Raw genomic sequence first — 144179 nt, 5'->3', positions numbered from 1 at the left:
GGTTTTTTTTATTATCATAAACCAAGGTTAAAATACATTTTTATTTACAAAACTGTGAAAAAATAGTTTTTAGCGGTGGTTTTTGTTTATTATTTAGCACAAAACTACACAAAGAGCTATCTAACCACTGGTATTGAAACCTGATTTCTAGCGACTTAAATCCATAGACATCCCATTGTGCCAATGGAGGATTTTCCCCAAACCACGTATCATAATGGTTCAGTATTATATATCTATGAAAAGGCTTGCTTGTTGATTTCAGCGAAATACAGCAAAGTGTGCTATTTGCGTTGTGTTCACCATAGGAATGGAACCCGAATTTTAGCTATATAATCTTTGTCTTTTCATTGAAGAACTACAGAATAGCCTGTCTGCATTCTTTCCACTGCAAGGAATCTAACCCCTGATCTGTAGTGTTGTAAGTTCGTAAATCTACCTCTGGTCGACCGAGGTGAGCTTGACTTCATGATTCTTAACACTGGGAGAAGTTCTAAGTTATCTTAGCAATTTAAAAAATAATATTGTTGAAACTGGATTTTTAGTTCCACGAGTTAACCGCGAGCCCCACATGGACCAACACTTCTTTCGGAATGCTTTATTTCAGATACTTTGGTTCATTCGTGGTAAATAAATTGATGAAACTTAGTAACCCTTTAAAGCTGTATTTGCCACAGTGTTTGTATTTTACAGTAAGCCGATGGCAACGTAATGTTGTGAAATCATATTTTGTATCGTTTCTTAAAAACAACTAACCTTGATCTAACTCCTAGAAAAGTATAGTGTTGCATCACGTATTACTGTATTTGTGTTACAATTCTGTTTAGTGTTTCGTAAAAACGTTTAGTTAATAAGAGAACTAAAATATTGCTATACACTGCATTTTTAATGTTGTAATTTAGATGTTAGCTAGAGAGCGCTTCACATTAAAATCGTGTTAACTACAGAATATTTGGAAACGTGAACGAGAAGCTTTGCGAAATATCTGGAATAAAGATTAGATTATAAACACGGTTTGCTTTGTTTTGAATTTCGCGCAAAGCTACTCCAGGGCTATCTGCGTTAGCCGTCCATAATTTAGCAGTGTAAGACTAGAGGGAAGTCAGATAGTCATCACCACCTACCGACAACTCTTGGACTACTTTTTTCCCATCGAATAGTGGGATTAACCGTCACATTATAACGCCCCCACTGCTGAAAGGGCAAGCATGTTTAGTGTGACGAGGGTTCGAACCCGCGACCCTTAGGTAATAAGTTAAGCGCCTTAACCATCTGGCCATGCTGGACCAGAGAAAGTAATAGAACAAAAAATAAGAACTTTAAAAAAATCAAACTACTTTAAACAAGGTTGTTTGTTTTTGAATTTCGAGCAACGCTATACCAGGGCTATCTGCGTTAACCATCCCTAATTTAGCAGTGTAAGACTAGAGAGAAAGCAGCTAGTCATCACCACCCACCGCCAGCTCTTGGGCTACTCTTTTACCAACGCACATTGTAATGCCCCCACGGCTGAAAGGCCAGGCATGTTATGATTGACTGGGATTCGAACCCGCGACCCTCGAATTACGAGTCGACTGCCTTAAGCACCTGGTTATGTCGGACATATAAACATGAATGAACTAATCAATTAGCTATGTAAGTTTGCAGTAAAACAGTGAGGTATCAGAAAGATAGAAAGTTTTTCTTTCTGGTTCGTTGAGTGTATTTACGTGTTTAGATTTATATTATCTATCGTATATATTGAATTACTTTGTACAAGAAAGGTTTATTACAGATACCCTACAAAAAGTTACAAAGACCCTAAAGAAACGTTAAGAAGTAAATTGAACAAGTTTGTAATTGTTATATGGACTGAACGTTGAATTAGCTTCACCAGATAAGTCAAAAGAACAACATCAGTACAGTATTGAAAACTGTCCGCTTAGTTTTGTTTTACTGTCATTATTAGTTAACTGGTTATCTTCTAGTGCACTTATCATATTGAGTAACGCTCTTAATTTGAACACTTATTTGTAATAACTATTTTTTATGATCTTACTATAAAGGTGATCCATTTGATGTGTATGAAAGATGGTTAATTAATGAAAATTTCTGTATGATAAATGGAAAATTTATTATGATCTGCATCAGAATTGTTCCCCGAGAAGAGGGATAAAACAGAACACATTTTACTATAATAAACTTTCATCTTTCACGACACCTTCAGTTTGCCTGTTCGTTTACGGCAATATGTTTTTTAATGTTAACTGGAAACTGTCTTACTGTGTGCACGGAATATTTTGTTTTAAGATTTTTACCCACGAAAGACCATGAAATAGAGCTTATTTTTTATTTATTATAGCCTTTAGGCATCTATCAACTAAATTTGGATGACGCAATTACTGTAAGGTTTTACGTGGTAACTGGAATATTTCTAATTGTGTAAATAGCCTACTGTGTAGTAAGATTTTTAATTGAAGTATGACATGTTTCCACCTTTTATATACTTTGAGCTTCAAATTTAAAGACACAGAATTAAATCAGTCTATTATAATCTTCCAGAAATTAGGGTATTCAATTAGAATCTAATTAGGTCGCTAGTGGTTTAATAGTAAAAGAATGGGGTAACATTATTTAATGTCATTTACACAATTTCGTTGGTATAAGTAAAAATCTGTCTAACTAATGCAGGATATACAGTCTGAAATATAAGATTAATGATGTGAAATTAGTTTTAAAGAGTTATTGCTTTATTTAAATTCTAACGTTTCGGAAAACAGTGTTAATTAATATTTTAGTGTTAATTTAAATTCACATTAATTTTTGTATTTCAAAACGGCTGGTATGGGTATTAAAATGATTAGAAAAATAAAGTATAGAACAACGTTTCGACCTTACCTCAGCCACCTTGAGATACATTTTTGCTTCAAGTGGGTTTCTCATCAACACGAATTACTTCACAATTTTTTTCTTTTTTGTGTGTTTTTGCTCGAAGTTAAACAGAAGGCTACAAAATTAGTTATCTGTGCTCTACCCACCATGGGTATGGATATCTGGATTCTAAAGTTATAAGTCCGCAGATTACCGCTGTGCCACTGGAGGGGAACATTTTGTAAAATTTAATAAAAATTACTTGGCACGTAGTGTCATCTAGTGGTTGTTATTGAAAGCATTGAAACAGTCTCTCCAAATATAAGTAATTACCACAGAATATCATTTAAGTTGTTGTTGTTTTTCTGTTAGAATTACTGTATTATTTTGTAATTCGTTTTATTCAATTGTATAATTGTAAGTTAAATTATTTGTTTGTGTTTTATCAGTGCGGGTATAGTAAGTAACACGCTATGATTTTAAAATGATTCTTTTCTTGCTTCCTTATTACATTCAAATTTTATTTCCTCACGTATAATTACGCTAATTTTTACTCGTTAGAGCTCTCGCTATTCAATGTCGGTATTTTCGAAGAATCAACAGTAAATTTAAGCTTATCTAGCCTTAGTACTTCAAGAGTAACAGAAACTCCCACTATTAGCTTTCAGTCTAAACTTTCAAGGTCATGTGATCAAAGTATCAATGTATTGATAAAAAAAGTATTAATTCATAAGGTAGTGATACTACTGCGTGTGCGATTTCCTTATTACTGTTTAAATAATATTACGCAGTTCAATCTGTTACCATTAATAAACGGTGATTAAATATTGGTAATAACCCCTACTTCCTCAAATGTTTAGTTTAAACTGTTTTACTAGCTTACCATATTGAGTATTTTCAAACTTACGTCAGGGAAATGTACTGGTTAACGCGTTGAACTTATTCGTATACTTGTTGATACAATCTTATTCAAACACATTGTTTACTCAGCCCATCGTAATCTTTAATCTATTGCTCACTTTCAAACTGTCTTTGGTACTAAAGCGACGAGAAATGACTGTTTCAAAGCAGAACAAATTAAATAATATGCTAAATGATACTCCGTTCCTGCTAAACTTGCCAACCCTGATAATCAATAATATGCTAAATGATACTCCGTTCCTGCTAAACTTGCCAACCCTGATAATCAATAATATGCTAAATGATACTCCGTTCCTGCTAAACTTGCCAACCCTGATAATCAATAATATGCTAAATGATACTCCGTTCCTGCTAAACTTGCCAACCCTGATAATCAATAATATGCTAAATGATACTCTGTTCCTGCTAAACTTGCCAACCCTGATAATCAATAATATGCTAAATGATACTCCGTTCCTGCTAAACTTGCCAACCCTGATAATCAATAATATGCTAAATGATACTCTGTTCCTGCTAAACTTGCCAACCCTGATAATCAATAATATGCTAAGTGATACTCCGTTCCTGCTAAACTTGCCAACCCTGATAATCAATAATATGCTAAATGATACATCGTTCCTGCTAAACTTGCCAACCCTGATAATCAATAATATGCTAAGTGATACTCCGTTCCTGCTAAACCCTGATAATCAAGTTACAAAACTTCAATCTTAGTTACTCTTTTATTGTGTTTTACACAAACGATAAACTGAAAATTACGTTAGAACAAAGTCATTTTATAACAATATACACCTCCTAAACTTCGATGATACTGCTCAACATAGAGTATTGTAGATAACCTTCGAAACACACAACAACGTTCTTTTACCGAGACAACCCAAAGACATTTATGGAGCTAGCCTTACTATAACAAATAGAAAGCAGACAAAAGAACAATACAATGTTTTTTTAATTATAATAAAATTGTAATAAGAATTATTTTTAAACTGATAGACTCGTAGCTGAAAGAAATTAACACACTTATATTTCATCATATATTTGAAATAGCAAAGTATTATTATGTATCAGTATTATGTCTTCCATTTGGGGAGAAGTGATTATGAAAGCAACAGCACCTTATAAGGGCGTTTCCATGCAACGTCATCTTTTTGTGTGTGTTATATAATTTTAATATTATTGATTGAGAGATATTATTGATACATACGGCTACTTTTCATTTCAAAATGTATCACTCTAAAATATTTTAAAACAGTTAAAATTAAATCGTAAATACACTTTATAACAGATTCGTTTACTGAATTCTACGTAGAGTGAAAAATGGCGATCTAAAAAAAAAGTTGAACATATCGTTTAGTGCTGCCATCTGTTAGCATATAAAGAAATCTCTGCTTCTGTAAAGTGCTGCTATCTATTGCTTAAAATTATTATATTTGAGTACAATGACCTTGAAAACTGATGTTCAGTAAAATAAATACATTTTGCGAATGTTATTTCAGTTGTGTATGTGTTGTTTTTTTGCTCTTGAAGTGAACTGTTTTGAAAATAAAAAATCACGTTTATTAATTTCTGATCAAAGTAAGCTACACACACATATACATACATATATAAGGAAATCGGAGTTAAATATCAACCTAGTAATCAATATAACGTACATGACATGTTTAGCATCTCGATGGTTCAGTGACAAGTCTGAGGACTTAGGCGTAAAACCACGGGTTTCAATACCTGTACCAACGCGGATTGTGCCAACAATAAGACAAATATCTTTTGCTTACATCATCATTTTATAAAGTTTATAATGCATTGTTTTATAAGTTAAATATGATCGTTGTCAGCGATATTTTGTTGTTTAAAATTATGACGTATGACAACAAATGTTTACAAGACTGCTAGTGTAATGAGGATGAAATTTACATAAGACCAATATGTTCAACACTAAATACTTCCAAGTATGTGAATTATACCAATATGTTCAACACTAAATACTTCCAAGTATGTGAATTATACCAATATGTTCAACACTAAATACTTCCAAGTATGTGAATTATACCAATATGTTCAACACTAAATACTTCCAAGTATGTGAATTATACCAATATGTTCAACACTAAATACTTCCAAGTGTGTGAATTATACCAATATGTTCAACACTAAATACTTCCAAGTGTGTGAATTATACCAATATGTTCAACACTAAATACTTCCAAGTGTGTGAATTGTTTATTATAATGGCTCTTTTATTGTTTATTAGTGTCTTTATTTTATTTCAAGTTGTTTTTTTTCTAATCCGCATATTCTAGTTTTAATAATTAATATTTTATTTAGTATAGCATAAACATTTTATAACAATCGAATCGTTATAAATGCTTGAGTTACTGAATTTAAACATATAATGTGTAGGAATTCCGTTGTCTTAATAGATAAATTTTATAAAACCAATTATAGTTCAACTGTCAATGTAGAATTATGGAGGATACAGATAACACTTATCCTCTCAACTAATTACTTAGAAGAAGAATACAAAAGCTTCCAGTTAATCTCTTTCACCAACGAATAACGGAATTGAACGTCACTTTATAACACTCCAACGGTGGAAAGAGCGAACATGTTTGGTGTTACTGGGACTCGAACCCTCGGATTACGCGTCGAGTACCATAACCACCTGGCCGTGCTGGGCCTTCCAGATAATGTGCAAGAATCGCCACTGCAGAAGTGGAACTGTGGAGAGGTGGGCTTCAATTTTCTTTTACAATATAGGTTGATAAACAGCAACTTAGCCTTTTCCCTCATAAAATTTCATAGGTTTAAAGTTTTTTATCAGCTTCAGTTGAGTTTTAAGACTCAAATACTAGCTCACTGTAAATAAATAAAGGTTCTAGAATGGGTTTGGTTGCTGAAATTAAAAATATTTAAAATACACGAATATTACGAAGGGTCGTGTATGTTGGACAACGTTTATTTTACAATAATTTCGTTTACGTTTTTTCTTTATTTCATAATTTCTAGACTTTTTTATATTCAAATACGTCTAACTTACAGTTCTAATTGTTTGTCTTGAATTTCGCGCAAAGCTACTTGAGGGCTATCTGCGCTATCCATCCCTAATTTAACAATGTAAGACTAGAGGGAAGGCAGCAAGTCATCACCACCCATCGCCAACTCTTGAGCTACTCTTTTACCAACGAATAGTGGGATTGACCGTCATATTATAACGTCCCATTGGCTGAAAGGGCGAGCATGTTTGGTGTGACGGGAATTCGAACCCTGGACCCTCAGATTACGAGGCGATTGCCTTAACCATTTGGCTATGCTGGGCCTGTTCTAATTGTAAGTATTATCAGGAGAATAATTCCTTTTTTCCTTCGGTTTCCTCCTGATAAATTCCTAAGTATCCCTCCAATTATGTATCTGAGTGACTGAATTTAGGTTCAATTTTTCTTACTTCTTTTCTTTACCTGATGATGCCAAATTAGCTTCGAGAAAAAAACATCAATTCAATTCTAATGCTCCCGGAGAGTATTCTTTAAGTATTCTTTAAATAATATTTCATACATTGTACAGACGTGCTTCTAATTTATCACAGCTGCTCCATCCCAAAAAAGTCACGTAAAATCAATTATCTCCAACTGTTGAGACCCGCCTTTCTTCACCAGTATTCATTCACTCTCAGGGTCATGCCTCAACGTTGTGGCTTTCTGCTTCGTCAACAATTGGTGGCCATGGCATTGGACACAGTGTGTGTTAACAAACCTGCACGCCATCTCCCGTAGAGCCAAAGAATTCGTGGCCCACCCCTAATGCAGCAAGCGTTACTTGGAAGTAACGCAGGAGCTTAGAAATCTATTGTTGGAGTATTGTTGTCCCCCGTACCAACACTGCTAAGCACCGGTTCTCATCAACACGACTTCATATACCCTGGTACGGGTGAGGAAGGTAGATATTATTAGACAATAGTTATAGTTTTAAGCAATATGACAGGAGTAATAGATGATATAGTGACCTCACGAGATTCTTTTATATATAGAGATGTATTATGTGTGTGTGTGTGTTAATAGAACATGGTTTTACAATATAATATGAACCAATAATGGCTTTCATCTAGTAAAATTTATATTTTATAAGCTAAAAAATATATAAAACTTACATGTTGTAAGAAAGTTAAACTAAGAATTGCATCAAACCCTAAGCCCCACGATACCCCATTGTGTAGCTTTGCGCTCAACATCAATCCAAATTATGTCATAGTCAATCTAATGGCAACTGATTACAAGCGAAACGAAAATGACCTGAAGAAGAAACGTTAGATGCCTGCACAAGGTTACTTCAAAGTCTGAAAAACACAAAGAAACCGAAAAGAATGAAACAACATAAATTCTTAAGCGCAAATCGGATACCGATGTTGAGAAACACAGCAAAAACAAAAAATCTTCTAACTGGGAAAATGTTTGATTAACCTTAGTACATTTGACCGACATTGTCTATTGGTTCGTTTGTACTGCAGACGTGTGGGTGTGTCTGTTTATAGAAAAAATAATAATAAAACAAGAAAGGAAGTCGAAACTTCTACCTAGACCCAAAAAACTCGCAAGACAGAGAAGAGTGGGAAACTTCTCATGTTCTGTCACCAAATAATAATTTTTTATATGTATTTGAGTGTCAGCAGACGCGACAAAAGAAACGATTGTGAGAGAATAGAAAGATCGTGAGAGTAACAGAAAAAGCTGTTTGTATTTAAAATAACTGTTCTGAGGTTTGTCGGTTTAAAGTTTAAAACAACAAAACATTGTTACTTTTTAATCTATATTCTTTTGCAAACACAAAAAAGTTAGAATTTCATATAATTTTAAACTGTGATGAAAATGTTCTAGACAAAAACCTTGTGATTCACGTTATCTGTGTCATCAAAACAATGTACCGCTCAACTTGCAAGATAGCATGCGCAGAAACCTGAGAAAGCTTGTGTGTGTGTGTATGAATACGATGGCCCTTAGCGTTTAGTGTGCACAGGCCTTCGTGCTATATTGCGAGAAACTTATCCTATTCGACCCGTAAAGACAAACAGTGATATGGAGAGGTTTCCTCGCTTGATATGTGAATGTGATTTGTAAGGTTAAGAGGAACCGAAACGACTTTATGTGTTGTCGAGAGCTGCCTAGATAACCTCTTGACGTGAACAAACTTGTTGTCTAAAACCTTTTTGTGTACACTGCGAAACAGGCAATGGTATGACAAAGACGCCGAAGTATTTGTTTTTTGATAAGGCAATGGCTTTCCATTGCTCCCTGTGGCACGCCTTGCGATAACATAATCAAACGTTATTGTGCCTTTCGTTTGAAATGTCAGCTTTTTCGAATAGAGCACTCATGTATTCAAACAGGTACTTTTTCGCCGACAGGGCGTGATAATTGTGTGTGTCTACACAAACAATGAGAATGTCCGCCTTTAGAGTTGGCCTAGAGTGGGCATATGACTGTATGGCTAAAACCTGCTAGAACGTCTTTACCTAATACTTACATAGAACCTTGAAACTTGAGACTAGGTGTATATATCTACAGCAATACATCTTGACACTTTACAGGAAACGTAAGATAGTAATAATTCCAAACAATTAAGCATACACACACGTATACAAAATTATATATGAAGGCTTCTACTTAATAGTTAATTTAAAGGCAGTGACATTGTCCATTTATAAAAGTTTTGACGAATAAGTTACAGAGAAAAAGGATGGGCTTTGTCTGCCAAAATACAGCTTTTAACTATTTAATTTAAAGTGTGTGTTTTTTTATAACAAAGCTACATCAGGCTATCTATTAAGTCCACCGAGGGGAATCGAACTCCTAATTTTAGTGTTGTAAATCCGTAGACTTACCGCTGTACCTACGGGGAACAATTATTCTAGAAGCGAAAGGCAAACAGATAAAATAATATAAGGTACATCGTGAGGAAACAAAACATGTAGACTTTATACTCGGAAAATAAATCAGTTACTTACTTGAAAAAACCAGAGTATCTTGTGAAATTAATTGTAAAGAAAACAAACAACTTGTTTTTTAATACAAGTTTTGTTTCTTCATTTTCGGTTTAAAAGATCCATCAATTTATTCAAATATATGTCAGATACCCTGCTTTTCTTGTAGCTGCGTTTCGAGATTCAATTACATAAGATTGAACTCAAGTACAGAAAAACTTTAACGACAACAATGACAAAATGTGGCGCAGGCATCGAAACCGGCGGGGTTTGATGGTAGCAGCAGGTGCTCCAGTCATAAAATTGGGGTACAAATATTATTCCTCTCCCTCGAAAAAATATTATGTTGAAAACAATTTTTATTTAGTCTTTTTGTATGTAATTAGTGTGTTCAAAGCCTATTTCGCAAAACATACCATGCAAAATGTACATGACGTAGCAAACGCGAAAACGCGATTTCGTAGTTTGTTTTTGAATTTCGCACAAAGCTAATCGAGGGCTATCTGCGCTAGCCGTCCCTAATTTAGCAGTGTAAGACTAGAGGGAAGGCAGGTAGTCATCACCACCCACCGCCAACTCTTGGGCTACTCTATTACCAACGAATAGTGCGATTGACTGTAACTTTATAACGCCCCCACTGCTGAAAAGGCGATCATGTTTAGTGCGACGGGGATTCGAACCCGCGACCCTCAAATTACGAGTCGCACGCCTTAACCCACCAGGCCATGCCGGGCCGATTTCGGAGTACACAATAAACATATTCTCTTTTTAGTTTATATGTAGAACACAGCAATTTAATTTGTATTTTATATGTACAATTTAGTAAACAGAAAACAATTTAGTTTGTATTTTATATGTACGATATATTACACAGCAAACAATTTAGTCTGTATTTTATATATACTATGTAGTACTTGCTATTGTTTTAAGTAACTGAATAATATTTTAAAGCATTTTTTATTGACTGTCAGGCAATTTTTATCTATTTACAACTAGCTTCGTCAATGTTTTGTACGTTTCAACCTGTTATTATTAAGATCGTATTTAACTGCCACTATGACTCGTAACTGATTAAGTAAAAATAACGTTTTAACATATTTTATTTTTATACAGTTTTTTTTTCTCAAAAATGTTTATATATTGGCCACACACACACTGCGATTTCCATATTCTGAGCATATTGTGTAGACCATATCACACAAGTTTTTGTTCTAATGAACGTCTTTTTTTCCCCCTTTATTTTAATCTAATATAACGATGGCTCAGATAACCTATTTGCTTCGCGCCAATAAACATCAAACATTTGTTTGTTTGGGAATTTCGCACAAAGCTACTCGAGGGCTATCTGTGCTAGCCGTCCCTAATTTAGCAGTGTAAGACTAGAGGGAAGGCAGCTAGTCATCACCACCCACCGCCAACTCTTGGGCTACTCTTTACCAACGAATAGTGGGATTGACCGTCACATTATACACCCCCACGGCTGGGAGGGCGAGCATGTTCAGCGCGACGCGGGCGCGAACCCGCGACCCTCGGATTACGAGTCGCACGCCTTACGCGCTAGGCCATGCCGGGCCAAACACCAAACAACCAACCTCACATAACGAGAATTACAAACACAGAAATAACTCTAGCGAATTTCTTTTTATAAATACATAGTTGTTGTTTTTTAATTTGCCATTCGGTACAGTTTTATTTTATTCAACAGATAATACACCTGTTTTATTTAACAAAAATTGCTAACTATCTGGGCTTTGTAGTGTACAAAAGCTGGTAGATTTTGTTCTGGTATGTATTACAATGATCTTAAGATTTCTGTTTGTTACTTTCACCCATTGTATGGAAGCTAGAATTATTCAACTGTGTTTAATATCCTTACACAAGTTTTTCATAAACACTATCTGATTAGTTGTTGTAGTTTTTATCAGATATATTAAGCTAGAAACTGCTTAGTTAGAAAGATCCATTAAACGGGTCAAGTTCATCTGTGAGCTTCAGGACACAATGGTCAATAGAGTGCATCATTGAAAACTAATATTTTTTTTCTTTCTTGCACAAGACTTAGTCACTAATGGGTTTAGTTTGGAATTTATAATTATTCCCCTATGAATGAAGTTCCCATGATATATAAAGTTGTTTAACAAAATATGAAATCTAACCAGTAAAAAAAGATGACTATTCTTTTTGGTATTCTATTTCCTCTCGAGAGAGGCGCCAGGCGTGGCCTGAGTGTACATACAACAGGTCTGGAGTTTGAGACGTGATGCCGCTGAAGGCACTCCACACGTTCAAACCCCTTAGAATGGTGGATATTGCTGGCTAGCTTCCTTTCCTTCGTGTTAATAATTCAGAATAAGGGACAGCTATATCTGAATATAGATAAGATTATTTAGCCCACGTGCACATAAAGCTAAGAATTCCTATATCTCAGAATGGTTGGTATGGGTATTAACGCTTTTACTGGTAAAACAGAAAACAACGTTTCAACCTTCTTAGAGTTTGCAATCTCTCTCTCAGTTAACACCCATACCAGCCGTTATGAGTTACATTTTTACTTCAAGTGGATTCTCGTCATCAATAATTGAGAATTCCCAGTGGCGGCGCCAAGGGGAGCTTGGGGGGCTTGAGCCCCAAAAAATGAGCCAATCCCCCCTCAGCCCTCAATATTGTTACCAAAGTATTTTCATAAAATATGGAAAACACAATCGTTATTGTTGCTTAACAATTAATATCAAAGAGACATAAATCTGTAGAACTCAACGTCTTCATTAAGACGGAAGTATGTGTCATGCGTCCCATAGCAACGTACTGAATGCACTGAAACTCATGCGCTGTATTGCCGCTCCCTGTGTAATGCCATTCTATCTTGAGCTTTGACGAAGATTAGACAACCACGTTGATTTCAAGTTACAACAGATCATCAGGGATTTTACTTGATAAACCAAAGGTTTCACAGCTATTTATTAATTTCATTTATCTTGTATTGAAAAGTGAAACATAGCATGCATTTATAAGTGTATTGTGTATAGGTCAAAACTATGAAGCATTTAGCTGGTGTTGTGTCCTCTGTGAGATCATTTTGCATTGTGTATCAGCCATCCAAAATTGTACTGATAATTGTGGCATACACTTAAAATTGTGACTTACAATCCAATTAATGTTATACATTTGATTAGATAATAGCCTTACATGTTAACTGACCAAATAATATTTCTAAACAATTCTAGAATGAATTTTGAAATTGTCATTGGACTATTTAGAAGTGCCTAATTTAATGTAATGTAGTAGTTACATTATTGTAACAGGTGCTTGTCACACTTATGATAATAAGAACAATATCACAATCACAGTTTGATCTGTATGAATAATGTGATCTTATGATGAAACAAGCCTTTCTGTGAAGGTCAACTCCAATTAGACATTTTGTTTTGGTGCTACTATGACCATTCAATATCCAGGTCGTGGGTTTGCTTTGTTCGAGCGCGCGATCCCCACCTCGAACGCCTTAAACGTATGATAACCGAGCTGCTGACCATGGTGTACGCTCTGCGTACGGCTAACGATCGGCTCAGATCCAGTGATCCACGCCCCCCCCGCTCACTCCCATTAGTTGCCCACAGATTTACAACATGCCCTGTCAAAGCTGTGTTTGTGTTCCCTAATTAGCCCTGTAATTTTACATTGTCACTACCCTCTAATTAAGTACTTGTGCTATATGGTTAAAGATAAACACTTTCTCTAACAGTATTTCACAGATATGTTCTGGATGCCAGGAGACACACCTTCTATGTCATCATAGACAGGATGCTTAATGAGCTGAATAGAAGATTCTCCTCTGATGCCTACAGTGTTCTAATGGGTGCAACTGCACTGAACCCCAAACTCTCTACATTTCTGGACAAGCAAGCACTCTTAGGAATGGCAGCAAACTATGATGTGGCCGAACATGACCTCGCAGTGGAGGTTCATCAGTTGAACTAGCTAATTGCCAGGAAGAAAGACGAGGCGCAGGAAGTATCCACACCATTGGAGCTTACAACCATGCTGGAGCCATACAAGGATGCCTTCATGGATCTCCACAAACTTGTATGCATCGCTGTGACCCTGCTTGTCACCTCAGCTCCCTGTGAGAAAAGTTTCTCATTTCTGAAGCTTCTCAAGACATACTTGCACAACAGCAGCGGTAACAACCACACCAGCAACCTTGCTGTCATATCAGTAAACTCCAGGAGGGCAAAACAACTCGATATTGATACTGTTATAGACACATTTGCTGCCAATCACCAGAAAAGGCGCATTGTTTTGAAGTAATATTGACTATGAACTCAACATGATGAAAGATAGTTAGCCTGATAATAACCTTACTTTTCCTCAGAGTGTATTAACTTCACATGGGGTAATTCGTTTCTGCTATGTAAACTATGCCTTTATGTTATATTTATTTTGATTTGTAGCTTTACTCTTAATGGTATATTAAGTGTTCAATCTAAGCTAATCTTGCTTTTCTTTATTATTATATATTACCTTGGGTGGAATTTAGGTGAGCTTCCTCTTTTACATATATGCATATTTTCATAAACAGATTATTTATAATTTGTAATAATGAATTATTAATAAGAGTATGAGTTTCCAATGAAAACTGCATTGAAAACGCAGTTCAAAACAGCACAACTTTCTGAAATGTACCTTGGTATTTACATTATTATAATTTACCATCTATACTTCATATTGATGGCATTTTGGGAAGCCCCTCCACAGTTTACTTCAGCCCCCCCAATGAAATATCCTGGCGGCGCCACTAATAATTCCTATTCCTGTGTTGAAAGTATTCAAATATAAGCTGACAAATACTAAGTAAAAATATTTTAAACACCAAACTATGGGTTGTAAGTGCTGTATTTAATGCTACATAAAACCAGTGATCCATGCAGAATTATATATATACATAATCAACCAGCTTGCCTGAACAACATTATAATTTTGAGTTTAAAAGATTAATTTCATCTTCAGGTAAAAAGGATTGAAAACGCTTCTGTTAGTAGTCTAAGATGTTAGTTTCTTATACACTGTGAGACAAAATATGACATTTATATCAAATCTAAGTCCTATAAAACGTATATATTTTTCGGTCAAAACACTTAAATTATCTGATGTGTTTCATTAATTACGAAACAAATTTGCGAAATTGTGGAGTTAAAATCGGTTGATCTTCATGTTTTAAGAAATCTTGTAGTTAAAGTATCTCTATAACTAATTCTTATATACAATAATTCTCTTACTAGTAAGATGTAATACACATATAAACAAAAACGACCCAACAACAAAATTTAATGTATTACCATTTCTCAAAGACTCAGAATTGTTACGTTTTTATACGCTCTATATCAGACAAAACGCCAGAGCTATTGAGTCATTGCTAAATCATTTACAAAACGAGAAAGAAAAGTTATTGTACGTTATTATAGTACTGAAGTAACAAAATATAAAACGTTTTTATTATCTCTAGACTTGTTAGAGATGGGTAAACTGGTTTATTTAAAATTATTTTGTCACATAGTATCGGTTTCAATATTTACTGGATTTGGAAAATCCCATATTGCTAAAATCTGCAATTTTACTTGAATATAACTCCAGGTGGTTAAGAGACTCGACTCGTAATCCATAGGTCACGGGTTAGAATCTTCGTCACACTAAAACATGCACGCCCTTTCAGCTGTGGGGGCGTTATAATATGAAGGTAAATCCCACTATTCGTTGGTAAAAGAGTAACCCAAGAGTTGGCGGTAGGTGGTGATGGCTAGCTGCCTTCCCTCTAGTCTTACACTGCTAAATTAGGGACGGCTAGCGCAGATAGTTCTCATGTAGCTTTGTGCGAAATTCAAAACACAAAATATGAATATAACTATCACAGACGAGCTGCATAACAGAAATTGCATTGAAATATTTTTAAATAGCTTTAAACCAGAAAATGCGAATACATGTCTGGATTAGGATACTTATTTGTCACCGCTGTTAAGATCACCATTTCGATATTTAAAAAAAAAATGTTATGTTCGACATATGCATATATTAATATAAGTGTCTGTGGCTTACAAAATAATGTTATAATGAATGCAGAGATGCCAACCATTACGATTTTGATGCATACATTACGACTATATGCTCATACAGACAAATATTACGACTTATTGCAACTCCCAAATTGTTATATATTATATAGGCCTATACAATAAAGCGATAAATTGTTCCCCCAGGGCTTGAAAGGGGTTAAAAGAAAATTTCTAGTGAGATACAAATAAATTTTGATAATAAATAAAAGACATAGTCCAAAAGGCTACTTGCAATAATCATGTTTGTGCTTGAAATAATAAAAAAATATTTGTATCTCCGACGTCTACCAATAGTTTGAGTGCGGTGCTTATCCATACTGAGTACGTGGGGGAATTCATAGTTACGTCATCAGTGCTTGTCAGCGCTCGCGTAGATGGGTATTTCTCGTTTTCTGAGCGGCATAGAAACACCAATGCGATCGTTCACAAGGTGGTTAAAAAGAGGCCTCGTTCACCAGATTATCTTGTTTCTGGCAAATCTAAAAGGACTAAACTATGAATCAAAAATTTAGGAAAGAGTATAGTGCAAAATATCAGGCCATTGCATCAAAAGTCAGTGACAGTCATACGTTTTGTAGTTTGTCACATCGATTTTTCTGTGGTGCATGGCAGGATAAATGATTGTTCCACATATACAAAATTGACATCTTACCAACAAAAGGTTGAGGTGAAGACAAAAACAATGCAGATAACGACATTTGTGAGTAAGAATTCAGAATATGAAACCATAAATGCAGAGTGATGTTCACGCAATTCTTCTTTGCTCATAGTTTACCCCTAGCTGTAGCCGATCGTGCAGGACATCTATTCAGAAAAATGTTCCCAGACTCTGATATAGGGAAAAAATATGGCTGTGCTAGAACCAAAACTACAGCCATTGTACAAATGTTGGGATGTGAAGATGACAAAATGATTTCAAGCATATTTACTAACAGTGTTTACAGTTTAGCCACAGATGGATCCACAGACATGGATAACTCAACACTGTATCCAGTGGTTGTACGATATCTGTACGGGCTCTGTCTACAAGCATTACGCTCAGTCATTTGAAATAGTTGGCATCTCTGTGAATGGTGTTCTTATTCACGGCTCATAATACATATTGTTGTAATATTTTATCTAACCGGGCGAGTACTTTTGGATCATGAAAAACTGCTCGCCTTTTCTCCTTTCTTTTCTCTTAAACTTTAAATTAAATAACCCTTTCTGATTTGACACTAATAATCTCTTTGATGAGCAGCTACTAATGCCTGGTAGTTGTTCCATCTCCTTCTGGTAGGAGATTACTTTCTGTTACTAAAAATAATCCTTTTAAATGTGCACCGAGATTAATATTGCAAACAGTTCCTGACATGTTTCTCGTGATCCTTCCATCATAGTCCAGGGGTTTCTTGAGTGGACGATGTTGTTGAAGTGTCCTGCTAAAATCCTTAATTTGATGAAGTAATCCAGGAAGGTCTTGCAGCGATAGAAGATGTACACGAGATGGACTTTCCTATTCCGTATTGTAGAACTCATGATGTATGAGTCTGAAATTATTGAGGGTGGGTGCAGTGAGATGTGACTGTGTTGATCCTCGCATCTGTCAGTCCACTTTACAAATGTCTTTAACCTGGAATTAATGCGTTATTTATTTTCTTGATATCCTTCTATATATTTCCCACGACGTCTTCAACCTTCTTATTGTTATCTTTCTGTAGTTCTTTGATCCTGTTATAGTTATCTTTCTGCAGTTCTTTGGTCTTCCTGTTATTGTTATCTTTCTGTAGTTCTTTGATCCTGTTATAGTTATTTTTCTGTAGTTCTTTGATCCTGTTATAGTTATCTTTCTGTAGTTCTTTAATTTTCCTGTTATTGTTATCTTTCTGTAGTTCTTTGGTCTTCCTGTGATTGTTATCTTTTTGTAGTTCTTTGGTCTTCCTGTTATAGTTATCTTTATGTAGTTCTTTGATCTTCCTGTTATTATTATCTTTCTGTAGTTCTTTGGTCTTCCTATTATTGTTATCTTTCTATAGTTCTTTGGTCATCCTGTTATTGTTATCTTTATGTAGTTCTTTGATATCATTGTTATAATCCTCCTGTGCTTCTTCTGTCTTGCTGTTATAGTCTTCCTGCCTACTTCCCACAGCTTTTTTAACTTCGATTGGTTTGTTTTCTATGTCTTTTTTCAACTTCAATGCCTTAAGGTATTTATCTCGGCTTGTTGTTGTTTTTGAATTAAGCACAAAGCTACACAATAGACTATCTGTGCTCTGCCCACCACGGGTATCGAAACCCTGTTTTTAGCGTTGTAAGTCCGCAGACATACCGCTGAGCCACTGGGGGGCTTATCTCGGCTTAACGTACACAATTTTCTTTAAACGTTATACCTTGCTATTGTAATTTTATCTTCTAATTTTCTTCCTGATTGTTTTATTTTCCTCTTTATTCATTTTCCATCTCATTCTTTTTGATAATGTTTCCACTCTTTCATCATTTCCATTAAACTGTTATTCTCACTCCGAGCACACTTCGTTATTCTCATGTTGAATTTGAACTCCATTTTATTTTTGCCGATATAATTCCACTCTTGACATCAGTGCGGTAATAATTTCTGTTATTGGTCGGTTTCTTTTGTATTATTTGGTTAAAGGCGGAATGTAAGATTCGGTGCACTTAATAATAACGAAAACGTTTTATTTCTTCCACTACAACTTCTACAGCTTAGCTTAACTAGTGTTTACTGATAGGCCTAAGTTCACAGTTCATATCAAAAGCTAATACAACAGTTTCATGTATTAACTTTTCTGGTACTTGAGTCAGCTGACTAATTGACTGACAGCAACATACGAACTGATTAACAAATTTGCTAATTCAATAATTAATCAATCACTGTAACAGGTTCACAAATAATTATCCACTCTTGCCTAAATTACGTTTTTATGCTATTCAAATCGTTTCCCATTAAGTCACGTTCATCACGTGCCACCAAAATTAGCACTAGCCAATAAAACACAGAGGGCCTACAACAATCTATTTACTATCACCAGTTGTAACAACTGTTGTAATTTCACAGTTAAAATGATTACAACAGCGTATGACACGCTATTCGGGTGCGTCTAGTTTTTATGGCGTGTGGTAAACATGTTCTATCTTATTTCAGAAGAAGGTACCAGGTCAGATACTATTACTTGTAGTCGCTCGCCGAACGGCACTCTGACTCAAGAGCCTTCTTTGTTCCCCACTTCCCCTTGGCCATTTGACAGGCTTCATTTGTCAGACTGGCGAGTTTACAGAAGGATGATCTACAACCAAGCTCTTAAGGTCGTGACAACCGCTGATAAGAACAAGCCAAATAAATACAGCCGGTGGCAAACATCCGCTATAGAAAACAGTGGTCTTTTTGCTTTGATCGTTAGGTAGGGTGTAATTCTATCTGACAGGCTATAGACAAGAAATCTCTAGAGAGGTTCGATTCGAAAACGCTGTTTGAAATACGTTAAATTTTGCTAAACCTGAAGAATACCTCCACCTTATACCATTTAAAATGAACTTAAGTTTTTAGATATTTTAAAGAAAATATTACTTGATTCTTTGGTCACAATATTTTTAGCATTAGCTGCTTTAGATCAGTTTTATGTATAAGAAAAGGAGACTTTAGTCATTGGTTAAACATACGGTGAACAAGTTTAAAAATAAAGCAGTAAACGTTGGGGGAGGTGGATAAGCACAAAGGATATCTGTGCTTTGCCCACTACGGGTATCGAAACCTGGCATATAGGGACGTCAGTCTGCAAACATACCGCTAAGCCACTGGGGGTATCCGTATAGTAGAAATTAAATTTAATGAATAATTTTGAGAGATTAAGACTATTCACACAGATTGAAAACTGTAGGTCGTCTATTTAAAATACAAACAGAAGACAGAGTAATTTGAAACATTTATTCTCAACAAACTCCATAAAGACAGTCTAGAAGCTCTAGTTTTGCTGAAATGTATTATTAGAAATTAAATAGCTAACATACGATAAAGAGACCATAAAGTTTTTAGTGTGTGGGAGGGGTTAATGTGACCGTGGGTATTCTACGGCTTAATGACGGTTTTTGTCTTTATTATAGATTTTGAATCATCCAATAAGACATAACGCCAACAATCAACACTTTGTGTTTGCTTCGTGAACGGACTTAAATGATTCTAGATCCCTGCGTTGTATTCATGTTTTTAATTATTTAAAATAGTGCTAATTGGTAATCGTTATAGGGGAAGCATAACACTATATCCGTGTTCCAGATCACCTGAAATAATTGCAGCTCATTTCAATGAAAACGTGAACAAAGTCTTATGTTTCAACGAGCAAACAATAATGTTATCTTCGTGTTTTCTGTTCAAAACACATTGAAATAGTACTATATACAAAACAGGAGAAAAAAGTCACGTCTTAATCTCTGAGATATACCACGTGTCCTGCTTTTCTTTATTTAGGCTTCTCTAGGCCAGTTATGCATGCAAATTACAGCTGGTTTTTCCTACTAATTGGTCCCTTGCGTGTTATCTGCTTGTCTGTAAGGTTGCCTGTCGAGAAAAAATATATATGCATCATGATAACAGCGCATCCATTTTCACACCGTGTACTGATTCAGTCTCTTCCTTGTTCGCTGTATAGCGCGCAAGATTGACCTCGTACAGACCACCGTGAGGAAATTACCAGACGCTCATTCGGTATCTCAGTGCACGTGCTGCGACTAGGGTTTCTTTTGGAAAAGTCAGTAAGAAATTCTGCATGAAACCTCGCTAAACAAGAGACTAATGAGGACGACCATGTAACACACGCAGGGTATTGTATGGTTGGTATACCTTTGTTGAACACCGCAGGCAATAAGCTTCGAGAGAAAAACACTTCTCTGTGTCTACGGAATATTTATGGTCGAGGATAACGATCGAAAAGTTCAACCTTTCTGGTGAACCGCGCTATTGTTCGATCTTTCAACATACTGATGTCATATTTCACCCTGTTGGCGCCAGCCTGTTTGGGGCGACCTCTATATGGATTCTGATAACTAATTCAACAAACTGAGCGGCAGGAACTGAGTATAGACCTAGTACTAACAACGTGAATCAAACAAACTATATTAATGCAAAACTATAATAATCAATATATTCCAAGTTAGAGTGTAGTTTAGGCGTTGGGACTACCTAGTAAAAAATAAATAAAACAGTGAGAAAGCAATTTGTTAAGTATCAATTCATACTTAAAAGTTTTCAAACGGATTTACTGAAGTTGGCAAAGGTTTTTTTATTATTATAAACTTAATTTCGTTTGTCGGAATTTTATCTAAAAACTATACCTTTTTGTGCATTCAAACACAATACGTAATTCTGTTAGATGACAATGACATTCTAAGCTAGACCTGAATGAGAGGTTAATTTTTTCTCAGATAGATACAGAACTCTGTAACAATCTACGTCCATTGCATTATCTTCGTTGTGCTCTTCTGTCATAACCTCAGTATTAGTTGTTCAATAATGTAGCACTACAGGCTTCTACAACAAAGTTTAACATAAATCAGTCTTGACTGACATTTTTGACAGTCGGTTGATGAATGATGTTGTAAAGCGTGACAATTGGCAGCTTGCCAAGCTATTGGGATTTTCTATTTCTTATGGTTATTCAAGGCTGGACATAACGCCCACCTAGACTGTCAACGTCGTTCATTGTCTCAAACCAATCACCACTTACCATATAAGAAGCTCCCGTCACGGATTGGACACCATAAGTTGAATCGTTTAGTTCCTGTACTAAATGCCAACTCACGCTGTTCTTGGAACAAGTATTGCGGTGCTTTTCGAAAGATTGAGAAGTTGGATGACGTTGAATTCGTTAGTTTACAACTATTGCCGCGGGTGGCGTGCCAGCAGTTTCCGCGCCGTGGTTAGAAGGAGAAGTTAAAGTACACCGCGGTTTTCAGCACACAACAGTTCTAGGAGCTGAGTGAGTGTTATATGTGTGCAGTTGTTCTACGCTAAGCTGCGATAAAAGAAATATATTAGGATTTATGTTTTACGCGGTGTTTCACACAAAAACAGTAGGATTATTCTCCTAATTACATTCTTACAACAGCATGTTGACCTCCGGAAGTCATCATTACATTCGACCCGAATATCTCTCGCCACTGCCCACAACAGTAAGTTTATCTTTTGTCTTTAACATTAAAAAAGAGGAGAGTTTCATATATTACAGTACCAACTTTTCGTGGTCATTTTTCTTTTCCTTTACGTTGATTATTTGTTAGAATTTTCATATGAATGTTTCAAAAATACAGTTTGCATAAATCCAGCATAGCTAGTAAAGAAATCAAGGAGTTTACAAAAAACCAGAAAGTGGAATGATAATAATTATTATATGTATGTATATAGACGTAGCTAGCTTACAGTTACAGTGACAGTTTCTCTGTAAGTTTCGATAACTCATTCCTTAGTGGTTGATTTTATCTGGAACTTTCGCCTACATGAACTTACCAACCGTGCACATAAAATCGTTTGTGTGTGAATGGTATTGGTTGTATTAACAAATATCTCTGAATACTATATTAGATATTGAGCTATAAAACGGCTTACACGAATTAAAATAAGTACTTTAACCTCTCAAACATATCTTTACTGAAAAACAGGATGAAATCATACTAAATGTACCATACTAAACTTAGCTATATGTTTTAAATTTAAACAAAGTAACTTTCACGTCAGAAAGTTGTAAATATGTGAGAAAAATCTGTCACTTGCATAATAACTGGCAGAAGAGATACTATGTTGAAGTGGACTTTCCACAACACGAACCACCTTCCTGACGTTTGAAAAGTTATGTTAGCTATTGTTTCGTAATAAAGCGACTGCGGTCGTATATCAGATTTCTTGGGCAGTTATAGCTTATAATTAATTACTCATGGTAAAATACAGTTTAAAATATAAAAATACGAACAAAAGTGACGGCCCTAGCTGTCCTTAGTTCAAGCACTCCTAATTTAACACACTGAGAAGTTGAGTTCAAGATGTGGCAACTTTATACATGCTCGTTTCTAAATGTAAGTCTCCCGCTGCAGTAAGTTTTCGGATTTACAACGCTAAAATTAGGGATTCTGTTACCCTCTGTGGACACAGCAGATAGCCCGATGTGGCTTTGCTGAAAAGAAAACACACACGCATACATTCAAATGTAAATAGATCATTTTTTATTGTTTCATTGAGTTTTGTTTGTTTTTCGATTTCTTGATTAGAATGTCTATATCGTCAAGTACCCGGTCTCGTAAGACCCGAAAACGATAAATTTATTTTAATTCCAGCTGAATTGGTTGGTGTTAATTGTGTTCACGAAAAAACATTGGTTGCACTTAAAATTCAGTTGAAATAAGCCGTTGTTACGTGGATACGTTCAGGTTAGGAGCACTGTCCGCATCTGAAACTCATTATAAATGTGTTGTGCAAACCCAGTGAAATATGCGATGGTTTGTTTTTGAATTTCGCGCAAAGCTACATAAGGACTATCTGCGCTACCCGTCCCTAATTTAGCAGGGTAAGACTAGAGATAAGGGAGCTAGTCATCACCACTCACCGCCAATTCTTGGGGTACTCTTTTTAACAACGAATAGTGAGATTGACTGTAACATTATAACGTCCTCACAACTCAAAGGGTGAGCATGTTTGGTGTGACGAATATGCGATGGTCTTTGAAGTTGTGGTTTTATGAAAGTATTCATGCTGTCGCGTTAATTTTTTTTAAAATAATACTCTATAATGTTGAGTTTTAAGACATTATGACAACAGCTGAAGTTAGGACAAGGAAGCACATCCACATTCTAAGGCATAAAAACGGTCTGCACGCTCTATGCTTCTACGTAGCAAAATTATTGTATTTCATTTTCATTTCTTATTGTTATGTTCACTGTTTGTAGAAAGAAAAAAAGCATTTTATCTGCACGGTTAATAAATTAGGTACTGTCAAAATGAAAACGAAACATTCCATAAATTAGATCTCAGCAGTGACTTAGGCCTGGCATGGGCAGGTGGTTAAGGCGATCGACTCCTAATCTGAGGGTCGCGGGTTCGAATCCCTGTCACATCAAACATGCTCGTCCTTTCAGACGTGGGGGTGCTATAATGCTACGATCATTCCCATTATTCGTTAATAAAAGAGTAGCCCAAAAGTTGGCGATGGGGGAGATGACTAGCTCCCATTCCTCTAGTCTTACACTGCTCGTGTAGCTTTTCGCAAAATTAAAAAAACAAACCACTGACTTGCTGTGTATTTTGTATTATACCGCGAACTGTTTTATAAAAATATTCAATTTCAAGCTAGATTTGAGGTACAATTCTCTAGAATGATTTTGATTATATATATATACATATATATATGTGTGTGTATATATTTATTTAAATTTTTAATACTTTTCTTTTTTAGCTTGATGCTAAGAATAGCCCTCTGGCGTTGTTGGCCCAAACGTGTAGTCAAATCGGTGCTGATAATCCAAACAATAAGCCTCTTATTTCGGGCCTTGAGAAGACGAAAGAAACCGATAAGGCCAAAGAGAAAAGTTCTTTCGTCAACGACAAAACTTCTTTCAAGCCATACGAGACATCTGCCAAGAAAGAAAAGAATGAAAGTACTGAGAAACGTTCGTCTCCTGGCAAATCGAGCACACCTATCGCATCTGAAACCACAAGATCAAATCCAACAAAAAGCTCTTGTGGCAAGATCAGCCCCTGTGTAACCGAAGACATTAATAATTCTAGTCCAAAGTATGAACAAGAAGGAACGTCTTCTTCGTCTATTGCAACACCAACATCAAGCCACTCCTCTTCAGGCTCAGCCTCGGCTATCAGCCAGAACACCCTTAGTGGCCTAGGGTATGGCACTGGTGGAACATTACATGCAATGGACATGGGATGCTCTGACTCTACCCCTAAAGACTTGCTTGGCTCGTTTCCAGGAATCAATCCCTTTGGCGCTTACAAGCCTGGGATAAACCCGCTGGCGAGCTGTGTGGGGTGTACGCCCATGTTTGCCCACATCCCTGTCGATGTTGCCTCCTCTGCTCACACTTATCCTGCCAGTGCTGTCACGCAAAGTGGAGCTACCCCTATGAAACCTAGTATGTTCACCTTGAATGGTGGGATGCCGCCATACGTGGGGTACACGCGTGTCAAGACTCCAGGGAGTGTAACATCGTTCATGCCTCTGTGTCGTGACCCATCATGTATCAACTGTCAGTTTAGCTTACAAAGTGCTCAGCTCAGCCAGTGTCCCAGCGGATGTAGTCAATGCAACCATGACCGTCTTCCTGGTATGGGCCTCGCGGGACTAGTGCCAGGACTCTCTGGATCTGCTTCACCTTCTACTGCTACTAACCTTTATCCACACTCAGTGATGCCCCGGCCCAACATCTGCAGTTGGATGATTGGAGACAACTTCTGTGGTAAGCGTTTCAACTCTTCCGAGGAACTCCTTCAACATCTGCGAACGCACACCTCTCTGTCAGGCGGAGACACCACTTCGTCACTTTCTTTGTTTTCCGCAAACCTTAACGGACCCTGCCATCATCACTACAGCTCCCCCACTACCCCTACTGGTGTTCGACGTTCGTATCCCACCAGTCTTAGTCCGGTGAGCAATAGATTTCACCCTTACAAACCGCCTCTACCCACGGTTCCAGGAGCTCCCTTACCGCAAGTCCCTTATCCAGGACTCGGACTTTATTATCCACCGTATAGCTTTTATGGTCAGAGACTAGGACCACCTGTTCATCCGTAAATGACACGTACCTATGTGAAGTTAGTGAGACAGACATAAAACCAAAGCCTTATTACTTTGTTTAAACCTGTACACCAGCAATCAATACGACGTGGAACAAAGATAGATATATTTGTTACTTACGGCCCAAATAAATATAGACTTTGTGTATTGGGATTAAAAACAAACAGTTAAATAAAACTGCGTTGTTAGGGTTATGTATATAATATAGATTTGTACGATACCACTTTAAGTGATGTACAGAGAGATACTAAATATTTCCTAAGACTACAAATAAAGTGATTCATAAGACTTCTGGATTAGTACTGGCTCAACGACAGGCTCAACGTAAACGTGTTTAACATAATTGTCGTATTCACCAGTGGAATTAGTTTGCAACCGTTATATAGTGACCGCATCTCCACAAGGTGTGTTGATAACAAACATTTTGATTCTGGCTTTATGAAGAATCTTAACATAGTTTATTCCTACTGAGAGCAATTTTCACTGATACTTAGAAATGTAAGATCTTAAATTATTTTTTTAAGATGGGGTAATTTGCTGACATGTGACTAAAGGTTTTGTATAAAAGTTTCACAAATTTTGTCAGATTGTTATTATGATTTGGATTTTGTAATAACAGTAATTGGCGATACCAATTTGGTAAAGCAGGAAGCATTTCGTGGGGGCATACTTTTGTTTTTATCTCTGATGTTTTTTGTTGCCAGATGTAAATAACTGAAACTTCTGTTGTATATTAAACGGGCCCTTAGGCGTTACATTGGAAAAGATGGCAGTGTATTTCGTTTTTTATTGTTCTGGAAACTTTGAAATTATAATACGCTTTGAGTTCACGTCACATTGAAGACGTGTTAGTTTCAAAAATACAATATTTTGCAGTGTAACGTTTCAAAGTAGTTCTCGCTGGAACTTAAGTAAAACGTACAGAAGATGAGTAAACATTTTCAAATAAGCACGATCTTGATGTTTCTTGGAAAGCTATCGTATGGTTTGGTCTTTCGTAAAGTCTTTAAAGAGAACAGGTATGCTAATACTCTGAATTTCAATGGATGTATAGTTATAGAAGTCGAACTTACTGATGTTTCTTTACTTTTGAATAACACGTGAATAATTATGGGTTTGTCACAGAATCACTCCGATAACAATAACAAAAACATAGAGCGTCATTTTTTATTTATACTTTTCATAAATATTTGGTCTCCCTAGTTTGGTTTCTTCACTGGGATTTCTTATCCTCACTAGAATTTAGAATTATATTACACTCAAGAGTGAGAGAGGATCTTAGTACAGGAAGCCCAGACTATTTACTTTTTCATTTCTGCAGTTGTTTGCTGTTAACTGTCTCATTCTGTATTATCCATTTTCTGACCTTTTTTTTAAATTTCTCAATTACATTAGCAAATTAGACAGACAATATATTTGCGATTGAAATGTCACAGTGATAATCTGTTTTCCAACGTTGTTGGATACTTTACTCTTGTAACTTGTTTATGGAGTAATGAGATAATATTAAAGGAATAATGTGGTAGTTTAAGACCAATTAACAAATTTTTTTATGTTTAACATACAAACGTGGACTTGCAAAATGATACATGCATTTATCAAAACAGTTGTTACTCGTTTTGTATTTGAACGGGTACAGAAATATAACATAAAACAAATGCTGTGTTCGGCTAATAGCTGCTGCAGTTTGCAATGGTTAAAAATCTTAATCTTTAAGCCTAAGATGAGTGTAACATATCCTGAAAGTTTGCTTTATTGAATAAGATATATATATATATCAAAAAATAAACTACAATACCCAAGGCACACAATATACAATGCGAGTGATCACTTTTTACATTGGTAATATCTGTAAGATCTCATTATAGGCTTTATTGCATACATATGCCGTTTAATTATTATTTATTTATTTATAAATTGAGCAGAAATATATTCTTTTACATAAAACCCATTTCTTTTAATGGTAAAGAAATTGAAAATTCGATGTTTGTATTTTCCATGTTATTTAGAACTCCAAAAAATACTCTTGAATGCTTGAACAATTCATTGATATTTATTTTTGACGTAGAGAGTATATATTTTCTCAAACAATTGGGAATTATTAGAAATGTGCTGTTATTTATCCCTACAAAAATTACTGTGGAAAAGTATATAGAACTATTACTATCTAAATTATGTATTTGTTGTTTATTATTGCTTGTTCTAAAAAATAGTTACTGGAAATGGTATTTTAAACATATTACCCTCTGGCAAAATGAGAGCAGTAAAACGTAGGTTAATCCTTTCAGCATGCACTCTTTCATCAGCCAATGGGAAAATAAAAACTTTATAGTGTTAAAAAAAAGACATGTTACGAACAACGGGTTTTTAATAATTGCACATAGTTTTAGTTTGAAAGATAGAACCGAAAAATACCATTAATTGTATACAACGTTCTGTAGTTATTTAAATTGTTCGTAGAAGCCCGGGAACTTTATTTTCAAAGCAGGGCGATGACTGTCCAAGACTTTAGCATGACGATGGCACAACGCCAATCAAGTTGAACGAAATTTACTTGTAGTTAATATTATGCGGTTTGTCTACCTTCAACATTTTATAGTTTTCAACGAACGTACCATGCGACTAAGTTGTCATTTGAATATGGATTATCAAATATATGTATCCTTACAATCAACTCATGATTTAATTTGTTTTTTCTGATTTTACTTAAAAACTCGCCAAGTAGAGGTCTCTATTTTACGTTTTTAGTTATATATTAGGCCTACATCTGCTTTTTCTCCTATTTCTTTTTTAAAATTCAAAGCAGAAAGTAACAGCAAACACGACAAGTTTGTAAACCAATTCAGTGGCAGTTTTGTTCTGAAGCCCAGTACGTAAAATCCGGTATGTGTATAGAGGAAATTGGTTATTAATATAAACTTATATGAGTGTGTGTTATTATAGTTTATGTGAACTGGTTATAGTGAATGTTTAAACTTGTTACTTTAAATAAATAGATAATTAGACTTGGTAAAAGAAAAAAAACTGTATTGTTATCATAGTTACACACAATGATACTGCGATTAAGCCAGCGCATTACCACGCTCATATTATAAACGTTATATTTTGTATTCTTTATTTAATAAAGACCTTTCACGCTTTTTGTTCTGCTTTGAAACAACGGGAAAATGTTTTAAGTTTTAAGTTTTGAACACTTTTTTATACCATGCTTTTGTCTCTTCCAAACATGACATATTTAAGACTTTGACCCTACCTGCAAATGATTGTGTTGTAACAATGAGGCCAAAAGTATTCTTTCGATTATCATTTGTAGAAGTAAACAAATATTGGATATATGATTGTTTCCTTCCTCAAGATTCGATTTATGAAACATTGTTTTAAAAGGCTTAGCATTTACAAGACAATGCATTTTCTCCTGTACTTGGAGATTGTTTAGATGTTAAATGCCTCGAACTTCAAGTCGAAAGTGTTTTGTGAATGGAAATATTTATTATTTTGTAAGTCCAGAAGAAGAAAATGAAAGATTCGTAAGGCTTACGATAATTTCGTTCGATAAGGAATATTGATTATTTTATTTTTTTATAAATAAACTCCACTTTAGTACAGGTTTAAGTTGAAAAAGACTGCTAGTTTTATCATAGAAATATAATACAGAAACGTCTTGACAATAATTTTATTCTCCATCAGAAACAAATCAAAACCAATCTTAAGTAGTATGGGAGATGTTTATTTCATTCAATATGAGATAAATAATTATTTGGTTATTTTCTTCTTTTTTTTGAACAAACTTGAGTTTGAGTGAAATATTAAACGTACAAGTTATATTCCACAAAAACGTTTTAATAGTACAATGAAATAGTTTATTTTTGTTTATTTAATAGTAAAGCCATATCGGACTATTTGATTCGTTTTTCCTAAAGGGTAGAAGAGTAAACGTGCTCTTCCTTTTTATTAATTTCGATAATAAAATGCCAGGAGGAGATTGTTATGTTTATTTTGGCATACTAAATCGGGAACATTTTAGTTTGAACAAAATATTATCATCGTTTGATTTTTTGAAAAATATATAACTTTTTTAATCTTGCTGTCCAATTTCCCTCGTTGCTTTTTAATACGTTTAACCGGAAAAATATACTATGTTATCCAAAAATGATAAACTTGTACAATACACATGAGCAGTTTCGCAAATTTATTTATTTTAAAATTAATGCAAATATTTGGGTACAGCATCGCGGCTCAAAGATTGGTTTGTTTTTTATTTGTTTTTTGAATTTCGCGCAAAGCTACACGAGAGCTATCTGCGCTAGCCGTCCCTAATTTAGCAGTGTAAGATTAGAGGGAAGGCAGCTAGTTATCACCACCCACCGCCAACTCTTAGGCTACTCTTTATCAACGAATAGTGGAATTGGACGTTGCATTATAACGCCTCCGCGGCTTTAATGGCGAGCATGTTTGTGCGACGGGGAATCGAACCTGTGACCCTCGGATCACGAGTCGAGTGCCTTAATCACCTGGCCATGCCAGACCCACAGCTCATAATATGGCTCTGCCTTTGTTTTTTTAAGTACAAACTTGTGGCTCATCACTATATCATCTCTTAACCAATTTGAGATCTAATTACAGTTTTGAACTCGGGAAGTCAAACTCTTTCATTTGATGCATTTGACCACAACCAAGATCTACAGAAAATAATTTCAATTTGAGGATAAATTGGTAAAGATCCTGTTGAGTAATGAAATCGAATCGGGTAAAAAAACGTTTCATAGATTAATTTACTCTAATCTTGCCAAGATTATCAAGCGCCCTGGCTATTGAGGATTTCTTGTTTTACATTAATGCACAGTAGCCCTTGAGAATCCAAGTTTTCATGTCTGTCTTTTCAATTCGCAATAAACTCCACACTGCCGCAGCACATAAGGTTTTTTAAAATAATGGATTATTGATAGAATGATAGTACACACTTTAAAAAATTATTTTTTGAAACAAACGTATAATAATATGTATTTTAAGTACGTATTTCGGTACAAATGATTGACGATTTTTTTTCTTAAAATCATTGAGAAATTTAGAAAGGTAAATATAAAACTGAAGAAATAGTTATTATCCTTAGCTGTTTCTTTTTCAATAAAATAATTTTAGTTACTTATCTATCTATTTGTTATTTTCTCTCTAAATAGGAGAGCTGTTTAGTGATGTGTAATTTTTTTACCGTTTATTTTCTACAACACTTTTTCTATTACTCAACTCTCACTAGCTTAGACTGGTATGATAGCGTTTTAAATGCGGTTTATCATTATTTGACATGAGTAAACTCGTTTAATATATATAATCTTCTGGTTACCTATACGGATACACAATATATCTACGTTTGGCATACAAACTGCTGATTTGTTTTCATACACTACACTACTAGTAAGGCCTACAAATGGCAAAAATTACAAGTAATTCTATATATTTACCTGTTATAAAACTCAGTATGAAAAACTGTACAAAAGAATTGGGTTAAATAATTCATTTTCTATGCAAAATATATAGGAAATTGGAACACTAATTAGTCCGAATAAGAGCAGTGGTAAAATTAATTTTTATTTACATGTTATATACGAAACTGGAACACTAATTAATCCGAGTAAAGACACTGTTAAAGGTATTTTTCTTTACATTTTTCGTATCATACGATTGTTATTTAGGCACCCTGTAACAACTAAGTCACGGATGGACAAGTAATTCGGTGCGTAAATTATTTAATAAAATGTGTTTAAAAAGTCGATAATTATACCATAAAATTTATGGTATAAACAATTTATTATCTCTTATACTAATTAAAATTCAACCATTTGCTTTCTCTAGAAAGTTGTGGTGAAATATATACCAACGTTGGTTATATAGTTTGTGTGATATCTGGCTTAATAGGAGAGGTCAAAGCATAACCTTTAGTAAGTTTTAACTTTGGTTCTGTTGATTTAGAGTAAAATAATTTAGCAAAAGCTATATAGTGCCACGCTGGTCGTTAGAAGATTAAACTTCGCTATTTGTACGGATCCCTCTTTAAAAGAATTTTCAGTCTAATAGTTCAAAACGAAAATGCGAAATATTTCTTTTTCAGTAAATGGTATGTAAATTGCGGGGGCGTAAACGTGTTTTCCTGTGTATGACTCTTCTGAAATCCTTCAGCTTGGAATTTAAGAACGGACAATGCTTCCTCCAGGCTCAGAGACATAAATATGTTTGTGTCAAAAACAACATAGCAATATTAATTAATGTTGTAGTAATTTTCAGTAAAATATATTTAAGGTTTTATTCTTCGTTAGAAATCTAGTATTCTAACAGCAACGAATTGTTTTGCCCTTTAAAATATATAAAAAATTAAGAAGACACAAGTTATTGAGACTGTGCTGAGTCCATTACGAGAATTCGAACCTTGGATTTTAGCGCTATAAGTCCGTAGACCCACCTCTGTCCTATCGATGGACATTAGTAAATCAACTAAGTTATCAGATTTCCCAACGTTCCAGTCCACATCTGACAATGAACTTACGAATAAGTTCTTACAAAAAGAACATTTTCTCGTATTGCTTTTACGTGTTCAACAACATTCTTTCACGTCACATTTTTTTCTCAGTAATACATGTATAACGACCACAATGACAGTCGTTAGAAGTTGGTAGAATCACGGTACACGTATTTAAAAACCCCTGAGTTTAATTCACTTCTCTATTTCTAACTAATTGTTAATAGTCAAAACCTCGACTTCACCTTCCTTACTTTTCCACATTTTCAACGAAACAGATATTTATGGAACTTGCGATCAGTAGTCATTTTTGCTATCTTGGTGTGTTTGTCTCGTATTGAAAAGACTGGGAATTGCACACACAATTTAAAAGTTGAAAACTGAACATAAGGTGACATTTTATAACATGTTTATTACAGATTTATGTTGTTGCAAATGTAGCAGTTTCATAAACCATCACGCTGAATATCACAGAAAACAAAAACACACATTCTTACAGGATTGTATATAGTATGTAAGTAAGTACATTCCCAATGTTTTCATTGCAACTGTTGTGACCTAAACCATTTTTATCACACAATTTCTGGGCCTGACACAGTGGATTGCTCGTTTACATCCCTCACCATACATGCTCACCTTTTTAGTCGTGGGTACTCTATAATGTGATGGTCAATTCCATTACTAGTTGATAAAGAGTTGGCAGTGTATGGTGTTGACTAGCTTCCTTCAATTTTACCACTTCAAGACAGGCCAAATAGTTAGAGTGCTCGACTCGTAATCTGAGGGGCGCGAGTTCGAATCCCTGTCACACCAAACTTGCCTTCCCTTTCAGCCGTGGGAGCATTATAATGTGACGTTTAATCCCACTAGTTGGTAAAAGAGTAACCCAAGAGTTGGCGGTAGGTGGTGATTACTAGCTGTCTTTCGTTTAGTCTTACACTACTAAATTAGGGACGGCTATCAGAGATAGACCTCGTGTAGCTTTGCACGAAATTAAACAAACAAACATAATTTATCTAAGGATGTGAATTATAGAAGCCTTTTTAGCAATATTATACATAATATTTACTTTTTGTACATTTACTCTACCACAAAAATGGAGGAAGACATTTTATTTACAACATTTAGAATATTTGTGGAATCGTGTAAATATCAGGTGTGTGATTGATATGATAATCAGGACTGTTACACGTGTTTTAAGACGCCTATCAATCATTTAAGCTGTTAGACAAGTTTAAGTACGCCGTGTCAGTCACCAATGCACTTATAAAATATGCACTCAGATTAACGTGTGTTTGTTGTACATCCTACTTACAAACAAAATTCTCAAAGATATGACTTGCACTTTGCCATACAACAATTAGTATTACAATGCACGAAGTTCCAGTAAGATATATAAAAGTATGTCTAATCAGTTAATTATTATCAAACGAAAACTCACAATGGCATGGCACCGAAACGATAACACTGCACAACAAAGTTTTTGCTTCTTGAACACTGTTGGGTGTTCCTTATAGAGTTTTGGCTGCTGATCACGAAAATCGCATCCAAATTTGTCCATCACGTACAGTTTCATCGAAATCTTCAGTTTTGCTACAATGCGAAAACGATATTAGGGCAACTGGAATCCGTCAATGCTTGCTGACACTGCAACGTGATGCACCGGACATTGAATACAAGCGAAAATCAGGAGCAAAACACTTTCAATTATGTTGAACTTAATAGCGTTTTAGAAACGCAATTAAACACGTTATTGCCGATAAACAGTTATCTGTCTATTTCTCAGAGTTCTTACGTGATGAAGCAAAACAAAAACTATATTTGTGCATACCCACCAGGTACCTGTCACAATCTGCAAAAATTTTTCAGGAAGTAAAACTTTAAAAAAAAATTGTTGTGCAGTGTATCGCCTTCCCCCCAGTGGCACAGTTGTATATCTGCGGACTTAGAACGCTAGAAACCTTGTTTCGATACTCTTAGTTGGCTGATCACACACACTATGTAGCTTTGTGCTTAAACAAACAAATGTAATGTACACTAAAGGGTAGGATCTTAAAATAGTTTGATGATCACGTGATTTAATTTAACCCTAGAAAAAATATATTTAATTCTCGAATAAACACTTTTCCGTATAACTGCTCATAAACCAAATTTTCAAGATTTTTTTTTATTAGAGAATCCCTTATGACATATGAGCCATTAAAAATAATTTTACACCAAATTAAGATCCATATTGTGGATTAATCGTATTAATTGCTACTATGGTTTTATATGGATTCACATAGAAAATGAATGATTAGGCTCATTTTTTGTCTTAGATTGGCCCAACAGTTGGCAGTGAGCGCGTGGTGATGATTAGCTGCCTTCTATTTAGTCTTACACTGCTAAATTCGGGACGGCTGACGCAGATATCCCTCGTGTAACTTCGGGCGAAATTCAACCCTCAGATTAGGAGTCGAATGCCTTAACCCACTTGGCCATGCCGGGCCTACTTCAGAAAAACTTGCATTGTATCCACCCATCGATATTGGAAGAAATAAGTGAGTAAAATATTTTAAAGGAATGAAAATTGCGACTTGTGTTTCTGAGTAAACAAAAGGACAAGAGATTGTTTGGTAAATATGACCTAATTGTATCTAATACACTAGTCTTGAAACTCCTATCGCTCAGTGCTAATCAGTGACTTCAGAAGTGTTTTAATATAGTGTGTAGAAACACACGACTACATTTCTTTGTCCCTTGGTGGGACAGCGGTAAGTCTTCAGATTTACAACAACGTTAAAATCACGGGTTCTATTCCCCTCGGTGTACACAACAGATAGCCAGATATGGCTCTGCTATAAGAAAAACACAAAAATACCACATTTCTTTAGAATGACAGAATATAGCACAGTTTCTGAACTATAAACACCTCTTCATAAGAATACGTTTGTAGGTTTGTGTGAATAAGTCTGACAACCACTCGAACCCGGTAATGCATGAACTAATTACTCTCGAGTGTAAGCGTTATAAGCTCTTGCAACATTGTATTGTTCCTCATTACAGAACCCATTTTTGCTCCGTTTTAGTGCACATTTCTACAGGAAGTATTTTATTGCAAATTAAATTTTTTTCTCATATAGTATTAGAACACTTCTTTGAATATAGTACTTGGTTTGTTTTTGATATAATCTTCGTAGAATGAATCCAGTTTTCATTTAAAATATGCTAATACAAGAGAAGCAGTGTTTCGCAGATACTTTTCTTTGATCTTAATTCAGATAAGTGAGAAGATAAGCAGATGGTGACCGATCACGTGAGGTTGATTATAACTTTGTGCCTATTCATTACGTCAGAACGTAATCTTGTAGTTGTTATTAATGTATCAAGTGAAAACCTGTTTCTAAAGAAAATTGAGAATTTTCTAGCATCTTATGAATATTTTTCTATTATGTAGAATATTTTATTCATTGTACCTGATTAATCCTTCTAAATTGCTTTTTTACATGAAAACTATTGTATTGTTAACAAGTTGCATTCTTCTAGTATGTATAAATTATTCTGCACTACTCGGACTTCTCCTACATACCCCCCATCGCAAAGCTAATAAATGAATATATTAAAAATTACGTTTTAAAGCACGAAATAGTAAACAATGTGGACCACTACGAAATTAATTCTATAAATAAAAGTATATATCTATATAAGGATATAAGTTTGCACTATTTTCAGTTGTTATAAAAACAGTTGATAGGGGATCAATCACCTTTTCTCGATCCAAATAGTCGAACGAAGCTTTTGTGGCAGCGAGCGATGCTTGCTAGCCGCTCTTCTTTCAAAGTTAGTATCTGAAAATTAAGGATTCTTATGCCTAACGTGGCCATTTAACACATGTGCAGAGTGTTGAAATTACCATTCCGAAAGCGGTGACACACGTCTATGTCAGATCATCTTTTGGTTGTAGCATTATCAACAGGATTTAAGTCTTACAACTTCTTTTACCACCAGCTGTGTTCTGTGTAATGGTCCTGGTTATGAACCCATTACTCTGTGATGCAATGCCCACTGCTGAAAGAGTTTACATATTCCACTAAATGCAATGTTCTTCCCATCCTTGCCTCAACCACTTCTGCATTTGTCAACCTGACAAGTTCTGCCTGATATTGGGCGAAAGTCCTCGTCGACATTGAATATAGCTCACATGGGCGACTGTAAGGTAGGGCAAGAAAAGCGTCCCATTCGGAATTTCAGAAGAAAAAATTATTTGATGACGAGAAACCCACTTGAAGATACAAAAGAAATATTTGAATAATTTGTTAGAGGACGTATTAGAAAATAATACTATTTAAGCATAAATGAAAACATTTGATGCATACAAATAAGCCATAATCAGCCAGATCATTGCGTTCAAACTTTAAGTTAATGATAACATATAAAATAAAGTTGGCATATTATTTATACAGTCCACTTGACATTCAATCGTAAGTTCTTGAAAATATCACAAGCTTTATAAATTTCATCAACCGTGTTTCAAAAAGGCACTCAAGACACAGAAGGCCATAGAAAATGTCAACGAATGGTAAAGAACAAAGTTTTATTTTTATATCTGTATATGTGGAGAATCTGGCCACCTGGCTTGGACGTGTATCTTGATTCTTTGTTCTGACGAATAAGACATGGCGAATCCGTCAGTACAAAGAATCAAGATATAAAGATGATATTTCCTCATTGTATAGCTACGTCACTATGGTATTCTGGAATTACAGTTCCATTCGGCATATTTATTAATTCTCCAATATTTAACGTACCACGCATAGTTGCAACCTACAACAACCTTAAATCTGTGAAGTGTGGTATCACCAACAGAACGATACTCGACTTAGTTTCAAACAGTTAAGTTGGTATTTACTTCGTACAATGCAACGGCATACCTCCATTGTCACCTGCTCATATACTTTTTGAACAGCTGGTCTCCCATTTGGATATTTATTTGTCTTGGGAAGACCATGTGAGCTCACTTTAATCTCTTTTGCAGAATTAATTCTGCGCAAATTACCTTCAGGGGAGGTTCTTACTTTAACTGTTTTGTATTTTAATTGTTTCCGAAGATCAGCTTGTAGACTTTATTCATTACTCTGAGTGTGCGATTGGTAATCAGCAAGTAGCTTATTTTCCCGCTTTTCTTCATTGATTCGGTTCAGCAATGGAGACATCTCTTTCTTGGAAACCACACAATTTCGTGCCGTAAACTACTTTATAGCCACGGAGTAGGAAATCTTGGCGTTAGAAAATCCTGCATGTAATATTCTTAGAAGGGGAAATTTCAGGCGTCATCCTTACTTGCAAGTCATTACACTTCCATTGAATTTCAACAAGAGGGTCAGGACTTTTGAAATGTGTTGCCACAGGACACGAGGAAGGTCAGGACCGAAATGAATAGATCATGAACACCATTCTGTAAAAACTCCTTTTATATGCGGCTCAAATAGGAGGAATACGTGTTTTGCATATATTCTTTCTCTTTAAATGAAAAGTATTTCGTTATAACGCATACACAAAACAACTCGCTAGAGAAAACTGATGGATTCGTTACTAGATGTTATGTAGTCGTAAAACTAGAAGTATTCGAAAAAGTTGTGCTCTTAAGATTAAACAGAGTTATTTTTTATGAATTATGATGTTGACAACTACTATTTTTTAAATAAAGCTTCAGGCTTTAACCTAAGTAAAACTTTATTCGAATATTTTAACCTGTTTATGGTCAGAAAGGGGTTTTTTAAACAGTGTATATTGTCTGTTATACATCACGTATTTTTTAGTGAGAGCAAAGTAGGTTTTGTTAACTCAAACACCTTTTTTTGCAGATGTAGATACCATATGAAAATGTTTTTTAACAGACTTTTATTAAAGTGTTGTTGTTGGTAGGCATAAAGCTACATAATGGGCTATCTATTCTGTGCCCATGGTAGGTATCGAACATCATATTTTAGCGCTCAAGTTTACTGCTTGGTCAGTCTAGAGGGGGTTAGTGATACTGTAACTGAGAACAGTTCAATAGAATTTTAGGAAATCAGAGAAAATTTAAAGCAGATGTCTGAAATGTTAAACTACATAAAGTCCATCTTTCATTCTAAATTCTTGATGAAGAGAAGCCCAATTGAAGTAAAAATCTATTTTCAAGACGGATGGTATGGGTATTAAAAGCTTTACCTTCGCGCGTTTTTCAACACTGCAAATCAAATAAACCCAACATAGTCATGGAAAACACTCAGATACTAAGTAGGGAAACAAATATAAACCAACGTTAAATAAAAAAAGCCCAACTTATACACCAACTCAAACCATAACTGAACCAATATAACGGAACACCTTTATACCTATACTATTAATGACATAATATCTAACTGCAATGTCCCCTACAATCCCGTACCCGTTTACTATCGTCTCTAAAACATATGTCCGGCAACGGTCAGTTGCAAACCCTGTTTGTTAACCTGAAGTTTACCTAAGAAGGTCGAAACATTGTTCTGTACTTTATTTTGATTGAAGTTTTGAGAATGGACTTTCGTTATAAAGACATCAAGCGGATATTTAGAAAGACGGTATTTGCTTTCAAGCACAAAGAATCTTTCAAGATGAATATTTGATGTTATGTAACAATTAACATTTTTTATCAAATCGTGTAAGCTGTAAAGTAAGTATGGATAGACTTACCCTAACATATTCAACATAATTTCGTATATTTCACTTGAGTTTTCACGACATTCACTGCTGGATTCCCTTTATTATTGACTTTCCAGGAAGTTAAAGTTCTCATTAGCATTCCAGTACAAACATTTGTGATAACACGAATTATTTGTGAAATATTCTAAGGAGTAATTTTCATAATGGGAAACGAACCTGAAAAAATAAAAAATTAATAAATCATCACAGACAGAAGGTCAAAGTGTGGCAATAAATGTCGTTTTTTTTTCTTTGGGGGATTGCCGCTACATCATAAAATGTAAGCTTAAATCCGGTTTGAGTAAAACTTAATAGCCATGTGCTTAAGACAGCCTGGATGTAAGGGCCACAATGATAATTTATTAGCATAATTATCTAGCTAAATCTGCAAGTGTAGGCCTGGCAAGGACGAGGTTTAGGTGATATAATGATGTCACCTAAAGTTGACTACAACCATCTTGTCTACCCACTTTAGATGAGACAGGATATTCATGTAGTACAAATAGCTAATGTACGTAGCTGGGGCTACACCATTCACTCGTAGATTATAGCAGGAACGTTCTACGCCACAAAGCTGCATTCAGTGTGACATGGGTAACAAGGAAAAGTGCGATTTTTTTTTCTATGAATAACAGAGCCATTTATTCTGTGTTAAGTGCTTTCATAAATCTCGATGCCGTCACAAAGGTTTTAGATTGCTGCTGGTGTCACAGCCATAAAACTGCAAAACGTTATACGTGTAGCAAGCTGTTACAACAGGCTCCCTAGTATAGGGCTAATTCAGCGAGTTCAATTCATTGTCCCATTTATTAACGTTCAATGTACAAATCCATGAAGAATGCTAATGTGATTATTTTTATGCGTGTGGGCATGTTCTAACAATGCTTTAAAGACCAAGGATAGCAGGATTCACGAAGCTGGTTTAATTTTTTTTATTCAACTATTACAAAATAATAGCAGTTATATATAGTTAAGTTGATTGTTTTCGTCTTCTGTGCCCATTTGTTACTTTCACTGTGATTGAAAAAAACAAAATAGAACTATTTTCAATCACAAAGCATTTGAAAAGCGCTTCCATTGCTGATGGTGCAATAAAAGTTGAATTTCTTACATAGAACTGAAATGAGTTGACGAAATAGATCGAAATAAACAGAACAGTGAAATCGCTATTCGACTAACAAAGCTTAAACTTCTGAAATTATCGAGTTGCTATAGCAACAGTGTGACAACAAGAACAACAAAAGAGTGAAAGTTTAAATAGGTACAACCGTTCAAAATTGCAACCATTATAACTTCAAACGTACTGATAAACAGTTAAGTGAATGACATAGATTACTAAAACGTCCACTTTAATACATCTCCACAACTGGTAATTATAAATTCTATGGTATTAACGTGTATGTGTGTTTTCTAACAGCAAAGCCACACTGGGCTGTCTGCTGAGTCCACCGAGGGGAATCGAACCCCTGATTTTAGCGTTCTAAGTCCGTAGACTTTCCGAGGGACAGTGATAGTAACATACCACCAGCTAAATAAAAGGATAGGGAACTTTATTTTTGATATGCTTAAAGTACTAACGGATACTGGGCTAGCTTGTAAGACTAAGATTTTACTTATTATGAGAGCAAATTGTGTAGAGTCGACTTATGGGTGTTTGTTACGACCTGCGAAGGTCAAGTGCTATGAAAACCTCTACTTCCTTCCTTGACAGTATATTTATGTTTAATGGCCTCGATCGTTTACACTGTAAAATCAGGGCTCATACACTACTGCGAGTGATTACATTAATCCTTCTCCTCTTTTCAAGCCCATTATTATTATGAGTAAAAATAATAAGATAAGATTTGAAATAACCGCAACGTTTTGGCGAGTACATTTTTATTATAAGTTAACAGTTTGTTTGTTTTTTGCGCAAAGCTACCTAAAGAGTTATCTGCGCATAGGTGTCATTAGTTTTAAACTGGTAGTTAAGGAAAGCAGCTAGTTAGTCAACAGCACCTGCTCTCAGCTTCATTACAGCTATGTTTTCCGACCGAATTATGGAATGTAATCTTCATTCTTATAGTGCATCCACGGGCCTAAAGTACGAAATACGTTTTTGTGGCAAGAGTAAAAAACTACGAACTGTTGGATTCACAGTTTGAGCATGTTTACACTCGGCCACGCCATTTATATTCTGGGATAACTGACATTATTTCATGTATGTGCTGGCCAGGCATGGCTTTGTGCGAAATTCAAAATAAACATACACGAGGGCTATCTGTGCTAGCCGTCCATAATTTAGTAGTGTAAGACTAGAGGGAAGAAAGGTAGTCATCACCACCCACCGCCAACTCTTGGGCTACTCTTTTACCAACGAATAGTGGGATTGACCGTAACATTATATCGCTCCCACGGCTGAAAGGGCAAGTATGTTTGGCATGACGGTGATTCGAACCCGCGACCCTCGTGAGCTTTGCGCATTCATTCAAAACAAACAAACAAACATGGACTTGACTGATTTAAATAAATACTAATGTAAGACGTATACATTTCTGCCTTGTTAGGATTATCGTCCGTCGTTGACCTGTACTACCAATTAATTTGTTTTGATTACGATTAAATGGTACTGTAAACACAAGTTTCTGAGAACAAGTTATAAATTATATCAACCATTTAAACTACATGAACGACTTGAAGAGCATGTCGGATTTAATAACTGGTTCCTTTCTGTGGCCATCAACCAATCCTGAACCGGGGTGCGTGCTCGCTCATTGTCAGAAAAACATTAATTATGCCTACATCTTAATTACGTTATATTGAAACGTATGTGACTGTATGAACATGCCTGAGTTTTCGTAATTAAACGTAGAAGTGTACGAAGGCTATAATTACTTCAGTAGGCAAGTTAGATGGACGGCTGATATAGTCCTACAACATTGTTTTCGAAACAAAATATGGTAACATACGTGGTAAAATGACAGTAAAAATGATTTGGTTTTTCTCGTGAAGAATGCGTGAAAACCAATACTGACTCTTCACTAAAGGTATTATCTCTAATTGCACAACGAATTATCCGAAAGAAATGCTACCACTCAATGAACCTGTTTGGATTGTTTTGGTTTGGTTTGTTTTCAATTTTCGCACAAAACTACACGAGGGCTATCTGCGCTAGCCGTCCCTAATTTAGCAGAGTAAGACTAGAAGGAAGGCAGCTAGTCATCACCACCAACCGCCAATGCTTGGGCTACTCTTTTACTAATGGCATATTTTCCTTCCCAGCATAACTTTCCTCTTTTATATTTCTTCTCATACATTCCCAGTATGCATGCTTTCCTGATATTTCCTATCGTGATGGTCCTTTCCTTTCTTAAACGTACCTTCCTTGATACGCACACCATTTTCTCATACGCTGTCGCTTTATATAGCTTCCCTTTCCATCTTGTGTCTTCTAAATTTCGTATAGAAGCTTTTTTCTTTTCTGGTATACCCTACCATCTTCATTTCTCTTCGCTGTAACATGCATCTTACCCATAAAATTCCTACCCGTCTCAAATGAGGTTGTGTTGCATCTTTCTATGACTTTTAGTTTTAATGTAATGAATGTTTGTCTTATATCCTAAACTTCTCTATTTCGATAGAGAGAGATGGAGAAAACGTATAAGATATAATAATCATGAGTATGAAAAGAAGCTATGTATTACACTTAAACTTTTTACAACTTTGTGTGAAAAATACATAAAATATTATTGACACATCGTTGCAGACAGAAGTTCAAACATACAGTTACTCTACACTTTAACACAGTATGCTCTTGTATCTCAGAACGGCTGGTATGGATATTAATACTTTTATTGATAAGAAGAGAACAACGTTTCGAGGTCATCTTCAGGTTAACGTTGTTCTCTGCTTATCAATAAGTGTTAATATCCACCCCAGCCATTCTGAGATACATTTTATTTTAAGTGGGTTTCTCATCATCAAGAACATGCTTTTATTTGGACTTTCTAATCTTAATCGTATATTGACTAACAAAGTGTGATATTAGGATATAATCCAGTTTCCAGATTATTATTGAAAGTAACATAATGAACGAAAATTAAAACAAGTCATATTTTAAAATACAATGAATGTGTCTTGAATCGTTCATTTACGGATATAACGTACTTACTACTAGTTCAAATATCTCCTGGATGGAAGTTATGTAAATTCATAGTTAATGAAAGGTTATCTTAGGATGTGACAAGTTACTTCCCTTATATATTTTTGTAAAAAACGCACAAACACTACTAGAAACTGGAAAACAAAAAACATGAAACCGCAGATATTCATGTATCGCTGCGTGGACTCAACAAACCACCACGCCAAATTTAGTAAAATTCCATCAGCAGAAGGCAAAGTAACGGTTACAAACTCATAGTCACCCATAAAAACCGCAAAATGCGAAACTGGAAATTTGTATGTAACCTCGTTTGGACCTAATAAACCTCCATACCAAATTTCGTGAAGATCCATATATACCCTGCGAAATAGTTACATGGAATACAGCGAATAACATATAGTAAGTACTATTATATTTATATAAATTCAGTGTGTAAATAAATTGTTATTTGGTGCCACAAATATAATACAGCTGTAGGTCATATGTTTTAATCACCTGCAGAGATAAGCCTGGAATGTAAAGAGAATAGGAAACGAGGTAAAACAGGTTTGATTTCCTCACATAACAAGCGATAATGCATGTGTTCTGCAAACAGGAAGTCAAAGGCGTTAACTGAATAAGTTATTATGTGTTTATTTATATACAGGAGTAGGGATGCAGTCACACAATACTAAGAAATGTGGCAGAAGGTTTTGATCTAATTTTAAAAAAAGATAATTTTTACTATAGATAAATAAGACAGTGTACTCATCAATCTACCAGATTTGGAACATCTTATGATATAATTCACTGATACTTTGTATCATCTTTAGTTTTGCTTGCGTTCCTGTGATGGTTTATTTTTATGCTAGCAGTAACAAAGTATACAATAGTAAAAGAAACATAATAGTTTTAGTTATAGATACAGTGATGAATTGGTAAGTTGGACTGAACTTATCTTTAATGTGTAAATAATCATGTCATGTGAAAACCATAGCTGATAGAAAGTCATGATGGAACTGTATGTATCAGAACTACATTTTTACATTATATAGTGTTGCATAGATAATGTGATGTCACCAAACACTGAGCTAATCTCTTTTGAGAAGGGTGTGTAATTTTCCGACGCAAAATATTCGCACACTCTTATACAAAAAGATGTGTCCAGGATGGAGATTTATGTTTTCCTTATATTGAATGGCATCGGTAAAAACAAAAAAGGGATATGGGCCACTACTCCCCATCCAAAATGAGTGTGTGTTTTTTTTTAGCAAAGCCACAAAGGCTATCTGCTCAGCCCACCGAGGGTCCAAAATGAGACCTGCAACAAGTCATACCCCAACTGTAGAAAGCAAAGTGCAGTGTCTTGTAACAGATGAGAATGTTGAACACAAAGTTCAGCGTAAAAAAAAAAAGTTTCCCACACGCTTCAGGCAACAGTATCCAAGGTAATCAAAAAATATTTTGAAAATCGATACAAATCATTTGTACACAAACTGCTTCTACGACATATGTTAAATAGTTGCATACCTCGAATAGTTATAGAATTAAATGGATAACAATGCTATTCTATACGAGGATATTCCGGACTAATCGCCAGAAGCAGCGCATATAACCTCTGTGCGACTGGGCTGTTGAAACGGGGTCCAGGAAGCCGTCGCCCTTGCGATTACGACAAACTTGAAGAAAAGAGGTGTATGGTTTGAACATGGCAACATTTTGACTGACTCTCTTTGCAGTAGAAATTACTCTGTAGGGTTATTAATAATATTTACAGTGGTATGACAGGTTGTGGCGACATTGGTTGCAACGACGTGGTAAGGCTCTAAAATCGTTTTTAATACAATGCACTCAACATCTGTGCTCAAAACCTTGAAATGTCATAAATGTGATTCATTTTGAAAAACGACCGTTTAATAGTGCTTCTTTTAACTGCTGATAAATATAATGACATTCATAGACGTATTTCAATAAAGCCCATACATTGTTCTCCGTATTCTAAAACAAAGTGTGAATTAGTTTTCATTTTGGTTCCAGCTTGTTAAGCATGGTCAGTAGGCGTTTTGATCTGGTTTTCGTTTTACTGACCCTAAGGGAAAGAAAAATGTATCATTTAAATATTTAATCTTGAATTAAAAAAACAAACTCAAATCCTGATAAAAACACAGTATTTGATTAAATATATATAAATAACATTTTTCTGCTAAAGATCCAAGATATGTGGAAATTAGTACATAAAATAAATAATTCTCAGTTTGCGATGTTTGTTGCAAGTTGAGGAATAATATTTACGATACGATATGTGTATCATGAAATGATATGTGGCTCACACACAGCAATATGTTTCTCTCCGTATAAATACATACATACTGGTATAAGTATGTGTATCATTATTAGATCAAGTGTTATAGATAAGACCTAAATACAACGAAAATACTATTAATTGATTCCTCATTGTGTAATAGCGTACTACGTTATTCATTACATAGTACTGCTTTACAGTCATGTGAAAAAGTTAGGACACCCTATGAAAGCCTGTGTATTTTTGTAACATTTTTTGATACATAGATATTTAATCTTAATTTCAACAATACTGAGAGATTCTAGGAATATAACTAAACAATTAAAACTGAAGAAAAGACTTTTCAAGATCTTCTGTAAATGTAATTCTACAAAAATGCATATTCTAACTGAGGAAAACGTTAGGACACCTACCCCCTAATAGCTAGTGTTACCCTCATTGGCTGAAATAACTACAGTGAGACGCTTCTTGTAGCCATCTACCAGTCTCTGACATCAGTCTGAAGAAAGTTTGCCCCACCCCTCAATGCAGAATCGAATTATTTCAGCTGTGAGATGTTTGAGGGGTTTCTTGCATGTACAGCCCGTTTCAAGTCACCCCACAGCATCTCAATGGGATTAAGATTTGGGCTTTGACTCGGCCATTCCAGGACTCTCCATTTCTTGGTTTCAGCCAGTCCTTGGAGGATTTACTGGTATGTTTTGGATCATTGTCGTGTTGCAGGGTCCAGTTCCGTTTCAGCTTTAATTTTCGTAGAGATGGTCTGATACACAGTAGAATTCATGGTGGATTCTATGATTGTGAGCTGTCCAGGTTCTGCTGCAGCAAAGTAGCCCCAAACCATGACACTTCCACCTCCATGCTTCACAGCTGGTATGAGGTTCTTTTTCCGGAATACTGTATTCTGGAGTTGCTGTATGTCCTCTGTTCTGGTGTCCAAATAATTCAATTGTGGACTCATCTGTCCAAAGAACATTATTCCAGAAGTTCTGGTCTTTGTCTACATTCTCTCTGGCAAACTTCAGTCTGGCCTTGATGTTTCTCTTAGAGAGCAAAGGTTTCCTCCTTGCACACATCCCATGGAAGTTAAACTTGTGCAGTCTCTTTCTGATTGTAGAGGCATACATCAACAGTAGCCAGAGCCTGCTGTAGGTCCCATGATGACATGTTAGGGTGTTTGGAGACCTCTTTTAGCATCTTGCGGTCTGCTCTCGGGGTGAATTTGCTTGGACGATTAGACCTGGGCATGTTGGCAGTTGTTTTGAAAGTCCTCCACTTGTTGACTATTTTCCGGACAGTGGAATGGCTGATTTCAAAATCTTTTGGGATTTTTGTATATCCCTCACCAGACTCATAAGCTGCTACAATTTTCTTTCTGAAGGCCTCAGACAGCTCTTTTGCTCTGACCATGGTGCTCACTCTCACTTCAACAGTCAGGAGCACACCAAACTAAATGTCTGAGGTTTAAATAGGGCAAGCCTCATTCAAAATGCTGAGTAACAATCTTCTAATCATGTGCACCTGGTGTGATTCACCTGTGTGTGAGTTGAGCCATTTTAAGTGGGAATAAACGTGGAGGTGTCCTAACTTTTTTCTCAGTTAGAATATGCATTTTTGTAGAATTACATTTACATAAGATCTTTAAAACTCTTTTCTTCAGTTTTAATTGTTTAGTTATATTCCTATAATATCTCAGTGTTGTTAAAATTGAGATTAAATATCTATATATTCAAAAAATGTTACAAAAATACACAGGCTTTCATCGGGTGTCCTAACTTTTTCACATGACTTTACATATATTACCATAAAATTTCCTATTGTGATATATTTGATCTGACTGTATTGTTTCCATATTTCAGATTTAAACACTTCTGTTTTAAAACGTAAGACGTATCATTCAACCTATTCAATATTCGAATGGATATTGTTTATAATACACTTACCAATTATTTAACGTAGTGTGTTGTATTACGTATTTTAATAAAGTTAACTGTAAAATCGTATTTAGAAAAATAATACTTCTTTTTCTTATGCTTGACCTTATATTAATGAAATATTTACTAACCTAATTGATTTTAAAGTAAGTTTAATAATATTAATATATATGTATGGGTATATAGCATGTTTCCCCAATACATCTACTAAAACATGTTCTCAGCTTCTTTCTGACAAGCTTGTTTCTGCTGTCCGCTATGATACGTCAAATATTAGAGCCAGCTGGAGTTTATATACTCAGTACTTGACAAGAGTGATTTACTCGACCATTACGTATAGCCGCTCTCTTACCACTTGTGAAACGTCGCCCTCTGATGTGCTAATAAATTATTTCACTTCAAACAGGCTCCACGTGCCTTTGTTGGTTTGACAGCAAAGATGTTGTCGTTGCTTTACGAGACTGGCATGAAAGATATATATTTCTGACCTGTCTGTACTCTGGCTTGAAGAATAATTTACAGTGTTGAATGTTACCCTCCCTCTGTGACTGTGAGTTTGTCAGCCTTAGGTTGAGTGGTGAGATTGCACGCGCATTTCGCGGCGTTTGCAGTGACAGCTTTAATGGAGAGTAGCAAATGGGGCGCGACTCGCCAAAGTCGTTTGGCGTGCTGTGTTTGAAAGATTTTATGGTGACCAATGCTGAAGAACTCCCAAACCGTACATAATTCATCGAAATGTTTAGCTTGTCATCGGATATGTTCTTGGTAGTAGGAAAGCCTGTAGGTAGCAAGGGGTTTAGAAACGTTTCACGGTTTTCTTCCCCATATAGTTCCAATGTAGGGATATGAGTGTTAAAGAAACACACTATATTGAACATGAGCTGTTGTGTAAAAATTCAAAAATCAACGTCAAAACTAACAAAACACCACTGACTGCTAAACTTAAACATCGAAATCTGAAAATATAAGTTTATTACTGAGTTTTGAATGCCCCCAGTGACACAGCGGCATGTCTGCAAACTCACACGTCTATAAACCGGGTTTTGATATCCGTGATGGCCAGAAGACAGTTAGCCCATTGAGTAACCTTGTGCTTAATGACAGACAAACAAACATAGTGTTGAAAATCGTATTTCTGGAAATACCTGCTAGAATGACGTTTTACAAAAATGGTGAATAAGTAAAAGCTAACCCCTGATGTGTAGTAGTAATTATTTCACCAGAAGACCTCAACTCCTAATAAATATTACTTACTGTGCATCTAACTACACACAAATAAAACAGTATGCTTCATCACGAACAGTACCCATTCATACAGGGTATATAATTACTGTGACAAAGCATCTGATTAGACCTAACATTCTTTCATGTAAAATGTTATACAATGACACAACCACAAATAATAGAAAGTCAATATGCTGAGTGTATTCGTAGTGTTATAATCGCAAAAAATTATGTTGTATCACAAAAGTATAAAGAAGTTTCCAACAACGAGCACCAGTTTTGAACGAGATCTTACTACTTTTCGCATTAGTCCACGCGAAAAAGTGACATCAAAAATATATGTACGCCAGTGGTACAGTGGTATGTCTGCAGACTTACAATGCTTTAAAACTGAGTTTCGATACCAATGGTGGGCAGAGCACAGATAGCCAGCCCAATCAAGAGCACTCTTGGCATAAAAAACTGGCAAATGTTGGGAGTAACTGTAATTTCTTGTATTGCACCTAGAGCTGAAAATATAGAACATTTCAACAGTATATCTTATCATTCTTTACTGGATATATACGGACTTTTGGCAGACAATATAACTTAATGTTGTACCACAATCTGAGAAAAATAAGCAGTATTGGGAACTAGTACTATGAAAAAAATTATAACTTTATATGCTTATGAATATTTCAAATGGGTCAAATTCTCAGCTTGATGGACTCAGTGGGAATCGTGTTCCTTAAGCTGCATTTATCAGTTTGGTGTGGAATAGATGTGCTACTAATATAAAATCTTAGGACTATTAAACCTAAATACTTAATTTATGTATAAAAAAACAACAAAAACGCTTCAAGTATTCTCACATAGTAGATATCTCTCTAAATAAAAATATTACACACATAGTACAGAATATTGAAGTAAAACATATACACACCTTTACAAGTTCAAATCAAAGGCCTGTATTGGTATTCTGGTCGCAACCTTTACAGGGTGGCGTCGGGGGTCAGGTTCATTTTTTACCTTTTACCACTTTTGTATAGTTCTTTGTTTTCCTTCCAGTAAATATTCATGTTGTATCGATACGAGGGCCGAAATTTCGAAATTTGCATTATTAATACTTTTTCCGATACTTTTCACAAGGGCATGTACACGCGTATTACAATGTTAACACTTGTGCGTGGCAAACATTTCACTGACGTTAAGTTCGTGCAGTTGTCCTCCACATCACTAACAGTTCCATATCTTCTTGCGCACAGTTCACTAATTTAACTTATTGGGAATGTATTTAAACTTGTTGATATAGTTTGTTTGATTTGAATTTCGCGCAAAGCTACACGAGGGCTATCTGTGCTACCCGTCCCCAATTTAATACTGAAAGGCAGCTAGTTATCACCACCCCTCGCCAGCTCTTGGGCTTTTACCAACGATAAGTGGATTGACCGTCACATTATAACGCCCTATGGCTGGAAGGGCAAGCATAGTTGGTATGAGAGGATTCGAACCTAGAACTCGCAGATTGCAAGTCGAGCACTCCAGCCATCTAGCCATACAAGGGCTAGTTTATACAGAAAAACTAATTACTTATTTAAAAAAATATACAATACAAACAAGTAAAATGCATAATAAGGAACATTTATCACTGTTTTCTGACGTAAGTATTTGATTATGCCTCAAAAGTCCGCCCTTTGTTGGATCAAAATTAGACATAAATACGAATGAGAAAGGACAGAAAAACAATAGATAATGTTGGATAACAAAACTTTGCTACTGGAGGACCTTGAAGTAATTCATGGTGATCTAGTAATTGTTTGTTTGTTTTGGAATTTCGCGCAAAGCTACACGAGGGCTATCTGCGCTAGCCGTTTCTAGTTTAGCAGTATAAGAGTAGAGGGAAGGCAGTTATTCATCACCACCCACCGCCCTTTTACCAATGAATAGTGGGATTAACCGTCACGGTATAACGCCCCCACAGCTGAAAGGACGGGTAAGTTTGGTACAATGGGGATTCGAACCCGTGACCCTCAGATTGCGAGTCCAGTGCCTTAACCACCAGGCCATTACGGGCGTGGTAGTAATTTTATAAATGTAGTCAGAGTGTGTCCATCGCCTCTAGATTTTAAGTTATTATAATATCTTTATATTTTATCAGCACTACGTGAAATACCGTGTAATCAACTTAGTACAGTAGATTTATGTCTGAAATTACGATTACTGAACATTTTAATGAGTAAAAGATGTATATTTTTATAACTTAAAATATTGATTGTAAATATTGGTGTAAAATTCTAAATATATTGTTTATACATACTATTTGTTCTCAATATAATTGTAGAGAATTGCACCAATCTTTCTTCATTTCCTCACTCACCTGCTCTGCTCCGCGAGAGAATCACGAAGCCCTCACATGCTCAGTTTGCTAGAATATGCAAGAAGTCCATCGACTTCACTTGCTTCTCATTTACTCAGTTGGTCACTTCGCTTCCCTCCGAGTAGAGTCAAAACAAAATCGATCTTCTTCCTCGTAGCATACCCGCGATATAATCAAATTCTGCAAAACAGTCTTTTAAGTTATATTTATGCAAACATCAATTATTTCAGATATATATTTTGGAAAATCATTTGAAATTCTGGCTGCCTCCAATTCAATTAATGTCTGAAAGTGCAAAAATCACCCAAACAATTTCTGTTACGTTTGTGGAAAACATATTATAATTTCATAAAGAAAGAACATCGCACACAAGGTAATCTTTACTAAGCTATCTTAGCTTACTACTATTATTCTTGGTGTAAAATTGATGACCAAGAAAAACATTGGTTTCTACATGTATGTTGAACACTTCCACATTTGGATTTACACAGTAGCTGAAGACAAATTTGCAGTACCTATGATATAGTATGAGCCCAAAGTTAATCCAAATGACTATTATTTTTTATGACTAATGTTTCTGGATATTCAGCAAGACTAAGCGATACATTAAATATCTAGATATTACATCTGCAATGAAATCAAAACTTCCTGAGGATGGTCTTCCAGTGTCATGTCCACCAGCGAATTGGGAAATAGAAGAGTTACCCTGCTAAGAAGACGATGATTCATCTTTATTCTGTTCATCTAGTAATTATATTACTATTCCTGTGACACCAAATGTAAATTGCCTGCCTCATTTTATCCCACAAGAAGATCTAGATTATCTGATTCGTGACTTGCCTTTATCAAAACAGTGTGGGGAAATTCTTGGCTCTCATTTACAGCAATGAAACATATTAGTTACATTTACAGCAATGAAACATATTAGTTACATTTACAGCAATGAAACATATTAGTTTCAGAAACAAAAGTTTCAATTTACCAAAGTTGCCATCAAAGTCTTTTTTCTTTCTACAGTATGCAAAATACTTTTTGTTTCTGGACAAATGTTGATGCAATAATGGAAGAATTAGGTACTGAACATAATACTCAAGAATGGTCACTTTTTATTGACTCATCTAATGTTAGTCTGAAGTTGTACTTTTGCACAATGGGAAAACTGAGTCATCTATTTATGTTGCTCGTGCTGATAACATGAAATAAACTTATAAAAGCATGCAAATTATATTTGAAGCCATCAAATATAATCACAATAGGCGGAACATATGTGGTATTCTAAAGGTTATTGCACTTTTGCTAGACTTGAAACGCGGGTATGTCAAAAATTGTTGCTCTTTGTGCCTCTCGGTCAGCTCAGAGGCTAAAAATGGTTTTAAAAGAAGAAATGAGAGAACATTACATACCAGGGAAGCAGAATATCAAGTGTCAGTATTTATCACGTTCTCAAAATGTATTTTTGCTCCCACATCATATTAAATTGGGACTCATAAAGAAATTTTTAAAAGGAATGAACAAATATGGTAATTGCTTCCGATATCTATCAGAAATTTTCCAAAAATCATTGAAGCGAAAATGAAAAGAAGTATCCTTGCTGGGCTGTGAAGTGCTGATGAATGTTCTTTGAAAACAGCACTGAGTCAGGAAGAATTGTGGTCTCGAAATCATTTAAACTGATTATCAAAATTTTCTTAGAAAACTACAGATATGAAAAATATGATGTGATGATTGAGGATATACTTCAGAACCACAGCAAAATACGGTCTAGGATATCATTAAAGATGTATTTTTTCTATTCCCATTTTGACCTCTTTCCAAATGGTGTGGTTGCTGTGAGTGATGAGCATGGTTAGCGCTTCCAATAAATTATTTTTACAATGGAACAGCAATACTAAGAACAGCGTAATCCTACGATGATGGAAGATTGCTGTTGGCTTCTACAGTGTGAAACTGATAACAGACACAAAAGACGCAACAATCAAGGATATTTTGTAATAATATCGTAATGAAAGTTCGGAACACAATATCTAATCTTATTATACTCCTCACCAACGTATAAATTCTTTTTAAGCATTTCTAAATGTAACTTTCAATGAATAAATACAGCTATTAAAAAAGGTTATTTCCACCATATACAAGATTATTTTGAATAAATTTATAATAACTCAAAATCTAAAGTATAATCATATTACTTAGAAACAATTGCATTTTTCCAGTTGCAGAGAAAAAAATTGTCCGGTATAATATATACTAGTGTATCACTAAGCTCGGAACTCAAATAATGATAAATTAATTTACTGGGAGCGAGGTAGAATATTGTGGAAAAAAATAAAGAAATTGTAGTAATACGAAAAAGAAATATACTTAATATTATATGATACAAATATAGGTTAGAAATATTTAGCACCTAAACTAGTTCCGGCATGGCCAGGTGGGTTAAGGCGCTCGTCTCGTAATCTGAGGATCGCGGGCTCGAATCCCCGTCGCACTAAACATGCTCGACGTCTCAGCCGTGGGGACGTTGTAATGTGACAATCAATCCCCCTATTCGTTGATAAAAAGTAGCCTACGAGTTGGCGGTGAGTGGTGATGACTAGCTGCCTTCCGTCTGGTCTCACACTGCTGAATTAGGGACGGATAGCGTAGATAGCCCTCGTGTAGCTTTGCGCGAAATTCAAAAACAAACAAAAAAACAAAGCATTTAAACTTAAATACGACATTCCCCTACCCTCACAGATAACAATCATCAATAGAACCTTAGAATTAACGTAACATTAGAAATCTTGATTTTTACTAAATTATTTTATGGTATTGAAACTACTGTCTCGACTTTTCGGCTGCCTAGTTCCTCAAACCATACTTGAATTTAGTTTTCAAAAACGACTCGTTTGTCTCCTCCTTTAAAGCAAAAAGTCTTTCTATTTTCTTTTTATTTTGCAATCTTGTATCAGAAATAAAGAAGAACATGCCCCATCAAAGACAAGCCCAACTTAAAACTCAAATTACATGACATACAAGCCCGAACTTCCGTCGCCCACTCACGTTACCATGACGATATTGATATATATCTCATCGGCTAGCCGAAGGTTTTTTTATTAGCGGCCATATAATGTTTGTTTGTTTTAAAACAAAGTTACATAATGGGCTAGCTGCACCGTGCTCACCGCGGGTATTGAAACCTGGTTTTAGAGCTTAGTTACTGAGACACCGTAAAATGAACTATGTATGTATATATAACAGTTTTAATAGCTACGTAACTACAATGTTAACCATGATTAACTATTGTTTTTCGACTTTTGTCTTTAAAGCCCCCCAGTGGCATAGTGGTATGTGTGCGCAGCCACACCGCCAAAAACCGGGTATCGATACCCGTGGTGAGCAAAGCAAAGATAGTCTATTGTGTAGCTTTGTGCTTAATTCCAAACAAACAAATATTGTCTTTAAACATTCCAAAATAAATGTGTTTAGTAGTCATTGTTATTTTACTTTAAAACGACGGCCCGGCATGGCCTAGCGCGTAAGGCGTGCGACTCGTAATCCGAGGGTCGCGGGCGCCCGCGTCGCGCTAAACATGCTCGCCCTCCCAGCCGTGGGGGTGTATAATGTGCCGGTCAATTCCACTATTCGTTGGTAAAGAGTAGCCCAAGAGTTGGCGGTGGGTGGTGATGACTAGCTGCCTTCCCTCTAGTCTTACACTGCTAAATTAGGGACGGCTAGCACAGATAGCCCTCGAGTAGCTTTGTGCGAAATTTCCAAACAAACAAAAAAAAAGCGACTCATAATCTGAGGGTCGCAGGTTCGCATCCCCGTCGCGCCAAACATGCTCGCCCTTTCAGCCATGAGGGCGTTATAATGTGACGGTCAATCCTACTATTCGTTGGTAAAAGAGTTGGCGGTGGATGGTGATGACTAGCTACCTTCCCTCTAGTCTTACACTGCTAAATTAGGGACGGCTAGCACAGATAGCCCTCGAGTAGCTTTGTGCAAAATTCCAAAACAAACAAACACTTTAAAACGGAATCAAACCTGTATCTAATACATAGTCATGTTATTTAACATTTCGAACTAGGACGGCCAAAATGAGATGGAGTAACTTTAGTTTTTCGTTCAGACACAATATTCTCTGTGTCTCTATTTGTTTCACGTACTTTACATATAATAAGTTTAGATTTAGATCGGCACAATAAAAACTTTTTTTCTTTTTCTTATTTCGATTCCAGAAAAAACTTGTAATAAGTGAACGCAAAAAGAAAAGACAACAGTATATAGAGAAACAAATCGATTATAAGCAAAGTTATCCAAATTTATATTCCATAGTGAAATATATATTAAAATAGAAAGAAAATAATTAAAAATATAAGGAGAAGCTTAAAAACATGACGTTGTTTTTGAAAAAGGAAAAAATTACAAATGCTTCTTGAAAACCACTTCAATCTGCGTCTTATTAGTTCTGATAAAAATAGTCATATGTGCTTTATATTATCGAAAGTAAATGGGCAGCATATCCTCAGTGATAATTTATCCATTCCCGCTAAACTGTTTAATGAATCTCATTGTTCACTACAGGACCGCAGCCAGCCTGTTGGATTTAATATGCCACAAGGAAAATAGAATGTTTTTTGAATGTATTATTAATTATACGAATGACTGACACATTTAAGACACTCTGTTCATACCCACCTACACTGTAGTTAATAGGAGATCTCTAAATTCCATATGTTTAAAATCGACCTGGTTATCTAACATTAATCGCTACTTTCTTTATGGAATTTTAATGCTTGCTCTCCAATTTTACCACATATCTAAAAATACGTGGCCTACCTTGAATGTTTAAGACTACAGTCCACCACATTTATCGTGTAAAAGTAACTCCATTTTATCAGCTTTCATATACGAACTGCACGAACCACATAAGTAACTTATCATAGCTGTGGATGAAAGACAAAAGCTTTAACGATATGTTGAGAATCGAACTTAAGCTTAATAGCAGTGAAAGACTATCGCGCATAGAGTAATGATTTCTGCTGCATATTATTTTCTTCAGTTGAACTGTGACTAGAATTGATGACAACTTAGAATATCACTGTCTTATCCCAGATCATGAAAAATGGTGTGGACTTGTTTTAGCTACTTTAGGATTGGCTCATTTATAATATTTAAATGAGACATGAAGGATTTGTTTTATTGTGACATTTATCCTGGACAACACTGTTTTACTTGTATTGACAGAAGTTTATATGGAAGGACCATAACTCTTTCAGAGTGATAATACACCACATAATACCGCCTGCTAGGTTCAATAGTGACTTACATCACATAATGTCCAGTGATGTAATCCAAATGAGCATTTTAAAATCCTACCTGAACTGCATAAAATACAGACTCAAAAGTCTAGATGAATGATGGTCTTATCTAGCTGTCATACTATAAGATATATATATAAATAGTTAATAGTTTATTCCAAACACTCGAAGCTGATGGCTTGTGTTTACCATACGTTGCCATATGTGGAACATAAGTAGTAGTAATACACGGCAAGTGGTATGTTTAATTGATGTCTTGCCTGTAACTTCTCTGAGTCAGTAAGTTAATACATTATAAGATACACATCTACTTAAAGTCTTACGTGGACTAACTTAAGTAGAGTACCTGTAAAATATCCAGGAGGCGTCTGTGCTACTTTTTTTATGCCGCTAAAGGGATTTAGTTAACTGTTTCGCATGTTTAATCGACTCCCTGTGCGTGATATATGTAGTTAAAGCACGACACAAGATATGTCAATTTAACGAACTCTAACATGTTTATCTGACACCTTGAGGACAACACTTTTTTTTTTTTTTCGCTGAATGATATTTAGTTGTTAGTTTGTACGTAGCTGAAAACGAGCTCAGAGTTATGTGGGAATTAGATATGTGTGTGTCTTGATATGCCAAAGGGAATGTTAGTGTTCAAAGCGTGTGATCCACTAGCGTAATGCTATTTATGTCATACTGACAACCTACATAGAAAAGCTGATGTCGGCTGCACTCAGAACGCCCAGTCCAGCTGTTATCTAAAAAGACATATAGTATGACGACAAGTACTGTATATATAGGGAATGTAGCTGTCATTACATAAAAATAATTCATAAACATGTACTTTCTAATATTCAACAAGTCAGTGCTGAAAATCGCGAAAACACAGACGGATAATAGTCTAAGTTAACACCAAAAGAAAGTCGTTGGAGAATTATCGATGTATTTTAAAGCCGTAATGTGAGTGTTTACTAAAATAATAACTTCGATAATTCATTTAAAACGATTTCTTTGTTTATGGAATTCACGAAACAAGCTGATAACTTTAGTGAACCATATTATATAACTAAAGAATTTTATCTCCCAGACCACCATGGTTAATTTTACTTTGTACTTGAATAGTTGCATAGAGTTGCTTTATACAATGACTGAGTAACAGTCACGAAAAGTACAGATGAAAGCCAGACCAGCGGGCCTAGCATGTGTACATGGTGTATTCAGACAAGTTGAAGCCAGATCACTGTCTCTTCAGAAGACAAACGAGCTCCCCCTCCCCTCTCTCCTCCTCTCGCACTATGAACAGTTGAAGTCAGAACATGTTATCGATCTATTTTTAAATGTAGGGAATGAGTGCGCATGGACAGTATCCTTAGTTACCGCGTCGAACGTAAAAGCTGTTATCAAAAATGACAATGTCGCAGGCATTTTTGTTCTAACAATCTAACAAAGGTCACTAGGAGAAAATGTAACTGGACAATGAACTACCATGTTCTCGGCATTAAAACGTTCTTTCTAATATCAAAACAGGAAAAACGTGCTTTTATATGCTGGTCAAAAAAAAGTGTATTAAGCTGATAACTGAGATGTGATAACGTAGTTAGTGAACATAAAAATACTAAACACAACTATACAAAATGTCACTTACACACTCGGCAATAAGCTGGCAAGTACTTAAGTCGACAAATATGAGTAGTACAGCCTAAATTCAAGAGATTCGAATAAGTTTATCTGCTGGATACACTTAATAAAAAAATTACCAGTCCCTTGAATTATAAAATGAACACCAACCATTTGCTTGGATTAAGCAAGATATGGTAAAATATTCATATTTAGGAATATTACCGAATGAAATTACCAAACTTCGTTCTTTAAAAAAAACAAACTGACACAAGAAGTTCATGAAAATGACTGACTTGTTGTCATGATGTTCGTGAGATGACTAGTTACGAAGGGACGGTGTTGACTTTTAACCGCAACGAAATAGTTTACTTCGCAACGTTATTTACTTAAACGTGTAATTATATCTCACAGTATTAGATAAAAGAAAAAAGAACAAGGTTTATTTTTCAAGCTTAAACACTAACAGGTATTAAACAAGTTTAAACAAAAACAACAGAGCAATGTTATCCCTGGATATTTACATGGCTTAATTGATAAACGTCTACTTCAAATTAATAACAGATGAATAACCCTTCATTGTTTAACTGCATATGTGATTCACATAAAGCGTTACTGTTTCAATTTATGCGAATAATAGAAAAACACTGGTTCATTTCCATCTTGCAGCCATTGACAATAGGTTAAAAACGATCTGGCAAAGTCAAACTTTGTTTTGAGTCATTTTACGACTCTCGACTCGTAATCTCAAGGTCGCAGGTTCAAATCCCCGTCACACCAAACACGCAAGTTCTTTCAGCCGTGGAAGCGTTATGAGGTTATGTGCAATCCCACAATTCGTTGGTAAAATAGTAGCCCAAGAGTTGGTGATTCGGTGGTGATAACTAGTTCTCTTTCTTCTGGTCTTGCACTGCTGAATTACAGACTGCTAGCGCAGATAGCTCTCGTGTAGCTTTCCACGAAATTCAAAAGAAATAAACAGTCGTTTGACATTCTTACTTACTTCCATTGCCTGTATGTATTTTACATAGTTGGAAACTTACACAAGTAAAATGAAGTCGTTCATAGTTTTTAACAAACCTGATTTATGGGTAAGCTACTTATTTTATCTCGTACAAATAAACGCTGTTATGGACGACCAAGGACAGTTGTTTCACAAATGATTAAAATTAAATATATCTTTACAATGGAGGCACTTCCGGTGCAATAGCTTTGATAATTTCATTTCCACGAAACGAAATGAAAAGTCAATTTATGGAAAACGATCTTGATATATCTCAACAAAACAGTATGTAAAAATTTCCAATGTTTCGGTTCTTGAATCCATTATGTATTTTTTACGTGTGTATCTAGAATAAGATGTTCAAAAGAGGTCACGTGACGTTTTTACTGAGTAAAAATTGAGATTATGAGCAGGTTGACAGAGTTATCTGCAACAGCTTTGTTTGTTTTGTGTTTTTCTCATATCAGTTATTTTTATTCTGAAGAGACAATTAAGGTGGTCGACAGAAAACGGTATTGATATTTCTTTCACAATCCAGCAGAGAACGGGTCATTCCAGAATCAGACTGTCAGCTTGACAACTACTGAAAAAGTACAGCCACCATCTATCCCTTCGGGACGGTTCGCAGAGGGGGTGTGTCGGCGAACTTCAAAGATGAAGTTAATGATTACAGACGCTGCTTGTCAAGCGAGAGACTAACACGCTTGTCAAAACATGATGAATGAGAAGTGGTAAAGGTCAACATGATGGCTCAGTCGTCGCGAGCACAGGAAGGGAGTTGTTAGAGTGAGAACACAAACAGTTCGTTCGGAAGAGGCAGGACTTTTCTCTGTTTTTTAACTGTTAGTCGGAGATCGTGGAGGTAATGTCATATTTAACCACTTTTACTGTCTTTCCTATAAAACTATAATACTCCTTTTCTTACTCTTCCAGTCGATCATGGCAGAGTGTTACAGAACTCCATCTGTTTAGTGGCAAACGAGAAGTTATTTTTACCTACAAGATTGCTTGCCATAACAATGCCATTTTATTTGTAAAGATGACCACGGATCGATATATTTCGTACGCGTTGCTAGTATCACGTTTACCTCAAAGATGTCAAAGAATTAATAAAGAAATATATCTTAATGCAAGGAAAAAAAAAAGGTAAACATTTTGCTTTATGCGTCAAATAGAATAGTACTCAACATAGAATATAATCAGTATTTCGTTGCACTATACTACCAGCGTTTGCTTATTTCAGAAATTGACGCAATAGCTATCTGCTCATGCTCATCCCTAAATTTAAACTGATAGAGTAGAAGGGGGCGAACATGATGGCTCAGTCGGAAGAGAACAGGGTCCAACACCAGTTACTGACTGATCGAGATTTGACCATCATTGTTACTGTCCCCCAGTAGCTCAGCGGTATGTTGGAAGACTTATTTATAGAGCCAATAATCAGGTTTTTATACTCGCCATAGACACAGCGCTGATAGCAAATTGTGTAGTTTTGCGCTTAACAACAAACAAACAAAACAAAACGCTCTTATATCTTTCCCACAGAGTGAGTTTTGGCGGCAATGTGTTGGGCGCCATGAACCTTGTAATTAAAGTCTGGATACGTTAGTCACTAATACATGTCCATCCCTAGCCCTCATAACATGTAAAAGTTAAAACAGAATTACCATTTATAAGTTGCTTCACTTTTCAGCAGTCATCACTAGCACTACTTTCCTGATGTTACTACATACTGATATAACTCTCACAGCTTCTAAATGTTCACACAAACGTATTTGTGAGTCATATAATGTGATATAATCTGAATAGTGCGCTAGCTGTTACCTTACTAATAAGATTCACGTAAGTGTGAAAGGTAAAGTAACGGTCTTTATAAATACATGTGTACCAATAGAGTTTCGAGAAGCAAAGTGGTGTAAATTCGTTGTTGTTGGCACTTCGCATTTCGAGAAGGTTTGTTATATTAATTCAAGTCTTTATAATAATAATGATAATAATAAATCGTAACAAATTTTGTATGGACTGAATTCCTATTCACGTAACAACATCTTGAATAATTATATTATATTTGTATTCTTAAAGACTGGGTTGAGATGTATTAATTATAATTTGATTTGTTCATGTAAATTAAACACACATGTTAATATACTCGCCAATGCTATTTTCTTTCCATTACTTCTCTTCTAGACGATTCTCTATAATAGCGTTTCTGTGTACTTGAGACTTCAGTATACCACGGTGAGGAGAGGGAAGGGTAGTCAGCAATGTTTGACTATTATCTGAGGAGGTAGGATGGTTACATAATAATGTAATAGTGTATAGAAAGAAAAAGAAAAAATGCACAGAAACTTAAAAACTTAATTAATATTGTCCATTAAGTGTGATTGTAATATAATCATCATTACGTTCAGATGTTTATATGTATATGGAAATACACAGGTTGATGATTTTCCAGTGAAAGGAGTGGAGTTTGTGACCAGACAGATATCTAACTTGATGTTGGTGAGCTTAAGATGAAAATGCGGCTCCCATTATCAAGTTCAGAGGTAAAAATGTTTAGTGCCTCGTTTAGTTTCTACCTCTGCCAGGTACTACCTGAAATCCTTCCGGGTACCACTGGTGGTGTATGTACCAATATACATAATGATTTAGGCCCGTCATGACCAGGTGGCTAAGGCGCTTGACTCGTAAACCAAGGGTCGCGGGTGCGAATCCCCGTCACACCAAATGTGCTCGATCTCTCATCCGTGGGGGCGTTATAATGTGTCAGTGAATCCCACTAGTCGCTTTCAAAGGAGGAGTAGCCCAAGAGTTGACGGTGGGTGGTGATGACTAGCTGCCTTCCCTCTAGTCTTAGACTGCTAAATTAGGGACGGCTAGCGAAGATAGCCCTTTTGTAGGTTTGCGCGAAATTCAAAACAAACAAAAAGAGCTCTATCTAAAAAAAAAAAAGTTGTACTTTTATAATCGAGATTTAGTACCTTGTTTAAACAACAGCTGTTAAGAACAGCAGATACGAAATGAAACGGAAAGAAAACTTTAACTGCTTAAGCTATAAGCTTGCTTTATATCTTTATCACTGCTTTTTTGTCTAGGCGTATAAAACGTAGTCTTACTTTGCAAGAGCTACTTGCATATGCTAATACAGCGACGTAGAGACACAGATGTGAGCCGTAATACATGGGCAAAATGTTCTCACCTATATATTTAGTTCACAGTGACTTTTCGCCTGTTCGATGTGCGATGTCACCATAATAAAGTCATATAAAAGGAGAGATATGTGTATAATAAAATTATTAAAATAGAAAAGATCAAATGACAAATGTCTCGAAAAACTTGTACTTCAGAGCGTCTAAGACAACCAAAAAGCTCTAAACCTACCAAAAAAAAATCCGAGCAAAAATGTCTTCAGAAAAATTAAGACTTTTGGGTAATAAAAGAGAACCTTTCAAATCAAACCATCGCTGCAATAAAGACTTTTAAGTCTTTGAATTGTTTGAAGTTGGTTTTGGAGACCTAAAGTGCTCACATACAGTAGAGTGTTTTGGAAAGTCACTCAAGTTCTGTGTCAAAGGATGACTTCGCCATTCTTCACGAAAGTTCGTCACAAAAACAAATTATGGTATTGGGCAGTAGTACTTCATCATGATCTTCAAATATAGCATAGGGGGAAGTAGCTCCAAGTGTAATAGAACCATAGGACTTCTTACTTATAAATGGGTTATTATGTCTCAGTATATATAGCAGAAATGTGGATAAATATGAACAAACGCGAATACCGGTTTATTATATAATCTGGATATTGTAATATCTAGTGTAAGAGTTATGTTTAAAACTTTCTTAGGTTCTTAAAAGTGTCGTATTCGTATCCATACAATTTAACCGTCTATAAATGAGAGTGCACTTGTACAATATCCATATATCAAAAATATTTATTCCACTGCAATTCTGAACTGAGTCATTGAAATCAGTACACCTGTGAGTGACTTGTTCAAAGTGTTATTGAGGTTATAGCTTTATTACAGAGGCAATTAAATAGAGTGCCACTTCAGTAGTTACAGATAACTGATTGGTGGCATAAATCCATTGAAGTATATCTTGCGCTCATTGACAAGAGATAGATAGCGCACACTGGTTCCATCTTTTGATTTTCATTGTCTTTGTAAAGAGGTTAGTGGGTCGAATTTATGTTTTTATCTACCTCGTTGTTGCGAGTGTGATCGTGTTTTCAGTTTATTGATTTGTTATTTTGTTCAGTCTTGTCTTTATTCGTGAAATGAGACGTCTTACACTTACTTTTAATAAAGTCTCCTGCTATGCCAAGCAACTGTTTTGTGAATATTTCAATATTGTGCTTCACCTGTCTTGCTAATCAGATTCAGTTGTGTTTTGCTCTTTGTTTCACAAACCATCTATAAAACGAAAGTAATCAAGAGTTTGTACCTTTATTAGTTACACATTGTTTCTTGATCATTTTGTCAGCTCACGTACATTGAGTATCCATAGCTGCCTTTTTTCGTCCTTCCAATCTTTGGTCATTTTACAGTAATGTGCCTGTCCACTACACATTATATAAAATACAACCAGATTACTAGAAAGACCGTGTAAAATATTTGTTGCTATGACAAAAAATCTAGTTAGGAATACATATTAATGACGATGGATTATTTGAAATGTCAGTCTCTATCTGTTGCTTTCTTTCTTTCATTACTTCTCTGAAATGTACTTTATGTTTCAGTATAAGTTTATTCTCATCGATATTGTTCACTCACACTGTATTCAGATACTCATGACAGTAAAACAGAGCAGTTTATCACAGGTACAAAGTACTCGATAGTATACAAATACATACATTGACTGTTGCTGTATATTATCATTGCACAACAGAAAAATAAGTGCTTACAGTTGTAGTTTTTGTGAAACACTGCCAACACAATCTATACAGATGAGAATTCAAGATTAGAGTGTATCACTCATCATTGAAATTTCAACCTTTTGGAATTGGAAGCACGACAACTCGCTGTATAAAAATGTTACAAAGTAATATTTTAACAGTACATCACCGTCATATTAAAGTACAAGTGGACTCCCCTAGAAGTTGGCAATATCATGTCCATTCAATAACATTAAAGGCTTGAGATTCTTTGTAATTTGCATAATATGAGGCTTAGAAAATAGAAAGAAGTATAACACACAATAGTCATCCTTTTCAAAAGTCTGCCTTTTCACTAGTGCTTTAGCACAGGACATGATTAACATATTAGTAAGACAAGTGGCTATCTCGCTTTGGAACGCTTGGATAAATAGTTGCAGGTCAAGGAGCACATTTTAACAGTTTGTTGATGTATGCTAAGTATTGGGTGTCATGAAACACGTGCTTTCCCTTATCATCTTCAGTGTGATAATCTTGTCCGACATTAGTAGTAAAAACTGACAATCGATGCTTTTAAAATTTGTTGGTTTAGAGCAGACTGACAGGTTGATTACCTGCTTCAGGGCAACAGTCTGTTGGCTGTTCTTTAAAGTTATTCATATTTGAAAGAATTTTGAATCTGGTGGTTGTAATCTACTGAAACCTGGGTTGCACTCGAATATTAATGATGTGCATGAACACGTGCATTAACTGTTTCTACCACAAAGTTCCAAGTTGAATTATTACAAAAAGACCCAGAGGTATCTTCACCCTTTTGAGTTGAAAAATGGATGAAAAGCTTCTAGATGCATTTAAAGTAACCAAAAACAAGAATGAAAAATCTAGCGAAAATCTGAAAAGCAACTGAAACCACAATAACAAAGATAGGCAAGTAAAGAAATTGGCTGCGCAAATACAAAATAAAAATAACAGCTGTTGAGATTGGCTTTTACTGAATTGGCCTTCATCCCAGGATAAAGTATGGTTATAACAGATATCCGAACTTAAATACAATGTTTGCAGTACAGTGAAACAGAGAATAGATTACATTAGTTAAGTGGTGTGACCATAGAACATCAGAAGACAAGAAACAGACTTTACTTGAAACGAGATACAGCCTCAACACTTTAACGTTTGGCACAAAATTAAATGTTTAAACAAATGGTATAGGACGAATCGAAAACTCCTTTCACAGATGATTCAAAAGTTTATATTCAAAACTATAAAACAATTAACAAAAGCAATTGGAAACAGTACCATTATCATATACAAGTCTAATCAAATTCAAAGAAATGGGACACCAATTATTGTTTCTCCACCTGCCCATAATAATATTATTAAAGTACTAAAATAATGAACATAAAAAGAGGTACACACAGCCGCCCAAATGACTCAAAATATATTACAAATGCACTCTGTTTAATTGCCCTTGTAATAAAGCTACAGCCATAAGAAAGTTTCAAACATGAGGGTCACAGGTGTATTGACTGATTCCCAACACTGAACTTGAAACTGAAAAAGTAAAAAAAGTATTGAATGCATAAAGACAAGTAATATGAATTGTAAAAGGAAGGTATGTAAGTAAACACATTACTAACATGTTATTAATCTGGATAGTTAGTTTCACCCGTTCACTTGAAAAGCAAATACCCGAGAAGTAGGTTAACCAATGCCCTTAAAGTAACCAAAAACAAGAATGAAGCATCTAGCAAAAATTGGTTAGTCTTTGTTCCTAGACTTATCTTAGTGTTATTTTAACAAACTGGTGTTACAAACTGGAACGCATCATTAAAAAAAAAGGTAAATTGTCCTGAAATATATAAAGCACGAAAACGCACTTATTAAGTGTGCCATAATATTTGTGAAATATAAATGAAAGTGTTTTTTTACCACTTAAATTAAAATGTTTTGCGCTCCGATTAGCCTGAATCATACTGAAATATTATTACAACAAAGTATGGCTTACTGAAATTGGTACACATTAGTTGTGAAAAAAACCTTAGAAACAAGAAGAAATGTATTTTTGACTCCCGGATTGCGGTGTTTCAAATGAATGAAATGTTTCTATATGGATGTATACGTAACCCATTATCTCTCGTCAATGGTTTATTTTACAAAATTGCTTTAATTTTTCTTTCAGTGTCATAAACAAAAGTTGTTATTCGATCAGAGGTAAAGTGATTTAGTACATTAGTTTTAGTACTACGATCTTTAGATGAAATCTATGTCAAGTGAACTTGCTATAGCACTAGTTGTGTGAACAAAAATTCAACCCTTTTATTTAATATGGTACCATACATGATTCGTAGGATTAACCTATATTCTGTGTATTATCAAAAGTGGTATGCACATAGATGAGAAAAAAAATTACAAACGCAAATTGCAAAGTTCGAATTTATGTATTGAAACTAAGAGGTAAAGATAATAATCAGTGAATGCTAAAAAACACGCTTTACAAAGTGCAAAATAAAGTTTATTATGACGTACAAAAATTACTTTACGAGTAACAAATAATAGAACTAACGATTGTGTATATAGGAGAAGATTATGAGTTATCAGTTTGAGTTGATGGTAACCTTACAAGAGCTTTCTGACTTCCAAACCCTATGGTATTTCTAATGATAAGAAATTTCCCTCTTGTATCTATAACTTTTTGGCCACGCCTAATTCTCTATCTCATTTGTTTGAGATAACACCGAAAGAACTGGTAGGGGAGTAAAAAAATCCAAAACCTTATAATAAATCTATAATCGTTTGCGAAGTTAAAATGTTGCAGAAGGGGTGAAAACGGAAATAGAATGGAGATGAACCTCTCAACTTCTTAATTTACAGAAACTTTAACCAATCAATGTACTGCATTTCAGGTACTTTGTATCTTTGTTCTTACTTTATTAGTTATCATGGAGGAAATGTGGCATGACTGTACAAAGTTTGAGAATAATTCTGAGAACGAAACATGTATTTAAAAGTAAAATAATTAATTGTATTTAGCAATAACTATCAAATGACATTAGGTTAAACAATGAAATCTCTTTTCATACCTCTACTATTCAAACGTTTCTTGCTAGCCTTCAACCTAGTTACACTTTAAAATGGTGGCACAGTGGTATGTCTGCGGACTTATACTGCTAAAAACCGGGTTTCGATACCCGTGATAAGCAGAGCACAGATAGCCCTTTGTGTAACTTTGTGCTTAATAACAATAACATTTTAAAATGTAATAAAATACGCAAGAAATGTTGGAAACAGAAATGCTGTAGTTTTATTTCTTAAAAATAATTAGTCAACATGTAATTAGACTCCAGAAAATAACACATAGATTTAATTGGTGCGATTAAGTTGAAGGCTAAGAGTGGCAACTGAAAAAGATGAAACCAGTTGTACGCCAGAAAAATAAGTCTTTATTGCATAGACAAAAACAATAAATGAAAACATGTACGTACTGAGGGTTGATTACACTTTGTAAGAACAATGTCCTTGATTCTCTGTTGCCCGCGGAATTAATTCCATCATAATAAATCATGATTAATCGGATGGCCACAGTTAGGAACTATAACACGATCTTTTCATTGTAACAAATTTCTAGAAAAAGTAGAATGTCGGTTTCAGATCACAAATCTTTAAATTACGTTATATAGACGTTTCTTTATACCAGCAAAGACTTTTGCTCCCATGAACATGTTTAAGCAGACCAAAGCTACTAAAGATAATTGTTGCTACATCAAGTGACTCACCAATCATGTGTAAGTGTAACTGCTGTAACTGAAGATTCTTCAGATATTTTGATTGAAGCTTGTAAACGGTTGAATTATGAACCACTAAAAATCTCAAGTCTTTGTTTATAAAATTCTCACTTTTCAGCCCTGTTTCTGATTTTCACACGTTTACAGTAAATGCCCAGTAATAGGAACTCTGAATCTAAAGTATTCAATCATAAATATTCTTATTAATGTTAAAGGAGTAATATTATGAGGTAAAATCATTTCACAGCTATAAACATTTATGACAACACACAATAAATTAATTATAGTGATTTTGTGTTTTTATTTTCTAGTGATTAAAAAGTAGTGATATAACTTTTTACCTACATTTAAAAATAATGCTTTAATTGTAGCTCAAAAATATACAAAATATATGTATCTTACAGCAATTACAATTACAGATGAAATTTTGAAAGAACAATAACCTTCTTAACCTTGACAATGGTGTATAACTTCCCATTTCATTTTAAAGCAGTACAGTTAATCTGTTACCATCCTAAACCCCATGAAAGAAAATCAAGAAACAGACCGGGATATTGTTGTTGTTTTTTTTACAATTTAATAATTCACTGAGTACACTTCGTGTTTCTCAACTAGAATGTACCAGCGAAAGAATGCTTCTAGGGCCCAACACTCTAAAGACTGCATAAGAAGCCTCAGACATACGACACAGCGATAATAAGGTATTCAGTACCAGACTTAATTAAAATGAAGAAACACTACAAAACACTGGGGAAGTACTGTAATATTAGTTAACAAATAGAATGTAAGCCACAAGTATATAAGTAATGCACGTATAAGTTGAATATACTTCACATACACAAAATATAGTCTAAACATCACAGTAACTTAAGTGTTCAATACTGGTGTGGCTATAAATTATATTGAAGCGTATTTTACAGATATTTCATGTTAGTTACTCACTTCTGTCTTCGATTTCATAAACAGTATTTCACCTTGCAGTAAATTAATGTGTCATTCAAATTCGTCATAAACCAAAATACACTACATGGCCAGAAGTATGTAAACACTCCTTCTACTTAGTGGGTTCGGCTATTTCAGCCACATTCATTGCTAACAGGTGCATAAAATCAAGTATTCAGCCATACAAACTCCATAAACAAACATTGGCAGCAGAATGGGTCGTACTGAAGAGCTCAATGACTTTCAACATGGCACTGTCACAGGATTCCACCCTTCCAACAAGTCAGCTCGTCAAATTTCTGCCCTTCTAGAGCTGTCCCGGTCAGTTGTAAGTGCTGTAATTGTAAAGTGGAAACGTCTAGTAGCAACAACAGCTCAGCCACGAAGCGGTAGGCCACACAAGCTCACAGAACGAGAACGCTGAGTGCTGAAGCGCGTAGTGCGTAAAAATCGTCTTCCACAGTTGCGACACTCACTACTGAGTTCCAAACTGCCTCTGGAAGCATCGTCAGCACAAGAATTGTTCGTCGGGAGCTTCATAAAATGGATTTTCATAACCGAGCAGCCGCACAAGCCTAAGATCACCATGCACAATGCCAAGCGACGGTTGGAGTGGTGTAAAGCACACCACCATTGGACTCTGGAGTGATGAATCACGCTTCACTATCTGACAGTCTAAGGGATGAATATGGGTTTGGCGAATACCAGGAGAACGCTACCTGCCTAAATGCATAGTGCCACTTGTAAAGTTTTGTAGAGTAGGAATAATGGTCTGGGGCTGTTTTTTCCTAGTTTGGGCTAAGTTCTTTAGTTCCAGTGAAGGGAAACATTAATGGTACAGCATACAATGACATTCTAGAGAATTGTGTGCTTCCAGCTTTATGGCAACAGTTTGGGGAAGGCCCTTTTTTGTTTCGGCGTGACAATGCTCCCGTGCACAAAGCGAGGTCCATAAAGACATGGTTTTGCCGAGGTTGGCATGGAAGAATTTGACTGGTTTGCACAGAGCTCTGACCTCAACTCCGTCAAACACCTTTGGGATGAATTTTAACGCCGGCTGCGAGTCAGGTCTTCTCGCCCTACATCAGTGCCCCACCTCACTGATGCTCTTGTGGCTGAATAGGAGCGAATCCCCGCAGCCATGCTCCAAAATCTAGTGAAAAGCCTTTCCAGAAGAATGGAGGCTGTTATAGCAGCAAAGGGGGGCAACTTCATATTAAAGCCCATGGTTTTGGAATGAGATGCTCAACAAGCACATGTGGGTGTGATGGTCGGGTGTTCACATACTTTTATTCATGTAGTGTACCTTCATTTTCTCTTGTTATTGATAAATTAATAATTCTAACTTTCACAATAAAGCCACAATGAACAGTATCTTCGGTTTAGATTATCTGAAAAATCCCTAGTTAATTCATGCTCTCTTAAATGTTAATTTCAAATTAAAAGTATCCAATCAAGAAAATGTTTTAATCTATTTCATAGTATTTCCATACTTTGTTCACAGGTTTCGGAAGCTACCATTAAAATTATTAACGAGCTACACAATGGGCTATCTATGCTCTGCCCACCATGGGTATAGAGACCCCGTTTCTAGCTTTGTAAGTCCGCTGTGCTAGGAGGGACAACCCAAGCGCTTTTAAAAAGTGGACTTTACTTCTTCAGGGGCAAACTTATTTTGCCCTTGTAAGTAAGCCCCCTTCTCTGTAATATTGATCGATTCAAGCCATTTTTTACTAAGTCCATGTTAGCTTTTTCTGCTCGTCCTCATATATATACATATAAGTTTTCTTTCTTAAGGAAAATATTTCTTTTATCACATTTTTCGCTACTAGTGGTTGTATATGGTACCACTCTGAGGAATAAAAAAATACAGATCTAAAAATTTGACCTAAACCATAAATGTTAAGTAACACAAAACAATGAACTTGCTTGAGACCCAAACTCCACCACATAAACCTACTCGATGGCGTATTTTGAGGACACTATTCACTATAACTACTTGACAGCTGTCAAATAGAGACTTTTGCTCTCATGATCTCAAGTTTATATGCTATATTTATAGGTACATCATAACGAATTTTATTTGTGAAAAAAATATAAATACCTATGTAAGGTGCTTTCAGTTGAGTTATTCCTCAAGAGATAAAGTAGCATATCGTTGGTGTTATCAAGAAGTTCGCAAATGTACATAAAATATCACTTTACATATGAATTTCAGTAGAATTTGTAATGTTTGCCGATAGGGCTTAAAATCAATAACACTTTGATATGATAAAACTTAATAATTTGGATGTGATTATGCTTGCTTGGGTAAACAAAACCTTTATTTTAATATATTAAAACCTTTCTTTCTGGAACTAAATCTTTATATCTGTGGCACGCTGCTTTTATAGACACATCTTTTTATACTATTTCGAAATGAAAGCACCATGGCTATTTATTTTTGTGACGATACACTCTAAAATCCGAAAGATGTTATGTCCGTATGAAGATAATAATTCCAAAACGAACTACATAAAAGTTTACACCATTTCAATCACAATTATTTATTACTGTTAAACAAACGTGGCCAAAATATGTGGAAAACTGTTTTTGTGTTCGAAATAATAAATTATTGTGATTTAAGTGGTGAATGTTTTTTATTTTATTAAATAGTACAGAATACATGAGCAAACCAAATCATCTAACTGCGGTTTCAGTGACTGTTTTAATATTTTTGTGGTGATATAAAAGTTTACGAGTGGGATTGTACTTACCCTCACAATAAATTACAGAGTTTAAAACGTTGGAATCACGTTGTCATAAAAATGCGTTTGTGGAATTTCATGTAAGGATGTAAATATTTCTTACTTTTTTAAAAATGTTACTGATCAAAGTTTAAACAGTTGTGGATTAAAACATCTTTCTTAACTCTATAGGCCAGGTGGTTAAAACATTCGACTCGAATTCTGAGGGTCACGGTTTCGAATCCCCGTCACACCAAACATGCTCGCCTTTCAGCTGTGGGGGCGTTATAATGTGACGGTCAAACCCACTATTCGTTGGTAAAAGAATAGTCCAAGAGTTGGTGGTGAGTGGTGCTGACTAGCTGCCTTCCCTCTAGTTCTACACTGCAAAATTAGAGACGGCTAGCGCAGATAGCCCTCGTGTAGCTTTGCGCGAAAATCCAAAACAAACCAGTTATAGTAGTTACAGAAATCGGGTCAAAGGGAAAACCACTAAAAAAAGTTCATATTAAAACTGAAATACATTTTGAAATATAAAATTATCTTACTATTATAATTCAAAATGAATACTGAGCTGCAATGCAACGAGACTTACCAGTTTAATTAACTTGCAAACTTTGTTTTAATCTTAAATAACGAAAACATTATCAAGCAGATCTTTCTGATTTAGTAGTGGTCGCGTAAGTTACATATTTGGCACGAAAGCGTTAACAGCTGCGTTTCTTCGTAATGCAATTACTGTGGATAACAGCGTTGTACGAAATTCTGAAACAAATAATTATTGCGTACTTTTGTATTTTAAAAAAAGTTACATTTGTGAAGGCAATCTTCTTCAAATGAAGAATCGTTATTTTTAATGATTCTTTTGAATTAAATAAAGAAATTATTAAAATATAAATGGTGCACGGAAACATAATCTGTCTTTATAAAAAAAATGTATTTTGTCTAGATTGAAAAGATTAAACTTTTGCAGTTATTTATAACATATATTAAGAAATGTTTGGATTTTCGAAGTTATGTTAGCCTTATTCAGTGAAAAATCCAATTAGCCAGAAGTTGTTTGTGGTTATCAGACTCAAATTTAGTGGTTCGAGTCCCCTCGGTGGACTCAGCAGATGGCCCGATGTGGCTTTGCCATAAGAAAACACACACACTCAAACATTTAGTAAAGAATCCAAATAAACAAGTTGTTTGAGGCCATCACACTCAAGCTCTCAGTAAAGAATCCAATTAACCTGAAGTTGTTTGTGGTTATCACACTCAAACACTCAGTAAAAATTCCAATTAGCCAAAAGGTGTTTGTTCCTATCAAACTCACCTTCTGATAAAGGCGAAACTAGCTATATCCTACATTCTACAATCTTGAAATAATAAAGTCACGACCAGCGTTTTTCTTCAAGTAGAAGTTATTATCGCCCCTTTTCTGCGAAAAAGAAAATGTTAACATTGTTTCTGAAACAAAACAGGAAATGATTTATCTGTTGTCGCGATTGTTGAAGGGGTTGAAAAACAAAAAAGAACTCGTCATGAGCTATTCTAACAAAACTCCAAATTCGAACGTACTGCTCTCTTGAAAAATACATAAGTTACACAAACATAGTTACACTTGTAGTAAGTCCAAAGAAAACAGAGATTATTTTCGAGGAGCGTTTTTCAATTTCAAAGTTTTTAATGGTCTTTTTTTCTTTTTCTTCCCTAAACTTGTATTTCCCTTCATTGTACATTTTCAAATATTTCTGCAATTCTACTCAATGGTTATGTGTGCTGTACGCCCTAAATGGGAACTAATAAGCTAAAGAAAAGCCAGGTAGTCTACAGTACCCACCACTGTTAGTTTGACAGAATAATGGGATTTAACCATCATCCTTATAAAGATTAGAACATCATTTATTTATGTCTGTAACTTCTACAAATTACAGACCAGTAGATCAATGGTCTAATCACTGGGCCAGGGCCAGCTTTTACCAACATGTAATATATTCTTGTGTCAGTGACTGCGTTTTCACAGTAACAAACAATTATATACACAATTCATTAAGCGTAACACATCAAAGCATTTTAATAGTCATTACAGTTGCCTGTAACATGGGAGCTGTAAAAAATGTGCTTCACTATTTGGCTTCACGACCGTCTAAAATATATATTTTTTTTCATCTTGGGTTGTTATTTACCTTTAAGATTACTAGCAATCAGCTATTTCGGATAAACTTAGAACAAATCATTCAAATACCATAGGGCTTAATCTTTAAATTCACGAACGCCAGTCGCCACATGTGATGGACGGACATGGTGTATTATTTCTAGTACCTAGTTGCTTTTTTTAAATATGGTTAATTTTATAAATAAATAATGTGTATTTTTCTACCCCTTTGTATCTATAAAAACACAACTTTTTTTTTTTGTCTATGACGAAATTGTTAGCACATTCTCTACAATTTTGTCGATCGAGAAAAAGCTGTTGGACACCACTTATTTAAATAATACTCTAGACACACGTAACACACTTTTGCAACATAATTATTTGGTAAAGTGGTATAATACCTTATCAGTCGTTGGTTTCTGTAAATGTTAACGCCATCAGTTACTTAGAATTACACGTCTCTATTTCAGGATCTTGCCGTGGTAACTGTTCGAAGTCCCCCCCCCCCAGTGGCAACTTTGATGGTTTATAAAGCTAAGATACCAGTTTCGATACCCGTGGTGAGCACAACACAAATAGCCTGTTGTGTAGATTTGCACTTGCCAACAAACAAACACAAATCTTCGAAACTAGACTAAAACGGAAAGGGAAAAGAAGTACTTCACGTAGAAATAAGGCTTTACGTCACGAATTTACTTCCAAGTATTCATTTCACCGACAGCCGACCTGTCTGACTTCACGCACTTCTTGAATAGCAACATTTTCGCAAGAGTTCCTTTGGTATTCCAAGTGTTTATAAAAACATACAAATCACCATGTCACGTTTTGTTTGAACCAAAACTATTACAACTAAGCTTTAGGTCTAAAACTGCATTTAACGTCAGTACAGTCTACAAGTTTCGCGAAATTAATCAACAGCGCAAATAATGAAAAAGAAGAAAAAGAATCGTGTTAGTTCTTAACGCAATGCGTTTCGTTTTTCTTACTTTACATGTATATTTACATCATTTCTTAAAGAACCAAAAAAGCTATTTTAATTTTTCCTGGCGCATTAACATAAAAAAAAGACAATTAATAGAGTATTTTCCAGTTATAAAAACATGAAAATAGTAACCCAATAAAAATTACCAAGAATATAATTCTTCGTGGAAGGAAATAAACAATTAAAGCTACCGGTATTTTCAAAGTTTTCACGCGAACGATTACGTAGCGATTTTTGGAAAAATGACGTAAAAAATACACACTCGTGTTGAAAAAGAAGGATTGTAAAACAAGGATAAAACTAGGCTGAGGGTATTGGAGTTAGTATATGATGGATTAGTCTTCTAGAAGAACCGGGGTTTTGAAGGATGTAATAAATTTTCTCCGCTGGAAAGAAGTAGTAGCACGATGAGTTGATAGGAGGATCAGAAAGCAAACCATGAAATGTTACATCATACAAAGATGGCTGATTTGGTCAGGTCGCCCACATTTAACTGTATATAAAAATGTTGCTTGAGTAATGAGCTGGGATATAGCGCTCCAGTGAAGCTAGGTAAGCTTTAGTTCGCTGTAGCAGACAAAGCCATTAATCTTTGTCCTCGCTAGGTGACAGGCCCTTCTGTTGCCTCGACACACGATGGTTCTCATTTGTCATTTTGGCCTGACGTCCTGGCAAAGATATACTGAAGCTTTACGAGTAGAAAGTTTCTTTTTATTAAAGAACACCAAGAACAGGATTTATGCCCTTATATCTACTACACAGGCACACATTGTCTACCTTGCACCTGTTATATACTTCACTATTATAGCTCCCAAAGTCATCTCCACGACAATTTGATGGCTTTTATATATTTAGTAGTTAATGTTTAATGTGAATACAGGCTTTGTTTTTAGCATTAATTCAGTGTTTTAGATATATTATCTGCACATAGACATTTTGCACGCACTCTATTTAACAAAATAAATTTAAAAAAATAGATGGTTAAAGATTTTTTACAGATATGACATGCAGTGTTGTAGAGAGTAATTTTTTTATTGTTGCACATATTCCAATTACAAATATTTATAATAATCTGTATTACAGAATATTGTAATTGCCGTTACTGATCCTTTACTGAAGAATAGACATTTTGCACGCACTCTATTTAACAAAATAAATTTAAAAAAATAGATGGTTAAAGATTTTTTACAGATATGACATGCAGTGTTGTAGAGAGTAATTTTTTTATTGTTGCACATATTCCAATTACAAAGTTACTGATCCTTTACTGTTTGTTGTTCTTTTTTAACACTTTTAGTTCGCAACTGATATTACAACATGAACAAGACATTAACGTAACATCTTAACGTTTAATTTATCTCCTTTAAGATCCCTTTCTACAAAGACCATATCATAAACAACTCCACAGATAATGAGGTTTTTATGACAATATACCTTACAGTGGCGTTAGTTACTTCTTGTCACACTTCGTGACTACTTGGCCACTGTAATCTTTATTCGTTTCCAAAACTTTTATCTTTGCTAATGAATTCCAGCCTCATTTTTAATTACCGAAAGAAACTTAATCGTAATTTAAAATATCTACCAAACAAATATATTAATAATGATTATTTAAATAATAACAATTTTTAATTGGTTGCTTTCATTAAAAAATACTACTACGTACAACTAGTTATTATTCATCATAATGAATTAATCTGGTTAAACGACATTTTGTATTTTTGGATAATTCCTGAGCAGAATGAAAGTAAATAAAGATGTAATTATATTTTCAATCATATTTTATTTACTGATATTTTGAACAACACATGAAATATGCACCTACTTTACCAGATTTTAAATAATAAATTTAGATTAATAATAGAGAAAAGTAGATATTCATAATATAATTTTGAGTGTTTAATGCAGTGGGGAATTTATTTTGTAAATAATGAAAATGTTTATGTCTGCATCACCATGTGTTACACAACATTGTGGGGTTATTACCTCGTCAGGAACGAGTAACTCTAATGTTCCATTATTCATGAAATTTGATGATATAAATAGAATCTAGATCACTAATATGTCTGCCATATCCTAGCCAGCCTTGTCTTGATATTGACGAAAGGCCTCGGCGGCACTGATTATAGCAGGTGTAATGAGGTTGATATATTGTAGCATATTCTTCTTTACTTTCACTCAGAAGTTCTTAGAATTATGCAAGTTGTCATCTTATGAGAGATTACTGCATAGGAAATTTCAAGGACTTGTTGAATCAGTCAAATGATGTATTTGCCCATCTTGTATTACAAGTGCCTCATTGATTTCTTTCGTCTGCAACGAGCTACCATGATTTGTATACAAATGAAAATGGCCCGGCATGGCCAAGCGCGTTAAGGCGTACGACTCGTAATCTGAGGGTCGCGGGTTCGCGCCCGCGTCGCGCCAAACATGCTCGCCCTCCCAGCCGTGGGGGCGTTATAATGTTACGGTCAATTCCACTATCCGTTGGTAAAAGAGTAACCCAAGAGTTGGCGGTGGGTGGTGATGACTAGCTGCTTTCCCTCTAGTCTTACACTGCCAAATTAGGGACGGCTAGCACAGATAGCCCTCGAGTAGCTTTGTGCGAAATTCCAAAAAACAAAAAACAAACAGATGAAAATAATTACGTGTATTTCACCGAAAGTTTCACTGAATTGCTTATAGATGTATTTCTAGATATATGGATTTTCTTATGTTAATATATTTAAACGGGCATTAGATAAAACTCTAAAGGAATGAATAACTTCAAGATCAGTTTAACTAAATATATTTCATCGCTTTGATAACTTTGCTTTGTCTGCTTGAAATTTAGCACAAAGATACACAATAAGCTATGTGCGTTATGTCCAGATCTTAGCATTATAAGTCCATAAACTTACCGCTGACCCACCAGCGAACTTAACACATATCAGTCAATTATGATATTAAATATAGCAGAATCTTATGAAAGAAACTTTGTCAACAATTACTCAAAATGTGAGGTTTTTTATTACCAAGTTCATTTAAATGTAAATGAAAAAAGTTTCCTAGTGGATCAGTGGTAGTTTCGTTGACTTACTATGAGTAACTTTGTGCTGAGAAACACATAGTAAATGAAAAAAAAAGAAGTAATTTTAAGTATATTTCATGTATTTTGAGTAAGATTGAAGTTTTATTTAATTTTTACGTAATGATTTTGTTTACTTCCTTTGTGTACAAATGTATTTCACAATTTTCAGTAATGAAATATACCTTACTTATCTGTGACTGATCTAAGCAAGGCCCAGCTAAAATAGGTTTTCAGACTAAATGCTGAGATCAGGAAGATAAAATAAAAGCTTGATTGATTTCCTATATATTTCTGAACACTATAATTAACAGATAGCAAATCAGGCATCTTGATGGGTGGCCATAAAACATTAATCATAGCAGTAAATATTGGTAATAGGCTGTTATGCGAATCACCTTTCAAGATTTACTCATATTTGAATATGAATACTTAAACGAAATTCGTGTCAAAAAGAAAATTATTTTGAACAATAACTTAAGATGCGCTTAATATAGTTAAATTGGTACTTTATATGAATCTGTATTAAATACCACCATATATCGAACTTACCTTCCTGCAGCTATAGTTTCGACTTACTGCTCTGAATGAAAATCTCAGAAATGTTGTTTATTTGTTTTTGAATTTCGCGCAAAGCTACACGAGGGCTATCTGCGCTTGCCGTCCCTAATTTAGCAGTGTAAGACTAGAGGGAAGGCAGCTAGTCATCACCACCCACCACCAACTCTTGGGCTACTATTTAAAAACGAATAGTGGGATTGACTGTCACATTATAACGCCTACACGGCTGAAAAGGCGAGCATGTTTGGCGAAACGAGGATTCGAACCCGCGACTCTCAGATTATGAGTCTAGTGCCTCACCCATCCGGCCATGCCGGGCCAATAGAAATGCTGTACATTTTTAATTACTAAGTTCTAGTCCACCTGCTGTGCCATAATTTCCTGGACATTAACTTCAAGTTGTTTTCTGTACCTTAGTACAGGAATACGGAGTGGCCATCTTATAATAAATTTTATCAGATTGTCCAAGTTAAGAATGAACAGCACTCTATGCATGTTGTCTGTGTTTCTTTCTTTCTTTTTAAGTTCATTCTCGGTTTATTTCCAGTTCTAATGAAACAGAGGTTCCGTGCAGCTATAAGAAAATAAAACTAAGTGTTTGTGCTGTGGATCCAAACCGGAAATTTTTGCAGTTGCATCCTGTTTTGCTTTTGTGTCGTCGTTTAAATATAGTATCCACTAAATCCTGATCTCGAACAACATGTAGGACCAACTAAAATATAGTTTACCAACAAAACACGCTACTGGATTTGATCAAGGAATATCGTTTCATGTGAATGGATCATGTACGGTGTCATTTGATCAAGGAATATCATTTCATGTGAATGGATCATGTACGGTGTCGTTTGATCAAGGAATATCGTTTCATGTGAATGGATCATGTACGGTGTCGTTTGATCAAGGAATATCGTTTCATGTGAATGGATCATGTACGGTGTCGTTTGATCAAGGAATATCGTTTCATGTGAATAGATCATGTGCGGTGTCGTTTGATCAAGGAATATCGTTTCATGTGAATGGATCATGTGCGGTGTCGTTTGATCAAGGAATATCATTTTATGTGAATGGATCATTGCGGTGTCGTTTTTCTGATGCAAGTAAATTTCTTAACATCATCTCTTCCTTTGTTTTCACATACAAAACTTGCTAATTAAACCCTTGGATCTCTTGCTATCTTTGAATCAGTAGTTTTACTGAAGAGTAATACCATTCAGTCCAATTTTATTCACACATGCCTGAACTTGGTAGTCAGTCCTGTAACTTTAACAAAATTGTTGTTGTCTTAAACGTTTTTGAAGTTTTGCATATAAATGGATCCCAGAAGGTGCTGGATCAGCCAAATGCTGAGACTTAGAGACCATGAGTTAATCGAAGCTTGATGAAGTTGTATTATTCAACTAAGTTTAAACGAAAGACTCTCATCCAATGATTTGAAGTTTATTTCTTTATATCAAAAGAAAATAAAAACGAAATGTATTCGTCCATAGAATATATAGTAATACGCAGATGTAATCACAACATACCATCCTTTCTAACAGTTCATGGTAAATATTACTATTCTAATTGAAAGAATTATTAAGCAGTTGTGTTCTCTTGCTCATTTAAAATGTCTTAAAATTAGATATGCTGTAACAATTATTCCTCCTTTTAACACTGAATGTATGAATTGAAGTTCCCAAAACTATTCCAATATTCTTAATAGCAAATATATTCTTCTATAAACTTGGATGATATTAAAAAATTACATAACTTTTGCTTTTTTTGTTTCCGGTTAAGTAAAGTTAGATTATGTAGCTGAACATTTGTCGATGATGTGAAACAGAACAAAAAAGGGGTTGTTTCTTCTCAAGTACAAAGATAAACAATGGGCTATATGTGCTGTGCCCACCACGAATATCGAAACCCGGTTTTCAGCATAAGTTCTCAGACTCATCACTATGCCACTGGAGAGGGCTTCTCATGAGGAGCCTAAAATAAGCATTTTCAACTATTATATGTATAGTGAGCTTAAAACTGACACCATGTCATATGAATACAAAGCTGTCATTTATCCTTAACCGGTTTTGATGTAAACTGGACTTTTAATTGTGTTGAGCTTTACTTCTACTACAATGTTTCCAAAGAAAAGATGACTGTATTCTGTTTGTATTCATGTAAAGCTATATAGTGTAGTTTACCTTAATATTTTTGTGTACGTACAGTGCACTTGTAAAGTGTAACCGCTTTAATTACAGTGCACTTGTAAATTTTGTAACCGCTTTAATTAAGCAAATTGGAATTGCCTCCCAGCCGTGGGGCGAAGATTCGTTGGTAAAGAGTAGCCCAAGAGTGGGTGGGTGGTGATGACTAGCTGCCTTCCCTCTAGTCTTACACTGCTAAATTAGAGACGGCTAGCACAGATAGCCCTCGAGTAGCTTTGTGCGAAATTCCAAAACAAACAAACCACTTACACCAATATAAGATTTTACTTATAAGACGTTTACCTACCAACTAGATCCTGTAAAACTTCCTGTTCATTGTAGCGATGAGTTAACCATCTGCAGGTCTTTGATAAGGCATTTAACAATACAGCCATGTAATACCATTAACAAACACTAAGCATAAAAACTTTGATAAAACTAGAACCACTGTAAATATTTTAGATATGTGATATTTGTAATAATTTATCTTCTTTTTTTTTTTTGGTGTCCCTGGTCAATCAGCGGTAATATTAAGGGGTTTAAACGTTAAAAATCAGGTTTCGATATCTCAGACGAGCAAAAACAGATAGCTCATTGTGTAGCTCTTTGCTTAAGAACAAACAAATCCTTTGTTGTTTTATTCTACATTTTCGGCAAAGTTCTCTATTTAATCTGTGACCTCTGGCCAATAAATTTCAAACAACAGCTCTAACTTTACAAATGAGTGTCCTATTTTCATATGGCCCGACATGGCCAGGTGGTTAAGGCGCTCGACTCGTAATCCGAAGATCGCAGGTTCGAATTCCCATCAAACATGCTCGCACTTTCAGCCGTGGGGGCATTATAATGTGACAGTCAATCTTTCTATTCTTTGCTAAAAGTACTAGCCCAAGAGTTGGTGGTGATGGTGATGACTATCTACTTTTCCTCTAGGGACGGTTAGCGCAGTGAGCTTTCGTGTAGCTTTGTGTGAAATTCAAAAATGAAACTAACAAAACAATCCTATTTTCAAACCTGAATCTTTCAGTGAACTTAAGTAAAGGGTCTTGCAGTATAGCAAGTGTTCAATGTCTTATAATGTGAAGGAGTTTTGTAAATAGTTCTGTAATATACACATGCGTGTAGCTTAAATGGTATTTAGTGTGTCTAAAAATTAGCAACAGCTCCCAAGGCTACTTAGAAATATATTTTGTGATTATAGAGCCACCTGCAAGAACTAGTTTAATTTAATGTTGTTTTTCTTTTTAGAAAAAAGCATGCAAATATAACCAACGTACATGGACGTCATAGATCGAACTACGTTTCCTTAATAAATAGCCTCTGTGCTACTTTGGAATACAAAGCAAGCAGTGATTATAAAATTGGGTAAGAATGAGATACCGACTAAAAATATGTTGTTATTGTTTTAAAATCTCTACCCGTGAAATAATAAGAATTCTTGAAGCCTGTTGTTTCATCTGAACACATGATTTTCAGAAGTTCTCAACAAAATGCCTTCTCTGCCTGTGCATTACTGTCTTCTATAAAAACTGTTTCTATGTGACTTGGAACGCCGACGGAATATGAAAGAGTACTTATTGAAACACCCTTCAAAAGAACCGACCATGTTCTCCTGAGTTCGCTGGGTTTGGATTGAGCGAAAATTAAATATTTCAGGTGACGTGGAGGCGAGCCGCTGGGGGTCTATTGTGAAAGAAACGCTAGTATCTCCTCAATAAAAGACGCATTAGTCCTGAGGCTATTTCAGCCATGTGCAGAATGAGCTTGAAATTATATGGTACGAGGGGAACGGACGACGGTGAGGGAGGAAGCCAGATGACAACATGCAATCAGTCGCCCTATAATGAAAGTCTTGACGATGCTTTGTGCTATAGCCGTGTCAAATAGGATTCATCCCGGTTATCCGTCTTCGAATAATAGCCCCCCCCCTTTTTCCATGTACATGTTTCGTTCAGAAGCATAAAATAATTGTTACAACCGCACAGAGAGTTGTTTCTTACGGAAAAATGAAAATTTCACGCCTTTCTGATCAAAATGAGACTAAATACCCACCTGAACGATGTTTTATAATCCAGGTGATTACATATTACAACCGATGAACTAGAAATACTCAACTCTGATAACACATAATAGGAGTCAATGTTTTACATAACTAATAATTAAAACTACGTTCTGTGTATATATTGCACTGGTGAATTAAAAATGGATAACAGATTATCTGCTTTCTTAATGTGCTTTAATTTCTCGGTTATTTTATAGATTATAGACTTACTCATGGCGGTCTATGGTCGTGAACAAATAGTATTACTTGTTTGTTTTCAAATTTCGCACAAAGCTACTAGAGGGCTATCTGTGCTAGCTGTCCCTAATTTAGTAGTGTAAGACTAGAGAGAAGGCAGCTAGTCATCACTACCCACCGCCAACTCTTGGACTACTCTTTCACCAACGAACAGTGGGATTGACCGTAACATTATAACGCTCCCACAGCTGAAAGGGCGAGCATGTTTGGTGCGACGGGGATTCGAACCCTCGACCCTCAGATTAGAGTCGAATGCCTTAACCCACCTGGCCATGCCGGGCCTAATAATATTGCAGTATACTAACAAGTTTCAGAGTGATGCCATGTTTTCAGATAATAGCATATAATTAAATCAAATAACAAATACTGAAACTGTGAGTGTTTCGAGCAGTTTGTAAATGCTCACTATTATAAATTACTTTATAATGGGAGATGGCAGTTTTGGAATTTATAAATATTTATTGATAAGAGAAAACTAAATAACATTTGATAATTGGCGTTTATTTTAATCCAGATACAGTATTTTATTTGTAAATAAAGAATAATAGTTTCCGAAGATAGAAAGGGCGAATAAAATAATTGCCCCACTACCACAACCATATATAAAATACTCGTTTATTGATTATTTTTCAATCATCCATTTTGGCCTCAAATTTCGTTACTCTGTATTTTATAAATATTTCTAATATCATACTAAATTTCTATAACTTTAATTCGAGTATATCAAGGTGACCATTTTCCCAGACATTCGCAACTGATTGATTTAAATGAATAACGTAGAAACGTTGTCCTTGTCCAGTTCCCGTAAGGTTGAGACCATCTTTGGGTTTATTGTAGCTAGAAAATTAATATATTCTGATAACTTGTCTGACATTCTTATGGAGATATAAAGTTTCATAACATAAGCTTTGTACTGGACAGGAAAGTTTTCTTAACTTGGATATCATTACGATTAGAGTATAGTATTATATTGTGCCTAACTGGATTAGTAGCTTCTTGTTCAAGTTTTCAAACGAATCATACTTTTGCCGGTTGTTATTCATTGCCACCTTTAAATCACAAATTTGTTAAAGCTAATAAAATCTTCTTACTTAAAGAGTGTTTAGTGTCACTTAATATTAGCTTAAGAAATAGCGTAAGTAATGTTGTTTGGTATGGCTGTACCGAGTGTATGTGGATGATGACAAGAAACTGTTAATTTAGATTCCATGGCATTACTTTTAAGGACATTCCTTACAGTGTTTTAAAGAGGAAATAATACCACCATGCATTTTAAAGAATCTGTTTGGTTCTCTAATGTAAATGTATGTTACAAATAAAGGGTTGCGATCGTAAAGCTAATTTTGGTTACTTTCAAGTGTCACTTTCTCACTTGTTGTAGGTTGTTGGTGTGCATTGAAAAAAAAGTCATTATATCTAATTAAACATCTTAAGTATGAAAAAGAATGTACGGCCAAAAAAGGATTGATCGTGCAAACTAATGGAATGAAATCAGAATTGACTGCCAAACTGGTAGCTACACTTATAACATTGATAAAAACCTCATAACAAATATTCATTTATCAGTTAGCTAGGCCGCGTTTTTTTATTTCACCCACCATAATGAATCAAGTTGCTTGCTCAATCCTTTTTTGGTTGCACCTTTTTTCACACCTAAGGTGTTTTTGATTAGATATATAATTACTTGTTTTATCTGTAAGAGAAACTTAGCTTCTTAATATATAATTACATTGTATATTTCGCTCATGTGCACTTTATTCTAAGTAAATAAGGTTATGTGTGATTTTAGAGAACATTCACCTGACCAAAGAAACAACACAAAGTATATGAAGCTCATTTACGTTATTCTTCTGAAGAAGAGAGATCCTAGTTTATGTTTATGTTTATGTTAGTTTTATTTCAGTGCTTTATTTTAACACTCTTTCGTTGCAACCTTCAACTCAGCTTCCTTATTCGTATTTTGTTTTATGTGAAACGTACCAGGTGTTTCTTTTCCTTTTAGTTTAAAAAGGTAAACATTTCATGTTAAGCGAATTATTTTGTATTTGCATACGTAGTGTGCTGATGATTCCCTTTGAAAGGAAGTATTCGCATTCTTATGTTACTTACACATGCTCAACGTTTGTTTCCCTTAGTTATTTTTATACTTGCAGATGGCACTGCTAGAGAATTCCATAGATGTGATGTGTTTGTAGCATTGATACAAGAATACCTGGAAGGTATGTCATCTTACATGTAGAATGATTTGATAATGAATACACTTTGCAAGAGTTAGCCTTAATTTCTGTGTATATATTGGTTAATTCTTCCATATAGACCTCTCCCCTCCTGCCTAGAAAGAAGTGATATTTTTTGTTACATGCACATATATTTCCTGATTTGTATTTGTTCGTGTGTATTTATTAAATGTCACTGTGTTTTTATTTAGACTAAATATTTTTATTTGTATTCAGTCTCACCCTTTAATTCAGTGAGGTAGGAAACTCAGATTTAATTCATGATAAATATTCCACTATTGTTCCGATTAGAGTGGGTACTGTTCCTGATAATACCATATTTGACTTTTGATCCACTAGTGCTGCAAGAATCATTCACTTAGCCACCAGATGAGTGATGGTGGAATCTTTGAGGCGTGACCATTCCAGTAGACTGCTGATCTCTTCAGAACAAAGAAACAAGAATACCTTTACTGAAGCTTCACGTTTGCTAGTGAAATATGGCTATGAGGAGGTCAACTGTGGATGCATATCCACAGAACCATGACTGTCTGCTTCCAGTATATATCTGGTCATTGAACTCGGTGGACATGTAACACTGGGAGAACCATCTGTTTGGTTCAACTTATTATTAGCTAGTGCGTCCAGAATAGTTAAGAAAAACCAAGAATCAGCTAGGCTTCCAGTATATATCTGATCATTGAACTCGGTGGACATGTAACACTGGGAGGACCATCTGTTTGGTTCAACTTATTATTAGCTAGTGCGTCCAGAATAGTTAAGAAAAACCAAGAATCATCAAGGCTGACCTTACCTCTTCACAAGTTAGTTGGGTCATTTGGAAAATTAAGCTTTTCTTTTCACCTTCTGTATTTCCGCTAGCACTTGATCACATTAGGCTACAGAAGCACAAACCAATAATGGCATCCAATACCATTAAGATATACGTAATATCTAAATATAGATCCAAAGAGTGTATATAACTTACTAGGAAAGTTCCAGCCCAGCTTATTGTGCAACTAGAAAGTACAATAACAACAGTTGGCTATATGTATTGATGCTCCCTGTGTGAGGCAGTGGAACTAAACATACCAATCTATTGACATTCTTTGGAATGATGAAAGAGGGCTTTGATAGGTTTTCTTAATTATTTTGGCATGTTGCTGCCTAGTTACGAAATCATTGGACCAAATTTTACTATTAAGTTGTGAATCTAGCTGTTCAAAAAAATTATTTGCAGTGACTAATTGAAAGGATGTGCCATGCTGTGGTTGTGGTACATCAGGGAGTTATTATTATCAATGCATATAAGGTCTTTACAGCGGACCCAATTGAAAGTAACGTCCCTGAAAGAGGTGTCTAGACAGATTTAATTAAGTTTAAGGTGGTTTTCTCTGTCTAACTTTCCATAAGGCAGAAAAGCAACAATATTTTGATTGTTCATAATCTTTCAATGTAGCTTCCACTAAGAAATGTCAAAATCACACAAGATAGTCGTTGTTCCTGACGGCCTCTTATGGACCATCACAACTGTTCAAACAAACTTGACATACGTTGATTGATGCTATAACCCAAGAAGATAGCTGGGAATAGGTTTCATTACTGATGAACATCAAATACAAGCCAGTATTGGACTGCGATACGAGAAGTATATAATTTACTGTGACAGTCTTAGACAATGGATTCTAACCAGTAGGAAAAGATTAAAATCAGAAAATGTTATGCATAAGTAGTGGATCTACACAAGTTGCACTTAAGATTTGGAAATGTTCAATTAATGCAAGTCACAAAGATTTCCTGGGTTAAGTAGTGAATTTAGATAGTATTAAAATGAGTCTTATGAAGACTGCAGCTGTTTGACACTCAGATCAGGTCACGAAAAGAGAGAAGTGTGTAGTTTCTATGGATTTGCCTTATATTACCAGCAGTTTGTGGATAATATATCGTCCATCGCATCATCGTCTTTGTGTAAGATGGATGCGTATTTAAACTAGGATAATGACTGTGAGCATATCTTAAAGTTATTATAGTGTACTTTATGTGATGCACTACTATTTCAGACAGAATCACAAATTCTTAATTGATTCCAGTCTTAATGCTATTGGTATCAGAGCTGTACTTTCACAGGTATAGAATGACAAGGAACAGTTGGCATATAAAAAACCGAAGAAAGTGGCAAAAATAGTTTTAAATTATCAACTTCACTTGTGAATGTTGCAAACCTGAAGACTTGGATCAAGGTGTTTTTGGCTATGCAGCAATCACAAGCATAACAGACAAAAACATCAGCTGGAAGTGGAAGATGGTATGAGTGCTGTGCTCTCTGTATGGAGGAGAATGTGAAATCCAAATGGTCATACTAATCTTGGTTTTGTGGTCTCTTTCACAAAAATCCTGAAGTTGTTTTTTATAATTACAAAATTGACAGGTACCAATTCACGTTTTCAATTGTATTTGCTCCAATTCAGAGAAGCTGAGTGAATATTGTGGTGCCTATGTGTTTTAGTTTGTTTTTCTTAATTTCGCGCAAACCTACTTGAGGGCTATCTGCGCTAGCTGTCCCTAATTTAGCAGTGTAAGACTAGAGGGAAGGCAGTTAGTTATCACCACCCACCGTCAACTCTTGGGCTACTCTTTTACTAACGAATAATGGGATTGACCGTCATATTATAACTCCCACCACGGCTGAAAGGGCAAGCATCTTTGGTGCGATGGAGATTTGAACCCGCGACCCTCAGATTACAAGTCGAACGCCATAACCCACCTGGCCATGCCGGGCCCTTCTAAAGAGATTATAAATCTATGTAAATATATAAATAAATAAAAGAAATAAAAAATCTATATAAATAAACGTTAATATTCGTGTGTTTCTGTTTCTTATACGTCTCCACATTTCTTGTTTAATCAGCACCAAACTTGACACTATGATACAGGATGACACGACGAAGGTCACTGGGTGGTGATTGAGGCCTTCCTCTAACTTCATATCTAATTTTGGAAAAATTGCCAATGTCGTATATCCCTCAGCGTTAGAATGAACAATGTAACAACTATTGCTATAATTCTTGAAAACAGTATGTATTTCTTTCCGGTATTGGCTCATTTATGTATCTTTGTAGACTTTGTTGCATTTTCAATGTCTATTGTGTTAAGAAACAAATAGAAGCACAAATTTCTTATTCTTTGTCACAAATGAGTTTTTTATTTCACCCGTCCAGCTAGTACTTCGGCTATTAAATAATAAATATTATGAAATATTACGGATAAAAAAGAATTACACCACACATGAAAAAGGAGAAAAGAAGAAAACATACGAAATTTTGTTTGTGTGTTTTCTTAAGGCAAAGCCGCATTCAGCTATCTGTTGAGCCCACCGAGTGGAATCAAACCCGTGATTGTAGCGTTGTAAATCCATAGACTTACAGCTGTACTAGCGAGGAGTACGAAATTCTAACAGAGAACTAATTACTTGCCCAAGATCACAAGCTCTATCACTTAGATCGATTCTACAAGGTTGAACAATATTTAATGTGGCAATCCAGTAAGAATCTTTTATTTCTCTATTAACTTCAGTTTCTAAACTCATTTCAATGCCAATGAGAATGACACAGTAAGTAGAATAAGCGGGTTATTTAAGTGTTTTACAACAGGTAGGTCTTTTTTATTCAGTGTTGGTGGAGTGGTATGGGTTTGATCTACACACTACTGATTGAATTTTTTACATTGTAAGAGACAAATGGTATTGCGTGTAGTGTAGGTAATTTCCTCAGTAATTTTAAAATGTTTTTGGTTTTGTTTGTCGAGAAAACTCTGCAGGGTATACAATACGGATAGCAGCTGTAATGGGCGTAATTCACTTTTATATAAACAAGAATATTTTCATGATTTCTGTTCTTACAAATGAAGACGAAGGGAAATTCTGGATTTTGTTTTCGGGTCATCATTGAATAGTGTGAGAATTTTTGTTGTTGTTGTTTTTCAGAATACGTGAAACGATTTCGAGTTCAGTTTTTTTTGTTTTTTTTTGTAGTTTCTCGCAAAGCTATACGAGAGCTATTTGGGAAGGCAGCTAGTTCTCATCACCCACCACCAATTCTTGGGCTACTCTTTTACCAACTACTAGTGGGAGTAATCGTCATATTATAACGCCTACATTGCTAAAAGGGCAAGAATATTTGGTGGACGGGGATTCGAACCTGCTGTTTTTAGCGTGCGTATCAAGGGCCCTAACCACCTGGCCTTGCTGAGCCATTTGAGTTTAAAGTTATAGATTATAATAGGAAAAATTATGTTTGCCCTTATTTTTTTGTATTACTTTAAATGACACCCGCTAGTGCAGCGGTAAGTCTGCGGATTTACAACGCTAAAATCAACGGTTCGATTCCCTTCGGTAACTCAGCAGATAGTCTGATATGACTTTGTTCTGAGAAAAACACACACTCACACATTACATTAGTTAAGAATGGCTCTTCGTCTAATGTTGTTTGTATTTCAATATATCTGTCAATTTTGTTTCTGTTTAGTAATTTTGCAATACAATTTCGTTCAAATTCTCAATGGTTTTCTTTTCAGTTCGTTTCATTTTATTTTCCTAATTCGAAGAATTTGACTTTAGGTAATATTTTGTCTAGTGTGGTTAAGGTAGTAGTTTTTGTAGCGAAGGTACTGTGTATGTATGTGGTTCGTCCATTAGTTTTCTATAGATTTTGGTGTGTAAAATTCTTAAATTTAAAGAGACAGTGGCTTCAAGGTAGTTAATTTGGATAACAGAATAATCAAGAGTAAAACTACACTGTCTTAAGAAAAGTGTAAACAAAATAAATAGTTTTCGTTAAATTATTCAAAATTGGTTGTCTAAATGAAAGATATGTCATCTCTGTTCATAAGTTTTAGGTTTTACAGGGCTTTGCTGCAAGACCTATTTTTCAACATATTTGTATAGTCAGGACCCTTTTTGGTAAATATTGCATTAGTGTAAACCTAAAAGTTGTATAAAAATGAGACAAAACTGGCAAATTGGCTATTTTTTGAGATTCTGATGAATTTGAAAGGTTGACAAGTTTTAGAATAAGATGTTCTTTATTGAGTGGAATATTAATGTAAAGGAGAAAACAACATCTATTATACTCAAAAGGCTCTCAGGAGGTAAATGTCTGTTGGCAGAAATTAGTGTCTTCAAGTTGGCAGCAACGTTCAGCGATTTAATCATCTTTGTTAAAAATAATAATGGAGCCAGCATGGCTCAACTCGCAATCTGAGGATCGCAGGTTCAAATTCCCGTCTCACCAAACATGCTCTCCCTTTCAGTTGGGGCGTTATAATGTGACGGCCAATCCCACTATTCTCTGGTTAAAGAGTAGCTCAAGTAGATGGTGAAAAGTAGCTAGAAGTCTTCCCTCTAGTCTTTCATCGCTAAATTATGTACGGCTCGCGCAATTAGCTCTCGTGTAGCTTTGAGAGAAATTCATAACAAGACAAAAATAATAATAACTCCATCCTTGTATGCTGACTTTATTATAATACTGATGTTACATTTAAGATTCTTTAGAGCAATTCTTTTGTGTGTTTTTTTTCTGGTTATTTTGACATTTCTTGGAAAATGTTTAGGTTGGCATTAAATAATTTTCTACAATTATATCATAACTTTCTAAATGTGTGTCTCTGGTGGGGATGAACAGGGGAATTTTTTCTTTGGAAATCGGTGTATGCTTGTTGTCAATAGAGTAAAATGTGTTGTGAAAAAGCTCACTATGTCATTTCCAGCCTAGTGGACTGGCTGAAGTGGAATCAAGCTCATGTTCAGCAAGTTCATAATTTTTGAAAGAAATTACCAGATCGATCACTTCCCTTAGCTGATGGTGATGGCTAATCAAACTACAAAACTTCCTGCGGTTTGTCAATCTGGTTAGTGTTCAATCGAGAAGTAACACTCCCTTAAAGCACTGTGTTGAACCATCCACTGGGAATGAACAGTCTGCCAATGTCAATAAAAATATATTGAACGATTAAGGGGTTCGCATGGCAAACGTGCACGAGGCTGTATAACAACCAGTTTGTTTCGATTTAACATAGAAAAGGCAGAATGGGATGGTATCTTAACTGATCCTGATGATTAAGACGTGGATATCAACTATAACTTTTTGACCTTCTATATACAAATTCTTTTTCATTTATTGGACTCCACTATTTTACACGTATTTCCATGTTTAAATTAGTGGCTAAAGTTGCATGTTGTGTTACCATTTGCGCAACAAGCAAGGGTATTTTCCGCATATTTATGTTTTCATTTTCTACGGTATTACATCTAACTGTTGTTGATAGTTGTATTTGCAAATTATGTAAAAGCTTCACAACTTCACAGCAATAAATCACAATTGACTTGTGATAATCTGTTGAAATCTTTGGGGTCAAGATGGAATATTAGAAAATCACTTTTTAAAATTCATAGAATGAAGCACTGCTAAATGCTACCACATTGCGGGTGACTATTGAATTATAGAATATGGTGTTTGTATGCACTGTTGTCAGCACAGCATTCAATGCTGAACTGATGCTTATCACATCTCACCCTTTAAGACCTGTTATATCTGACAGTGATGTATGAACAAAGTTTTGCTCATAGTAATTTGAACTGATAATTTGTCATTGGTCTTCTCTTGATAATGACAGCAAAGTTTTATGAATCCTATTATATTTTTGGTATTTTAATTGATGCAATTTGATGATGCCAACGAGCTCCTCTCTACGCTTGTGTCTGTAATGTCCAAATAATTAATTTTTCTTCTTCCAAAGTTGGTGACCAACTTAAGTTTCTATAAAAGAAACTCTTTTTTTATGTATATACACCGTTTTCCTACCTTGTTTTTTATTTCAAAAGCAATTAAAATTAGTTGAACGTATTTTCTAATAACATGAGAAAAAGATAGTAGTGTTTTTTGTTTTTTATTTTATTTCTTACGTTGATGCTAAACTCTATCCAATTTTGGCATTCGCCCATTAAGATATTTATCTAATATTTAAATCCAATGTGTCTTGGCACTCAAGAGATATCACACAATAAAATCGAGTAAGCTTTTTTTTTTCCCTGCACAAACAACACTGTCGAATGACAAGAAGATGAGAATAGCACACAACTCTCTGTGTTTGTCTGGCTTATTTAGTGGAAGCCTAGATCTAAATCATATAACAAACGTCGCCTCTGTAGCACAGCTCTGTATCTATCGAAACAAATGTAGAACTTATGTGGCCAGCATGTGTTAAGTATACTAGTGCTGGACAATTATCACTCGAACACGCTACCTGGAAATCATGTACGTACGAGGAGTCACTTGTTAGAAAAAGTATTACAACAAAATTGGTTACCTCGAGGAGACAACAGACAATCATTCACCGTTCAATAACTGCTTTAGAAAGAGGATTTAATGACGATAAAATAGCGATAATATATGCCTGTCACAGACTACGTGATGAACAACCACTGCTTTAAGTGGGCACCAGTCTCGCTGTATAATGCCATACCATCCCACAGGTTGATGTCACAAAGGATATCGATATGCAGTGTTCTTATATTCTGTTTTTGTATTCTCCCTCTTTGCCATACATGATGCATCTATAGCTCTATGTCTGCGCAGACTATGTGCTTATAAAATCTTGAAATGTTCAGAAATGTTCGTGACTGAGGATTAAGATCTGGAGCTCCTGCAAAGTAATTGTTAACACAAAATCATTGGAATTAAAGAAACGTTTAAATACAAAGCTTTTACAAGTGAGTTAGAGAATTCAAGAAGACATTAATATCATAATGCACAAAAACTCTATTCATCTCTTAGTTTATCCTTGTCACTAACTACGCACAGAACTCATATCGAAGATTTGATTAATTAAGTCTTTGGCTAAACAAAATTTGTCGTTGTGTATTGTGAACAGTGATTATATTTTTAATTAGAAAGAAGAGATATTATATTGTGTAATATTCCCCACTGAAAACCATTTGGCAATATATATATCAGTGACTGTACCATAGCGTTCATTGGGCTTTTTGAGTGGATTCCATAAATTATTAATTGCAACGTAACTCTTAGGTGGCTAATACGAAACACCATTTACTGGAGTTTAGAATATACGGATTTAATTATTATCATATTCTGCTTCGTTCATATTTCAAATTTATAGCTGTTAAAATTCAAATAAGATGCGTGTATTTTCTTATAGCAAAGCCACATCGGGTTATTTGCTGAGCCCACCGAAAGGAATCGAACCCCTAATTTTAGGGTTATAAATCCGTAGACTTACCGCTGTACTAGCGTGGGACAAATTCAAACACACAAAAGTCATTTGTAATTTCAAAGTTTTAAAATTATAAAAATCAAATAAAAAATTAAAAAAGTTTAAATTTTAATCGTTTACTGAGTCTCATGGTGATGTTTTACAATTTACTTTATTTCATGTTCATTAAAAACTTTAAAGTTCTTTATGAAACTTGACACGTCATACTTGCTCTCATTTTCGTGCTGATACAAGAAAACATGAAATTTTAGGTTGGTGAGCAGGTAATCACGTTATTGGTTTTATGGTATGAATACTACAAAGATGTTTGGTATCTTTTAAATTTATCGCAAAGCTTTCTGCACCACCCGTCTCTAATTTAGCAGTGAAAGACTGAAGGAAAGACAGTTATTTACCACCACCAACTCTTGGGCAACTCTTTTACCAACAAATACTGGGATTGATCCTGCATTATAACGCACCAGCGACTGAAAGTGCGAGCATGTTTGGTGAACGGGTATTTGAACCTGTGACCCTCAAATTGCTAGTCAAGCTCCATAACTATCTAGCCATGCCAAGCCAATGTATCAATAGGAGCAAATAATTCAACAGAAATGAGAGAAAAGTAACACATTCATGTGAAACACATTTAGTCAAATAAATCTAATATTTTCATTGTTTATTATGTGTGTTATATTGTTATTGTTTCTACACAAGAAGATGTTGCAATGTGTTTTCTTTGTATTTATTACTTAATAACATATTGCTCAAAAATATGTTTGTAATATATATTTTAGTAAGTTATAAATGGGTATTTTACCTGGAAGTAACGTTGTTCAATTGAGGAACCAGCAAAAATAAATCCATGGTTTATTTAGACCTAAATGACAGCATTCTACTACAGAACAGAAGCACCTATATGTGTATTAAAAATCTAATTTTAATCTTTATGTTGAATATACAACCGAAAGTCAATACTTTACATTTTATAAGTATTACGTGTGAACGATATATGATACAAGGATATATATAATCCTTGAACGAAGTCCTTGGTCTCATTTTCAATGCAATGTTGTCTGAAGAAGAAGGCACCCAGCCGAAAGAAATATTACGACGCCACAAATGTGGTTATTCACTGGACCTTGCGTTAGTCTATAGAAATAGACGTTATTCATAGTAGTAATTAATAATACAGCCAATAAAATGTGGTGGACAAATTTCAATTAATCAAGCTTTGTGACCATAACATCAACACGATACGTTGCTGCATGAAACTGAAATTTCTGAAACGATGCCCATACTTTGAGAATTGCAAAAATACTTCTAAACCAATTTACTTGAGACTTGAAAAACACAGCGGCTTAGTATAATTATTATAAGATCTTAAGAGCGGTACTAAAGAAGATTGTAATATGTCAACCATATTAGTCCTGTTGCATTCAGTTCCAACCAGGGCTTTCGTTAATAAGCACATCAGATTTTTAACACTTTTCTTTGGATTCATTGTCTTTTTGAGATATTATTGCATGCAGGTACAAATGAGTTTTATGGATGATGCAATACTATTTTACTATTACATCAGAAGCTATGTAGGTTGTCTGGATTTTACAGCATCTAATTTTTGGCTATAAACAGAGATTCGAGCTACACCCTTGTTTGTTTGTTTGTTTTGAATTTTGCACAAAGCTACTCGAGGACTATCTGTACTAGCTGTCCCTAATTTAGCAGTGTACTACTTGGTCTCATTGGTCTACTTTTACAGAGGGAAGGCAGCTAGTCATCACCACCCACCGCCAACTTTTGGGCTACTCTTTTACCAACGAATAGTTGGATTGACCGTCACATTATAACGCCTCCACGGCTGAAAGGGCGAGCATGTTTGTCGCGACGGGGATGGGATTACGAGTCGCACGCCTTAACACGCTTGGCCATGCTGGGCCTACACCCTTGTGCAAATTAATTGAAACAAGACGGAAAATTACGATTTTTTTTAATTTTTTGCGTTTTATTTCTGAGAATCCAAAAATTACTAACAAATTAATACATGATATGACCGCCTTTAGTTTTCAGAAGATCATTAATCTGCTTTGGCATCGAGTCCACAAGTTGACAGCAATCTTTACTAATTTTTGGATCGCGGTACCACACCTCAATTATGGCCTCAATTAGCTTATCTTTCGTAGTACAGTCTTTTCCCCGAAATCTTTCTTTACAAATCGCCCAAGGAGTTTCAATAGGATTTAAGTCCGGAGAGTTTCCAGGCTAGTCTAGCACTTTTATTCGCGTTGTAATTATAAACTTCTTCACAAGTTTGGATGTGTGGCACGGAGCCAGATCTTGCTGAAAAATGCCAGATCGATCTGGAAATCTATTTTTCAATTCTGGAACGACTCTTCTCTGCAAAACTTAGATGTACCATGGTCCTTGCATCATACTTTCTATGATATGTAAGCCTCCGACGCCATTGTAGCTGAAAAAAGCCCCAAAACATCTTCAAGGGATGTTTTACGAACCGATTGATGTGAGATTCTCGAAGTTTCTCACCTGGAGATCTGCGAACATGCAGACTTCTTTGACCCTGTACGAAGAAATGAGTCTTGTCACTGAATAACATCTTCCTCCATTGTTCTTGCGTCCAGTTCTTGTATTTCAGACCCCATTGATACTATTTTATCTTCATTGAGTTGGTAAGAAGTTGTTTTTTGACTGGTCTTTTTACTCTTCTAACGCAATTTAGAATGACGTAATATTCCTCAAAATTTCATCATATATCCCAATAATAGATCGACCGTACTGCAAAACACAGCTAATGACGCCGTCTGTATGAAAAAATGACTATTAAAGGAAATCAGCGAGTCCAGCGAGCCTACACCGGCCACCATGCTGAAAATATTGTAAAATGACCATTTGTTTCAATTAATTTGCACAAGGGTGTAAGTGTCGGTTTAGAAGCCTATTTGCTACATCGTGCGTGTGCTACAATGGCGATGGATTGCGAGGTAATTCCACAGAAAAAAAACACTCATTGTTTTTTTTAAGCAAAGAACGACTTTTGACAAAGCAGATTGCGAGAAGACTTAAATTTAAGAAATGTACGTGTACTGTGAATATGGATATCAGTTGATGATTACGTTCACAAATGCAAGAGCCTGCGACATCGTCGAATGTTGTTTATAGATCTCAAAATAGCATGGAAAAAATCTTTGGGGTTTATTGTCATCGCGCGTACCAGCCAGTGTCTTCTGTGTTCAGCCGATTTCCCAGCAAGAAAATCAAGAAAGAAACCCCTTCTCACCAACAAAGTGAGAACGATGAGGGTCAACTGGATCAGAGAGCTTACTGGTTAGACTCAAGTAATGTGCTATAAAGTGATCTTCTCAGACGAATCAAAGTTCAACCCTTAAGAGTCTGATGAGAAGTACGTTATACGATGTCGACGTAGAGAAGTGTTTCATCCAGCGTGTTTGAATGCAAATATGAAGCAATCGCAGAATCAGGTGATATCGAGGGGTGAATCTCTAGTCAGTGTTTGGAGCGCCTCTATTTTTTAAAAGACACAGCCAACGCCAACATGTACAATGAGATCTTCTAGTTCTGGTTAAAGAAAATTGTTCTAGGTGATTTCGTTAGAGCTAACCAGCGGACATTCCAGAGTATCTCTGCTCCATGCTACAGGACTAAAAATGTTGGTAATATTCATGCACTATATGCAGTAGACGTCAAACGAAGATAAAACCTGCTCTATGTGTATTGAAAAGACATCTGAGGTTTATTAACTGCTTCTGGGAAGGTATTATCATCAAAGGGAGATGATCAAGACACGACACTGGCCAGGCAATAGTCCAGATGTTAATCCTATCGAAAACCGATAGAAAGTAAGGGTAACAGCGTGCAAGAGAAGAAACCGAGAATAACTTTGTAATTTCTAGAAGCTCTAACTGCTTATAGCATCATAAACTCACCCTGGTCTCACTCAGTACCTCGTGCACTCTTTGCCAAGGCGATATCAAGAAGATATCGCCACCAAAGATGGCACAGAGAACTATTGATAAAAGAAACAGAATCAGTGACTGCTTTTTTCAGTTGTTTTAGTGGAGTTGTCTTTAAATCTGGATTGTCTTTGTGTATTTGACAATAACTGTTTTACACAAGTTTTCATATTTCCACAGTCAACAATCTCTTAAAAACTTACAAGAACCAAAAAGAATTGGATGATGCAATACTGTTTCCATTAAAATATCTTTCAAAATTTACAGTTACATCCACAATTATGTATGAATTCCACACTTTAGAAAAACAAACAAACGATATTTAGAATTATATTAAAATGTAAAATAGCAATTAGGATTGTACATAGAAAATGACCATATCCTAAGCTTAAAATAAATTAAATTTATTTAATAGCAAATTGTAAAAAATCAAATATTATTTGCTGTTGTGTTATATAACTTCATTATAAAAATATCTGATAGATGGTATGGAAGTACATAACTTGCAAATGTTAAATACATAATAGATCTCTCGTCAGAATATGTGCAAGAAATATATATATTAGTTGAGTACCATACATGAAAGCTTTTGATAAGCGTAATAATTATTAACAATTCATATTTTTAATCATCTCCCTGTAATTTTAGCACACGTGCTCAAAACGTTTATGTTGTTGTTTGAGCGTTTATTTTGTTGGCTTTTTTGTTTGTTTCTTTAGAATTAAGCAGAAAGCTACACAATGGGCTATTTGTGCTCTATCCATGGCGGGTATCGAAACCCGCTTTTTAGCGGTGTGAGTTTGCTTTCTGGTGGCTGTGTTGATTTTGTTTTTATATAATTGCATAATCCATTACAGAACATTAATCTTTCACTCCACCTTCATAAATTACTAGTGCCAGGTCTACTTTTAGATAAGCAATAGAAAATAAAAACTTAAAACCTGAAATCCGTAAACCCCCGAAGGTTGAGGGATAATAATACCCTTTCTTCATGATGGCTATAGTGGGGAATATATGTGCCCATGGCAACGCAAACGTTATGAAAAAAGCTTGTACTAACACACCAACACTACATAATAAAATACCAGTGTTCATACACATGAAAGGTAAGCGGTAAAAAAAGTAGTCGGCACATTCTCCTCTCAATTTCAAGACAAACACCATAAACAGCACCTAATTACAAAACTCTAGTATTTAATAATCCTAAATGGTGATCACAGAGAAGGGAGCAACAGACTCCACGTTTCGTACCTTAATGATTGTTACCACTAACGGTAGAAGGAGACGAACAAGCTAAAGAATGCTTGTATTTGATGCTTAACTTGCAAAAACAAAAATGTAAACACACACACACATACCTTATTTAATGTGTTGAAAATTCTTATTGTTCCATTAGTAAAACATTTAACAAGGTCTTTTGAACCGCCTATTGTTTCCATTAATCATAAATGTTCAGTTTAACGAGGTAGATAGTAGTAGTGTGGAAAATTTTAATTTACAGTAAGATTGTGCATCACTAAGCTTTTCGTGCTATTGCTGAAAAGTGTGACAATTAAAAAGTACCACATGCTGTCCCTTTTTAACTAGAAAAATATATTATATTCAGGAATAATCGGGAATTTTGAAAACTAAATACAGCTGTTCTGTGTTAAATCAGCTTCCTTATACATAGGCTGGAAGTAGTTATAACCTTGTATTAATCCTTCCCATTGGTTAAGATTACATATTATTTCAAAGGGCTTCTGTTTGCTTGACTACACTTTTGTGTTATTTTTCTTGTGAGGAACGAAACATGTCCATATGGAGTAGTGCAAGGTACAGAGATTTGTTCAAGTTCTTATGTGCTGGATCCCTGCTGGGACAGCGGTAAGTATACGGATTTACAAAGCTAAAATCAAGCGTTTGATTCCTTTCGGTGGATACAGCATATAATCCAATGTGGCTTTGCTATGAGAAAAACACACAAACATACACTTACGAGCTAAGAATAAACATTTCATAGAATTTAATTTCACACTGTGGTACAGATGCAATTCTTTTCATTTTCGTATTAGTACATTCTTTTTTCAAGCAGCCAGATTTTCGGCCCTTCCTTCGAGGATGACAAATATCAAAGTAAAAACTAAACTTCTTGATTTTAATCTATGTAAATGATATAAATTCATGTTTTTATTTAACAAAGTTCTTTCCCCTGTTGTATGTGTTCGATTTGCTTTAGAGAAAATAAGTATTTCAACCTTATCATTACTGCAGTACCTGGTACTTACCACTTAGTTCCAGTTTTACCTGAGAGTACAATAAACAAAATTATTGAGTTATGATTTTGGTACTGGGATCAAGGGCTTAATTTTCTATAATTCATATATGGGGCAGACAGAAGCCTTGAATGCTGCTGATTTAATATGCCTGCAAATAAGATTTATGTTTAATGCATTGGCAGAGTCTGAGACATAAAGCAGTGAACACCTTTCAGTATTGCTATTTCACAATAGTTGTTAAATGAAGCAATGTAACTTTTCTTTTTGAAAAGTTGATTAAGGAAAAGTTTTATTAGTTCCTCTAACATTCCACATAATTATTTCCAAGCGCGTGGCGCAAAGTTTGATACTGAGTTTCGGTGCTCAAAGTCCTAGAATATTTGACTAGCACACAGCTGTTACTCAGCAGTGTCATGATTCTACCCTGTGGAGATGTGAACATCTTATAAAGCTAAGATCAAAGCTGAAAGACGTGGGTTCATGAAAACTAGGTTACTTACACCGATAACCTAATGAGATAACTAGGAAAGCTTTCCAAAGCACAACATCATAGATCGTGAGGAAGTCATTGAGTAACTAAATAATGTAACACCACCACCTACATCTCAAACTAAGCCCACGTAGCACCACCAAAGCGATATCAAGGTGAGCCCGTGTGCACCATCACATAGATCTCAGAGATATGTTATCTTCGATAAGACTAGTGGGTCTATAGGTGCAGATGGCTATCCTAGTAGAACAACTGCAAAACATTATCACATAGACATAGTTGGTCCATGTCCAATCAGATAATTAGTTAAACGAGTTTGTTGGAGCACCAGTGATGACACCAACACTGAAATTAAACAGACGTTGAATGATCGAATCATACAACTTTGAAAGAGTGTTAAATCATGTCCAAGAACAATTTTGAAGAAAAAAAACGAATTACCAGGATTCTATATCGACTTTAGGCTGGTAAATTTTCTAATACGCTAGTATTTTTTATTTGTCAGTTGGTTGAATATCTAGATACTTTGGAAGGTGCCTATTGGTTCAGTACTTTGTATCTGGTTTCTATCTATAAGTAATTCAAACTGGATGATGGAGCTAAATCTAAACTGCTTTAAATAATCAGAAAGACTGAATGAATTTTGTGTGGTGCTGTTCGGATTATGTAATACACTTACTACTTTTGAGAAAACTAATACAACTTACATTTGAGTACAGTAATGGAAGATATCTCTCGTTTATGTGGGTGATAATTTGTTTTTTGGCTACATGTTTCAGCCCACTGCTTAGAATCTGGGAATAGCATTTCAGGATATCAAATATGCGATAATGATTCATTCAATCTCATGGAATTTCTGCTTAATAGTAACACGTAATATTCAGTGGATGAAAACAGTTAAGTTAGCTGAAGTCATCAGCTAAGATCCTACAAGGAACATTAGTTTTGACTATCGATTACAAGTTGTATTTCTGACATACCAGTTAAAAGAACTTATCACTTCTTACTTTCCGATCATTTAGGTTACGTTTTGCTGTGATTAAAAAAACTCTTTAACGGTAATTGTGCATCTTAGCTGACATGGCCTTATGTTATATTATGGTGAAGTAATAGGAAAAGTAGTTGTGTCCTAGCGTAGCATGAAAAGTAGACATACAAATATAATTCTTTAACAAAAGTATACCCTGCTACGTTTTGTTAGATTATGTGTTCAAGTTCTTGTTTATCTGGTGTAGTATTTTATTCTTAGATAGCACTACTAGCATGAAAACTATAACCACTGGAGAAATATGGTGGTAAATGTAAATGTATTGTTGTCTATAGTGTTTTTACTAACACTAAAAATAACAGGATAGAGATTTATCAAACAATTCGAACAGTTTAAGAATCGCTTTCTTTTCTCATCGTGTGTTATATTTTTAATTTTGTCTTCTAATTAGGTAAACGCACAATCAATATTCTCGTGCCCTGTTGGATCTGTCTATCTCCCTTTCTGTTCAGAAGCTAAGCATATCAAGGAAATCGTTTATTACAAACTCTATCAGTCAGGTCCAGTAATGAGGTAATGTAGCATAAGTGACAGCTTGTTGAAAGCCTAAAGCCTTGGTGGACTTGATTGATAACCATAAAATATGGCACTAATGCAAATAGATGTACTAAAGGAAGGAAGACAGAAAGGACGACGAAGGATGAAATGAAAGTTTTTCTGGAGAATGCTGACAGAAAGAATCCACGCAACACCGTCTATCATCAGACAACGACAGCCGTATCTACGTGTCAGCTTCACAAGGAACAAAATATAAGATGACAAATGTTGGACCTTTGGCGTTTGCTAAGAACTAGACACACAACCCACCTTTAACTATTATTAACGTTCAACCCTAAGGGCTAGATGTTTTTTATAAACTTTTTTTTTCTTAGGGAGCGTTGTCATCATGAAACCTTTTGAATAACAAATAACCGCCAATCTGACGTGCCTTCACTCATCTTATATACCGACAAAGAATCTATTTTACACAAGAAGAGGCCTATGAGGACAACGTATCAATCGTCTAGTTTGATGGATGGTACAACATCGATCCGACTTTTATAACAGAACCATCTGATAGCTTTGTCTTCATGGTGTTTTGATACCACTACTACAGTCGTGTAACAACATACACAAATATGGATGTTTTTATACAGATATTTAACTGTAATTATGTACCAACTGGAAGCTATTGTACGTTAGTTTCTTTTTGTACTTTTTATGCGTTCAGAGCTATTATATAAAACTAGTTTAGTTTTCATGGGAATTAAATTTTCTCTTTACCACGTTCAGAACTAGGGACGAAACTTCAGAGGTTCGAGCCGTTCATTCAAAGATATGTTCTATATTTGTCTATATTAATCAAACTAAATGGAAGTGAATATTCCTGATGCATTTAGAGTTTTCAGATACAAATAAGCTTTGTAGTAATAACTGTTTTAATGTGAAGAAGTAAATTATTTTCGTGATTTTGAAAACTTCGAAGTCACTTGCAAGGCCTAAATCTATCTACAGCGATTACTGACGTCACAAAAACGAAAATAATTTGACAAATTTTATCCCTAGAGCAAACTTTCTTAGCTGCATAGACTTAGATATTAATTAGTTAATTAGCATTATTTATACAGAAAACGTGTTTAAAGAAAGAAACAAACTTTAGTACTACTTAAACATTCGAATATTAGTCAAATCAATATTCTAATACCGATAGTCTTCAATAATCACATATCGTGTTATATTTTAAAGTTATTTTATCATGAATACGAACTTCTTCGAAACATTGCAAACTCGCAAAATCACTTTACTGCGTTATAGAGACCCCAGTGGCACAGCGACGTATATGCAGACTTATAACGCTAGAAACCGAGTTTCGATACCTGTCCAAACTCGTTGTAATGTTTTAACACGTTTTAAATTTTGATACTTATGATTTCCTTCTGTGAAGTGTCTGGGACACAATCTCATCAAATCAGGAAAGTGATCGTTTTTATTGTTTGAGAAGCTCAAGGATAAGTACGAGGCTTATGACGATTACCAGTAATGTATTTAAAAAGAAACAATTTAAGCACGTGCTCACGTGATAGTTTAAAATATTTTATTAAAACATCGAGTCGTAACTGTATTTTGAAAGAAAACAAATAATTTCTAATTGTGTATTTTGGCAGTTTTTAGCACTTAAAATAATGTATTGAATCACCAGTAAACGGCTGTATAAAATTATACCTTGACAAATTAGAAGTTTAGACTTAGTTTCGACGATTATTTGCTTCTTTCTTTTATGATTGATGTCTTTTTTCAAAAATTGTTTAGCGTGAGAGGGGATAATAACTTACAAGAAGCAATTTTTGCTTGATAAGAAAATTATTTTCTACGTCAAATGAGTCGTGATTATGGCAGAGATATTGCTTTAATATTACTTATTTTTGGTGTGGTCGAAACATTTGAAACATTCCATCACGTGACAACACGTTGTTTGGTAATGTTTCTCCGTTTTACAAGCTTGTTTGTTTTGTTGTATTTCGCGCAAAGCTACCTCTGAAATATCTGCTTTAGCCGTACCCATATCTTAAATGACAGACTAAAGGGAAGGCAACTAGATAACACCATTCAACTCTAATTCTTGAGCTAAAAACGAATAGTAAAATTAACCGAGACATTATAACGCCTCCACAGTCGAAATGACAAACATGTTCGGTAATGGGACCATTTTACATGGCTTAGAAGTAAGTGACAGTCGACACAAATCTAAGCGATAATAAATTATTGTTTTTTGTTGTTGTTTTTTACACTGAAAAATACACTTTATTACACAGAAAAAATATAAACGTTGGTACTTTATCGTTGCGGACGAATACGTAGAAAATTAGACTTAGCCACGCATCACCAGGTGGTTGGAGCACTGTACTCGTAATCTGAGGGTCGCGGGTTCGAATTCCCGTTACACCAAACATGTTCGCTCTTTAAGTCGTGAGGGCGTTATAACGTTACGTTTAACCTCACTCTTCAGTGGTAAAAGAGTAGCCTAAAAGTTGGTGGTGAGTGGTGATGACAAGCTGCCTTTCCTCTGATGTTACACTGCTAAATTAGGGACGGCTAGCGCAGATAGCCCTCGTGTAGCTTTGCGCAAAATTCAAAAACAAACAAACAAGATAGTTAGACAGATAATTAACATTAAGAAGGCATTGATATGGTTTCATTGTGTTCGAACTAGATGAATTTTTAACTAAATAACCTAATTAACACAGTCACGTCTGGTTTCTGGCAAAAAAAAAAAAAAAGCAAAACAAATTAGGTACTGATTATCTTCTTTGAGAAGTAAAGCTATGAGACTGGTAACAAAGGTAACCATTTCTCATCAACACCATCTTAGCAACTAATCACTTCACCCTGTAAGCAGAACCAGTCACAATGACAACGCGAACCACATAATTCACTTTTGTGTAAGCAAATTGGAGTAGTCTTCTATAGGGGCAAATCTGCTAGACATTGCTTTCCGACAAAATATATAAAGTATTTTTTGTCGGACAGTAAAAAAAGTGTTGTTTAAGACATTATAATCTTTAGAAATGGATATGAAAGAAAAATACATTCAGTTAACAATAACGTTAGCCAGATTAACTTATGGTGCAGATTTCAGAACGTAAACGTCCCCCCACTGGTACAGCGGTAAGTCTACGGATTTACAATGATAAAATCAGGGGCCCGATTCCTCTTGGTGGACTCGGCAAATAGCCCGCTGTGGTTTTGCTATAAGAAAACACAAACAAACACAGAAGGTAAGAGTACTTACTGACTGTCCTGAAGTCTTCCTTACACGGTAGAAACGTATATACAATAGAAAAACATGCACTAATTTATTACAAATTCTACTTAATTTCAGTAATTGATAAACTGTCACACTTTTATGCAATGATGAAGAGTGTCATCATCAGGTGTATGGAGGAAGTGTGAAGAGTTTTGTTGGTTATTAGCAGTATTTCTTAAACCAAACCATTTATTGTACATACATATACAATACATTTTTGTGTCAGATATCTTAGTATCTGTTATTTCCAAATATATTTTTTAATGTTAATATTTTAGTTATAAAACTAAAGTTTAACGATTTTCGGCAATATGGTTAATTAAAGTTATATTTTAGATATTCAGTAGTAAATATCATTAAATGTTTATCAAATTCAAAAATAAAAATAATCAGAGAAACTTCATATAATACCGTTAAAATCTTTTACATTTTTGTTTTCAAAAAGCTCAAATATATGTTGCATGAATCGCACAGTGCTTGTGTTGGCAGAAATAAGTCACGTGTCGAGGTTATATTTTGTAACTATCATGTGTGTGATAACTGGAATATGTGGGAGTTTAATTTATTCAACTGAGTGTTCTCTTTCTCAGTATAATGTTCAAAATGGATGCTATGTTTCTTTTAATTTGAAGGGAAAATACAACTTTTCATTTATCTAATAATAGTAATGTTTAATGAAGACATCTTAGGTTTTTCCATGTATTCTGATATACCAGACTTATTAAATCAGCTATATCTAACGATCTTATTGATATCGACTATGGATATCTCTTTCAATTTCGCTTTACTGGGCGCACGAACCTACTCACTACTAGCTGCAAACATTAAATGGCGGTTATAGGACATTGTAGGCTTAACCACTCATATCTGCTCTTTTTTTTTCTTCCTTTATACATGTAAGTCAGTTTGCAAGTTGAAATTTGAATCTTACAGACGGTGCATCAATATCGCTATATGGATTTTACTTTTATATATATATATGTATATCTCACTGACGTATATTTTATCCTTCTCACATAGAAGGTCGTGCCCCAACTATACTTTTTCTGTGTTTTAGAAGGGACTTTTTTTTTGTCTGAAACGTTGTTGTATTCACACACTCACATAGACATATATATGTATATTGGAGAAGCTTTGTGTGAAACAGTAAAAAATTGATATGGTAAAAACATTCATTTTTTCATAGCTTACTTCCCTCGTATTATTCCTATTTTGGTGTTTACCACGTGTCAAGTTTACTTAGTAAGCAGCATATAATGTACCTGTTTTTGTATAGATACTTCATTCGTATCCTGTAAGACAATACTCACAATAATATAAAGACACCATTCGGATAGAATATGGTAGGACTTATAACCCCTTTATTTATGATACACAAACTTCATGACATATCTTAGCAAGAATGATTGCCGCAATCCGTATGTAGGTTAATAACACACGTTATATCTGGTTGTTACGGCATTACAAGTTAGTTATTAAACAGCAGTGGCACCCCGCTGCTACCGTGGTAAAGTCTACGGACTTACAAAGCTAAAATCAGGGGTTCGGTTCCCCTCGGTACGCTCAGCAGATAGCCCGATGTAGCTTTGCTATAAAAAAACACACACAACAGCAGTGACAAAAAAATTCTTATTTCAAAACGTATTTACACAAAAAATATTCAAAAAAAGCATCTCACTTCCAAAATATTCCAGAACAGAGGTCTCACAAATATATTGCTTTCCTTTAAAAAGTAGTTCTCATTCTATCATGTTCGCTGCATTCACTCGCCACAATCATGTTTGACGAAGTCATCGAAGAACTCGTGATAAAACCACAAGGGAGTTGATGAGGCCGAAGGACATCACAGAGAAATTTCAAGAGGAATTAGATAACGTCGGGTTTTAGATTTCAACATAGGAGCGTAAATGCTCAATTTCGATAAAACGTGTTAAGTTGAAAATAGCAACGACTTCTACCCGACTGTATTTTTTCCTAATTGTTAAAGCAAGACGCGCATCAACCTGAAACTTTAACATTACTTGATCAGAAGTGAGGTTATAGTAATATAAGGTTTGTGACATGTGGAAAAAAGAAAGAAAAAAAAAAAGAGAATGCATTTAGGTCGGATGAGTGGAAAGTGTGATTTGATAAGTTAATGTAGTGTGGCGAGGTACAATAGCCGTGATTGATGGCGTGTCAAAGAGAACATTTCTCGTGGTTGATGATTTCCTCTATCAGCGTTATCTTGTGTGGGAAAGGGGAACAGTGAAGCACAAATTACCTAACTTGTACTGAGAGAATGCTATGGAATAACAAGTACAGTGAATGTGGCCAGCCAGCAAGAACGTATAAATGTACTCGTTTCTTTTTTACTGTTTTCTGATAAGATACAATTTATTGCTTTTTTACTTTGTTTTATTGTTACTGTTAGTGACGGACGAAAACTTAGTGTGAATTATTCTGATACGTTATAAAAATGTGTAAAATCAAAGTAATTTAATCATTTAAACGATCAAACTAACGATCATTTCAAAATGCAAGAGTTGAAACTCAGGAGATTTACAGATTAATTAAAACGGTTAATAACAATCATCAGCAGATTTTGTGATATTTACTTGTTAAACCAATAAACAATAAAAATATATACAAACTCAGATTAACATAGCATTTCTTAAACTCAAATTATTTTCGAAAAGCTCTACCACAAATATATTTTACATAACTGGGAACTAATACACAAAACAATGCAAAATAGCATACTATTAATAGAAACTCAAATCGTTTAAAACAATGAGAAAATATTTTTATATATTAATATAAAATAGAATCAAAATTTCCAGCTTGCATTCTTCTTTATTTGCAAGCATATTATTTATTTATTTCAGACGTGTGTGTATGTTTTCTTATAGCAAAGCCACATCAAGCTATCTGCTGAATCCATGGAGGGGGAATCGAACCCCTGATTTCAGTGTTGTACCGTAGACTTACCGTTGTACCAGTTGGGAACTTATTTCAGACCTTTTGATGTTATGCACTGCAGGTAAAGTCGTTTTCCTTCAGTAAGTTAAAGGTTCTTTCATACATTGTTTCACTTAATTTGTTTCTTGTGCAACTACGGACTTGAAGTAAAACTTGGAGGCAAAAATTAAAATATTAACTGTTGTTTTTGAAATTAAACAATTTTGCTTATTATTCTTTGAAGTTGGATCCGCACCTATTTAACGTCCCATCTAAATTATATTTGGTTGAATTTAAAGTTTTTTTAATGTCTCTTTCTGATAATAAATGAAAATTTAGAGAACCCGGTGTTCATAGGTGGCCAAAGTGGGGAAAACTGTGGACACATACATACCCCAACGTTAGACGCGTAGCGAAATGGATATTAAAGGTTCGTGTATAATTATCAAGGAAAGTCGACGTTTCAACTTCGCAGCCACCGCTAACATAGCAAATAAGACGCCTCAAAATTCAAATTTGTTCCATGCTAATGTCTACAGTACTTTAAGTTACAAATAGTTATAACCATTTATTTATTTATTTCTCAACATGATTGTTTGCTATGCAGTCGTCTGAGTGGAAACTTGTTTGAATAAAATAAATTAGCTGTACACGGGATAACATTCAACTAACTATGAAGCTGGGGCCCTTAAGTTCTAATGATCTACATTTTTCAACGTTTTATTAATGGATAAACGTTGTCAAAAGCAACCACAGTATAACCGTTATCATCTTGTCTGAATGTGACATATATCTATTCGTAATTCCTAATCTAATGTTATAAATTCTTTTTCTAATGGGTTTTTTCTATACACACAAGCTGTAATATTTTCTTTATCTATTAAAGCTATCTGAAACATTTGACATTTTGGTTTACCAAGCAAGTTTATTCCAAAATAAGTACGTGACACTAATGACCAACTATGGTTAAAAAAGTAGTTCTTTAGTGGTTGCATTAATCCTGACTTAGTTCATTTAAATGGTAATGTAACTTATCTCGTCGTATGCGTCTAAAATCATCGAGTTATCTAAAGCATTTCCAAACCAATGTTTTGTAAACATTTTTAACAGTGTGCATATGAAATTAAGCACAATTCAACTTTAGTTATTCTGCATTGAAGTGCACCTGTTATAAACAAGTATTGTAATTATCGAGTGGACTAATAATAAAATACATGCATCTATTAATAAATAAATTCAGCTTCTTGCAATATAAATACATTTAGGTGAACTCTTGTATTACTTTTCTCGTGACAGTTGAGGTGAATGTAATGGTTTTGCCATCAAAATATTATTGTTATTATATTTTATTGTACAATAGGCCCTAGTGATGACAGTAGAGGAATTGATTATAATACACATATTTAACGGATAAAAAAAGCAAAAATAATGAACTTTTGAAGTCTGCAAAACCTAATTAGTGAAGCTCAAACTGAAAATAATATATGTTCCTCGTTTAATGTATATCGCATTTAAATTTCACTAAATGTGCAGCAAGTAATTCATTTATTCGTGCCACTGAATAAATGACTCTCTCATTACTAAAACTTCCAAATGGCATGAGATATGAGTTTTTGCCGTCATGTTTCTATACAGAATATTGGTTTGTATCTAAATGCAAAGCTACACAACGGGCTGTCTATGCTGTGCCCAATACAGATATCGAAACCCACTTTCTAGCGGTAGAAGTCCGCAGACATATCGCTGTGCCATTGGGAGATATACCTAGTGTAATTTTGGAAAAGCTATTAAAAAAAGTCGGGAATCTCGGGGCAAACAAAAATTCAGTTTCCAGTGCATGTCAGGATTTTTTGTAAAAAAGAGTGTTGATAAACTGGTTAGTTTATTATGGATTGCTACCTTCTGTCTGATGAAGGACTCGCCACGTAATTCAAAACATTGACTACAAACCAGAAAGAAAGAAAACGTTTCGACATAATATCAGAATACTTCGATGTCTTATTTGCCTGTTATTCAGTTGTGAATGTGAAATTGATGAAGAGATAATAAAAGAAACTACAGCATAAACATCTGAAATAGAATTAGATCCTTTGTAAAATATCACTGCCACGTGGTAATTGTTTGTTTGTTTGTTTGTTTAATTTCGCGCAAAGCTACACGAGGGCTATATGCTCTAGCCGTCCCTAATTTTAACAGTGTAAGAGTAGATGGAAGTCAACTAGTCATTACCACCCACCGCCAACTCTTAGGCTATTCTTTTACTAACGAATAGTGGAATTGACCATCACATTATAACGCCTCCACGGCTGAAAGGTCAAGCGTGTTTGGTGTGATGGGAATTCGAACCCGCGACCCTCGGATTATAAATCGAGTGCCTTAACCACCTGGCCATGCCGGGCTTATGTGGTAAATAATAAATAGTGAAATAAAATATTATAATAAGAAAAAAAGACTCTTATGATGAACAAGGAACAAACCAGTGATGTCGAGAAACCCACTTGTTGAGAAATTTATATGCAAAAACGGCTCGTTTGGGTTGAGAAAATATTTTACATAGAAGAGCGAACAACGTTTCGACCTTCTTCGGTCATCGTCAGGTTCACAAAGAAAGAGGTAACTGACCGGAAGCTGACCACATGTTTGAAAGGGGTTGTGTAACTGTGTGTCGAAATGTAGAGGGCGGTATTAGATGTTTGAATATATAATTTTATTTATTTTATTATATTAATATAGGTATAAAGGCGTTCCTTTATATTGGTTTATTTTGGGTTTAAGTTGTTGTATAAGTAAGGCTTCTTTAATTTTGCGTTTGTTTATATTTGTTTCTTTATTTAGTATTTGAGTGTTTTCTGTGGTTATGTTCGAAAACGTGTGAAGGTGACTTTTATGTTCTTTGAATCTGGTTTCCATTTTTCTACTTGTTTCAATATAGAAGTCGTGGCAGTTATCACATTGTATTTTATAAATAATGTTGGTGTGGTGTTTGTCAGTGTAGTTTTTACATAGTATAGACCTCAGTTTTGTGCCTGGTTTTTGAATAAATTTGGTATTAACTGGAATGTCATATTTTGTTACTAATTTTGCCAAATGTTGGTTATTTGTTTGCTGATGTCAGGAATATATGGTATACAGCAGTATATGGTTTCGTGGTTTTGATTCGTGAGCTGTATTTACTTTAGTTGGTTGATTTTGCTTTCTGTGTAGGTGTGTGCTTATAATGTTTTCTACGGTTTGTGGAGAAACTTATTGATGTTGATGAAGTATTGTTTTATTTTGTCTAATTCATCGTTAATTTTATCTGGTGAGCATAGTTTTATGGTTGTGTTTATTTGGTTTCTTAGTATGTTGAGTTTTTGTTTTGTTTCATGTGCTGAGTCCCAAGGAATGTATAGTCCAGTATGGGTGATTTTCGGTGGATTTCTGTTTTGAATTGTGTGTCAGTTCTTGTAATTTTGAGGTTAAGAAATGATATTTATTACTTTCTTCCTGTTCACCTAAAGTTAATGTTGGGGTGTATAGAGCTGTGATTGAACAAATTAAGTATGTGTTCTGTAGATTTGAATCCCGCAACCGTGTCATCTACATATCTGTACCAGTATAGTGGTGGATGTAATGCTGTGTTAATTCTTGTGCACACATAAAATATTGGTAGGATATACTGGGTTGCCCATGCTTAGGCCATTTGTTTTATATAGTTTTGGTTGTTGAACATCAAGTTTGTTTTTATCGTGGTGAACCATGGTGGAAGCAATTTCGTCTCTCGTGCTTCTTGTATGATCTTATAACTATCTAAACGTTTTTTTCTGTTATACGTAATGTAAGATCGCCAAGATACTCATGACGGCTCTTTTGAGGTATATAATTCAGGAAGCCTGAGTATATTTATGAAATGTTGTTTGCGTACAAACCGAGAAGTATTATGATCAGATATACTAGTTTTTGCAACAACAAAAGTTTAAATTACAGATATCTTTATTTCCTTCAGAATTATTACAAGTCGTTTGGCTAGTCAAAATGTGGCATTGTTAGGCCTATATATGTGCCAAAAAAACAAAACAAAAAATATATACTTTTTTTAAACAACACTTTATTTCGAAGTAATTTCTGACCGCTTCACTGTAAATCTTATCTAATATTTAACAAGAAGAAATACGTACACAGAAGCTAAACTGATATACTGATAATTAATTTTCATTTATAAAACGTTCATTAAAAGCCTAAAAAAGACATATAAGAAAATAGTAAATAAACGTATTGAATGTCATGTGTAAATTGTGGATTGCTGATGATTATGAGTTTTCCTCATATTTTATTCATTCGTTATCTTCTGATTCTTAGCATTCAACGTCTGGTTAACTCGCTTTCTTTGAATACTAACTTTGTGTAATCAGTTATTGCAGCAGAATATAACACTGTCGCCAAAAATTTTAAGATGTAAATTTTCTGAATTATACCTATATACACATAAAACACGACATTGGATTCCAATAAAGTGTTGCTAAACGGCGAACCAAAATCGATTTCATATTAATTTCAGTGACACGTATTTTTGCTTTTATGTTCTCATGGTCAAATCAGATATATACGATTTTTCCTATAGGATACCATTTTCCGTCTTTAGTTTTGACAATAACTCGTACGCCTCCCCAGTGGAACAGGGGAATGTCTGAAGACTCACAGCGCTAGAAACCGGGTTTCGATACCAGTAGTGGGCAGAACGCAGATAGCCTATTGTGTATTTTTTTTTAATTCGCGCAAAGCTACACGAAAGCTATCTGCGCTGGCCGTCCCTAATTTAACAGTGTAAGACGAGAGGGAAAGCAGCTAATCATCATCGCCCACCGCCAACTCTTGGGCTACTATTTTACCAAGGAATAGTGGGATTGACCGTCACAATATAACGCCCCCACGGCTGAAAGGGCGAGCATGTTTAATGTGACGGGGATTCGAACCTGCGACCCTCAGATTACAAGTCGAGTGTTTTAACCACCTGGCCATTCCAGGCCTCATTGACAACAAATTTCAATTTTTACAAATATTATTTTAGAGGACTGAGAAGATTGAACGTTTTGATAAAGTAACTATGAGTGAAAAAAGTCATTAAATAAAAGAGAATTTTAGATAATATTTCTTATTAAAACAAATTTATGCAGAGAATATAATGATATGTTGTATAAGAGGCAATAATATTCTAATAATATGAATCAAGGACATCACTTTGAACTTTGATAACGCCTGCTCTAATAAATATACCAAAAATAGTGTCAAATTTGTGGGTTTTTCATTAAAGTGCTGTGTCGTGAATAACACCCCGTAATATTTTTCAGTTATCTAAATGAACGCATAATTTTTGACACATGTACATACAAATGTCTTATAAAGATAAGTCTACGCATCTTCCAAGGGAATAGTTGTAACCATATTTTAAAGAGATTAAGTAGATTCACTTTGGGTGTATGGCTCACCTTGTTACCATCTTTAGATAAAAAGCAAGTTTCTAGCAGCTTAGATGATCTATATTTGTCTTGTTTGTAGACATATGTCTTAAAACAGAGCCATAAAGCTATTCGAGTTGTACTTCAGCGTGTTATAAAATTAATCAATGATTTTATTCAGTCACTGGTTTCCTGTAGCTGTGAAGTAGCCTGTCTTTCTAGGTCCACGGTTCTTTAAAAGTCATCAACCACTTCATATAGAGCAACTTCTTCTGTCATCAAAGGAATTAGAAGTACTTCAGATTTATCTGGTTATTTACATGATGTCAGCAGATGTTCTGAAAACATCAAATATTGTGAGTAGCGTAGCCAGTTTATTTACATCATTTACAAGAGTGCTTGGAAACACAGCTTTTACATCACAATTCTTTAGTCTAAACAGACAATTTGTTTCTTGCTAAAAGGGCAATACGTAACTTGTCTCTGGCTTACTTATTCTTGATTCATGTAGTACAATTCAATTTCCATATCTCTTACATTTTTATTTCTATTTCGTGATTTAACGGGATTTGATTGAAATCTTTTATATTAATTTCAGCACACCGACAATTACTAGTGAAAGATCTGATATCAATTTTGGTGTTTTACACTTTTAACAAATACACTGTTAGTGTTTTGTGGTTATTTTTTGTACGATTTACACCAACATTGTCTAGTTAACAAGAATGCACCAATGGTTTATATTGTAAAAGATGACCTGACAGGTAAGTATTTCAAGGAATCTTCGCAGATGCAAAGTCCAATTTATGTTCCTTTTGTAATTTTATTTTCCCCTTCACCATAGTTTCAAATATCTGTCCTTTTTGCCTATGATGATTGCCAGTTTGTACACTTTGTCAAGAATTAAACTTCTCTTCTGTCCTCTGAGCTGGAGGATATTTTGATCGGTTGTATCTGTACAGTGAAAAAATAAGCAGCCCACGCTGTTTAGAAAACATCATAGTGGTCTCAGTATGAAAGCCTACACGTCGTTTTCTTTTCATTTCAACAGGTAGATGAAGCCCATCATTAAAGCTTATAAATCAACAGTAATAGAACCCCCACACAAATTATGCTGATATATCTCTTGCTATGATAACAGCATGGGCACTGACTGCATCACGTAAATTACACAACAGAGCTTGTTCGAATATTGCCCATTTATCGAAAAGTATGGCTTCTATTGATTTACGGATTACGAATACCACATTCATCACATTGGGATTCAGTTATTACAACAGTCAAAGGAGATAAATGAAGTTACAATTGCCCCCTTTTAACAAATTTGAAATTCAGCATTGTGAAATAGACAAAATTGGCAACAGATACCATGTGGACGTTCTTTATTCTCCTAAAAGAATGACAAAGCCTATCGTTTGCCAAAAGAACGTTCGCAGCATAACAGTATATCATAGTTAGCATCTTCTAGACCGGAAACATGGTCAAGTTCCTTGGGAATTTTTATCAATATATTTTTATTCTACCTTTACTACAGAAAATAGTTTAATAAAATTTATCAGACCACAGCATATGCTTTTACAGCATTCGTTGTCTGCAGCACGTGCTGTAAACAACAATCGAAATTGGTTTTTCTATTCATCTCTGAATTAAATAGTTTTCAAACTGTTATCGAACACTATATCATAGTATCGTAATGTCCTTCACATATTACCATTAAAAAAGGCCGAATTTTGATTGCTGTTAAAGAAATTAGTCATATTAAACAAAGTCTCTTAGTGCTTATTCACTTTAATCTGTTCAGTTAGTAGAGTGTGTGTGTTTACTTATAGCAAAGCTACATCGGGCTATCTCCTGAGCCCACCGAGGGAAATCGAATCGCTGATTTTATCGTTGTAAATCCGTAGACATACCGCTGTAGTAGCGGGGGAGTTATTAGAGACATAGAAACGATATCTTATAAGGTACCACCTTACCTGAATCAATTTATTCAGACATATTTCTCAGATTACTACTACTGTTAAGCTCTACAGACGTCCTTAAAAGGCCAGTTAAAGAAACGGTATTTAATAAGGTACCACCTTACCAGAATCAATTTATTTAGACATATTTCTCAGATTACTACTACTGTTAAGCTCTTCAGACGTCCTTAAATGGCCAGTTAAAGAAAATGTTTTTTAATAAGGTGCCTGACCCCCAGTAGTACAGCGATAAGTCTACGGATTTGCAACGCTAAAATCAGGGGGGTGTCGATTTCCCTCGGTGGGTTTAGGTAATAACCCGATGTGGCTTTTCCATAAGAAAACACACAAACACAAACTTAATAAGATGTCCCGTCAACTGTATCAAATTCTTTTACATAGGAAAATAAAATAGATATTTTTCAAATGAGAGATTCCTAATGAAGTGGTCAGGTTAGTGTGCCTAAATATTAATAACGTTTATAAAATGTTACAGTCGTATTTCATTTTTAAACATATTATGTCTAAATTATTAAACTTTTTATATTTTGACTTCAAATCATTTTGTAAGAATGGTTTCCTTTTTCAACTTGAAATACGTTTCGATATACATGACAGTGTTTTACAAGACTTGTTTTAATTATAGATTGTATAATAACACAGTATTTTCATTCTTTTAAGTCATTAGCTACATTTCCAGTAGATTAGATTATGCTGTTAGAAGACTGATTAGTGTCATACGATAACAAAACCGATATTGCATAATCCAGTGAAAAACAAACATAGAATAAATGTCAGTGAAAAGAATAATAAATTAAAGGAAAAAAATTATATCGATAATATAAATAAATTTACAAATTTTGAAAGTGATTATAACGCACCATTGTTTCATGCAAGAAAAGTGTTTTAAATATTATTTGGTGATAACTAGATAATCTACCACCATAGCTAAATAGTTCAGTTTCTAAATCATCATTACTTGTTTGTTTGACAATGCATGAGTGAAAACAGTATTAAGTCACTTCCAAACCACTGAAAAAATGTAAAACAAACTTATGTTTATGGCACTTATTTTGAGCTAATTGCAGATTAGAGTAATAAAGTGAAATTTACTACATGTTTATTCAGTATTGATTATTTAAAAACAGAAATGTAAGGTAATAATGTTTTAAACACGTAGACAACACATATTATTATATGCACAGTCACATGACAGCCACAATATATTATTTTATTGACAGATATGTAGAAAGGCAGAGCACTCAGAATACTGAATTTTATTGTAAAAGACAGGGAAGCACAACTTAAAAAAAACAAATAATTTTATTCAAAAACACGTAAAAAGACATAGCACCTAGGACAGATGATTTTTTTGAAAAATATACACAAAGACATAACTCCCAGGAAAGAGTCACATTATAGCTAGGACGAACGATTTGAATTAAAATTATCTTCAGTTGTGACACAGAATCGTTGATCTCTGATCTCTCGTTACTAGAAGAGAAAATGAAATACTATAGTTCATATATAAAATGCTCAACATTTGCTCACGGTTTCATAACAAATTGAAATAATGAACACATATTTAAGAGGGTGAATTGGAAAAAGTTACCAAGAATTAAACAATGTTTTGAAGTAACTAGTTATTTCGTTAATTTCTGTTTAGCAACAATGTATAGCATAAGGTGATCATTTACATATCTCTGTGGATTAGAGTAATAAACTTATGATTTATAGAAGTAACTTAATTGCATTCAGTATCATGGGTCAACGAGATAAGCTTTCCAAAGTAAATTATGACGTGTGCTGTTTTCACTTCGACGATTCGATTTGACCTCATTTTTCTACCCGCTAACGTTTTAAACTAATAATAAAACATGGTGTAAATAGACTTACTTCACTTGAAGCTGTTAAACCGCGTGGAAACAGCAAGGAAGTGGCTGTGAAATGGAAATCAGCTTGTGAATATTTTGTTAATATCACACTATATCAAAACTGAACTAAATACAAAGAAGTCGTGGACGCCCCATAATCTTAAATCATAAAAAAGTATTGTTGTTTTCACACGTATTGAAAAGCAGGAACTTGTCACGTCTAAGCAGAATAACTAAATATTAGAACAAAAGAAAAATTATAAATATATGAACTAGTCTTAGCTTCTTTACTCGTTTTGTTAGCACTTATTTGTAATTTTCCCTTTTTTATTTATCGCTCATTTTATTAGTAACAAACTATTTAGAGTTTCTCCTAGTTAAAAAAAAAAAAAACAACAACAAAAAACGTGATGAACTTCGTTTGGCTGTTTCAGATGGATTGTGGGATCATACAACCATTTTTGAACGTTCACTGTAATGCTCCTAGATAGCTAGTAACCGTTTTTGCCTTAATTATTAGGAATAATCATAAGCTAATAGTATTACAGTAGTATATTGTAATAGTAGTATTATAAAAGTAGTATAGTATTTTTGCAGTAATATAAAAGTAGTATAGTATTATTGTAAAAGTAGTATAGTATTACAGTAGTATCATAGCAGTATTATAGTAGTAATATAAAAATAGTGTAGTATTATAGTAGTATTATAAAAATAATGTAGTATTATAATATTATTGTAAAAGTATTGTTGTATTATTGTAAAAGCGGTATAGTATTATAGTAGTATTGTTAAAGTAATGTAGTATTATAGTAGCATTGTTTGGTTTGTATTTCTCGCAAAGCTACACGAGGGCTACCTGTGCTAGCCCTCCCTAATTTAGCACTGTAAGACTAGAGGGAAGGCAGCCAGTCATTAGCACCTACCGCCAACTCTTGGATTACTCTTTTACCAACGAATAGTAGGATTGACCGTCACATTATAAAGTCCCCACAGCTGAAAGGGCGAGCATGTTTAATGCAACGAGGATTCGAACCCGCGAGTAGTAGTGTAAAAGTAGTATAATATTATAATATTATTATAAAAGCAGTGTAGTATTATAGTATTATTGTAAATGTAGTATGGTATTATTATTGTAAAAGTAATATAGTATTATAGTAGTATGTTAAAAATAGTATAATATTATAACAGTATTAAAACAGTAGTATAGTATTATAGCAGTGTTGTAAACAGTAGTATAGTATTATAGCAGCATTATAAAAGTATAGTATTATAGCAGCATTATAAAAGTAGTACAGTATTATGACAGTGTTATAAAAGTAGTATAGTATTATAAAAGATTATTGGGGACTGCTTTGTTATAGGTAAATGTCAACTTTGTTGTGAAATTTTCATTCCATATAATAGTGATGCCAGTAGTTTATATATATTATTCCTTTTTTAATTTTTTTTGGAAATTAGTTTCAAAGTGTGTTAGGATTTTTTTTTAAATAAAATTGCGTCTCAAGTTGTATGGCTCTCTAGCACCATTTGGGTCACGTTAGAAACATCAAGACTTATAACTCAAGTAACCTCAGCTCAGCTAATAGTACACTAATTATTAACTCAAAAGTAGAAGTTCCTTCTCTGGTGTCTCTACATAAATGTAACTCCTATAATATAATAAGACAACTAGGATCATAAATCAATCATTGTGCCAAACGTAGCATAAGAATAGTTGAAAAGAGCTTTCCTTTTACTTTCACTGTAGACCAAATTGTAATATCGATTGTATTTATTTATATTAAGATAGATAATTATTATGTAACAATATATATTAATCTGTTGCGTCTGGAGCATCTTGTTTCAACGACAAGCAGTAATCAGTTATCATACTAATATTCCAGCTTCCCTGATACTTCCTCCACATTTTCCTGGTGTCTTGATTGTTTTTTGTTTATTTATTTTTTTTTAATTTCACGCAAAGCTACTCGAGGACTATCTGCGCTATACGTCCCTAATTTTGCAGTGTAAGACTGAAGGGAATGCAGCTAGTCATCACCACCCACCGCCAACACTTGGGCTACTCTTTTACCAACGAATAGTGGGATTGACCGTCACATTATAACGCTCCCACGTCTGAAAGGGCGATCATGTTCAGTGCGAACGGGATTCGAACTTGCGACCTTTAGATTACGAGTCGAACGCCTTAACCCACCTGGCGATGCCGGGCCGGTGTCTTGATGAAACCTTCGTTCTTCGCTGACGGCACCGATATTTTCAGGAAAGTAGTCAATACGTGAGTGTACGAATTGTACTTTCAAGCTCATATTACAACCCAACTCCTTAAATTTATCATGAATGTTAGTGACAATATTTTGGTAATTTGGGTGCTTTGGAAGGTCCAGATATATTATCAAATCAAGATCACCTTGTGTGAAGAGTTATAATTTATCAGGCATTTCAGGTTTAAAACATCACCATCGTCATTTCTAATGACATCAGATTCAGAACGATATGAAATTGTATCAAGAGTCTCTGGTGGAGTAGGTTCATCAGGTCTTACAGCAAACTGAAGGTTTAGATAAAAAATTTTCTTTTTTATTTCAAGTGTTATAACCTTGCAAGTTACATGAGTAAAAATAGCTAAGTGATTTCTAGGCTCAAGCCAGACCACTAGAATTCCAAAAGGCCAAGATTTTTTCTTACTTTCAGTCTATTGTCTCAATTCTTTAACGAACACTCTGCAAACTTTGTATGTAGCCCATGATTAGTTTTGGACCCCAACTGGTATTCCAAAATACGTGTAATGCCCATTTATGACGAATTATGTAATGTTTTGTCTTCATTTCTTTACAACAAATTTACTACAAATACTATAAAATAGGTTTAGGTCATTTACAAAACCTCTTCTTGCCATAGCAATGAATATATAATAATGAAAAGAAAAAGCTAATGTTAAAATACACGTAAAAATAAATATTATTCAGAAATAACACACAATGCGGACTGTTAACCGTTAATATACCAGCGATGCGTTTCTCACGGATTCTAGAACGACCGGTAAGACTCTCATATCGCGATAGGTCTAAAGAAGTCTACAGTTAATGGTTGTCAACATTTTAAACATAACAAAATATAATCTGATTTCAATGAAAATGGTTCACCTATTTAAAAGTTCATATACCGTTTAATGCAAACATATGGAGAAAAATGAATAATTTTCGATTCAGCAAACAGGAATTACTGTAGAAACTGTAAAACTTTCAAAACATTAAAACCATCGCAGGCTTGTGTTATAACTCTATGACAAAATATATTAATAAGGCATATTAATATTTAGGACTATTACCTATATATATATACACACATTGTTAGTTTGTTTTTTTTTATTTTACCTTCTACTTTCAAGACCCGGCATGGCCAGGTGGGTTAAGGCGTTCGACTCGTAATCTGAAGGTCGTGGGTTCAAATCCTCGTCGCACCAACTATGCTCGCCCTTTCAGTCTTGGGGGCGTTATAATGTGACGGTCAATCCCACTATACGTTGGTAAAATAGTAGCCCAAGAGTTGGCGGTGGGTGGTGACAACTAGCTGCCTTCCCTCTGGTCTTACACTGCTAAATTAGGGACGGCGAGCGCAAATAGCCCTCGAGTAGTTTTGCACGAAATTCAGAAAACAAACAAACCTTCTACTTTCAAATAAAAGTGTTTCCTGATTCCAATTACATGTACAATGAAGAAATATTCAGTTTCAATTGAATTAACCAAACAAAAGTAAAAGTTATCTATCTGATTGTTGTACAGCGAAATATCGGATACGTTAATTATTAAATCAATAGCAGAGGTTCAAGAGATCTAAGTGGCAGGTAATCTGATTCAGGTGACAAGAATTACTGTTTATTACATTAGAAGAACAAAATATCTGTGCAATTAAAATAACGATATGTGTCAGTAAGTTCTGCGTTAATGCTTGCTAGCTCACATGGAACCTAAATATTCCTAATGACTAATTGTTCGGTGGCACTTTACATTTACAAGAATACACAGGTAAATGACGGTTAACATTCATCGTTTTATACGAGTACAAAACTACAACGTTTATAGCATTTATTTTAAGACAATTACTTCGTACGCAAAGTACGAGTTTATCGGGTATGTAATCACTGCGATAACTTCATTCATTTTTGATGCTCTACGGTTAATACTTCGCGCGACAGAAAGTAATCACTGCTTTCAGATGATGTACATATATACACACGAATTTGCAAAACAACAACTACAAAAACAAAACGACAGTTTATCTTTAAACTTCTTGATTCTATAATTTTAAAATTTACTATTTTATGAGTATTAAGTATTATATGTGTCAAACTATCTCAATACAGGCGCCTGAACAACGACAATTAGGCCTAAAGTTTAAATATGCAAAGGGTGTTTTCTTATAGCAAAGCCACATTGGGCTATCTGCTGAACCCACCGAAGGGAATCGAACCCCTTATTTTAGCGTTGTAAATTCGGAGATATACCGCTGTACTAGCGGGGAACAAATATGCAAATAACCCGCTAGGGAAATAAAATATTAAACCACAAGCAAAAAGTATGTGTGTGTGTTTTCTTATAGCAAAGCCGCATCGGGCTATCTGCTGAGCCCACCGAGGGACAAGCAAAAGTACTCGTCGCAGCGACGAGAAAAGTTTAAGTTAATCTATCGATTGAAATTATTTCATGGGCTTGGTTTCACCCACCACGAAAAGTAATTTTCGAGCATTTCAGACAAGCTAAGAGCTACTAATAACTTTCTGTAGAATATCATGCTTGCGAAATAGAATTTAGCATCAACATTACTTATGCCTGTTCTCCAGTCATTTCAAAGATGTTTGTTTGTTTGTTTGTTTTTGAATTTCGCACAAAGCTATATTTCAAAGATGAATGTTGAGCTTTGCCTGCGTGCGCAGCTTTTCAAACAGAATACAGACGAATGTTCGGACAGACACCGCGGTTCGCAATATTCACTCTGTATTTAAGCCTTTAAAGGAGCACCTGCGTTCTATAAGGAAGCTAACTTCAAGGAGTAATGATAATATTGTTCACACTAGAATCATGCTTTTGTTTTAATTACTAGTACTTAATAATACATTTGAAACTATGTCCACTCGGTGAATTTAGTTGACACGATATTTTTGGTTTTTAAGTTATTATGTAAAAAAAAAGAGCAAGAAATTCAAACCTTTTACTATAATATTGACAGACATTCCCAGAACTTGTGACTCAATCGTTGCATAAATATGATTACGAAAGGAAACACTGTAATAGTATTAAGTTCTGATGTACTGTTGAGGAGATATTTAAAATATTTCGTTGAACAATTCGAGCCAATCTCCACGAAAGCAGTGTTAGGCTTAAGTCAGGGAACAACATTGGACAGCACAAATAATTCAATTGTAAGAAGTAGTTCCTATTATGTGTTGCCTTAACTTTATCATTTCGCAGACTTTGAACATTAACATCCATCAGTGTTTATCTTTTCTCACACCATATTCCTACCATCGCCACATACGTCATGTTCCTATTATCTAGTTGAAGGGTGAAACGAATTAATCTATGAAAGAATATTGTTCCAAATGTTATTGGTCTAGTGGATGTATTCTTAGAATCACTCCGAGTAAGATATTTTGTATGTTTTTACGAGCAGAATGCAGCGTCCAGAATACAGATAAGTCTCTTGAATTTTGTTTCTAATCATCGGTATATAGACAAGAAGGCCGTGGTTGCGACTGCAAACTTCAGAGTTAGTCTCGGAAGAAGTACCTTACGATTACGAGAAGCCAGGAGAGAAAAAAGGCTTTCGTATGCTTACGTTATTGTCAATAGTGTTCCTGGTTCACGTGTCCACATAACAGAACCAGGGATCTGTAAGTGGTTGTGTAACCGTTTAACAATATTTTGAGACCCATGTAGCCAATTACAACAGCCCGCTCTCTATTTGAATGAAACAGCTGAAACAAGAATTCTTAAGACCAATAAAACTCAGTACGTAGACTAAATGAGTAATCATTTCAAATCGCACGTCTGATTTGCATAACAATAAAGTAATGGTGTGGAGGTGAATTACATTATGTTACAATAATTATATTTCTTTATCATAGCTTAAATGTTGCAAAATGCTTCAACTGTTTTGACTATATAGATATTTATTTAAAGATAAGACCTGAATGTGTAAAGAGCAGTTTGTGAGTTGATTTGTAAATAAATATACAACAGCTATTTTTTCGAAAAATAAATCTCTTATACCTCTAATACGGTTTATAAACTTTATAACATGTGTTTACATTTTAGTCTTTCCTACACAAACAAATCAATATAAAATAAATAAATAATAATTGCAATAATACGCTAGAAGAAGAAAAAAAAATCAGTTTTACTTCTCATATGATTAGACATTTTTGATGACAGCCATAAAAGTAGGAATTATTTGTATCAAACGTTTATTTTTAATGTAAGCTAAATATTTCTTCTGCTGAAAAAGCGGATATCTTTACAACACGTACTCGGACTATTCCAAGGAAAATCAATTCTCGTCATACATTCGAATTCTGACTCGTAACCGTACAGGATGATACTCGAGTTTTTCTATAGACCAACTTTAGCTAACATTAGTTGCCCTCTGTCGGAGCTTTTAAACTTTCCACAGACTCATCAAGTGCAATTTGCCACGTCAGCAGTTCCGTGTAATTCACTCAGCTGTCTCGTTAATGTAATTTCGTCAGAGACCATCAGATAAGGTGATGCATGATAAATGAACACAAGTCCTGTTCTATTACTTCATAAGATAGCAGCTCCGCGGGCTGACAGCATGGTCGCTGTATTGTGTGACAATTAAGGAAAAGTAAATGTCACGCGGTCCCTTTGTACAATTTATACTGGTTAAGCTACAGGATAATCTAAGATAAAACGTGACATTTATTAGCTTATTTTATTTAAAATTAAATATCAAAAGAGTGTTATATTTGGAAGTTAATAAAACATCAAATTATAAGAACAGTGGAATTAACTCTATAAAAAAGAAAAGAAGAGAGAGACAGAAGATCTCTAAAAATTGTAATGTCTTTTTTCTCTGCACTATAGGTCGTAATATAAGTTTTCTCTAATCAGAATATGTTCAACAGGACTTAGCCAATTTTCATTCAATTATGTTCAGGTAGCGTTAGGTTGTATAATATACACACTTCAACAATAAAATTACTTCCAACAATGTATATTCGACACTAATTTGTTAGTTAGCTGCTCCCCATGTATTAAACATATAACATATTTGAATAGTATGACGTATTTCTCGTATTAACTAAAACTTTTCTCACAATCACCATATACAGCCCTCACAGAATAAACTTAAAGTTTTGCACGCTTCAATCGTTACCATTAAAATTACATTATCTACATTCAATTTAATATTCCTGATAATAGGCGTGTTTTTAATTTGACAGAGGTTATCGTGATAATCTATGACGGAACGTAAAAAAAAACAAAAAAACTGTAATTATAGTGACTATCTGAGAACAACACAGAATGGTGTTCTGTAGAATGTTTACACGTTACAGTTTGATTTAATGAACCCCATTAAGAATACCACATTTATCTTCATAACGAATGACCTATAATATAGCCTCTATACGTATTAGTAATAACGCAGCAGGCAAAAAAAATCAAAAGCTAAAGTTATCAGCAGGATATGCATAAGTGTGTGTGTATGCGTATATACATATATTCATATCAAGGCAGGTATGAGTGTACTACAGTATAAAATTGTATTTCATCGTATTTCCATATCCCATATATCACAATATATAATATGGGGCTGTCGGGCAGAAACATAAAACACCATAAACTTCATAGAAAGACCAGCCTCGTTACGTTAGAAGGTTCATTAACTTTTTATGTTAAAAGTGCTTCACGATGAAAGATTTATGGACCTGAGTATAAAAACCTTTTTATCTGGCAGCTTACGCTGGCCTGAACTTAGCGTCTGTACTCCTATATAACAGCAACATCGACCTATACATGATAGATTAGTACTATTTGAAACTTGCAGGTAACGAAAATGAATCAATTTTTGCTCGAAAACTGTTTAAGAATAGTAAAGCATTTTTATGATCGGTCCACTTGAAACTTAAAGCCTTTAAATAACAATAACATTTGTATTTTGTTTTATAACTATCAAATACTCTAGGATAAAATATTAGAAAACTTACACTGATTAAAGGTAGAGATCCTGGGGAAAGAATTCGGCTCTACTTAACTAACACGTTAAGAAAAGTCCATTTAATAATGTTATTAACTGGTAGTAGCAATCATTTTAAGTTGTATATTTGTTTTGAAAACAGAATAAGAATACCTTTATCTGCGTTATCGCTAAGTGTTTATTATATAAACTGATAAGTTAGTTGGGCTTATTTTTATTATGTGCCACCAGTGGCACAACAATATCACTGTCTACATTCAGCACGAGAAGAGTTGTTTCGATACCCGTAGCGGGCAGAGTATACATAGCTTATTATATAGATTTTTGCTTTCCTTCAACCAATCTTACTCTGAAGATAACTACAAACGTTTACAAGAGAATAGATAATTGAAGGATCACAGTGGTAAGTACGCACGTACTTCAATGTTTAGTTGGTGGAGTGTATACGAAGTGAAACACGTGCTGTATAACTTAAACAGAAATTCAGAGACTCTCCGTCAAAGACAACAGAACAGACACACAAGATGAAATTCTACTAACCTCTGAACTTAAATAAACAGAAATAGAGAAAATATACGTTAACGAATTGTTCGTATTAGGTCTGTAGCTACTGCCACTAAGGCAACCTAAGCCGCCTTTTATTTAATAATGCATAACGCATAAAAATTTTAGTAATTGACTATACGTTCAGCCCGAAAGAATTGTATAAAATAATGCTTGTTTGTTTGTTTTTTTAATTTCGCGCAAAGCTACTCGAGATCTATCTGCGCTAGCCGTCCCTAATTTTGCAGTGTAAGACTAGAAGGAAGGCAGCTAGTCATCACCACCGACCGCCAACTATTGGGCTACTCTTTTACCAACGAATAGTGGGATTGACCGTTACATTATAACGCCCCCACGGCTGAAAGGGCGAGCATGTTTGGTGCGACCGGGATTCGAACTCGCGACCCACAAAATAATGCATTAGTAGAAAGCCTTTTTACACTGATACTTATTGACCTTCGCATATTGGTTTTAGACAATAATTTACAACAAACGTTGGGTATACTGACGTTATAATTGAACATTTCTCTTCCAAACACTGATGTTTAATAATACAATTCATTAAACGCACCATATAATCTTACGTTGTTTCAAATTTTACTATCTCTATTCCAGCTTAACCCACGTAAATGTTTTATTTTGAAATATCAAAACACTTCATCACTACATGTTAATGAATGTTATGTGTTTTTCCGCTGAGACCTATAGTTCCTGCTTCTGGAATAAGCTTGTTTAAATTTTCGTGATAATTACTACCGTACGTTAGTGTTTTAATTTTGCTGGTTTATGTTTATGTGTTTAAGTTTCTTTTATTATCGCTTCCTGTGCTGCAGTACACTTTTGCATATATTTCACTCATTTCGTTTCTTTTTGTTTTCTCATTAACTTTTACATAGGAACTCCGAGTTCTATCGAGTGCGAAATGTTAAAATAACTACAAGAAGAAATAAATATTATAATTAATTAATAAATATTATAATTAATGAAAGTAAAAAAATATGAACATCAGAAAATATATCAAAGTGATGGTTAGTTGAAGAGTAATTATGTACAGGGAAAGAGAACGGTGTAGCAGTTAATAACAATAGGCGTCACGTGACAGGGACTAACGTATAGATGATTAACGACAACCCATCTTAGTCAAAAAAGCCTTTTCACTCATTCGACACAAGTGCCGAAGATAAGTCGACTCTGATGAATAACTAGGAACAGTCTCGGGTTAGCAAACTCATTTCTCTTCAACGTTTTCAGGGTTTTCTTCTTCTTTTAATGACCAACGTACAAAGAATGACGTTGTTGAATGTTGAATGTGTTTATGTTACATTTGCTCGTGGTATGATTTCGGTCTAGGTATAATGAATTTTCATTTTTATATGCCATTTCATTTTGACTAAAATATTCAGATCGTTATAATTACAGTTTTTGTCTGCATTATTATAATTATTAGTTGTTGTTTTTACTCTAGTGTCCCAATGCAATAAAGTTGTTTTTCTTTTAACTGTATTTCTCATTGTAATTTATAAAGATTTGAGCAACTCAGCTGTATACATATCTCAGGACGGCTGGTATGGGTATTAACATTTTTATTAATAAAACAGAGAACAACGTTTCGACCTTAGGTCATTTTCATCTCAAATACGGGCTACAATTCAGCGCTTCCTGAAGTATGGGGCGCACTTTCCAGGGGGTTGTAAATCATCTCTTGGGGGGAAGGGCGTGGATGACAAACACTGGGATACATAATTATTACTACTGATTAAAGTAATGCATAATATTGTGATGTTAAAATAATTGATGCTGCCTATTTCACGTGTGTGTTTTTTTCGGAGGGTTGTGAATTTATTTAGAATTTGACTTCAACAGTACACATTAATTTCAGAAGAATAAAAAAAATGTTTACTTTTACATAAACGTATAAAGCCTCTTTTAAAGCTAATGACAATTTACAGTTCCTCGAATGACTTAAAAGGTTTTACTCAGCTTAATGTATTTTATTTTTTCGTGCTATGGTTTTTCTTACTTTCACAGCAGTATTTATTAGTTCCTTAATTTCATGCAAATTGAAAGGCATGCACATGGCAGTATGCCAATTATTTTATTTCCTGATTCACTCTCAATTTGCTGTTTCTGACGTGGGGACATAGAGCGAACAATAGGCAAGAGAACCAAAACTTAAACCAATCCTCGGTCGAAGTTAAGTGCAGCATATTTATAAGTGCGTGATTCGAGTATTGTAGTATGGGTCGAGGACGTTCTGATTTCGTCAGATGCCGTTCCTGGTGGTTTTGTCAGTCCATTTGTCTTTGTCAGACTTTTCATACCCTGCTGCCATGCTAACACGGAAACTTCTATGTAGATGGAATCCTTCACCAAGTTTCTTCTATTTATAAATAAAGGGACCTATTTATTTAACCTGACGTGAAAAACCACAGTGTTCATTGTTTGCAGAGCGTTCTATTATGTTTTTTTTATTTATTTCTTGCTTCCTTCAGTTAAGGTGTGGCAGCTGAAACTCTTGAAAACCTTTAGAAATTTTCTGATTCTATTTGTATGTTGTGAGGCGGTATAGATTTCCTTGTGGAAACACTGAGAAATTAAACCTTTTTTAAAAAAAATAATTGTAATTGCTGTCTCAAATAATTTAATTATTTTATTTCTGTGATTGGTAGCAATGTTACAGGAAAAATATTTCCATTGCTTATTATCATTTTTCCTGTTTCATATTTTTATATTTATATTTTACCATTTCTTCTGGGAGAATGTTTTGTTAGTAACCTGCTACAAGAAGCAATGCGTTCAGTGGCACAGCGGCATGTCTGTAGACTCACACCGCTAGAAACCGAGTTTCGGTATGTGTGGTAAGCAGAACACAGATACCCCGTTGTGGAGCTTTGTTGCTAATTTTAAACAAACAAATTACAAAAAAGCAAAGATTTTTCCAGTTATACAGTTAAAACAATTTAATGTTTAGAAATTTATCCTTTAGTGTTTTACATTGTGACAGATACGTGCAATTATTTTTAGTTCAGATTTCCAAATACCTTGAAATAATCACTCATTAACGATTCTTTTCAAGTTTAGTGTGTGTGTTTTCTAATAGCAAAGCCACATCAAGCTATCTGCTGTGTCCACCGAGAGGAATCGAATCTCTTATTTTAGCGTTGTAAATCCGAAGGCCCCCCGCTAGTACAGCGGTATGTCTCCGGATTTACAACGCTAAAATCAGGGGTTTGATTCCCCTCGGTGGGTTGAGCAGATAGCCTTTGTGGCTTTGTTAAAAGAAAAACACACACACAAACACATACACAGTAAATCCGAAGACTTACCGCTGTCACCAGCGGGGGACTTCAAGTTTAGTAAACAAATGTCAATATGGAACATATTTACTGTGTATACTGTAACTTTAGTTGGATGTCGTTCTATAGAAAGTTTGTGTATATTAGAGAAAAACTGCATGTAACTCATGACTATTCACTTCTTCTGCAATGATATTTATCCGATATAAAATAAGAGGCGGCTAAGACTGCGTGTGAAGAAAACTATTTCACTAAAAACAAAAGTAAAATATGGTATACGAAAGATATATTGTCTGTGTTGCGGCCATTTAAAGAAATCTGTGCCCTTTTTTCATTCTCGAAACATCATTAACGGGCAAAATAATTGGTGTAAGAAGTTTAAAAGATAAAGAAAAAGTTATTATAATATTCAAATAAACTCGAATAGTATGAAAACGTTTTGTTGCACATAATTCACGTAATTAGCTTTCTGTGAAAATTCTGTACTCAAAATAATAACTTGAATGTCAAATTGTGTAACTGCAATAAGCATTGTAGTTGATAAAAGAAAACAATCAGACTTGATATTCATAAGAGTGAACAGTTCCAGAGACTCAAAATTCTGTTACAATGAACATAGTATCTGATAAAAACAAACTCACTATTGGTAAGGAACAAATTTTATCAGAGCTTCAAAACTTTGTTACACAGAATTAAATGGCTCTCCTAATAACGGTCTTTGGTCTTATAGTGTTTAGGATGCGTTTTTTATACTTACATGTACTGTTTAAAAAGTGTACTACATTTGGTGGTTTTCAATTCATCTCGATATACCAAATGATATTTGCTGAGGTGTTCAAAATGTATTATTTCAGGTCATAATTACGATTTAAATAAATAAGTATCGCATGTGAAAAAAAGTTATGGATGGCAAGAGGAAATCTTAAATACAATAAAGACACCTTAAACAAAGAAACCGGTAACCTTAGGTTTTTATTGTGTGCATTCATTCTATTGCATGATGTTGATAAGGTTGATATTCGTGTAGTTTATTAACCTAAATAATAAGGTAATATAATATGTAATCATAGAATAGGTGAAATATGGTATTATTTTCGTCCTTTTATATTTAATTTGTTCATCTAGCGTGAACAGAAGCGTATTTGTGTACCATCACGAATATGGTAATTTTGTCACGCAGCACAACAACGCCTCTCAGTCACGCAGACCTGCCAAGCATTTTGAAATATTACCATCATTATATGATTTTTCATCGTTAGTACGTTCTAGTGACCTCGTAAGTTTTATATAATACTATTACATGTCTATAGAAATACATCTAATTTGACAGTAAGGAAAACAAATTTATTTTATCAGAAAAACATGAATTAAACAGTTCCCCCCTCCCTTCATTATCAACGAGAGATAAACTGAGCGATGGTCGTGTCTAAGTTTTATTAAAACCTATCAAAGCCAATGTTAAAACTGAAAAATATACTTATTAGCAGCTTCCAGATTTCTATTCGTAGAATGAAAAATAAAAATAAGAGCATTATAATATTTCTTTTAAAAATAAATTCAAAAATAGACTTTCACTCTGTTAACGGATCGAAATCTCGCAAAATGTATAACGATCCATTATAGATGATGGAACAACTGAAAATATCTGACTTCACTTCTGTTAGTGAAGATAATAAAGCTAATGAAGGCTAAATATAAGGAACATCTTGGACGCTAATATTTAAATACAAAATAAGTTTAAAAATACACACGCCCACATTATTTTCCACGAAAAGAAAACCTTTGAAGATTAGTATCAAAATATCTAATTGAAGCACGTGTCTGTACGTTTTCGTCTTTTGTTCCTAATTACAGAATATAATGTTCTAAAAAAATTTCACAAAAGGAAATAAATGTATAAACGGCTAGCATCAATCCTTCTTAAAGAATACAAACAAGATAGTCGCCACTTTGTGCCTGTGCTATTTATTATGTACTGATGACGCAAATGCCATCTCTACTATCCTGTTTGTATTGTTTGCGAAGAATTGATGTTAGCCATCACTACATTATCTAAGATTTTTCGTTACTTGTTTTTAATGTAATGTTATTAATTGTCAGCTGAAGGCTGTATTTATAACCAACCTCTAAACATAATGAAATTCCAACTGTAATATTATTGGCTTGTAATTAATGTTTCACCCTCTAAGTAAGCTTTTCACAGGAGCAGGGGCACCGTATTTTCGTAATAAAATCTAAGGGATAATAATAATCTTGTTTACACTAGAATTATGATTTTTTAAAAATAATTACTAGTTATGTATAATACTTTAAAAAGTGGATAGTTCGTTTGAAACTATGTCACCTCAGTGAAGTTGGATCACACCATTGTCTTCATCTTTAATTATCATATAATAAAAAAGTAATCAGGAGAAAGAAAAGCAAGAAATTCAAACTTTTTACTATGATATTTACAGACATTTCCAGCACTTGTGACTCAGTCATTACATGGATATCGTTATGAAAAGAAACACTCTACGGTATTGTAAAGTTATGATACCCTATTGAGAAGATATTTAAGATACAATTTCGATTATCATACAGAGCCATCCTCACATAGGCACTACTACCATCTGCCTGATATTAACCTTAAATTACGTTACTGACGAATGTTAAAAAAATTTAGTTTTAAAAAACCCCACGCATCACGCAGATCATCAAATCTAGTGGAAAGCAAAACTGGTTAATTCATTATCAACTCAACGATTATACAAGTTAAAAGTGTTGTTAACTCAACATTTAAAGCGAGTATTATCATTTAGAGATGTGTAGGAGCTCATATTTTCATTGTAATCCAAACAATTGTTTATACAGGGTGGCCCGTAAGTCCCTACCCATCCATATATCTTATGTATCCAGTGTATCTGTGTGTTGTCCCTCATTCTTGCTACATAATATTATGTGACGCCATGTTCTGCGAGACATTTTCTTTAACATAGCAGGGGTTATTGTTCCAAATGCCGCGGTAACAGCTGCCTTCAACTCATTATTAGTATTATAACGTTGTTTAGACACAACATATGGATGGCTATGGACTTACGGGCCACCCTGTACAGTGAGAGCTTGTACGCTAGTTGTTTCCGCATTTCACATTTAAAACATTTAACTATTGTTATTCATACTATTTTGATATAAACACAAGATAGAGATTGAAAAAAATAATATCATTCTTTCTTCTCGCAAAAAAAAGTAGAATATTTGAACACCACCACAAGTATATCCTTCATGCACACTGCTGGGTCTATTTCAAATCCTCATATGAAACAAACAAAGCGCTTTGAAATACAGACCTTAAGGGTTCTAGAGTAAACCAGTTTATTTAGGAACTGTGCAAAAATTATATACTTTTAGCAATTTATGTTTGAGACGGTAAAAATACCTACATTTCGTTATAATAATTGTTCGATCACGGTTCAGTCTTAACCCGTCTTTTGTTATCTAAATAAAACGTCACATTTCCACTTCGATTAACAACTGAAAATGTTTGTTTCTTCTCAGTTTATTATCATACATTGTACATGTTTATTTGTTTGTTTGTTATGTAGAAAAAAAGAAAAGGTTTTATCTCGTTAGGGTTGAGCAGGCGCAAACCTGGACATGCCGTGATACATGCGGACAGCTTCCATATTTTACTGTTCTGATGAAGAGATTAACTGAAGAAAGAGCAGAGACAAGTAATGCTGATAGATATCCTGATAAGTTAGAACGTGCTGTTTCCTCATTGACGTAGTTTATTTCAGCAGCTAGATCGTTCTTATTTAGTCCACTGTTAGAAGCTGACAATCGCCGGAGTTCAACAGCGCTAATACAGCGGCTTTCATCCGTTGCATAGCCGCAGGTAAGTAGGTGTCCTCCACCCGTCTTGGTTGCTGAAATTATCGCCTGTAATCTGACAACAAGTTGACAAGTGTAGCGGCCTGGTTTGACATAGACATATGATTCTTTGGTAGCGCGAGACACGCTTTTGATGCTATCGTTGTCACAGAGGTCGCTATCTCCGTTAAATGATGAAAAAAATGTAGCCACGGTCGTTCACGTGGTTAGAAATATTGTTGCTGTCTAAGAGTTCCAAGATATAAACTGTCGGGGAATACAGTAAGTCAATATTTTACCTTCTTTAAAAAACATTCCTTTGTCTTTGCTGTAAAAATATACGACTTTAAAATCCTTTTGCCATTCAGCATATTTCAAGTATTTCCACCCGATGGCTCGAAAGATAAAGGTGTCTGTTGATACACAGTCTACGTGAAAACCTTCTACACAAGGTAGAAACACTGTGAAAACCTTGATGCAAGTTTTTAAAACGTAACAACGACACCCGTAAAAATAGAACATTAAGCTTGCCAAACGGTTTTGTGGGTTCGAATCCCCTTCGCACCAAACATGCTTGTCCTTTCAGCCGTGGGGGCATTGTAACGTGACGGTCAGTCCCACTATTCGTTGGTAAAAGAGTAGCCCAAGAGTTGCCTTCCCTCTAGTCTTGCCCTGTTAAATTAGGGACGGCTAGAGCAGATAGCCCTCGAGTAGCTTTGCGCGAAATTGAAAACAACAACAACAGAACTCAAAAAAAGAAAACATACTAGGTAATTTTACTTACATTTCAAGAGCGCAATAAAGTTGTTCTAGGAAAAGAAAAATTAGTCTGTTAATTACAACATGACACATCCTACTAAATACGATAACCTCTTTCTTAAGTGTATACATATATATATATATAATATAGAATAAGTAAGAATGCACGAAATGTAATTTAATGTCAGACAACTTTCTTCTTATGACAAAGAAGGCATTCCGAAAGCTGCTTTCAAATCTTTAAATGTATGTAATAATAAAAAATAAGTACCATATAAACGACTGCGTTTATACAAATCAATGTTTTATTTCCATGTGGCATTAAAGGATTTTGAAGAAAATATTTATTTGATTGTGTGTTGTTAATCACAAAGCTATACAATGGCTAGTCCCCCGCTTGTATAGCGGTAAGTCCACGGTTTACAACGCTAAAATCAGGGGCTCGATTCCCCTCTGTGGACTCAGCAGATAGCCCTATGTGGCTTTGCTATAAGAAAACACACACACAATGGCTAATTGGATTGTACCAATCAAGAGTATTGAAACTGTGTTTTAACGTTATAAGACGTCAGACCTTCTGCTGAATCACTGGCAGGCATTTGAAGACAATTCGTTTGTTTTCCATATTATACCCAATTGAAAGTTTTAAGAAGCATTTGAACTCACAAAAAACCTTTGGGAACCATCAGATGACCCAAAAGCATACTTTAAATTTTTAAATTGAGAAATATTTGTAGATATAAAAGGCATAAATGATAAAGTAATTACAAACCAATATTTGTAAGTTCCAAATTCAGTAAAATAAACTAATTAAATATATTTGTAGCTTGTGGTAAACAAATACGTAGTAATTTATCTTGAAATCAGTGGCACCATTTTTCGTTGAATTAAGTGTAAGTAGCCCAAATAATACGTGAACAGTTTTGAAAATTTTTCAGCTATTATAATAATTTCGTTACGTTTTAATACGTACTTTTCAACGGTCTCATTTCTTCTTTATAAGTTACATATCATTATCGATGGAGCTACGGTGTTAACTTTGAATCCAGAAAAAATATTTGCTTTCCAATCTGATCACACTTATCGTCCAAAACTGAAATACATAATTGCATAAAATAATCAACTGAACTACAAAATATCCAGTTAACGTCGAGGCGAGAAAATCTACTCAAAATAACAATATGGTGTGACTTAGGGATACATTTTTTTGTAGTTAAGCACGAAGTTACTAGAATGGATAGACGGTTTGGTTTGTTTTGAATTTCGCGCAAAGTACACGAGGGCTATCTGCGCTAGCCATCATTAATTTAGCAGTGTAAGATAGAGGGAAGGCAGCTAGTCAGCACCATCCACCGCCAACTCTTGGGCTACTCTTTTACCAACGAATAGTGAGTTTAGCTGTTACATTGTAACACCCCTACGGCTGAAACGGCGAGCCTGTTTGGTGTGACGGGGACTCGAACCCGCGATTCTCGGATTACGAGTCAAGTACCTTAACCACCTGGCCTGGCGGGTTTACATAATGGACTACCTGTGCTGCGCCCGCCACGGGTAACGAAGCCCAGATTTTAGTGTTATAAACCTTCATGCTTACTGATGAACCACTGGAAGTCTTAAAAAATGTCACAGAAATGTGAATTTCTGTCACAATCACATTTGAAAATAACTCGGTATCAACCAGCAAGAAGCTCGAACCTCTTATTTTCAGAATTCACTGGACAGTTTCTAAGCCTTGAAAAATTGTTCCTGTCACTGAAAAAATATAGACTATTTTTGCCCTATAAGAAAGTTGATAGAATTATGTTATGGAATGTTTATTTTGAAGATAGAAAATAAAAATACTGATTATAATTCTAGCATTCTAGAGAGGTAGATAAGGATAGTCTACTAGTATGCAAAAATAAATGTCACTTACGTGTTTGTCCGCAGTTATTTTTTCTTAAGATGAATTATTTAAGCATGTGTGACAAAAACAATTCTTGTTGAGGATAAAAACACACGAAGCAAATCATTATGACCAACTGTTTTTAGGATAAACTCTAGAACTGTCTAATCTTGGAATCTCAAATTAAGACTTACCATCTGTACTTAACAGAATGTACAAACTTACCATTAGAAAAAATACTAAACTCAATGCTTACCCCTTCTTGACGTTTAAGTAATTGTTTATGACAATACCGCGATTATAAACTTCGTAGCTGCAATACCAAGCGTTTAAATAATCCATTCTATTTTCTATTTGCGTTTGATTTATTTCACTTAGTTCCAATAAACAACAGCCAATGAAACAAAGTTACTCAATGCTTATTATACAGTCAATTTATCATGCTACGGACCAGAATCGAATTACGTTTAAATATATTTAAGATGAGAAAATCATTTCTAAAATACACTAATGTACAAATTCAAATTTATTTGAAGTGTGCGGATCATATCAAATCCCTCGAGATTAGCTTTCTCAAACAACAACTGTATTCTACATTTAAAAAAAGGAGACAGAGAGCTAGATGATGACGTATGATTTGGGGGCTATTTTAAAGAACTCTTTCAACTATAAAGTGGCAGCCTATGATTTGTTAGTGATAAATAACTTCGAATCCCTGACAAAGTCCACGTCAAACATGCAGGTGGGTAGGCTTTTGTAGCAGACAGTCACGCCCCTTTCCACGCCTACAGATGTCTGTCGAAAATGATTATAGTGGTTTTCAACATATAGTATACCGCTAAGCTATTTTTTATCTAACTAGCAATTCATGTATCGGCGACTTAAAGTATTATTAAGAACCAGAACGAGTTCTCCCCACATTTATACACAGACATTCGTACTTACACGTACACATAGCTGTGTACTGTTACAACACCAGGTGGAACACTTTAACAACAAAAGTCATTCATTAAGACTGCACTATGCTCACTCTAATTTACACAAAATATTTATCGTTCTAGGATTTATGTTAATTTTTCCAACAGCTTTGGGAACTTATTTTTAAAAAATTCTATTCAGATTAGTTTTCAAGATATTTTACCTTTAAATCGTGTACATACACTGAACAGTATTCTTAAAACAATAATGAAACAATTAAAATATTTTGGATAACTTATTCAAATAAACGAGATGTTGCTTCTGCATTAATTTGTATCTAACTTAGCAGTCGTAAAATGTTAGTTATTAAAAAATGATTTATTGTTCTAGGAATTGACTACGTTTACCATTTTCTGTATTAAAACAAATATACCTTAAGAGCTTCAAATGCCTAACTATCAATGGTCTATTGCACCATACATTGTATTCCGTGAAGACGAGAAAAACCCAGTTGTAGAGAAAATTATATATGTAAAAACAGCTGGTATGGATAGAGAAAGCACTGTGTAGAGGAGCGAACAACGTTTCGACCTTCTTCGGTCTTCCACATAGTGTTTTCTCTACCCATACCAGCCGTTTTTACATACATACACCATATTAGTTTTTTACCAAAACAATTTGTTATTCGCACTGATTACGTGAAAATATTATTTTTTTAAAGTTAGAATATACACAATATTCTATTTTAGTTTTTTACCAAAACAATTTGTTATTCGCACTGATTACGTGAAAATATTATTTTTTAAAGTTAGAATATACACAATTTATTTTAGTGTTTTAAAATAGCAACAGTTTTCATAGAAAGCTTCTTCACGTCAAAGTAAATGAACTGGATTTCAAATTTTGTATTGTTGCCAATACAGCTAAAACGCCAATATTTTATCTGTTATGACGATTCTAAATACGTTGACTAAGTACACAAACTAAAAAATGTAGACATAAATGACACTTGTATTGGACTCGAGCATTTGGTATCAATGTCGCATGAGGTGCAAAAAGAAAGCATTTCGAGACAACTGATAACGTCAACGGGCAGAAAATCTGCTAATGTGAAGCATGTTTGTCAACGACAGCCTGGCGTTCGACGCCACAGTTAACTAGCTTTTCGTATTTGTTGGCAGGCCTGATTTAAAATAGCACGACAGTGTTTGCTTTCACAGTGAATGGCATAGCTGGATGGCACCCCTTAAAACACATGAAGAAAAACAACCTAAATGATATAAAAGAGCACGCTATGGCGGTAAGCTCTGGTTGATTATTTTCTCGTGAGAAAATAAAAAAATTAGATGGTTGCCACACGTTTAAGCGTTTTCATGAAGTGACAGGTATAGGACTTTCACTTGGTCAGAAATAGAAGCAATGATTTCCATGCCGCCTGTGCTGTCAGTCGACGGAAAGAGAGACTTTTGACAGAAAGTGCAGTTTGAGAACTATGGAGGAAAATACCCTTACCTCGCTTATGTTTTTAAATTGGTTATTTGCTACTTCAAAAAGAAATTAATAACCACTGTTCTATCTCCTTCTTTTTCTAAGAAGGCCGTTTTACTACCATACAAACACACTTTTAAATTTCCTATGAAAACCAAGATGGTTTAGTCACTAACAAATAGCTCAATCTTCTTCTTAGATATTAAAAAAAAAGGTTCTAGATCCGAAAATGTTTGTTAATTTCGAACTTGACATGCTCGACACGAAAAATAGTTTTGAGTGACTTGATTAGTGCATTTGTAAACGGTTTTAGGTCGATAAAGTTATGAGGTAATTACTAAGTAAGGCCTACTAAAGACACAACCCTTTAAGAAAGATTTAAACCAGTTACCTTTTTTTACACTTTTCCACTTTTAAATAAATAAATCTTGCCCATTACATAAGCTAAGAGCTGTTTATACAGTGAATAAATGTTTTATTTCTTTAAACGCGTTCAAACCATCATTAGGTACTACAACCGAGCTTCAATTTATTTATTTAAACATCAAACTGGGTTAATAAATGTTCGTAAGTTGATTTGAAAAACACACATATTGAATGGGAACTCCTTCAAAACCATTACATTTGGTTGCAATATTAATATATGAAATCTGTGTGTGTGTGTTTTTCGTATAGCAAAGCCACAAAGGGCTATCTGCTCAGCCCACCGAGGGGAAACGAACCATATATGAAATCTTAGCACAGTAATTTTCTTGCACAATTGCTTTCCATTCGTATCAAAAATGGATTCTTTTCGAATGTTATATTTACATAATAAATGCAGGATAAGTAAAACTTTAATGTAAGGCCTTCAGAAAAACTGGAGTATCAGTCTTGATTTCAGTTTGATAAATCTTGTAGTTTGATAATAAATTAAAAGTAGAAGTTCATATTCAGTTGTTGCTAAGCGCAAAGCTAAACAATGGGCTATCGAAACCCGGTTTTTAACATCCTGAATCACCAGATTTATCACTGAGCCACTAGGAAGTATCAAATTCAGATTTTTACAACATGCAGTTCTATACAAAAGTGTTAGGATAAGAGAATATTTTGTCATTATTTCGATTTTATGAAGCCAGCTCTTTCATGCCATTACGTAACATTTCAACACTATGGTAATGCTTCACTGATCCTTGTTGACAATTGAATGAGTCAGAGTGGGGATACTTTCCTATATATTTGTACCAGGGGCATGTCATAAGTATTCTGCTTGAATGAACGTACTAATCAAATTTAGAGTCTAAAAATAACTGTCATGGTACCCATGCAGTGTCTTAACTATATAGAAAGAAGTTAGCACGAAGGTAGCGTATGGTACTGGTATATGCTAGAAAAAATCAGTTTAATAGCACTTCACAAATAAACCTTGAAAAAAAGAGTGTTTAAAACTATGTATCAAACTTTTTTGTCTTGTTACGATCAAAAGTGTAGAGAAATGTCAGTGGAGCAGAGAGTTCGCATAAAAGCTTTACGTGATGCTGGTTGGACTCTTCGACAAATTGCTGTAGAATTGAAATTCTCTCCTGTCAAGTACACCCTAGATCGTAATACCGAGACAGGTAAATCTGAAAGGAATAGGCATAATACCTACGCTCAATTACACTGATGTCAAGTATCTTTTTTATGCAACCTTCGGGACAAAAAGAAGGTTGCCACTGATTGTTTGTTTGTTTGTTTTTTGAATTTCGCGCAAAGCTACTCGAGAGCTATCTGCGCTAGCCGTCCCTAATTTAGCAGTGCAAGACTAGAGGGAAGGCAACTAGTCATTACCACCCACCGCCAGCTCTTGGGCTACTCTTTTACCAACGAATAGTGGGATTGACCGGCACATTATAACGCCCTCACGAATGAAAGAGCGAGCATGTTTGGTGCGACGGAGATTCAAACCCGCGACCGTTGGATTATGAGTCCAACGCCTTAACACACCTGGCCATGCCGGGCCTTGTTGCCACTGATCACAAGCATGAGATAAACGACCATTTATCAAATGACAAAAAAGTATCCAGATCCACAGCATGAAGAAGACTCTACCAACCAGAAACGAATATTTGGTCGTGTAACAGTTAAAAACCTTTACTTCGATCTCCAAATATTGTAAAGAGACTGAACTTTGATAATAGGTAGCACAAAAACTGGACTGTTGATGATTGGAAAAGGGCGATATGGACGGATAAGTCCAAGTTTGAGATATTGTGTTCAAAGCGTAGGTTGTACGTCCAGTCAAAGAAACTTACCTCAATACATAGCACCTACCATAAAGCATAAGGGAGGCAGTGTGATGGTTTGGGGGTGTTTTTCTACTAAGATGACAGGAGATACTTGCAAAATAGATGGAATAATAGACCAGCACAAGTACCATCAGATACTGATCCATCATGGTATACCAGGTGCTTGCGTATTATAGGTAAAGAAATCTACTACTGAGGTGGTAATGACTCCAAGCACTCATCCAACTTATCCAGAAATTACCAGTGGCGTAGCTGGGGAGGGGAAGGGGTACATCTGTCTCCGGGCGCAGCATTTGGGATGGGGGCGCCAAACTGATGTTACATAATTAGAAATTATGGCTTACATTTTGTCATGAGGGGGCGCGAAAGCTGACTTTGTCCCCGGGCGCTGAAAACCCTAGCTGCGCTTCTGGAAATTACTTATCTAAGAAAGAAGCTACTGGAGTCATTCAAATGACGCAATGACCCCAAAAGAGCTCCGATATAAACCCAGTTGAGCAGATATGGGATTTGATAGATTAAAAGTGACAAATCAAAAGTTACTTCCGCAAAACAACTTTATGGGAGTGTATTAGAGACATTTGGGGTGAAATTTCAAAGGACACTTTGATTAAATATGCTGCAAAAATGCCCGAAAAATTGTCTGCAGTTATTAAAAGAAAAGGAAGACACACAAAATTTTAACTGTTAACTGAACCCGAACACTTCTACTAAGTTTCTGTTATACTAGATATGAATATTAATAAAATGTTGATGTTCCACCTGTGATTTGCCTTCCATTGTTCTTTGAAAGTAGCCTAAAAACTAGTTTCTGACTTTGTCCTGACACTTTCGCATAGTGCAGTATGTGTGTGTGTGTATGTTTTCGTATAGCAAAGCCACATCAGGCTATCTGCTGAGCCCACCAAGGGGAATCGAACCCCTGATGTTAGCGTTGTAAATCCTCTGTAGACTTACCGCTGCTCTATCGGAGGGCGAGTGCAGTATTCCCATAACGTTAAGCAAGGTTTTAACAAAACATCGCTAAAATAACATCTGTTTTTATATCTGACCTTTAACCTCTCAACGTAACTTCGTCAAGATCGAGCGTGGCCTAGTAGATAACATGATGCCGCTGAAAATGCTACTAATTTCAGCTGTGAAAGAGTTATCATTCTCTTTATTCAGTTGTAAAAAATATACAAAATACCTTATGATATCGGTGCTGCTACCTGACTATCTTCCCTCTAATCAATAGCTGAAAATTAGGGACGAATGTACATAAATCCTAGGAGCTTCTGACTTTGCTTTCAACTTTATCAAGTAAAATGTTTTGTTCTTTAAATTAGTTTGATGTTATCGGCATAATACACCTTTCACTACTTCACAACACTGTACAAGTAACACTCATCATTCAGTATAGCGAATGTTAGAAACTAAACTCTTAAAAAATAGGAGATAGTCACATTTATTCCCGAAACACAAACATTGTGTTATTTTACTGCAATAGAAATTGTGTTCCCTCAAATTCCTTCGAACATTCTTTGTGTGAACTACATGATTATTGGAGCAATTATTATTTTCTAATAATATATGTGGTGTGTAGTTTCTCTTCATAATCGGATTTATTTAAATATATTATTGTATTGGAAAATCACGTTTTCACTATGTATGAGTATATTTAGGAAAATCAACTCATCGCGCTCTGTTTTGTTAGCCTAAAATAATTGTGTTGTTAGATTGTAATCAGCAATATATGATAAATGATTTATTCCTTCTAGGCAGAAAGAACTGCAAACTAGTATTGATTTGCACTAATTATACCAACCACGATAATGTCGAAACGAATTTATGTAGAGAACCCAAAAACCCACATAAAATTAATTAATCTTCTTCCCCTGAAACGTGACCAAAAGAAGTAAATTAAAAGGAAATTTTAATACGTCTGAATCATTTATTCTTTCTATTATTTCAAAAACAGTAGATAATGTAGGGACTCGAACCCGCAATCCTCATATTACGAGTCGAGTTCCTTAACCACCTGGCCATGCCGGGCCTGTTCAGTAGATAACAACATAGATTGAAAATCTGATTAAGCACAGATTCATGTACAAGATTTACATCCGTAACAATAAGATGTCAAAAATAAGTAACGTTTATCTTAAAAACTGAAATTGTAGTATCTACGTTTGTTTTCTTACAGCAAGGTTGTTTATTGTTTGTAAAACTATAATTCATTATCACAAACGTTAGCACACCGTACTGTTTTATTTTTGATATTAATACCAGAATTTATATCCGTTCTTTTTCTATGTTTCTTTAAATTTCTCATACGACTTAAACCCATTATTTTATATACATTGTATTCAAAGAAGTTATGAGTGAAAAAAAACAAAACAGAATGAATGTTAACCACATTATGTCTGCTAAAGCTAATGGTAATTCTCATGCAGCTTAAGAGTGGGAAACCTTTGCGATTTTTCTTAGAAAATGAGAAAAACAGTGTGTTTTTGCTGAGTAAACATGTATTTTCCTACAAATGCTGTTACATGTTTGTTGTTGCTTTTACGTTCTTTATTTGCTGTATAATTTTTATGATGTGTATTCGAAAGAAATATGAAATATATTATCACACATGCTTAAATACATATATATATATACAAACACATCTGCCATATTTACGAACATCTATAATATAAATTAAGACCATCGTGTATTTCATGGGTTTTCATTTAATAACATAAGTGTGCTACTTGGAGATTGGTAACAAATGTTATTTTGTTTGTTACAACATAGCCTATACGTAGTAATTATTTTGGTAGATATATTGTATATTTGATATCTTATCAGTAAGTAGTACTGTCGAGCCTTCATATACACGGTATTATATGGGGTTTGGCCAGATTCAAAGTCGCCTGTTTCTTACTTTCAAGTATGCCGCCTCATCAACACAAGGGACACCTACTGCCCCGTGATCCATCCATCATCAGGCTTACATCATAAGTTATTTATCAGTCCATACATCAACCATCAAATTAGCTCTGCCCTTATTCCCCAGCGGGGGTCTAGAGCACTACCCCACGCTGTCATCCCTCTCAGGAGGCACGCTTTGTCTTCATGTAAGGGGTAACAGGTTAGACAGGGCGTTACTGCTACCTGCGACCAGTTGTTGTTGGAGCTCTGTGAGAGATAGTGATTCACCATTTTAAGTATGGAAAATTGTGGCAGCTTGGACATGTTTTCAGCCATCTAAAATAATCTCTTCATTGAAAAAATGACCTAACAAAATCTTATTAAAAATGTAAAGTAAAGCCCATGTATTACCTGTGCATGTAGAAGTGATTCAAAGATAATCATTTCAGCATTTCAAAAAAAAAAAAAAGACAGAAATTTCAGCTAATTATTTCAAATGAACACAGGCTTTCTCAGCATTGTAATCAGATTTTGTGGATACTCTAACGTCAAGACGAAATAGTTGGTGAAATATCAATGCAATCACCTGTGACTTCGGGACTTCATATTTTATTTTAGTTGTAGGTTAATACACTAGTATAAAGATTTTATGTTACCTATACCACAGTCTTTAATTCTGAACAAGACAGATCCACCTGTCAAAAACGCTATGGTTTTATTGTTGTTGTTTTGCATGTGATTTATCTTTCATTACTGATGCCACAGTTAAAAGATATACACCTGGTAAATCTCAAAGACAACCCCATTAAACTATATAATACGTTTTGGCAATATTCTAACTTAAACATGATTTTTCGTTACTATGCTAAGAGATACGCATAGTTAAAAATGTAAGAATCTATTGTACATATATGTTATACATACGCTATAAACTACAACTAAAAATAAACAAAACACTTCTTGACAACGTATCGATATGAAACATCAACACACATTTAATATGTAATTTAGATGATCCCTAGATATGTTTTTCGTCAACGTATTTGTTTCTTAAAGGCACTTTCTAGAGCAATCACTGTATGTTATAATTTGGCGTCAAAAATCAAATACAACTTAGCGTTAGTTATTCTTATTCAGGTATATCATGTATCTCCTAAGAGGCAGAAGGATAAATTCATTTCATGATTTTCAATTCCAAGATGTCTGAGGGTTAATCGCAATTTATAAAATATGTTTGCATGTACTAAAACCGTAGCTTAGGGCAACAGCCTACAAGTTTACTATAAATACAATTACTTTTCAACGATAACATGCAATGTTGTCACGGTTTGACTTCTGTCTCCAGAATATGTTATAACTATTTCCGTAGAAGGCTATTCGTATAGGAAGATTATTTACCGAACCATATGATAAAACGTTTCAAAAAAGAAAACATTCAAGGTTCTTGACGAACGAGCTAAGACTATGATTACAAAAGTTTCCAACCCAAAATGCCACTGTGATAAAGTTGTGTGGTACAATGGCTCACAAACTTTCAGCCTCATCTCGAAATTAATGACTGT

At 34.8% G+C, this 144179-nt stretch overlaps 1 protein-coding gene and 2 long non-coding RNA genes across 5 annotated transcripts; 2 read left to right on the top strand and 1 right to left on the bottom strand.

The window, feature by feature from the left end:
* Positions 1 to 21645: 21645 nt before the first annotated feature.
* On the top strand, positions 21646 to 26396 carry LOC143246279 (zinc finger protein Noc-like). The gene is made up of 2 exons (XM_076492740.1): positions 21646 to 22008; positions 24279 to 26396. Exons 1-2 carry the CDS (start codon positions 21946 to 21948, stop codon positions 25626 to 25628), a joined length of 1413 nt encoding a protein of 470 aa, XP_076348855.1. The 5' UTR covers positions 21646 to 21945; the 3' UTR covers positions 25629 to 26396.
* Positions 26397 to 34484: 8088 nt separating this feature from the next.
* Positions 34485 to 87313, top strand: LOC143246278 (uncharacterized). Of its 2 annotated transcripts, XR_013025896.1 has the most exons (5): positions 34485 to 34682; positions 59230 to 59553; positions 60879 to 60978; positions 84397 to 84462; positions 84820 to 87313. It is a non-coding gene; the product is annotated as an uncharacterized LOC143246278 (long non-coding RNA). The 2 variants fall into 2 exon arrangements; XR_013025897.1 differs by lacking the exons at positions 84397 to 84462; positions 84820 to 87313 and adding an exon at positions 73625 to 73765 and having other exon boundaries at positions 34487 to 34682.
* A 28659-nt stretch (positions 87314 to 115972) lies between these two features.
* Positions 115973 to 124978, bottom strand: LOC143246011 (uncharacterized). 2 transcript variants are annotated; one of them, XR_013025721.1, is made up of 3 exons: positions 124728 to 124978; positions 116523 to 116566; positions 115973 to 116120 (listed from the first exon to the last, which is right to left on the bottom strand). It is a non-coding gene; the product is annotated as an uncharacterized LOC143246011 (long non-coding RNA). The 2 variants fall into 2 exon arrangements; XR_013025720.1 differs by lacking the exon at positions 124728 to 124978 and adding an exon at positions 121706 to 121942.
* Positions 124979 to 144179: the final 19201 nt, after the last annotated feature.

This window comes from Tachypleus tridentatus, chromosome 3, assembly GCF_004210375.1.
Source record: "Tachypleus tridentatus isolate NWPU-2018 chromosome 3, ASM421037v1, whole genome shotgun sequence".
Taxonomy (NCBI): Eukaryota; Metazoa; Arthropoda; class Merostomata; order Xiphosura; family Limulidae; genus Tachypleus; species Tachypleus tridentatus.
This window is presented reverse-complemented; position numbering and strand designations above follow the sequence as displayed.

Bases quoted from the DNA above. Each gene is read 5' to 3' on its own strand.
- LOC143246279 (XM_076492740.1), top strand. From the start codon at position 21,946: ATGTTGACCTCCGGAAGTCATCATTACATTCGACCCGAATATCTCTCG. The intron at 22,009-24,278 runs GTAAGTTTATCT...TTTCTTTTTTAG, and splicing joins TCTCGCCACTGCCCACAACA to CTTGATGCTAAGAATAGCCC.